At 42.2% G+C, this 144,179-nt stretch overlaps 4 protein-coding genes across 6 annotated transcripts in view; 2 read left to right on the plus strand and 2 right to left on the minus strand.

Moving 5' to 3' along the window:
• Positions 1–4,191: 4,191 nt before the first annotated feature.
• Positions 4,192–30,126, minus strand: LOC138970741 (zinc finger protein 79-like). Its single transcript, XM_070343242.1, has 3 exons — positions 30,045–30,126; positions 12,272–12,375; positions 4,192–5,740 (listed from the first exon to the last, which is right to left on the minus strand). Exons 2-3 carry the CDS (start codon positions 12,372–12,374, stop codon positions 4,611–4,613), a joined length of 1,233 nt encoding a protein of 410 aa, XP_070199343.1. The 5' UTR covers position 12,375; positions 30,045–30,126; the 3' UTR covers positions 4,192–4,610.
• Positions 30,127–38,957: 8,831 nt separating this feature from the next.
• Positions 38,958–80,589, minus strand: LOC138970740 (zinc finger protein 558-like). Its single transcript, XM_070343241.1, has 4 exons — positions 80,171–80,589; positions 59,530–59,619; positions 45,858–45,961; positions 38,958–40,036 (listed from the first exon to the last, which is right to left on the minus strand). Exons 1-4 carry the CDS (start codon positions 80,413–80,415, stop codon positions 39,225–39,227), a joined length of 1,251 nt encoding a protein of 416 aa, XP_070199342.1. The 5' UTR covers positions 80,416–80,589; the 3' UTR covers positions 38,958–39,224.
• Positions 80,590–86,603: 6,014 nt separating this feature from the next.
• Positions 86,604–110,244, plus strand: LOC138970732 (zinc finger protein 431-like). Its single transcript, XM_070343232.1, has 3 exons — positions 86,604–86,706; positions 98,895–98,998; positions 105,354–110,244. Exons 1-3 carry the CDS (start codon positions 86,648–86,650, stop codon positions 107,663–107,665), a joined length of 2,475 nt encoding a protein of 824 aa, XP_070199333.1. The 5' UTR covers positions 86,604–86,647; the 3' UTR covers positions 107,666–110,244.
• Positions 110,245–136,158: 25,914 nt separating this feature from the next.
• LOC138970736 (DNA ligase 1-like) overlaps positions 136,159–144,179 on the plus strand; it is a 56,040-nt gene continuing 48,019 nt past the window's right edge. The window contains exon 1 of one of the 3 annotated variants that reach the window (XM_070343236.1): positions 136,159–137,039. In XM_070343236.1, coding sequence (XP_070199337.1) covers positions 136,699–137,039 — 341 coding nt within the window. In that variant the 5' untranslated portion in view covers positions 136,159–136,698. The remainder of the gene's footprint in view (positions 137,040–144,179) is intronic. The other 2 variants (XM_070343235.1, XM_070343237.1) reach the window with 2 other exon arrangements.

The following is a 144,179-nucleotide window of genomic DNA, read 5'->3' on the forward strand; positions in this document are numbered from 1 at the left end:
AAACAAAGTTAAAAAACAAAGGAATACTGTACTCACCAATACAAGAACGGGACAAGACGGTACGAATTTTCGCTTATGGAAGCTTCATCAGGAAAAACAAGAACACAAAAGACAACAAAAAGCAGACGCAACACGGAACGAACAAGGTTTGAAAGAAAATGGAGGGGACATGTAAACAATATGAATTAATTGAAAGTGAACGCTACGAGTACGGCAGCCTTTAATTTAAACTCTGAGGCAAAAGAAACGCTAATAAAGGATGCGTTAATTAAACCTTTATAGACTTGAAATAAAAAGAAAATCATGATACTAGCATGTTCTGCACGTGTTGTTTTAGCGGTCTCATCTTGTCAGAACCGTGTTTGCCGTTATCTGGGTCACACGCGAGGTCTTGTTCACGGGGATCCCAAACCATCATGGGGACAACTTTCAGCACATGCAAAATGTGGAAAAGCAGCTTTTCGTGTTTAGAGTGTTCAGGCAAGCTGTACCGTACTCACAAAACTGTTACAACATTCATTTTTGCGACACTACAGGCGCGATGCCGAGACTATCACCAGATCAGCGCCAACAGGCGATCCGGGAAGACTTGATGCCAGACCGGCCATCAGTTCAGCAAGTTGCTAGGGCATTTGGAGTAAATGTCACCACGGTTTATCGCCTGCAGCAACATTTTCATGTCACTAACAGTACCTGCGACTTACCAGGACGTGGCAGACCCCGGATAACAACAGCCCGACAAGATCGCCATCTTGTCCATCAACACCAGCAAGATGCATTCGAAACTGCCGCCAACACAGCCCGTAACACATTCAGGGTGCATAGACAACCCGTCAGTGCCAGAACTGTACGCCGACGCCTTGGTGGGCAGAACCTGGTGAATCGGCGTCCTCCTCGACGTCCTGTCTTGACAGCTCAGCATCGCCTGGATCGTCCGGCATGGGCCCAGCAGCATGCTCACTGCCGCCGTCGGGACTGGCGGAGGGTTCTTTTTTCGGACGAGAAGCGCTTTTGCCTGGAACCTGGCGATGGGCGTGTCCGGATCTGGCGAAGACCTGGACAGCGGTTTGCTAACGATGGGGAGGTGCCAGCGTCATGAAATGGGGCGCCATTGATGTCAACCAGCGAGTGGGACCTGTCGTCTTTCAGAACATCGGCCAAGGTCATAGGAATGGTGTCAATGCAGACCGCTGCATCCATCAAGTCACGTCCTGCGTCCCTATGTGGTTCCATTTGTCCATAGGCACCGGAACTGCCGGAACTGCCTGTTCCAGCTAGACAATGCCCGTCCCCGTCATACTGCACGTGCTACCCATGACTTCCTGCGTCACAACAGCGTGAACCTTCTGCCTCATCCTGCTCGATCTCCGGATCTCAGCCCAATCCAACACTTTTGGGACATCATGCAAAGAAGGATTAATGCCCTTGCCCGGAGACCCCGCACAGCAGCAGAACTGCGTGCTGCCGTGACCTAGTTGTGGGCTCAGATCCCTCAGCAGCAAATTAATCACCTCGTCCTCTCCATGTACCGGAGGTGCGCCACAGTCATCAACGCCCAGGGAGGAGCAACACGCTATTGACTTTCAACAGTCTTTAAACAGTGTTCAGTGGAACATGGCACGTCATGCTCTCATCCCAATACACTTTTCCGTATGGTTTTTGTATCGGTCAATTTGTTTCCTTGTTATTGTTAACCCGAAATAATTAATTCGACATTAAAATTCATGTGTACCCCCCGCGGGTTAGGGGGAAGAATTTACCCGATGCTCCCCAGCATGTCGTAAGAGGCGACTAACGGATTCTGTTTCTCTTATTACCCTTGTTAAGTGTTTCTTGTATAGAATATATTCAATTTTTGTAAAGATTTTAGTCAAGCAGTATGTAAGAACTGTTAAGTCCTTTGGACTGGGTGGCGGAGTGGTAACGCACTTGCGCTCGGAAGCGAGATGTTGCGAGATCGACCCTGGGTCAGGGCGTTGGTAATTTTCTCCCCCTTTCCTAACCTAGGTGGTGGGTTCAAGTGCTAGTCTTTCGGATGAGACGAAAAACCGAGGTCCGAAGTTCGTGTACACCACACTGGGGTGTGCACGTGAAAGATCCCACGATTGACAAGGGTCTTTCCTGGCAAATTGTAGAGGCATAGATAAAAATGTCCACCAAAATACCCGTGTGACTTGGAATAATAGGCCGTGAAAAGTAGGATATGCGCCGAAAATGGCTGCGATCTGCTGGCCGATGTGAATGCGTGATGTATTATGTAAAATAATTCCATCTCACACGGCATAAATAAATCCCTGCGCCTTGAATATGTGCGCGATTTTTCTTTGACTTTATTTGGTGTTTAACGTCGTTTTCAACCGTTCAAGGTTATTATCGCGACGGGGAAAGGGGGGAGATGGGATAGAGCCACTTGTTAATTGTTTCTTGTTCACAAAAGCACTAATCCTACGTAGTACAATATATTACCTTACTGGGAGAATGCAAGTTTCCAGTACAAAGGACTTAACATTTCTTACATACTGCTTGACTAAAATCTTTACAAACATTGACTATATTCTATACAAGAAACACTTAACAAGGGTAAAAGGAGAAACAGAATCCGTTAGTCGCCTCTTACGACATGCTGGGGAGCATTGGGCATCGGGTAAATTCTTTCTTGTCCCAACCAATATGGGACTCCCTCTAACCCGCGGGGGGTAGTTTCCAGTACAAAGGACTTAACATTTCTTACATACTGCTTGACTAAAATCTTTACAAACATTGACTATATTCTATACAAGAAACATTTTCTTTCTTTCTTTATTTGGTGTTTAACGTCGTTTTCAACCGTTCAAGGTTATATTCCGACGGAGGGAAGGGGGGTGATGGGATAGAGCCACTTGTAGATTGTTTCTTGTTCACAAAAGCACAGATATGTGGTCGTTCCCATGTGAGTGTGTGAACATGTTTCTTCAAGGAACCTGACTCAGAAAAAGCAGAACTGCATTGACCGCACTTATGTGGTTGCTCACCTGTGTGTGTCAACATGTGTTTCTACAAGATACAAGAAATGTTATTGTCTTCATCAATACAAGGAAATTTGGCATGTGTGTGGCAAGACATAATACACTGATACTTAGACATTTACAAAACACAACTGAAGTTCAATATCAGCACACCCTTTCGCAAACATACCCACTACTTCAGACACACAGGCTACATGTACCCCTCGGACGTACGCAACCCACAATTCACCCAGCCATACAACTCCACATGTACTTACTCATTCATGCAGCACTCTAGCACCCGGCCATGCACAACTCACACACTGGAACCCTCGTACGGCTACATATTGTATTATAACACCCGCACAAACATTACACCCTCAAACATTGTACTAGATCTACAACTAACAAGCATACATCCACTATCAAACACCGAATACATTCTTTCTTTCTTTATTTGGTGTTTAACGTCGTTTTCAACCACGAAGGTTATATCGCGACGAGACCGAATACATCATCATACATTACATCATTACATATTGCATTATAACACATGCACAAACATTACAACATCAAACATCGTACTATTTGTTTGTTTGTTTGTTTGCTTAACGCCCAGCCGACCACGAAGGGCCATATCAGGGCGGTGCTGCTTTGACATATAACGTGCGCCACACACAAGACAGAAGTCGCAGCACAGGCTTCATGTCTCACCCAGTCACATTATTCTGACACCGGACCAACCAGTCCTAGCACTAACCCCATAATGCCAGACGCCAGGCGGAGCAGCCACTAGATTGCCAATTTTAAAGTCTTAGGTATGACCCGGCCGGGGTTCGAACCCACGACCTCCCGATCACGGGGCGGACGCCTTACCACTAGGCCAACCGTGTCGGTCTGTTCACCTGTGTGTATGTTTCTTCAAGGAACCAGAATTAGCAAAAGCAGCACTGCATTGACCGCACTTATGTGGTCGCTCACCTGTGTGTGTCAACATGTGTTTCTTCAGGTTACCAAACTGTGCAAAATCAGCACTACACTGACTACACTGATGAGGTCGTTCACCTGTGTGTGTCAACATGTGTTTCTTCAGGTTACCAAACTGAGCAAAAGCAGCACTGCACTGACTACACTGATGAGGTCGTTCACCTGTGTGTGTCAACATGTGTGTCTTCAGGTTACCAAACTTAGCAAAAGCAGCACTGCATTGACTACACTGATGAGGTCGTTCACCTGTGTGTGTCAACATATGTTTCTTCAAGGAACCAGCCTGGGCAAAAGCAGCACTGCATTGACCGCACTTATGTGGTCGTTCACCTGTGTGTGTGTGAACATTTGTTTCTTGAAGGAGGCCAACTCAGAAAAAGCAGAACTGCATTAACCACACTTATGTGGTCGCTCATCTGTGTGTGTCAACATGTGTTTCTTCAGGTTACCAAGCTGAGCAAAAGCAGCACTGCATTGATTGCACTTATTTGGACGTTCACCTGTGTGTGTCAACATGTGTTTCTTCAGGGAACCAGACAGGGCAAAAGCAGCACTGCATTGACCACACTTATGTGGTCGTTCCCCTGTGTGTGTCAAGATGTGGTACTTCAGGGAAACAGATTGAGCAAAAGCAGCATTTCATTCACCACACTTATGTGGTCGTTCCCCTGTGTGTGTCAACATGTGGTTCTTCAGGGAACCAGATCGAGCAAAAGCAGCACTGCATTGACCGCACCTATGTGGTCGTTCCCTTGTGTGTGTCAACATGTGGTACTTCAGGGAAACAGATTGAGCAAAAGCAGCATTGCATTCACCACACTTATGTGGTCGTTCCCCTGTGTGTGTGAACATGTGTTTCTTCAAGTTACTTAACTGAGCAAAAGCAGCACTGCACCGACTACACTGATGAGGTCGTTCACCTGTGTGTGTCAACATGTGTGTCTTCAGGTTACCAAACTTAGCAAAAGCAGCACTGCACTGACTACACTGATGAGGTCGTTCACCTGTGTGTGTCAACATATGTTTCTTCAAGGAACCAGCCTGGGCAAAAGCAGCACTGCATTGGCCGCACTTATGTGGTCGTTCCCCTGTGTGTGTGAACATATGTTTCTTCAAGGAGGCTGACTCAGAAAAGGTAGCACTGCATTCACCACACTTATGTGGTCGTTCCCCTTTGTGTGTGATAATATGTTTCTTCAAGTAACCACATCGAGCAAAAGCAGCACTGCATTGATTGCACTTATGTGGTCGCTCATCTGTGTGTGTCAACATGTGTTGCTTCAGGGAACGAGATCGAGCAAAAGCAGCACTGCATTGATCACACTTATGTGGTCGTTCACCTGCATGCTTTAGTAGATGTCTCTCCAACACGCTTGGAAAATCAAAGACTGTACTACAATGTGAGCACCGATGCACTTGTTTACGTAGACGTTTAAACGTGTGCTCCTTTGGTCGAGTTTTACCAGCAGACAAGGTTGCTCCTCTGCTGTTTGTGTTTAGCTGTGAATCAGTGTTGAAGTTACTGTCAGTACCAGACAGCTCTTCTCCTGCCTCTTCCTTCAGCCAGGTATCACTGTCAGTACAGCCTGTGGATAGTCCTTCTCCTGCCTCTTTCTTCAGCCAGGTATCACTTTCAGCACTGGCTGTAGCTTGTCCTTTTCCTGCCTCTTTCTTCAGCCAGGTATCACTGTCAGCACTGACTGTAGCTTGTCCTTCTCCTGCCTCTTCCTTCTGCCAAGTATCACTGTCAACATTGGCTGCAGCTTGTCCTGTAACAGACAATTTGCTGACACATTTTAAAAGCAAATAGTATAACCAAAGGAAAAAGCTGGTCCTCAGATTGCCTCCAAAGTTATAAATGTACCAAAAGATTTTGTTCTTGCCCCTGTGTGTGGGCTGGTTTTCTTTCACTTTATTTACGATTCTCTTTGTTTCTGTGTGTCGTAATATATAGTCCGTAAACCGCCGCTTGTGCTGTTAAATCGTTTGTCAGGTAGTCACCTTTAACCAGTTCTTGTCGCTTTACCTGCTGATTCCCCTACTTCCCTTAACTTCCTCAATTAAGCCTGGTTGTTCTCTCAGTGCACAGAGAGATAGACTGTAGTGTAAGAGCTCTGTCCTTCCCTTTAGTGACTTAACTTGTGAGCCCCTATAGTTTCCACCCTTGTTTGTTCTTTGTTCTGTCCCCAGTTATTTCATTACCGTACTTTTATTTCATTACCGTACTTTTATTTCATTGTGTATGTTCGCGTGAATATCATTTCCTTTTGCGTGATTGTGGTACAAAGTCAGCGTGTCGTCAGTCCAGTTTTTACGTCATTATAAAACGTCACGTTTTTAGTCGTCATATTCGTTTCGCCCTCAGCGGCTTTTTTGTGTGTTTTTTCGACGCCAAATAGGGTATGTACGCATATACTTTAGTGTTGATTTCCTGTCTGTTTCTTTATAAAGATTTGCATATACCTTTGCTCTTTATCTTTTCTTAGCACCTGTTTTTGTCTCTGTATCCTCTGGTGTTCACTGTCTGTTGTTCTCTAATTCTGTCTCCTTCTTTCTCTGTTCAGTGTTTCTGTCTTTCTCATTTCTGCTTCGCTTTCTGGTTTTCTCTCCTTCTTGCTCCATTGTTCTCGTTTGTTTTATTGTTTGCTCTCTGTTTACGTTCCCTTTTTTGTGCAGTTTTCACCGGACGCAGATCAACGAAAGAAGGAAATAAAACAAGACAAAAAAAAACCCATCTGTGTTCGCGTTGTCCCTATACTATAGTCAGAATTACCAAAGAAGCCGCACTTACAGATATTCTGTGTTGCAAACAATGCTACCACGTTGGAGGACTCGACTGCCTTCACTTTTTAAAAGAAAGTGTTATAAAAGCTTAATTACAACATGTCAAAAAATAGGCAAAGAAAGCACTTTTTCAGAAACTCAGTTTAATGTGTTAGGAGTTACTTGCCTTGTTGGCTCACGTAAGTGTAGCCTATGTGATGCTAACTTTTGTCTGTCTGTGCGTGCGTGCGTATGTATGTATACATATGTCTGTGGTAGAAACTTTAACATTTGACTAAACACCGAAATACTAATTTTACCTGGTTATTATCTAAGCAACAGCTTCAAAGTATTGAAGCAATGATCAACAATTCGTCGGCATGTATGTAGTTAAAGTGTGTATCCAAAGAAAACGGGTGGTAGGGGTTTTTGGGGGGGGGGGGGGGGGGGGTAAAAACAGCTGACTGGTTTGTGTCGTGTGTGGTATGTAGACCAGGTCAGGGGTCAAGGTTAGGTCAGATCGTGTGAAGGATTGTGGTATAGATACAGTTATCACCGAGCTGCAGTTCGCCGATTCGGAGAAGACGACTCATGATTTCACATTCTTCGGTTTCGTAGCTCCAGAAAAATAGATAAAGAAGATACCAAAGGAGATTTCCTACAGGTTAATCTGCACAGCATGTTTCCAGTGTCTGCGCGAGGAAGCGCTGTCGAAAGCGCAGTCTTGACCTGACCATCTGGTGGTCGTGTCCCTGTAAGTACCGAGGCGACAGATCTAGATCTAGTGTCTCGCACTCTTGCACTGTGTCACCTATGCTTACTGTGTGTGTGTATGTGTGACGAAGTGATTGAGTTTGTGTTACTGTTTGTCGATTTCTTACGTGAGCCTTGAAGGCTTCGCCTCTTGTTAGTGTATGTGGTGAACATTTACTATACAGCTAAGGGCCCGTCATGGGCAGCGCATCTCAACTACATGTACTTTGTTGCCAACATCTGAGAGAAGTAGTGCCCCGAAGCTCCTTTGTTCGCTTTCATTTTATTGATTACCATACTTGTGGTGCTAAAGGTCAAATCATGCCGCATGCATGTAGATGAATGTTCATGCACAGTGGATTCCCCAGATTCGTCAAAATCGGCCAAAACTCTCCCCAAACAGTCAGATCAATATAGTGAGCAGTAGCTCTTTCAGCTACTCAGGGCTAACACCTTTCCAGTTCTCGCTGGAAATACGCTTTTTGAAAACGTATAAAACCGAAAAATCCGGTTTCTTAAAGTAAAACTTTGTTCTTAATAAATGTCCCTACGAGATAATTAAAAAAGCCTTAGCTTCTGGGGGGGTGCTGCTGCGGACCCTTGCCTTTCGGGTGTTTCACTTTTTTTGTGTTAGCCCTGGCTATTCTAACTGGCATGTAGTAAGTCTATGGTTTTGCCATAAAAGACCTAAATTCGTCACACACATAAGATAATCATAGTACATGTACCGAATTAACCTTTGATCGTTAATTGTGATCACATTTTTAGAGTAAACATAACATGTATTTTATTTTCAGATTCAAAACTTGATGTAGAATACGATGCAATCAATTTTGAATCTGTTTCCACTTTTTTTATTTCATGATAACTTTAATGAGCGAACTAATTAATTAAATTTTAAGCCTCCAAGCGGAAATTTAGTGAAATACCAAAGTCCGGCCTTCGTCGAAGATTACTTGCATGCTTGTATTCATGTTTTTAACTCAATCGGGGCGCATCTAAATTGTCCCCCGTGTTGCGTCCCGGCGCACGATTTTGACCCATTTAAAAAATAATTTAAAAATCAATAACACAAGATAACCTTACCTACCTTACATTTTTGCAAAGTTTGAAACTTGCTCTTTCAGAAAATATTTGAAAGAATGTTGTCTTTTGTTGTCTTCACATCCAGTCAAACTACCTCTTTGAAGCAAAAAAACAAAAACAATTTCTATGTCATGGGTTCATCATACACAATGTCATGATCAACACTTTCATTGTTCGAATCATCACCCAAATCATCGTCTATTGGCACAAACTCGTCACCAGAATCTAAAATATCATCTCCACTATCATCATCACTTAGATCAAGATCAGAACCATCCTGATTAACAAGTTCTTTAGCACTCTTTTCAAGTTAATACGTCTTGTAGCAGAACGATCCGCCATCTTGGAAAAGTCAAAACATGTGGGTCACACACCGTCAAAAAAATCAAACATTATTCCCAACAATTGAAGGGAAGGAACTGTTTACAGTCAATGGTACCACTGTAGACAGGCAGAAGTTTACTGTGGGGGTTGTTTCCCTTGGTCAGCGGGGCCATTCACACCGTTAAAAATTCGTTACATACGTCGGATCGTAACATCAGAGGTGCCGGCAACGCAAAGCACAGCTGTCGGATTAGGAAGTCAGATACAACGCGAATGAGTTAATGCCCTTAAACTGTCACTGTCAACCCAGGATCTTTATTATGCACATGCGTAAACACACGGCATGTTATGCAGACACCAAGACTAACTCATAGTTCAGAGAGCTGACTTTAAGTAATAAATCCCTTCGCAAACCCTGGATTCAAACCCATGACAATAGACATCACCAGTTTCCGCGCCAGACCAGCTACCGACCGAGTGTTTCTGCCCATTAGTCCCTACTGGCCTGATATCACACAATCACACATGCCCCAATCCTTACTGGTACTAAACAAGTCGCGTAAGGTGAAATTACTACATTTAGTCAAGCTGTGGAACTCACAGAATGAAACTGAACGCACTGCATTTTTTTCACAATGACCGTAGTCCGCCGCTCATGCAAAAGGCAGTGAAATTGACAAGCCTGTTTAGCACGGCAGTGGATGCGCTGTGCTGCATAGCACACTAAAAATTACTGTACCTCTCTTTGTTTTAACTTTCTGAGAGTGTATTTAATCCAAACATATCATATCTATATGTTTTTGGAATCAGGAACCGACAAGGAATAAGATGAAATTGTTTTTAAATCGATTTCGGACATTTAATTTTAATCATAATGTTTATATTTTTAATGTTCAGGGCTTGTTTTTGATCCGAATGTAACATATTTATATCAGGCATGGGAACAGGAAATCATCAAAAAGGAGGAAAATAATGCGGGGGATGCCATAGGCCCCTGCCAGGGTGTCAGGGGGCAAGGCCCCCTGAAGCTGAGGGTTTTTGACATTTTCCACACCTAAAACGTGCACCAGGAGAGACCATAACTTTACAAAAACAGTGCACTTGAAGCTGCAGTAATTTCTCACCAATGTGTTCAAATTGTAATTCAATTTACACAATGACTCACCAACTCTTTATCTGCATGCAGTAACAATCTCCTTGGTGTCACTAAACCATACTTTCAGAACAATTAACATTCAGAAACTATATCTACACAAAAAAGGTTACCTCAGAATAGTTCATTGGATTGATGATCACTGATGATGAATGTATTCATGAACATAAAGGTATTAAATCCCTCTAACTCCAAGATGTTCATGGGCTCCACAAGGAAAGTTTCACACTGTGATAGTGTTATTAAAATATCAATAAGACTGTCTCTCTGGCGCTGGCTTACACTGAACCCTACACACAAAATATTCAGCCTGTGGCATCAGCCTACAGAATCCAAGTCTCTGGCACTGTCCCTTACACACACAACATATTCATTCTGTGGCTTTAGCCAACAGAATCCAAGTTTTTTTACTTTGCCTTTCGTCAACAAAATCGAAGTCTTCACTCTCATCAAGCCATCCAAAATTCCATTTGTTTTTCACACTTAGTCGATTTCGGTCGCAATTAAGGGCCTTTTCGCCGATGCATGGTATCAAAAACTGCACGAACCGTAAAAACAAAGAAAGCGCTCGGAAATCTTCGGCAAATTCCGGAACAAGCATAAAACCACTTGCTCGGCTGTTTCCGACAGCATTCTAACCATCCTCTGGTTCTACTCGGCAAATTTCGTACAAGCAACATTCAGTCCAAATAAGAATACGCCAATTGAGAATAAACTATCGCCAATGGAAGCTGTTATGCGGATGAAAGTACCTTATCCCCCCCTCTGCTTCTTTCTCTCTGTAAACTTGTAGGGCTAGTTATTTTTCGGTAACTTACCCAACAACCAAAATCACTTACCCAACAACGGGCCTGAATCCTCAATAGCTCATGGGTACAGACTGTACACATTGTGGATCTACTTTTTGCGACTCAAAAGTTCAGAACACTCTAATGTACAAAATATACATTTCTGGAGCAAACAATACAACCATACCGCATTTAAACCAGCAACTACAGGCTTGAACACATGAATCTCAATATAAAATCCATGAGTTTGGTTGTTTTCTGAATTCAGATCTGCCGTGCACAATCGTTTATAAATCGCTAGTAAGATTCCAAGGAAAAGTAACTCTCATACTTTGTCTAGCGACACGAGTAGTTCCCCTTCCAGATTTCGGCTGCACCGACAAGACTGCAATCCGATGGTCAGTTTTCAACAATATTTCATTTTATAAACAGATTACACGCAATCAATTGCAAACATTTAATCAACTTAAAGAACATGCAGCGGTTTCAAACACTATTTTGCCCCAGAAAACTGAACTTCATACAGTTTTTAACGTTGGAACACGGGTGTAAAACTTCGTCTGCTAGTCACATTCGAGGATTTTCCTGGGCGATACCAAAACATGAGAACACACACTATCTGCCTTTACCGCTACAGCAGAATGACAACATAACTGTGAACTTGATTTTAGTTCAAAACATGGAAACTGACAAGAAGTGTTAACAAAATTGAATGATTTGCACGGAACTATACAACCGCGCATTAATCGATCGCCTGCGCAGGTAGACTGGTTGGGTGAATATGATTCGATCAAACTTTCGCACAAAAACTCCTCTTTTCTTTGAATAACTGAAGAAAGGAGGGATAAAGAGGTTACATACCTCGTCTCAGGGATTATCAAAAATAATGGTCTCAGTTCGCGGTCATGAAAAAGCTCGCTGAAGCTCGCATTTTTCATGATCCGCTAACTTCGACCATTATTTTTGATAATCACTGAGACTCGAAATGTAACCTCTACGTACCCCCCCTCCAATTTTCTCAACGGATTTACACCGATCTCAGAAATGACCACGGGGCTCATCAAAAAGGCGGATTTCTGCAAAAAGGCGGAAGATTCCCTTGCCTGTTATATGTTTTTTGAATCAGAAAATGATGAAGAAAGATTTCATAAAGTTCGGTCCAGTAGTTTACTCTGAATCTCTCTCTACACACACACACACACACACACAGACACAGACACACACAGACACACACACACACACCACGGCCCTCGTCTCGATTCCCCCTCTATGTTAAAACATTAAGTCAAAACTTGACTAAATGTAAAAAGACTAGCCTGATATCATACAACACATGCTCGCCTGTGCACGCATGCCTACAGACACACACACAAGACATATACACACACACACACAGCCTTGCTTGCTGTAAAACACAGGGTACAGATACTCACCATGTGTATGTTGCTGGGTCATAAACCAAGACTGTGGTGGCTCTTCAGCGACATCAATCTCAATCTTCACCTCCGTCTTCACTGCCGGGTCCTCTCCCTCCATCCTGTGACAAGGAGACAATCATGCAGAGTTGAAAGTTATGTCTCACAAACAGCATCAAATCTTCTACCCTTGGACAGTGGAACCCCCCTTTTAAGACATCCATAGATCTGAGAAAATCAGCTAGGTCTTAAAAAGGAGGGAGTCTTAAAATGGGGGTAAATTCACAAAGGCTATGAACAGAAAGTCTGAGAAAGGAGGGCCTTAAAAGGGAGGGGTTTGTAATATGGGGGGTTCGACTTTACAACTACCGTATGTGATTTCCGGGTGATTTGACCCCGTGGAATAAAAGGGTGCATTCCCTGTTGGTGCACTTCCTGTGCATAGGTGTTTTTCTTGTATGCAGGGTGTGCACCCGGGTGCATTACCTGTAGGGAAGTACGACAATGCTCAATCTCAGCTGTGCTTCCCTTGTGACATTGAAAATGATGTTTGCTAACTTGATGAATTTCTTCATTTAAAATTGCAACACATGCTCCCTGAAAAATGAAACAAGTCGTGTGAAGCGCAAAATTAATGCATTTAGTCATGGCTCACCACAGTGGCTCGGGAACTGGCGAGTCCCCGAGTCACTGAGCGACTCACCAGTTCCCAGATTGACAAAAGGGTCTTTCCTGGCAAAATTGTATAGATAACAATGTCCACCAAAATACCCGTGTGACTTGGAATAATAGGCCGTGAAAAGTAGGATATGCGCCGAAATGGTTGCGATTTGCTGGCCAATGTGAATGCTTGATGTATTGTGTAAAAAAAAAATTCCATCTCACACGGCATAAATAAATCCCAGCGCCTTGAATATGTGCACGATATAAATTGCATAAAAAAATTATTTTAAAAAAATCCCTGTGCTTAGAACTGTACCCACGGAATACGCGCGATATAAGCCTCATATTGATTGATTGATTGATTCCCGAGCCACTGTAGTGAGCCGGTTACGGAGCCCTCAGGCTTGGGGACCGACTTTCTCCACAAACTACCTATGTATATTTTTTAATCCGATTTGTTCATTTTATTTTACGATTTTCTTCTTAAGTTCAATGCAAAGAACTGTGATTTTTGCTATTTTTTTTAGAATGATTCATGGAGCTTAGTTTCAGAAAGACCTAATTGTATTTTGGAAACAGCACGATCACTGACCAGCAACTGACGTAACGAGAGTAGCGGTTCGCAGGTGTCAGAGATTCTGTCAAAGCAAGCAATTCGATGCAAAGCAGCCAGACTTATGTTTTGTTGTCATTTGTTTGTTTTTGTTTGCTTCCATGTTCATTTGTAATTGTGTATATACCTCCAGACCAGTATTTCACGTTGCTTGGTTCGCGGACGCACTGGAGTGACTTGTGACTGCTTGACTAGCTTTGTTGTTGCAATCTCAGTTTGATCACTAAAGTGCTTTGGAGTAAAGTAGAATCGAGCAATTAGGCTGGTTAAGAAGAAAACGAGAGAAGTTAATAAGATGATCAAACAATATCAGGGTCTCCAGGAGCAAGAATGTTGCTCAAGGGCGGAATAATAATGATGGGTGAAATTTGGCCTGGTTTCTGATTTTTAGCTAAAAATTCTGGCCTAAATTTAAGAGATATAGAACCATCTTTTTCGGTTGAGATATCTTTAGCTAATCCGGATAAGGCATGAACCTCGCTTCCTCTACGAGATGTAGCGAGCAAAATTAAGAAAACTGCCTTGCGTGTCAAATTAACCAAGCTGGTTGACCGAATGGGTTCAAACTCGTCTGAAGCCAAAAATCTCAAAACAAGAAACAAATCCCAGGCAGGGAGCGGTGACTTCGCGCGAGCGGCCTTAAGGGAGGCACCCTTAATAACGCTAGAAATAACTCCATCAAGAGTGATCTTGTGACCCAGTTGCTTAAGCGTTGAGGAAATAGCGGACCTTCTGACACGAAGGGCAGACAAAGATCCGCCTTGTTCTGCTAGCCAGGCTAAATGATTGGCTACCTGCATCGATCTTGGTGCCAAGGGCTTAACTCTGTTAAGATCACACCATTTAACCCATGAAGACCAGTGAGAAGAGTAGACCGAGCTGGTCGACTCCCTATGTGCATGTTTAACAAAATTCAAAGTGGCAGAAGATGCCCCTGCCTTAAGCTAAGAGCTTCTGAGCTACAAACCATCCTTGTAGGTTTAGAACCTGAGGATTCTCTTGCGGGATGCCTGACCGGGGCTTCAAGAGTTCTCCCTTTCTTACTGCGATGGGGATAGGCGGTTGAACCGCCAGTCACAGTAAGTCCAGGAACCAGCGCTGGTTTGGACAAAATGGGGCACCCAGAACCAGCGCTGGTCTCTCCAAATCGAATCTCCTCAAAACCTTCAAGATTGTCCAAACCCAGTGAAGGAACCGCAGAAACAGAATCCAATCTAAGTGGATCTCCTTGCCTCCCCTGCCCCGAGAGTCCGCCACGACGTTCGATGTGCCCTTCTGGCAAACCACAGACAGCGGTATGCGCCAAGAAACGCACCGATTTAAAAAGCGGTAAGAAGTGTCTACAAGACTGAGAGATATCAAAGCTAGTACTCTGGCCAGATTCTCTCCGTGAAACGAGAGGAGCGAGATGCTTGGAGCTAGGCAAGGCAACATTATCCTGGTAAGAGGAGCCTATCCCCCTGACCAGAGAAGTCGGAACCCCGACCGCGCTAATCCCGGTAACCCACTTGCTGACCACCAGATGCAGCCAGGAAGTGAGGGCCCTGGACGGGCCGCCCGCTACAACCAGTGCGGGGGCTACCGGGATGGGAGGTTCGGGGGAGCTCTATTGGGGGTGAGGCTTGTGCCCCGACCCCCTGGAACCGGCGAACGATTGTCCCCTCTTAGGGTACGGCGCTCCAAGGCCCCTACCCTTGAGGCAAAAGACTGCGTATTTGTCTTACCACCCCCAGACGAAGAAGTCTGAGGATAGCTCGACGACTGAGGCTGAGACTGAGGAGTAGGCTTGCTCTGAGACAACTGACCCTGGAAAGCAATGTTTGCGATGGCCAAGTCTCTCGCGTTCTGAGTCTCCTTTTGCAACGCGTCTAAAGAAGATTGGCCCAACAGCGAGCCCTCCGAGAAAGGCGACACCTTTAAGTTCTCGATCGTGGATTTGTTGCTAATCCTCGAACCTGTCAAGAACGCTGCCCTCCTGGAATGCACAGCGGAGATCGTCATTTGTTCCGTCGTCACCTTCGCCAGAGTGACCAAAAGGGAAGAAACATCAAGTGCCGAAGCATCGAACCGAAATTCAAAGGGGTCCAATGATGTCGTGATTGACCTCGAAGAGCCCGCTGTAACGACTCTGACACGGAGGTCAGCTCAAGCTGAGCTCTGCCTGCTTCCTCCAAAGCCATAAGAGAAGCGTCCGTATACGGGACAACCCTGTTGCTCGCGTAGCCATCCTCCAGCAACGATGCCAATTCCGGAGTAATCGGAAGCACTGTTGTGGGCAACGCAAACGGCTCAACCAAATTGATAGGTCGTGGGGTAATCGTGAGTTTCTGAATCCCAGAAAGAGAACGCTCCCCCGCCTTTGCCAACCAAGGAATCACATCCTCAGGTGTGTCTCCACGTTGTGTCAACAACGGAAGAACCTGAGTTTGCTTTCCCTTGAACACATTTGCCATAACATAGGCAACAGATGACGACTCCCGGAACCGGAACTGATCCTTCTGAATCTTGGAAGACCGGAATTCGTCAAAAGCGGAAGCGGTTGGAGGAAGTCTCTCTTTGCTCCGAACCACCCCTTCCGGGAAGTACTTGAATGCCGTCTCAGCTGCCGACGCCACCGCGCTCAACAACTTCAACGGCACGCTAAGCTGGGTGTCCTCCACCACTGTGGAAACACCCTCATCAAACTCTACTTCCTGCTCGCCATCGTAGTCAGGTAGATGAGCCATAGAGAGACGCGACTGGTCACCCCTAGCCTCATCAACTTCCTGCCCCCCCGGGCGGAAGAGGAAATGATTGAAAACCCGAATCAGTATGAATGGGTGACAACAAATCCTTACGAACGACAGGGCTCCTAACCCTTACTGACAGCGGGAGTTTCGGAACTTTCGCCACAATCTAGGGCTACTTCCTCCTGTGTTCGCAAACCACCAGTGCCAGACATACCTTTAACAAGCCCAGGCTCATGCAGCATGGACACGAGACGACCACCGTCATGCTGCGAAGAGTGCACATCCGCTTGGACAACGGAAGTTGAACCCAAAGCGGAAACAGTTGCGGAAGCGGAGGTGGAACCGGAAGTGGAAGCCGAAGGCAAAGACCGGATCTTCCCCAAAGATGTAACATCGAAGATGCCAGTCGGAAGAGAACGGAGTTCAGCTTTTGTTGCCGTCAAGTCTGCAGCCAAAGTCGAAACCTGTGCGCTAATCGTCAGAAGTAACGACGCAATGTCGGAGGGCAAAACACCTGAATCACCAGATGCCCCCAACACACAAACATCTTTATCAACAACATCATCTTTGTTACCGCGAGTGACCTTGTCCCCGCCTTTAGCGGACAAAATCGCGGTCGGCGGCTTGTCAACAACAACATCAAAACATTTTTCAATTCCCGTTTCTGAAAGTGAAACGGCGGTTTGTCCAGCGCTCTTATTTTTTCTAGACGAGGAGGATTTCCTAGTAGGAGACACTGCAGCAGTAGTCTGTCTCAAACTAGGTTTATTCTTGGCGTTCTCCGCCATGGCAAAACGAACTCACGAAAATTTTCTTACTAGAAATAATCATACAAGTTCGCAAACACGCGACAAAACGTCGCCAAAGTTTTCATAAAACAAGAAAGATCTCACCAATGGGTCAAGGTCAAATAACTAAACCTAGCAATGACATCATACACTAAGAACTGCTTTACACATTTTTCCTACCAAAATACATGTGACCTTGACCCAAGGTCAAGGTCATCCAACACAAAGCTGTTAATTCAAGACATAGGAAGTACAATGGTGCTTATTGGCTCTTTCTACCATGCGATATCCCAATAAACATGCCAGAACTGGGCCACTGCTGGCTTTTTGCTGGCAAGTTTGGTAAAGCTGGCCATAAAAAAACCAACACTGGGCCAATTATGGTTTGCCAACAAAGGCCCAGTTATGGCTTGCCATCACTGGCCCATCTCTGGCATTCCAGTAATATTGTCGGCCAGTAAAATGCCTTAATTGGCCCACTGTTGGCACGCCATTGGTGGCCCAGTGCTTGTTTGCCAGCATTGGGCCATAGGTGGCGATTTGCTGGCAATTATAGGTGGGTTTTTGCTGGCACGCCAGCAGTGGGCCAATGCTGGATAATTGCTGGCAAGAAGATCTGCGACAGCACAGCGGTATGACTTTCTCACTTGGAGTGACGTAATGTACAAACAAATGTCGAAATATCTTGACGTCACTCGTGATGATGACGCATTGTCAACTAAATCCGGCCCGCGGTGGTTCTGCAGATGTCCGGTTATTTGTTTTGCATTCAACTTCAAGGAATTTCCAAAGCACCTTCTTCGATTTCAGTACGCGTCCGATCTCCTCCGGCTAGAAGCAAGCGTGGTGAGTTTCACAAACAGTTGTGTGAGCAGGTCGTCGCAACGGCGTTAGATCTAGTATCTTCTTGTTCTTTTCCTCCGTTGTCGGTCTTTTTTTCAACTTTCTTCTGCTGGACGTTTGAGTCAGTTCGCAAAATATAATAGACTTTAAGAAGTCGTCCTCTCTGTAAGAAAGAATCTGCGCGCGCACGCGCGTGTGTGTGTGTGTGTGTGTGTGTGTGTGTGTGTGTGTGTGTGCGCGTGTGTGTGTGTGAGCGCGCGGTTGTGTGTGTGTGTGTGTGTGCGCCCGCGCGCGCGGTTGTGTGTGTGTGTGTGTGTGTGTGTGTGCCTTTTTCCTTTCTTTGTGTGATTGAGTTTGTTTTGTCTCTGTCAAAAGAAAAGCACCATAGGCATTACCATAAGCTTACTTGTAACCAAACAAATTGCATCTTGTGAATGTTGACATTGAGTATGTGTCTATTCACTCCAGGACAAAGATTTGTGCAAGTGTCTGACTGCCCAACTGGATAAGATGCAGCTCGCCTGGGTCTCAGTTCCTGAGAGAAACGCAAGAGAGCTGTCCGAGACAACGTAAGCTTCGCAGGTTAGATCAAAATACATATTCCTGTTGACCCCTTACTTCTGCTTGGCATTTTAGTCAGTTCAGAAAATATGATAGATTACAAGAAGTCGTCCTCTCTGTGAGAATGCCTCTGTGTGTGTATGTGTGTGTGTGTGTGTGTGTGTGTGTGTGTGTGTGTGTGTGTGTGTGTGTGTGTGTGTGTGTGTGCGCGCGCGTGTGTGTGCGCGTGTGTGCGTGAGCGCGCGCGCGTGCGTGCGTGCGTGCGTGTGCTGTTTGCTTGCATGCCTGCGTGTATGCTTGCGTTTGTTTGGTTGTTTGGTTGTGTGTGTGTGTGTGTGTGTGTGTGTGTGTGTGTGTGTGTGTGTGTGTGTGTGTGTGTGTGTGTGTGTGTGTGTGTGTGATATGGAATAATGAATTAAAACCAACAAAACTCGTTTGCTTTCATGTTTCAAGAGGTGAACGGCAGGAGGACTTGAGAGTTTCAATGGCTTACCGTAGGCTACGACGTCAGGACAAAGAAAAGAAGCGTTATCTCAACGTTGCGGATGCGAACAGAGAAATGACAGAATCAAGACAATCCTACGGAGGTTTACTGGGAAGTGAACAAGAAACATTCCTGCCTTTGGTCATCATGTCTCGAGTGTGAAATTTAGAACGCTGTACAAATAAAATAACAGTGAGCAACTGAAAACAAAGCGTACGTTTCTGTAATGTTTCGGTAATGAGTCGTTGCTGTTTGGAAGCTTTACATTTGTTTTGTTTTTGAGTCACTTGAGAAAAAGTGACTCTATGTAATCGGTCAGTGTTAGTCTGTCCGGCCGGCCGTCCGTCCGGCCGGCCGTCCGTAGACACCACCTTAACGTTGGACTTTTCTCGGAAACTATCAAAGCGATCGGGCTCATATTTTGTTTAGTCGTGACCTCCAATGACCTCTACACTTTAACGATGGTTTCGTTGACCTTTGACCTTTTTCAAGGTCACAGGTCAGCGTCAAAGGAAAAATTAGACATTTTATATCTTTGACAAAGTTCATCGGATGTGATTGAAACTTTGTAGGATTATTCTTTACATCAAAGTATTTACATCTGTAAAAAATGAAGAATATTGTTGACTCACAGCTGCGAGATGAACAGGCGGGCTTCCGGCAGAACAGATCCTGCACAGACCAGATTGCAACACTTCGCATCATAGTCGAGCAGTCCCTAGAATGGAAGTCACCGCTGTATATCAATTTCGTCGACTATGAGAAAGCTTTCGACAGCGTGGATAGAGAAACACTCTGGAAGCTCCTCAGGCACTATGGTATCCCAGCCAAGATAGCCAACCTGATCAGGAATTCTTACCACGGCATGTCCTGCAGAGTCATCCATGGAGGGCAGCTCACAGACAGATTTCAAGTGCGGACAGGAGTTCGACAGGGATGTTTGTTATCCCCCTTTCTCTTTATACTTGTGATCGACTGGCTCATGAAAGAATCCACCAACAACCGGAGGAATGGAATCCAGTGGACTCTATGGAGCCAACTTGATGACCTGGATTTCGCCGACGACCTCGCACTCCTTTCCCATAACCAACAACAAATGCAAGAAAAGACAGACATTCTGACTGCCACATCGTCACAAGTGGGCCTCAATATCCACAAGGACAAGACCAAGATCTTGAAGATCAACACCACCAGTAAAGAGCCCATCACCCTAAGTGGAAGTCCCCTTGAAGAAGTGCAGTCCTTCCCATACCTTGGCAGCATTATCGACCAGCAGGGAGGCACAGATGCGGACGTCAAGGCAAGGATCGGCAAAGCAAGGGCCGCCTTCATCCAGCTCAAGAACATCTGGAACTCCAGACAACTGTCTCTAACCACGAAAATCCGACTGTTCAACTCTAACGTAAAGTCGGTGTTACTATACGGAGCAGAGACCTGGAGAACGACCAAGACTACCATCAGAAAAGTCCAGACCTTCATCAACAGCTGCCTCAGGAGGGTCCTCAAGATCCGCTGGCCCGAAACCATCAGCAATGCCGACCTCTGGGAAAGGACCTGCCAACTTTCGGCAGAAGAACTAATCAGGAAAAGGAGATGGGGATGGATTGGACACACCCTCCGCAAACCACCAACCAACATCACCAGACAAGCGCTGAGGTGGAACCCCCAGGGCAAGCGAAAGAGAGGCCGTCCAAGAAACACCTGGCGACGCGACCTGGAGGCCGACACCAGAAAGATGGGCTACACCTGGAGTCAGATAGAAAAGATGGCCCAGGACAGAGGACTCTGGAGAGCTGTTGTTGGCGGCCCATACCCTGACAGGAGTGACGGGCATTGATTGATTTACATCTGTAGCCTTTTACGAACGTTATCAGAAAAACAAGGGAGATAACTAGCCTTTTCTGTTCGGCAACACACAACTTAACGTTGGGCTTTTCTCGGAAACTTACCACCTTAACGTTGGACTTTTCTCGGAAACTATCAAAGCGATCGGGCTCATATTTTGTTTAGTCGTGACCTCCAATGACCTCTACACTTTAACGATGGTTTCGTTGACCTTTGACCTTTTTCAAGGTCACAGGTCAGCGTCAAAGGAAAAATTAGACATTTTATATCTTTGACAAAGTTCATCGGATGTGATTGAAACTTTGCAGGATTATTCTTTACATCAAAGTATTTACATCTGTAGCCTTTTACGAACGTTATCAGAAAAACAAGGGAGATAACTAGCCTTTTCTGTTCGGCAACACACAACTTAACATTGGGCTTTTCTCGGAAACTATAAAAGTGACCGGGCTCAAATTTTATGTGAACGTGACTCATTGTGTTGTGAATAGCAATTTCTTCCTGTCCATCTGATGCCTCATATAATATTCAGAACTGCGAAAGTGACTCGATCGAGCGTTTGCTCTTCTTGTTAATATATATTACTGTATTGTTGTTGTGCCCGCTATAACTGCGTTGATGACGATATTCTGTCAAAACCACTGCCTTTACTTGCCAGATAAGTTACACGACAAATGTGATTAGCATTTCAATTGCATTTTACTGATGAATTTGATAATTACGCATATGCATATTGCTAATGTACAGCTTGACAGCATTGCCCTTTGCTTTATTTGCGCACGTCTTGCCGCCAGCATGGGTTGAAAAGTCCATTGATGTGCTGTGTTTTGTTATTGTTATTACATTCACAGTAAAAAATGACAAAACAAAGCATATTTATAGACTTCTAACAACCATCTATGGGCTAACAAGACTGTGCAGATCGAGTACATGAATAGAGCCGTCATTCTATCCGAATCAGTGGTATTGGTATATTTCCTGCAACTTATTGGCATTTTGCTGGCAATGGTAAAGACAGAAATATGGCATTTTGCCGGGCCACAACTGGCCCGGTAATTTCAGCAGGTAAAGGGCCATTAACGGAAAATATATGGAAAAAAGTTTTTTTTATATGGAACTAAAAACCTGCAAAATGCTGGCAAAATGCTGGCGAAATGCTGGCAAAATGCTGGGTTTTTGATGGCAAGCCATCAATAAGCCATCAAATAAATGATGGGTTTTTGCTGGCAAAATTCTGGCAAAATGATGGCAAGCCATCAAAAAGCCATCAAATAAATGATGGGTTTTTGCTGGCAAAATTCTGGCAAAATGATGGCAAGCCATCAAAAAGCCATCAAATAAATGATGGGTTTTTGCTGGAAAATTGCTGGCAAATTGCTGGCAAAATGATGGCAAGCCATCAAAAAGCCAGCAAATAAATGATGGGTTTTTGCTGGCAAAGTGCTGGCTTGCCAGTGATGGCCCATCAATTTGCCAATGTGCATACGGGTAATATGCCAGCATTGGGCCATAAGTGGGCCTTTGATGGCAGTAGTTCTGGCAACTGGCATTGCCATCAAAACGCCAGCAATGGCCCACTTCTGGCATGTTTATTGGGTATGGTCACTTTTAGTGGTTCACTACCTTATTTTGGTCACATTTCATAAGGGTCAAAGTGATCTTGACCTTGATCATATGTGACCAAATGTGTCTCATGATGAAAGCATAACATGTGCCCCACATAATTTTTAAGTTTGAAACAGTTATCTTCCATAGTTCAGGGTCAAGGTCACTTCAAAATATGTATACAATCCAACTTTGAAGAGCTCCTGTGACCTTGACCTTGAAGCAAGGTAAACCAAACTGGTATCAAAAGATGGGGCTTACTTTGCCCTATATATCATATATAGGTGAGGTATTCAATCTCAAAAACTTCAGAGAAAATGGGAAAAATGTGAAAAATAGCTGTTTTTTTAGACAACATTTATGGCCCCTGCGACCTTGACCTTGAAGCAAGGTCAAGATGCTATGTATGTTTTTTGGGGCCTTGTCATCATACACCATCTTGCCAAATTTGGTACTGATAGACTGAATAGTGTCCAAGAAATATCCAACGTTAAAGTTTTCCGGCCGGACGGCCGGACGGACGACTCGGGTGAGTACATAGACTCACTTTTGCTTCGCATGTGAGTCAATAAACTGCCGTGCAGTATCAGTTTTTGTGTGTGTTTGAATCGAAGGTGCACTGCTTTCCTTTGCGAAATAGCGTTGAATGATGAGCGTTGATGTGGTTTTCTGGTCTTTTATGTACACTCTGAGAATGAAATCGAAAATTTTTAATTAAATTTTGATTTGATATAATATACTTACCCAATTCTTATGAATGCATTGACTTTAGTCCCACATGCTAGATGTCGAAAAAACCACTCAAATTACCTGCCCTTAGTAGGGTGGTAACCAAGCTAAAAGCGACGCCATAGCCGTTGCTATGGCCTGACCTTGCTCGGTTACCCATAACCCCCTGCGCACCACGTGAGCGCCAGCATCCGTAATAATCATTCGAGACTATTAATCAAACAAACACCCCAAGGACATAATCCAGCGGGGATGGATGGGAGGGTATTAACTATAAGAATTGGTTAAGTATATTATATTAAATCAAAATTTAATTAAAAATTTTCGATTTAATCACATATTCTTACTCCAATTCTTATGAATGCAGATTCCTCCTAAAGGTGGAGGGAACCTACTTATGTCCTTGTAAGAACCTGCCCTGCAGTAACTAAAACCAGCAATGAACTGGAGCCGTCTAGCCGCGTGCAGGAGATAACCAGAAGATAGAAACCGATGAACACATCATCTGATCTCCAGTAAGCCGTTTGCAAAGCTTCGCCTAGGCGACCAGAACGCAACACGGCAATAAAGGAAGCACAAAATCTGTACCCGAGCTGTTGGCAAACCTCGCATAGGCGAGAGGAACACCACCAGCCAGAGAAGAACACCAGACTCTGGACTCCCGAACGAAAAGGAATAGAGGGAGGACTGAACGCCCCCCCCCCCCCCCCCCCTGTTCAAAACGCACCACTCATAGGACTGTCCTATGAATGTAGCAGAGCCCCTAGAGAGAGACAAATAAAAGATGTCTCTTTCGCTCCATTGTAAAGAAATAAGAACCTGAGCTAAAGCTCGTGGTTCCAAAAGACAGTAACGTCAAAAAAGGGATTAAAAAAGTCTAACCAGACCGTTAGAAAATCCGAATCTCCCGGAGCGAGAATCCTCCCAAGAGGAGGGAATCAAACACCAGAGGATATTGACCAGGTTTCTGAAACCCCAAAACCTGGCCAAAAACCGTGAACAAACGGAACCAAAAGCCCTAAGGCTACATCCTCTGGCAAACCCCAAAAGAATGGGAGACTGGAGAGAAAGAGTATGTTCTATCTCCGCCTTTCACAGGTAGACAGCCGGCACAGCCCGTGCAGAGAACAAAACGGAGCAAAGCTCATTGTTCCCTGACCACTGTGCGAGACACCCTGCCGAGAACAAAAGAGAGTCAAGCTCATTGTTTCGCGACCGCTACCCGCGACAAGCGCAGGCAGCTAACACAGCCACCTGTCCCAAATGGAGCAAAGAAGGGGTATGTAACGTAGCCTGGAAAGCCGTACATAGCACCCCCGCTGTGAAGAAAGGCCTGAGCCACGCCATGCCCCAGATGGGGAGGGGGGTGGCTCCTCACAGCAGTAAGAGCGACGGAGAGAGACGAACCGAGCAACGGCCGACCCCCCTCCGTCCACCTGCCGTAGTCCTATAGCCCACCGCCCACCCACCCCGATAGGGGAGGAGAACGATTGTCGGGCCAGGACAATAGAGGCACAGACTGTGAAGACAGTCCAACAGCGCCCACCCCGTCCAACCCAGAGGGAGGGAAAGGGTGGAACGCTGCTCCAGCCCCCACACGATCCTGCCCGGTGGGCGGGAAAGAGTGAGCCACTGATACCCCCCCCCCCCCCCACCCTGCCCCAAATGGAGCAGAGAAGGGGTATGTAACGTAGCCTGGAAAGCCGCCACCCGAACGCGCCCGGGGGGCGGGAAAGGGTGGGAAGCTAACACGGCCCCCTGCCCGCAAAGGGCAGAGTGGGACAAGCCCAGGCCGTGACTTACCGTGCCCCCCCACTCCCCCTTCCTCACGGTAAGGGGGCTGCATGACCGACCCAGCAGTGCTGTTTTAAAGCAAGCCGAGCGGCCAAAGCAGGCGGGGAGCTGGCCCCCTCTCCTAAAGGAGAGAGTGCTCGCGAACAACCCAGTCTACCAGTGGCAGAAAGGACTGAACTGAACTGGCCGTTTGCACCAGGCGACGGTGCGGCGGAGGAGCGCCCCCCCCTATCCCCCCCCATTGGCGGGGGGCTGCGTAACACACTGTGAAGTACCGGCGGTAATCAGAGTGGTTAGACGCAGGCAGGGAGCAGCCCCCCCCCTCCTAAAAGGAAGGGGTGCTCGAGAACAGCCCAGAGCCACCAGAGGCAAAAAACGGGCTGAACCGAACAGGCCATTTGCACTAACCACAGTGCGAAGCTGACGAACGGGAGGGCGGGAACCGCCGATCGCGCCTGAAACAGCTGAGAATACAGACACAAAACATCGTTAAGTCCCCCCAAAAGGAGGACATTGACTGATTCCTCTTACGCAGAGAAAGGGGAAAGAATAGCCACACGGCCACCCCCCCCCCCCCCCCCCATCAGTCGCACCGACGACGATCCAACAAAAAGTCTATAAGGAGCCTAAAGGCTGATTAACCCCAACAGGGGAAGCGAGCTGTGAAAGAACTGAACCCGCCCTCGGAGGGATAGGAACATAAAAAGAAGTGCTGTTTGACGGATCTACGACCCGCATAATAGGCAAATCAAAGTTCTTAGGCTACTCTTAGGTATAGTTTTCTAAACCAGGCTAAGAGCCTTGTCACCTTCCAGTCTCGCGCCAAGTTTAGCTTTGTTGTCGGCCATTTTAAGACCGGCGAAAAACAGTCACCCAGAACAAAAAACTTCTGTGTGCGTGTTCAACACAAGCTATCAACATTTATACCAAACATAAACAGGAAAGATCTCACCAAAAGGTAGACGGACAGGTAGACCCACAGGAAACCGGCTAGTCTCACGGACAAGCAGGCAAGCGAAGGCCAAAAGTGAGTGACAAAATTCCGACACGTCCACCGTGTGTTGTCGAAAGTCGAGAATGATTATTACGGATGCTGGCGCTCACGTGGTGCGCAGGGGGTTATGGGTAACCGAGCAAGGTCAGGCCATAGCAACGGCTATGGCGTCGCTTTTAGCTTGGTTACCACCCTACTAAGGGCAGGTAATTTGAGTGGTTTTTTCGACATCTAGCATGTGGGACTAAAGTCAATGCATTCATAAGAATTGGAGTAAGAATATGTGATTAAATCTACATTAGGCACAACAAATGTTGGTTTGGGGTAACCCGACTGACCCTGGCCCTATTTTTTTCCGCTGACCCTAAAACTTTTTTTTTTCATTTCTCAAACCATACAGACTGAGGGAAGTAACCTCCTTTAAAATCGACAAAATTGAAGAAAAAAATATAAGAAAAAAACAAAAAACACAACATACAGATCCTAATCTTTTTTGGTCTAGGTACCCTAAACCAACATATATTTTTGTTCCCCAGGCTCAAGAACCACCAGTCATTTTATTTACTTATTAAGGAGATTTCTATAGCGCATAACAAAAAGCACTATGCATTAGTATGTATCTCACAAAATACTAACCTTCCAATTTTCCCCCTAACTGACATGTTAAGTCTTCTATTCTAAGCTCAGTCGGTAGCGAATTGTATTAGAGATCATGAGGTCGCAGGTTCAAGCCTTGCCATTGTCTTTTTACATTGTATTTCTTCAAATGTGTTTAACTTATTCCCCCCCCCCCCCCCCTTAACTTTGCTTTCTTTTATTTTGCTCTATTCTTCTTTATTCCAGGGCATTTTGGTGTTCGATTGTGGGACAGAGAGACAAAAGACTTTGAACGAGCTGTACAAAAGAAGAGTGGTGCGAAAGGCTGGAATGATTGCATTTGCAAATCACAGACACATCCCAGACATTTTTCTGGCGTTCGGTGCTCCATCTATTTCTCAGAGCCACAACCGAGATGAATTCATGGCCAGTATAATTACCGAGGTCGCACAATTATGGCCCGATCTAAAAATAGTGCATGGAAAACCGAGAGTCAAGGCTCTGTTGAAAGAGCAAATTCAGACATAAAGGATATGCTGGTAGCATGGATGAGCGAGAACAAGACTACGAACTGCACAGCTCGCATCAAATTTGTCCACTTTAGAAAGAACACGAGTCACCACGCCGGTATAGGCAGATCGCCATTTAAAGCAATGTTTGGCACGGAAGCCAAGATCGGTCAACAAATCAACAACCAACAACAAACCACCACCCACCAACCAACCACCACCCACCACGACCCACTACATGTACCAAACAACCAACCACCCACAAATAACCAACAAACATCAGCAGAAACCTCACCAACGACAATTGCAGAGAGGTTTCAGGCATTATATACGTTTAGGCATTACGTGTAACATTTCAGGCATTACAGTAATGCCTGGTTTCACTTTAATGCCTGTAACAGGTTTCAGTGTGTAATGCCTGACAATGATTTTCAGGCATTACACGTAATGCCTGGTATTTTTAGGCAGTACGTGTAATGCCTAGTGGTCACAGGCATGAACATTTCAGGCATTACACGTAATGCCTGGTTTCAATTAATGCCTGTAACATATATACCACCACAGCAATTTCTCCATGTGAAATAATATTAAAGTTAATATGATTTGATTTGAATTGAACTGAGATTGCAACAACAAAGCAGCTCACTAATTACTGATTCGAATTTGATGATCACTGAAGTTCATCCCATTCCCATGAGTCCACAAACCAAGCAACCATGAGTCACAGTCACTGGTCCCAAGGCTAGAAGCAGCATTAGTTGAACACAATGCAGTACATAAATGATAAACATGGAATCACACAAAAACAACAAACATGTTTAATTTATGGCAAATCATAAATCTGCTTCGCATCGAGATACTTCGACAGTTCTTTGAATTGAACAGCGATTAGAAACTCCCACACAAACACTAAACCACGATTTTCAGGTTGAGCAGCCATGCGAGTGCCGATGCTTGAGCCCACAGGCTCGGGAACCGACTCGCCCAACCTTCAGCCACGGCCATTTTTGTTTAACCTTAATGGGCGGTTCTGGTGAGATTATACCCCCTCTTTCTTTCAGCTGGTAACTGGCTCCACCTCGCGGCAAGATCACACGAGAAAGGAACAAAAATTGCGTTGGTCCCAAATAGCATATCGATTTGGTAAGTTTGTGTGTAAGTTGTGCATTTTATACGGTAAACAGACAATGGTCGGTTTTGGTGAGGTTATGCCCCTTCTTTCTTTCAGCTGGTAACTGGCTACGGTCAGTTGCTCATTCGTAACCGCTTTCTTACACGTCTTTCTACGTCTAAAACTGATCATTATTAATCTTTATCCAGTTCTTTGAATTGAACAGCGATTAGAAACTCCTACACAAACACTAAATCACGATTTTCAGATTGAGCAGCCATGTGAGTGCCGATGCTTGAGCCCACAGGCTCGGGATCCGACTCGCCCGACCTCCAGTGACGGCCATTTTTGTTTAACCTTAATTACTGTAAAGGCAGTGGAGCATCACATTCTTTTTGATTTTGCACTCTGTGATTTCATTTCACAAAGCGCACATTAGCTTCACGATCGACCGGAAGTTAACGCCGGAAAGTATACACATGTTATACACTCCGAGTGCCTGTAGCCGAGTGCGTATAGCCAGTGCGTTCCCTTTCTATTTCTCATTCAAGGGACGCAACCACTCGGTGCGGATGTTGGGCGCAAAGTAAGAATCCGGGGCAGAGTTGGAATAATCGGGATTTCCCGAAACCTCATTTGATTTCCAACAAAGCGCCGCATTTCCGGAAACGAGCTGCCTCGTTCTAGAAATGGCAACCCTTCGACTGGCACAAAAAAGTATACCCTTTTCACAGGTCATGAATAATGTATATGAAAAAGCAAGGTCTTATCATAGATCTAAATATAGTTCCCTGGTCTTAAACAGGGGAAGTCTTGAATTGGGGGTGTGGGGGTACACTGTGTAACAATTCTCTCAGTGACACTCAGTTGCTGCTGTCTCGATCTATTTTGAACACAATGATTTTTTTTTTCCTCAGAGTAGAGTGTTAGTTTGTTACAACTGGCTGAAATCGTCTTTAATTTGAATCAACATTTTGCAACAATCAATCACATCAAAAAAGCGCACAGACTTGCACATTACGTTTCAAGAGCCCAGATTACCATGCAGTGACAAGAGCCTACTCAGTAAAGGGACGTAATGCTGTCTCTGCAGCCCAGAGAGACTGTGTGAGTTTAATATATATATATATAACCAGTTAAGACTGAGTAAAAAATTATTACAATCGATAGTTACCAGTGAAAAGTTATATCGGAACACTCTTGTGTTTTTGTTGTTGTAAAAATGTAAGATCTGAAACGTTAAAAATTACATAAAATTGGTGCGTTTTGGTTGAGTGGGATGGGTCGTTGAACTGAGTTGTTACCAAGTTATCAAAAGTGTTTTTGCTTTTTGTAATTCGGTTGGTTTGGTGCGTTATACAATGCATCTGCTTTTTCAAGACTAAGCATTGATCACTTTAAAACACAAGGATCATCATAGGCCATCATGCATGACTTGTATCATTTTACATCGCATTCTAAGAAAGAGCAGAATTCTCACTATGCGCGCGGTACATTTCTAGAATCGCGTAGCGCAAAATTGGAATTCCTACAATGGCGGCCATGGTTGGAATTCCAACAAAGCGCAGGTCATTTCCGGAAAAGCGCCGATGACGAGATGGGTCGCAACACGATTTCTAAGTAATCAAACTTTGGGTAAAATCTATCAAATTCCATCACAAATCTGCTTCATTAACAAGAACTTGGCATGCTTTTCTCCCTCTAGATAATTGTACCAAATGAAATTGGTGGGGAAGCATTCAGTGTAGAGTTTATTTAGGTTGACGCCAGGCTTGCGTCCTACCTGTCGCCTGCATGTGACAATACATTTGACCCCGAATGAAAGGTTTTCTTGCTTATATGGCCCCACTAAAGTTGTGACGCGGTGAATGTGCAGTAAATACGAATTGGTGAAATTAAAGAATGCAAAGAAAATGCGGGTTTTACCTCCAAAGACAGCGACAGATCGCAGAAACTCGGCAAAATTTTTGCTTTTTCTGCTTCTTCAGTAGATTGGCACTAGTTCTGCAGAGTGATTCCCCTTGCTACGATTCTGTCTCTTTGCCATATACTACTGAAATAATGTAGTGCAACATTCTACTCAGTAACTAAGTACTGTACTAATGTAGCGCAAGAGCTTGACAGTTTGGTGTGTGAACGGCATACGTGGGTGTGTGTGTGTTTGTGTGTGTGTTTGTTTGTGTGTGTGTGTGTGTGTGTGTGTGTGTGTGTGTGTGTGTGTGACAGTGATTATTTTGTCTGTTGTAATTATTGTGTATGTTAAATCTAATGTTATTATTGTATTATAATGGTTTGACTGTTCAACACACACACACACACTCTCTCTCACTCACTGTTATTGTAATAGTCAGGGAAACAAGTTGGATTACTCTTGTATGTAGTTTTAATAGTTTAAGCCCTGTGGCAATAAAGTATTTTTAGGAATTTACCTGTTGGGCTGGTTTGCTGACCAAACCAGGCAGACATGTAGCTGTGAATATTTTTGTGTAAATCATGAATCTTGTGTTGCATGCTTTTTTTCGTTATTTTGAAATGTGAACTGTTGTTTTGATACAAGATTTACCTTGAGTTAGCTTGACTAGAATACCTCACTTGATCGACAGACAGGATAGGGAGCAGTTGGTGGATTAACTTGACATATTGGCCTTCTTCACACTGATAAGGTAATTGTTTGTTACAATTACATGTATTGAGTTAGAACCTGATGAATTTAGATTGTTATAATTTAGAGCAAGTTATGTTGTGTGTTAATTGAAATTGTATTAAGTTTATATGTGTAATATTTGAAGATGAAGTTTGAAAGAATTTAAAAAATGTTCAGTGTTGTTATCAGTATATATTTTTAGGGACTTATGGGACTGACATTATTGGAACGATTTATTCGCTTTTTGTGGGTTTTTTTGCCAAGCACATCATTGTGGGGCTTTTAATCAAAAAACATGCATCCGTCTACAATGTATCATCATTCATCCTTCAACATTAATTTATAATAAATATGTAAATGGCAAGTATACAAGACATATATTAACAACATAAGGACATAACAGACAGACGGACATACATGTATCGTTCGCCTACAAGTAAGGCCGGAGCATAACATAACATGCAGATTACTATTCTGATTCTTCTTCTTCTTCTGAGTTCGATGTACAATTCTGATAAAAACAGAGAGTGAGAGAGAGAGATAGAGAGTGGTAATGCTGGCGGTGGTATCATTAATGGACTGGGTGGCCGAGTGGTAAACGCACTTGCCTCGGAAGCGAGAGGTTGCGAGTTCGACCCTGGGTCAGGGCGTTAGCAATTTTCTCCCCCCTTTCCTAACCTAGGTGGTGGGTTCAAGTGCTAGTCTTTCGGATGAGACGAACAACCGAGGTCCCTTCGTGTACACTACATTGGGGTGTGCACGTTAAAGATCTCACGATTGACAAAAGGGTCTTTCTTTCTTTCTTTATTTGGTGTTTAACGTCGTTTTCAATCACGAAGGTTATATCGCGACGGTGACAAAAGGGTCTTTCCTGGCAAAATTGTATAGGCATAGATACAAATGTCCATCAAATACCCGTGTGACTTGGAATAATAGGCCGTAAAAAGTAAATATTCGCCTTAATTGGCTTGAGATTTACTGGCCGATGTCAATGCGTAATATATTTAGTAAAAAATACCATTTCACACGGCAGAAATTAATATATAAAGCGCTTAGAGAACCGTCAAGCGCTATATAAATCGCCCCATACATACATACATACATAATAATGTATACACTCTTAGATAATAATACAAATACAGTGGAACCTCCCGTAACGACCTCTCCCAAGAACGACCCCCTCCTTTTGCCGACCGAATTTCTCGGCACAGATGCCTTTTTACTATATAACTAACCTCCCAAGAACGACGACCTCCGGTTTCAGATGACCGACCTAATATCAAAGGGTCAATAACGACTTTGACCTTTTTATCAGCGAGTGTCAAAGTTCGTAATTGCCCAGCACACGCACACGATTAGTCACGCATCAAGAGTCAGGAGTGGTGGTCTGTGGTCAGCGGTGCGTGCAGGTCGAGTGGCCTACCGCTGTACGGCCAACGGCTGTCCTCTTCTCACCTTTTGCTGTCACAATTGAATGACTGCCCTTGAAGTAGGGGAAGGGGGTTGGAGGGGAGGGGAGAGAAAGGGAGAGGAAGGTGTTGGTAGGCGCAGTTTGAACAACTCAATAATGAAGGCGTCAATATTGCCCGCCGCCTACCCGGCCGCCATGACGTTCTTTTTGGCAAGTTTGTTTGCGTACGTATTCTATGATTTTGTGCTCACCACCTGTGTAGATGAACAATCCTGAATAAACAATGGAAACACTCCCCTTGACTTGAGCTTGTGAGTTGTTTTGTGTCAAAGCGCTCTGTCTTAGTTCAACTTCATTTTACATTTTGAGAGGTTGTGTGTTAACATGGCGACTCCAACAAAAAAAACGAAAACTGTTGACGCTAGAAGACAGGATCAAAGTCATAGAAAGAAATGAAAGGAACCGTCAATTTAAACTTATTCCGTTTTACCTGGAACTTTTTTTAACTGTGTTTTACCAGTCAACTTGTACATGATACTCTTAAGACATGTATAACTACATACACGTATGATACCACAGATTTCGCAGTCTCATTGTGTTTAATTCTCTCTGTGTGTGTGTGTCACAGTGTGTGTCTGTGTGTGCGTGTTCAAATGGGAGCAAAAATGGTATAACGAACCCAAATCCCAAGGGACATAACTATGGAAAATCAAAAAGACTTAACTGCACAACAGTTGCCTCCCCTGTCAAAAAAATTAAAACCTCCCAAACTTTCAATAAAGACCCCTCCTTTTTACGACCGATTTCTCTGGACATTTTCAAGGTCGTTAGTGGGAGATTTTACTGTACTAGATTCTTCTTGAAGTTCCACCCAACAATAATCAAGTCACTAAAATACAAGACACCCCTACAGGCCTACACCCATAAGATTGGACAGGGTGACACTGGACAGGTAAGAGGATAAGACAAGGAGACGGACATAAGACATACACACACACTCTTGCCTAAAGTCTTATAAAAACCTACAATTTTAAACTGTGGAAAAAGTGAAGCTGAAATGGACACTTCGCCTTGGTCAATAACCTAACATATATTCGCATAGGGTAACCACTATGACAAAAATTCAAAATTTCTATTCCTGATAAAATTCTATTTCTTTTCAATATAATATCTTTGTTTTAATATTTTAAAAAAAACCAATCAAAAGTGGAACTGAGCCCTGAAGTTTACATTTATAAATATAATATTTTCCTAAAAGAATAATCAAATCTAAAACATTATCAGTGTTCACATTATCATCATTTCCAAATATCAATCCTTTTGAAAAAGTCAAATGTTCACAATGTAAACATTCTTTGTGCAATAAATTATTCAATTTAATCCAGAAGGTTTTAACAATCATACATTCCCCAAATAAGTGAAAAATTGTCTCTTCATGATACCCGCAAAATGTGCAAAACGGTGAATTTTTAATTTTACACAAATATAAATATTTATTACAAGGTAGAATCCGGTGGAAGAGTCGCAGCTGAAACCACCTTAAACTTACATCAACATTACTTTGAAAGGGTTTCAAAAAAATTAATTTCCAATTCATATTACTTTCACTGGTGCTATTCCATTTTCAAACCGCGGATGGAATAAAGTTAGACTGCACAAACACCTTCATCACAACCTGGTTTCCTTTTTTTATCACTCACCACACTCTACTATCCACCGATTCATGCTGACAATTCAATGTCTTAAAATTCAATTTCTTCTGATAACTTTTCACAGCGGATACAATTCCACAATACAACAAAATATATCACTTTTAACATTAGGAAATAATTCTACTAAATGTTTCACATATACAATTCCTTCTTCATGCAAACTCTTATAACATACCGAGCAACAAAAGAAACGCGAATTATTTTTTGATATTTTGATTAAAAAAAAACGCAGTTAATCTGAGAGTGACAATTTTTGGGATATAGATGCACTATGCAGTCATGTGTAAGAAAGCTGTTGTGTGAATATTTTCCCATTGCTGCTGTCTCAACGCACCGGACAAGCAGTTTCCACATGAAACACATGATGCGCGCTTACAGCACGTGCAAGCGGAGTAGGGGAATTTTAACCTCATGTGTGAGATGTGTTCACTGATGCATTAGTAACAAGTCGCGAAAGGCGAAAATACAATATTTAGTCAAGTAGCTGTTGAACTCACAGAATGAAACTGAACGCAATGCCATTTTTCAGCAAGACCGTATACTCGTAGCATCGTCAGTCCAGCGCTCATGGCAAAGGCAGTGAAATTGACAAGAAGAGCAGGGTAGTAGTTACGCTAAGAAGGATAGCACGCGTTTCTGTACCTCTCTTTGTTTTAACTTTCTGAGCGTGTTTTTAATCCAAACATATCATATCTATATGTTTTTGGAATCAGGAACCGACAAGGAATAAGATGAAAGTGTTTTTAAATTGATTTGGACAATTTAATTTTGATAATAATTTTTATATATTTAATTTTCAGAGCTTGTTTTTAATCCGAATATAACATATTTATATGTTTTGGGAATCAGCAAATGATGGAGAATAAGATAAACGTAAATTTGGATCGTTTTATAAATTTTTATATTGTTTTACAATTTTCAGATTTTTAATGACCAAAGTCATTAATTAATTTTTAAGCCACCAAGCTGAAATGCAATACCGAAGTCCGGGCTTCGTCGAAGATTACTTGACCAAAATTTCAACCAATTTGGTTGAAAAATGAGGGCGTGACAGTGCCGCCTCAACTTTCACGAAAAGCCGGATATGACGTCATCAAAGACATTTATCAAAAATATGAAAAAAACGTTCGGGGATTTCATACCCAGGAACTCTCATGTCAAATTTCATAAAGATCGGTCCAGTAGTTTAGTCTGAATCGCTCTACACACACACACACACACACAGACACACACACACACACACACACGCACATACACCACGACCCTCGTTTCGATTCCCCCTCGATGTTAAAATATTTAGTCAAAACTTGACTAAATATAATAAAAAGAGACCATGGCACGCTTACTGCCAGTCTAACTTTTGAAAGAGTCAAGATGCCAAGATTGACACCAGAACAACGCAAGAGGGCAGTGGGTCGATTATCGGCTGGTGATGACCCAGAAGCGGTAGCAGTCGCTTTCAATGTGCATCTGTCAACAGTATATCGCCTTCAGCAACGTTTTGTCAACACTGGAAGCACTGCTGATACACAACGAAGTGGAAGACCTCGCGTTACCACACAGAGACAAGATCGCCAGATCCTGCGTCATCCTGCGTCATCATTTAAGAAACCGATTCCACACAGCCAATGAAACAGTCAGGAACACCGTCGGTAACCACCAGAGACCTATCAGTGGCCAGAAAATACGCCGAAGACTTGCTGAGCGAGACATCCAAAACTGCCGTCCAGCTAGAGGACCAGTCCTCACTCAGAGACATCGCATGGCGCGCCAGCAGTGGGCCCAGGATCACATCAACTGGAACTGGAGACAATGGCGAAACATTCTGTTCACCGATGAGAGCCGTTTTTGCATTAGTCATGTTGATGGGCGTGTCAGAGTGTGGCGAAGAAGAGGTGAACACTATGCTGGTGACTGTGTCATGGAACACAATGCCCAGGGTGGACCAAACGTCATGGTCTGGGGTGGAATCGGCCTCAACCAATCCCTGGGACCTGTGTTTTTCAACAATCTTGGTCCTAAGTCCGGGAAACGGCATCACAGCACAGCTTTCTTTCTTTCTTTATTTGGTGTTTAACGTCGTTTTCAACCGTTCAAGGTTATATCGCGACGGGCAGCACAGCGTTATATTGACCAGATCCTACAGCCTCATGTTGTGCCCTTTTTCCAGGCGCGCAGAAACTGTGTTCTGCAGCAAGACAACGCTCGCCCGCACACAGCCAGGGTCACCCAGGCCTTCCTGCAGCTTTCTGTAATCCTATTCACACGGTTTGTCAACTGATTCCGTTCATACACCGGATGTTTCCGTTCGAATGCAGGATGTTTCCGTTCATCCGTTTTTAACATTTATACACACTTATCAAAATGTTTGCTCTTCAGTAAGATTTTAAACAGGGATGGTATTGAACCAGAAAAGCAACAATCGCGTGTTGTTGCACTCATGAACAACATTCTTTCTTTATTTGGTGTTTAACGTCGTTTTCAACCACGAAGGTTATATCGCGACGGGGAAAGGGGGGAGATGGGATAGAGCCACTTGTCAATTGTTTCTTGTTCACAAAAGCACAAATCAAAAATTTGCTCCAGGGGCTTGCAACGTAGTACAATATATGACCTTTACTGGAAGAATGCAAGTTTCCAGTACAAAGGACTTAACATTTCTTACATACTGCTTGACTAAAATCTTTACAAACATTGACTATATTCTATACAAGAAACACTTAACAAGGGTAAAAGGAGAAACAGAATCCGTTAGTCGCCTCTTACGACATGCTGGGGAGCATCGGGTAAATTCTTCCCCCTAACCCGCGGGGGGTACATACAAAACAAGAAATTCCTTCGAGGTAGGAAAAACACCCCCGTTGGTCAAAGGGAAATAACCATTCTCACTGCCACCAACTGAGAAGGTTATTTCCCTTTGACCATTAATATGTCACTCTATAAGTCCTTGTAGAATCTTAATCCACCAATAACTCCCTAACCGTGTGTTTGACTGGTCCCAATTTTTGTAAGGACCGTCTCAGGAATGTATAGAACCTGTTCACCAAGTTTGGTGACGATCGGTCCGTTCATTCTTGAGATCTATATGCGAACACAAACACATCGACCGAAACCTATACACACCCCTATACCGGGGGTGTAATGATCCCTCAAGTATTTAGATTACTGACAAAAATTGCGCAGCACTCCCAGGCGTGGAAACGACTTGCAGAACCTAACCAAAATATATTCTAAAGTCAGAAAAATGGGCATGGGTACCCTGATGATTTAACACACCTGCCAAAAACAAAACCTAAACCTAATTTCAAAAATGCTAGAAAAATTAGGCTGGGGTTCTGGGACTAACAAGGATCGAGCGACGCGCAGCTTGAACACATGTTTCTTCAGGGAACCTAACAGGGCAAAAGAAGCACTGCACTGATTACATTGATGTGGTCGTTCACCTGTGTGTGTGAACATGTGTATTTAAGGGAACCAGAATTAGCAAAAGCAGCATTACACTGATGTGGTTGCTCACCTGTGTGTGTCAACGTGTGGTTCTTCAGGGAACCTCAATGAGCAAAAGCAGCATTGTACTGACAACACTGATGAGGTCGTTCACCTGCGTGTGTCAACATGTGTGTCTTCAGGTTACCAAACTGAGCAAATGCAGCACTGCTCTGACAACACTAATGAGGTCGTTCACCTGTGTGTGTCAACATATGTTTCTTCAAGGAACCAGACTCAGAAAAAGCAGAACTGCATTGACCGCACTTATGTGGTCTTTCCCCTGTGTGTGTGTGTGTGTGTGTGTGTGTGTGTGTGTGTGTGTGTGTGTGTGTGTGTGTGTGTGTGTGTGTGTGTGTGTGTGTGTGTGTATGTTTCTTCAAGGAACCAGAATTAGCTGTGAAAGCAGCACTGCATTGATCGCACTTAGGTGGTCACTCAGCTGTGTGTGTCAACATGTGGTCCTTCGGGGAACCAGATCGAGCAAATGCAGCATTGCATTGACCACATTTATGTGGTTGTTCTCCTGTGTGTGTGTGTGAACATATGTTTCTTCAAGGAAAAAGATCGAGTGTCACGATTTAGTGACATGGATCGAGAAAGGAACACTCTGTGGGGTGCCTTTCTCAAATTACGACGAAAAGCGCCTGTGCTTGTACAGGCTATTTTCTGCTGACCGAGCTTAGCACGGGAAATACGTTTTCCTGCACGCCTGGCTGGCATGCGAGGGGTGATATTTTAATACAGGGGTTCCACGTGCGTGATTTTGCTTGCTTGGCGAAATCGACTGTGACTGAACTGGATACGGGACACGTGGAGTCACGTGATGTTTTTTCAAGGTTGTTTGGGGAAGACATGAGAGGACACTTGAACACAGGGCAGCGACAGAGAAGGATCGTTCTTCCTCCATCCTAAAGTTAGATGGTCTTCTACACGTGGTGATATATTATTTTAAGTCAGCGTGCCGTTCTGCAAGTACAGTAGGGCTTCAGGAACTACGAAGGAGAGGACACTTTTCGCTGTTTTACCTGTGCTGGCAACAAGGTTGTCAGGTTTTGATTCTTGGCTGAGCGGGGGATTTTTCCCACGCATAAAGTACTTCAGCAAGAAGGGGATGGCGGTATTTTCGTCAAACAAAAGCCATTCAAAAGGGAGCGGATTCGCTTAAAGGAGAGCTACTTACATTAGGCTGTTGAGCCTTCTTCTTATCTGCTCATCTGCTGTTGCGGGTATGCTGTAACCGGAACCTCGGCTGTATCCTGGTGTTCTGGTGTACTGGTGGTTGCTGTCGTCATCCTACCATTCTACATGTCTGCTATTTTCTGGTAGACTACGTGGGAGGATCTTCAGCGACTGAGTGAGGCACCTGATATCTCCACTATTCCCTGCTTCGTTTCCACGCCAGCCGGCACTTCATTCAACGGAGCAGTTGTGGAGATAGACTATTTACGGGTCACCCACTCAGTGGCAAAAAGGTAAGTGCACCATGTCGTTGCACCCTGTATACCACCTTGTCATCTTTTATATTTGTGATTTCTTTTGAGTGGTGACAACGTGGGGTGTGTGACACCTGCATTAACCAGCGCTTTTAGGCAGATCAGTAACTTTTCTATCTATACACGGGATCAGCGTGTTATCATTTTCTAAACTTTAACTGGCATTTTTGTCAGTGACCCCTTGTTTACGTTTTGAACGTAAAAACATCTTTTGGAGTGAAGTCTCGAGGGAGGTGGCGTGATAATATATAAACAGGCGTCTGAAACTTATACTTTTGTTGATTCTATCTTTGTTGTATGACTGCGAGAGTGGATCATGGTGTGGTTAGTTAGTTAGTAGTAACTAACCGTTCATAATCACCTTTTGTGATATATTGAAACGTAACATCCAGAAAAAGCAGCACTGCATTGATTGCACTTATGTGGTCGCTCACCTGTGTGTGTCAACATGTGGTTCTTCAGGGAACCTGAATGAGCAAAAGCAGCATTGCACCGACAACACTCATGAGGTCGTTCACCAGTGTGTGTCAACATGTGTATGTTCAAGGCACCAGATCGAGCAAAACCAGCACTGCATTGATGGCACTTATGTGGTCGCTCACCTGTGTGTGTGAACATGTGGTCCTTCAGGGAACCAGACCGGGTAAAAGCAGCACTGCATTGACCGCACTTATGTGGTCGTTCCCCTGTGTGTGTCAACATGTGGACCTTCCGGGAACCAGACAGGGCAAAAGCAGCACTGCATTGACTGCACTTATGTGGTCGTTCACCTGTGTGTGTCAATATGTGGTCCTTCAAGGCACCAGATCGAGCAAAAGCAGCACTGCATTGATTGCACTTATGTGGTCGCTCACCTGTATGCGTTAGTAGATGTGTCTCCAACCTGCTTGGAAAATCAAAGACAGAACTACAATGTGAGCACCGATGCACTTGTTTACGTAGATGTTTAAACGTGTGCTCCTTTGGTCGAGTTTTACCAGCAGACAAGTGTGCTCCTGTGCTGTTTGTGTTTAGCTGTGAATCAGTGTTGAAGTTACTGTCAGTACCAGACAGCTCTTCCCCTGCCTCTTCCTTCAGCCAGGTATCACTGTCAGCACTGACTGTAGCTTGTCCTTCTCCTGCCTCTTCCTTCTGCCAGATATCACTGTCAACATTGGCTGCAGCTTGTCCTGTAACAGACAATTTGATGACACATTCTAAAAGCAAATAGTATAACCAAAGGAAAAACCTGGTCCTCAGATTGCTTCCAAAGTTATAAATATACCAAAAGATATTCTGTGTTGCAAATAATGCTACCATGTTGGAGGACTGCCTTCACTTTTTAAAAGAAAGTGTTATAAAAGCTTAATTACATGTCAAAAACTAGGCAAAGAAAGCACTTTTTCAGAAGCTCAGTTTGTGTTAGGAGTTACTTGCCTTGTTAGTGTATGTGGTGAACATTATTATACAGCTAGGGGCCCGTCATGGGCAACGCATCTCAACTACATGTACTTTCTTGCCAACATCTGAGAGAGGAAGTGCCCCGAAGGTCCTTTGTTTGCTTTCATTTTATTGATTACCATACTTGTGGTGCCTTTTAAAGCAAATCATGCCGCATGCGTGCAGATGATCTTCATGTAGTGATGCACAGTGGATTCCCCAGATTCGTCAAAATCGGCCAAAACTCTCCCCAAACAGTCAGATCAATATAGTGAGCAGTATCTCTTTCAGCTATTCAGGGCTAACACCTTTCCAGTTCTCGCTGGAAATACGCTTTTTGAAAACGTATAAAACCGGAAAATCCAGTTTCTTAAAGTAAAACTTTGTTCTTTGTCCCTACAAGATAATAAAAAAAGCCTTAGCTTCTCGGGGGTGCTGCCGCGGACCCTTGCCTTTCAGGTGTTTCACTTTTTTTGTGTGTTAGCCCTGGCTATTCTTACTGGTATGTAGTAAGTCTATGGTTTTGCCATAAAAGACCTAAATTCGTCACACACATGAGATAATCATAGTAATTAACCTTTGATCGTTAATTGTGATCACATTTTTAGAGTAAACATATTAACATTATGTATTATATTTTCATATTCAGAACTTGATGTAGAATATCAATTTTGAATCTGTTTGCACATTTTTTATTTCATGATAACTTTTATGAGCGAACTAATTAATTCATTTTTAAGCCTCCAAGCAGAAATTTAGTGCAATACCAAAGTCCGGCCTTCGTCGAAGATTACTTGCATGCTTGTATTCATGTTTTTAACTCAATCTGAGCGCATCTAAATTGTCCCCCGTGTTGCCTCCCGGCGCACGATTTTGACCCATTTAAAAAATAATTTAAAAATCAACAACACAAGATAGCATTACCTACCTTACATTTTTGCAAAGTTTGAAACTTGCTCTTTCAGAAAATATTTGAAGGAATGTTGTCTTTTGTTGTCTTCACATCCAGTCAAACCACCTCTTTGAAGCAAAAAAACAAAAACAATTTCTATGTCATGGGTTCATCATACACAATGTCATGATCAACACTTTCATTGTCCGAATCATCACCCAAATCATCGTCTATTGGCACAAACTCGTCACCAGAATCTAAAATATCATCTCCACTATCATCATCACTTAGATCAAGATCAGAACCATCCTGAATAACAAGTTCTAGCACTCTTTTCAAGTTAATACGTCTTGTAGCAGAACGATCCGCCATCTTGGAAAAGTCAAAACATGTGGGTCACACACCGTCAAAAATATCAAACATTATTCCCAACAATTGAAGGGAAGGAACTGTTTACAGTCAATAGTACCACTGTAGACAGGCAGAAGTTTACTGTGGGGGTTGTTTCCCTTGGTCAGCGGGGCCATTCACACCGTTAAAAATTCGTTACATACGTCGGATCGTAACATCAGAGGTGCCGGCAACGCAAAGCACAGCTGTCGGATTAGGAAGTCCGATACAACGCGAATGAGTTAATGCCCTTAACTCTAAGTGTCCTATAAGACTTTGAAGCTTTCTCTTCCCTGATCCTGTTATTTTCTGACTAAATTGTGTGAAACAGAGGTGGTTCAGTAAATAAATCATTTCTTTTTTGTTTGTGAATGGTTTTAATCCAATTTTTTTTTAGATGTTCAAATATGAATGCTGATTATGTTAATTGGAAGTTTAGACATTTTTGAAGATTAACCTTAGTTGTAAAAAGCCGTTAAGTGTATTAATTACAGGTGACAGTTTAAAAATAGAGTCAAAACCAAACCAAGGTGTTTCATTCTTTGTATTCATGACAAACAAATAGAACATTCCATTGTTTATGTAAACCTGCACTTTTACTCACTTGTTTCAACTGTCACATATCAACTGTCACATGTCAACTGTCACCCTATAAAAAAAAAAAATAAAAAAAAAAATAAAAAAAAAAACCACACACGCACACACACAGTGTTTATGCACTTTTTTTCCACTTGTTTCAACTGTCACATATCAACTGTCACATTCAAAAAAAAAAAAAAAAAAAAAACACACACTCACACACACACACACACACACACACAACAGTGTTTATGTGTAAACCTGCACTTCTACTGACTTGTTTTAACTGTCAAATATCAACTGTCAAATATCAACTGTCACATTCATAAAAAAAAAACATAAAAAATAAAAAACACACACACACACACACACACACACACGACAGTGTTTATGCACTTTTTTTTCACTTGTTTCAACTGTCACATATCAACTGTCACATTCAAAACAAAAAAACACACACACACACACACACACAACAGTGTTTATGTGTAAACCTGCACTTCTACTGACTTGTTTTAACTGTCAAATATCAACTGTCAAATATCAACTGTCACATTCATAAAAAAAAAAAAACCACACACACACACACACACACACAACAGTGTTTATGTAAACCTGCACTTCTACTGACTTCTTTCAACTGTCACATATATTGTAAGCCTTTTCGCATGGACGCTTTGTTATTTGCTTTTAAAATTTTGTCAGGATTTTAGGCGCAAGCGGGCGTCAGATGTTGATTACGAAAATGCTCCAAAGTTTGCGAATTCTCCAGGTTTTTGTTGTGCTTGCCAGTTGCAACTTCCTTTGCAATCTGTTTATTACACACAACATTTAGAAAAGTGAAGACGAACAAAGATAAAATTTCATGCAAAAGATAGTTAGACAAGAGAGAATTTTTACAACACCAGAGTGAGACGAGTGAGAACTTTGGACAATGCACATAAGGACGGGGTAGCCCACACCAGTTTAACATTTTAACTCAACGTTTATTTAGTTTTTTGGTTTTTTTGTTCCGCCAACTTGTCCAGTTACAAAAGGGAAATAAAATAAAGATAAGAAAATAAATCAGCATTTCAAATATCAACTGTCACATTAAAAAAATTAAAAATAAAAAAAACACCAACACACACACACACACAACCACAACAGTGTCACATCATGGGGGAGAACTTTTTGAGAACAGTTTCTGAGAAAAAATATCCTCAAGTGAGACAGTTCGCATTGACTTTCTCTCGCAATGTACACAATCACTCATTGATCAGCATCACCTTCAAAGCTACAGGCAAATCCAGCTAACTCACAAACGGTTAAGTCAAAAATTCGCTTAGCACACAAAGAAATTCTGGTCCGGAATTATCCCTCTTTATCTATGTGTACAAAGTACCCTGAGCTCGAAATGGGATTTCTCTTACGTAAGTCGAAAGACGGATAGCACACAACAGAAAGTCAGTCCCAAAGACAAAGTTTACTCTATATTTACTACAGCAACTCGAAACACGAAACTTGGCGTCTCACACTAGCGCATTGTGTAACCTTATTCCCTTCTTCTCTACACGGACGCCACACCGACTGGTCAGTCGGCACGCAATAAAGTATGAACTGAAGTTAGGAGGGGGCGAGGAGTAAGGAGGGGGCGAGGAGTAAGGAGAATTATCCAACTCCAAGAAAACACTCTGAAAAAGGTGGGGAAGTGGTGACAAGGCAGTGAACGCACTCACCATGCACTGACATCATACGAAAGCAGCCACACAAACACAGCACAGAGGCAGAGGCAGGTGTGCAGATGCTTTGTGAGAATAAGCGTTGAAAACCAGTTTGAATAAAAAAAAAAACAGCAGATGGAGCCGCATGTCATAATCATTCTTCTTGTCTGGCTTTATTGACTGCATGCCGATCTTGTGGCAGTGACTTTTCACTCTTCAGTCGGACTGTTCACAAACCGCTCTCACTCTCCCTCACTGACTACCCTAAGCCCTACAACTGATCTTTGGAAATTGTTTGGAAGAGTACACCTCTCTATTTCTCTCCAATGCTCTTCCTGCTGACTTCAGTGACACCGGACACCCCACTGAGTTTAGCCAGCTACCCCCCCACCCCCCCCCTCCTCTCTCTCCCCAGCCATGTACTGTTTGGTGCTGTGGCCAGAGAGGTGTCACCGGCTAATTGAGGCCAGCTGCACTGTTCACTCAGAGCAAAACTAGTTGACTGTGTCTAACTTTTGACAAAGCAACACAACTGAAGGGTTCACAGACGTCAATGTCATCGTCGCTGCTACTCAATGGAATGTCCGAAATTCCGGATGAAAAGTCAGATAAATCGGCAGTGTGCACACTTGACACAGAAATGTCACTTTGACCTGAATCTGCTAGGCCTAACACATCAGCAGGGTTGCCGAAGTTCCGAATGTCAGCGCGATCGAATCCATGAAAAGATGATGAAAGATGATGAAGATGAACAATCCAAGTCAGCCATTTTGATCCAAACATTCTCTCGCAAAAAACTCAACTAAAATCGGTCAGGAAAAATAGAAAGGGTAAAAAAAAAACTGAGACAAAAATCACCAACTGTCAGCGGTTGTTGACAAACGAGCACCACTCGCGGTTTTCTTCGTGAAGAGCTGTATTTCCGGGTTATTCCCCTTTAGCCTTAGCTACAGGTACGCGCGCGGTTTCAAGCGGATCAGGATCGTCAGCGACAAGCGGAACGGCGCGGTATAGGACATTAAGAGTTAAACTGTCACTGTCAACCCAGGATCTTTATTATGCACATGCGTAAACACACGGCATGTTATGCAGACACCAAGACTAACTCATAGTTCAGAGAGCTGACTTTAAGTAATAAATCCCTTCGCAAACCCTGGATTCAAACCCATGACAATGACATCACCAGTTTCCGCGCCAGACCAGCTACCGACCGATTGTTTCTGCCCATTAGTCCCTACTGGCCTGATATCACACAATCACACATGCCCCAATCCTTACTGGTACTAAACAAGTCGCATAAGGCGAAATTACTACATTTAGTCAAGCTGTGGAACTCACAGAATGAAACTGAACGCACTGCATTTTTTCACAATGACCGTAGTCCGCCGCTCATGCAAAAGGCAGTGAAATTGACAAGTCTGTTTAGCACGGCAGTGGATGCGCTGTGCTGCATAGCACGCTAAAAATTACTGTACCTCTCTTTGTTTTAACTTTCTGAGAGTGTTTTTAATCCAAACATATCATATCTATATGTTTTTGGAATCAGGAACCGACAAGGAATAAGATGAAATTGTTTTTAAATCGATTTCGGACATTTCATTTTAATCATAATGTTTATATTTTTAATGTTCAGGGCTTGTTTTTAATCCGAATGTAACATATTTATAATATATGTTTTTTGAATCATAAAATGATGAAGAATAAGATGAACGTAAAAAAAATTAATTTTAATTACAATTTTCAGATTTCATAAAGTTCGGTCCAGTAGTTTACTCTGAATCTCTCTACACACACACACACACACACACACACACACCACGACCCTCATCTCGATTCCCCCTCTATGTTAAAACATTTAGTCAAAACTTGACTGAATGTGAAAAGACTAGCCTGATACATGTATCACACAACACATGATCGCCTGTGCACGCATGCCCACAGACACACACCCAAGACACATACACACACAACCTTGCTTGCTGTGAAACACAGGGTACAGATGCTCACCATGTGTATGTTGCTGGGTCATAAACCAAGACTGTGGTGGCTCTTCAGCGACATCAATCTCAATCTTCACCTCCGTCTTCACTGCCGGGTCCTCTCCCTCCATCCTGTGACAAGACAATCATGTAGATTTGAGAGTTACGTCTCACAAAGAGCACCGAATCCCCTACCCTTGGACAGTGGAACCCCCCTTTCTAGACCTCCATAAATCTGAGAATCAGCTAGGTCTTAAAAAGTAGGGAGTCTTAAAATAGGGGTACGTATATTTTCAAAGGCTATGAACAGAAAGTCCGAGAAAGGAGGGCCTTAAAAGGGAGGGGTTTGTAATATGGGGGGTTCAATTTTACAACTATGTGATTTCTGGGTGGAACAAAGGGGTACATTCCCTGTTTGCGCACTTCCTGTACAAATGTTTTTTTCTTGTATGCAGGGTGTGCATCCGGGTGCATTACCTGTAGGGAAGTACGACAATGCTCAATCTCAGCCTTGCTAAATCCCTTGTGACATTGAAAATGCGGTTCGCTAACCTGATGAATTTATTCATTTAAAATTGCAACACTGCTCTTTGAAAAATAAAACAAGTCAAGTGAAGCGCGAAATTAATGCATTTAGTCAAGGCCGTGCCTCAGGAACCGGCGAGTCGATTACGGAGCCCCAAGGCCACAAGCTACATACCTTCATTTTTTTGGTCCGAATTGTTTATTTTAGATTTTCTTCTAAAGTTCAATTCAAAGAACTGTGAGTTTTTCTTTTTTCTTTTAGAATGATCAATGCAGATTAGTTTCAGAAAGACTTAATTGTATTTCGGCAACAGCACGATCACTGATGAGCGACTGACCTAAGCGAGAGTAGCAGTTAGCAGGTGTTAGAGATTCTGTCAAAAGCATGTAATTTGATGTGAAGCAGACTTATGTTTTGATGTCACACGCTTTCCTTATTGCCACTACTAAAGCAAACGTGTGCAATATTGTATGTTACACGCTTTGGAGCATGGCAAAAACGAATTCAAAATCGAAATCGTCCCTCCAAAAGCCCCAAAATGCACACGCGACTTTTATTTCTCCTGCTGTTATCGTTTCTTTTCTTTACAAATTCTTCAAGGCTGAGAATACTGAAAACGGCATCCCAGACGACAGTTTGTTTGTTTGTTTATTTGTTGCTTAACGTCCAGCCGACTACGCAGAGCCATATCAGGACGAGGAAGGGGGGGATGAAGGGGGCCACTTGTCAAGCGATTCCTGTTTACAAATGCACTAACCCATTACTTGTGTCCCAGCAGGCTTTAGTAAAACTAAATTAATACCTACTGGAAGATTACCAGTTTCCAGTATGTTAAAATAGGCTTAACCTATCTACTGCTGGACTTACATCAGAACACTAACAGATTAAACTCTACATGAATCGCGAGACAAGCGGCAAGAGAAGAGATTTTTGGAAAAAATACAGGTGAATGAGCAAGAAGGCAGAAAAAAGAAAAGAATTCATGAAGAAAAAGAGAGCATGACAATCCCAGACGACAGTACTGTTTCCATACGCGAATTTAGCTGCCCTTGGAAAGTGGCTCACTCAGGAGACATGTTAGTCTGAAACTAGAAGGACAGAGTTCTGAACATAGATGACAAAGATCCCGAAAAGAACAAACATTTTGCGGATGCAGACACAGAAAGATGTCATGAAGAATGCGATGCTTCAAAAGATACAGACTGTGATGATGACTGTGACGAATCATTCACATATATACCGAGACGTCATTCATAGCTGTTCGGTCACTTCCACCAAAAAGTAGATCTCTTGACAATGGCTGCTCCTGTGTTTAGGTTTGTCAAGCTTGAGTACGCAAAACGTGTTTGTTCTCTCCTCTGTTGAAGCTGTGAGACATAAATGCTATTCCGACTTGGTCGTGTGAGAGAGTTTTCTTCCACACTTGATTATCTGATGTCTTACTCAGCCTCACGGCTTCGTTAGACAATCAACGTAATCTCATGTGGAAGAAAACGACCAAGTCTGAATAGCAGGTATTGTCATTTGTTTGTAATTGTTTGATTCCATGTTCATTTGTGTATATTCCTCCCGACCTGTATTTCACGTTGCTTGAATCGCGGACGAACTGCAGTGACTCGTGACTGCATGATCGGCAGTGCATGACTAGCCTTGTTGTTGCAATCTCAGTTTGATCACAAAAGTGTTTGGAGTAAAGTAGAATTGAGCAAATAAAAGAAAGGCAGGTTAAGAACAAAAAGAACAAGAAGGGCAAAGCCCATACGACTCACATGCTTGACCTTGACCTTTACATGACCTTGACCTTCAGGATCAAGGTCAAATAACTAAACCTAGCAATGACATCATACACTAAGAACTGCTTTACACATTTTTCCTACCAAAATACATGTGACCTTGACCCAAGGTCAAGGTCATCCAAGGTCATGCAACACAAAGCTGTTAATTCAAGACATAGGAAGTACAATGGTGCTTATTGGCTCTTTCTACCATGAGATATGGTCACTTTTAGTGGTTCACTACCTTATTTTGGTCACATTTCATAAGGGTCAAAGTAACCTTGACCTTGATCATATGTGACCAAATGTGTCTCATGATGAAAGCATATCATGTGCCCCACATAATTTTTAAGTTTGAAACAGTTATCTTCCATAGTTCAGGGTCAAGGTCACTTCAAAATATGTATACAATCCAACTTTGAAGAGCTCCTGTGACCTTGCCCTTGAAGCAAGGTAAACCAAACTGGTATCAAAAGATGGGGCTTACTTTGCCCTATATATCATATATAGGTGAGGTATTCAATCTCAAAAACTTCAGAGAAAATGGGAAAAATGTGAAAAATAGCTGTTTTTTAGACAACATTTATGGCCCCTGCGACCTTGACCTTGAAGCAAGGTCAAGATGCTATGTATGTTTTTTGGGGCCTTGTCATCATACACCATCTTGCCAAATTTGGTACTGATAAACTGAATAGTGTCCAAGAAATATCCAACGTTAAAGTTTTCCGGACGGCCGGCCGGCCGGACGGCCGGCCGGACGGACGACTCGGGTGAGTACATAGACTCACTTTTGCTTCGCATGTGAGTCAAAAAAGTTAATAAGATTATAAAAGAGCTGCATGGGCTTGAACCGGTGACCTCAGGAACCCTTAGCGCAAATCGCTAACGAACCTGAGCACAAATCGCTATCAACTGACCTAAGAATAAAATGAATATCTGCCAGGATAGGGAAAACTTAAGGCAAAGGGAGCCACTAAAATCTAAATTTGTATTTACTTCTACCATAGGCTAATGTTATATGCTTATGAAGTGGTAAGGCATATACGATTTCAAAACGGATAACGTTTTCAGTACCGTCACTGTCCGTTACCATGGAAACGGCAATCTCCAACTGCCAAAATGGGTTGCTAGGAACACGTTTTTTAGCTTCCCCTTAAATCATAGGAATGTGATTTTTTGTATGTAGGATGTAGGAGTCCATAGTTGTGGAATGACAACAGGGATTTTTTCTAGGATGAATAGTTCTGATAAAATATTTTTTTTAGATTTGTTTGTTTGTTTATTTGTTGCTTAACGTCCAGCCGACTACGCAGAGCCATATCAGGACGAGGAAGGGGGGGATGAAGGGGGCCACTTGTCAAGCGATTCCTGTTTACAAATGCACTAACCCATTACTTGTGTCCCAGCAGGCTTTAGTAAAACTAAATTAATACCTACTGGAAGATTACCAGTTTCCAGTATGTTAAAATAGGCTTAACCTATCTACTGCTGGACTTACATCAGAACACTAACAGATTAAACTATACAGTCGAGACCGGATGTAAGAAAGTCGTCGGGACCCACTTTTTGTCTTTCATACATCCGGTCTTTACTAAATCCGGTTAACCGGATGTATGAAAATATTGTGGATTGACTTTCATACATCCGGCCACGCGTCTGTTACTTGATAAAAGTAGGGTTTTTTTCATATCATTTTTGCATTTATTTGTTTTTTTATGTTTAAATGTTTTGATACATCCTTGTTAGAAGAAAAGGTTTGTGAATAACAAGTGGAAAAGTGCATGTACTTACATACACTGACACAGTCAGGACAACCGATACTGAGAAAGAGCAACTGTTTGTGTAAGGAACTGTTCTGCTTTACATAAGGCCGTGCACTCAGTCTCCGCCCCCCCCGTCCCTCTGTGTGTGTGTGCGCGTACGTGCGTGCGCTCGCGCGCACGTGTGTGTGTGTGTGTGTGTGTGTGTGTGTGGCTCAACTGTATTGTGTGTGTTCCCTCCACAACCCTTTTGCGCTTTTGACAATGTTTTTGGGCGTGGAAGCTTTGTAATGACCGTTGGCGTAGCAAATAACATTTTCTGAGTTCTCTCTCTCTCCCCCTCTCTCTCTCTCTCCAAAACGCACACATTTATAACACACACACACACACGCGCGCGCACTGAATACAAACAAGTCGCGTAAGGCGAAATTACTACATTAGGTCAAGCTGTGGAACTCACAGAATGAAACTGAACGTAGTCCGCCGCTAGTGCTAAAGGCAGTGAAAATGACGAGCCTGTTTGGTGCGGTAGCGATTGCGCTGTGCTTCATTGCACGCTTTACTGTACCTCTCTTCGTTTTAACTTTCTGAGCGTGTTTTTAATCCAAACATATCATATCTATATGTTTTTGGAATCAGGAACCGACAAGGAATAAGATGAAATAGTTTTTAAAACGATTTCGGAAATTTAATTTTGATCATAATTTTTATATTTTTAATTTTCAGAGCTTGTTTTTAATCCAAATATAACATATGTATATGTTTTTGGAATCAGAAAATGACGACAAATAAGATGAAATTGTTTTTGGATCGTTTAATAAAAAAATAATTTTAATTACAAGTTTCCGATTTTTAATGACCAAACTCACTCATTCGTTTTTAAGCCACCAAGCTGAAATGCAATACCAAACGCCGGGCTTCGTCGAAGATTGCTTTGCCAAAATTTCAATCAATTTGATTGAAAAATGAGGGTGTGACAGTGCCGCCTCAACTTTTACAAAAAGCCGGATATGACGTCATCAAAGGTATTTATCGAAAAAATGAAAAAAACGTCCGGGGATATCATACCCAGGAACTCTCATGTCAAATTTCATAAAGATTGGCCCAGTAGTTTAGTCTCAATCGCTCTACACACACACACACACACACACACACACACACACAGACACACACACACACACACACACACACATACACCACGACCCTCGTCTCGATTCCCCCCTCTATGTTAAAAGTCGCGTAAGGCGAAAATACAACATTTAGTCAAGTAGCTGTCGAACTCACAGAATGAAACTGAACGCAATGCAACGCAGCAAGACCGTATACTCGTAGCATCGTCAGTCCACCGCGCACGGCAAAGGCAGTGAAATTGACAAGAAGAGCGGGGTAGTACTTGCGCTGAGAAGGATAGCAGGCTTTTCTTTACCTCTCTTCGTTTTAACTTTCTGAGCGTGTTTTTAATCCAAACATATCATATCTATATGTTTTTGGAATCAGGAACCGACAAGGAATAAGATGAAGGTGTTTTTAAATTAATTTGGACAATTTAATTTTGATAATAATTTTTATATTTTCAATTTTCAGAGCTTGTTTTTAATCAAAATATAACATATTTATATATTTTTGGAATCAGAAAAGGATAAAGAATAAGATGTACGTAAATTTGGATCGTTTTATAATTTTTTTTTTTTTTAACAATTTTCAGATTTTTAATGACCAAACTCACTCATTAGTTTTTAAGCCACCAAGCTGAAATGCAATACCAAACCCCGGCCTTCGTCGAAGATTACTTGACCAAAATTTCAACCAATTTGGTTGAAAAATGAGAGCGTGACAGTGCCGCCTCAACTTTCACGAAAAGCCGGATATGACGTCATCAAAGACATTTATCAAAAAAATGAAAAAAACGTATGGGGATTTCATACCCAGGAACTCTCATGTCAAATTTCATAAAGATCGGTCCAGTAGTTTAGTCTGAATCGCTCTACACACACACACACACACAGACACACACACACACACACACACACACACATACACCACGACACTCGTCTCGATTCCCCCCTCTACGTTAAAATATTTAGTCAACACTTGACTAAATATAAAAAGTGAGTTAAACTTAAAACCAGTTTAATGGATTAAAACAACAACAACAACAACAACAAAAAACCTGAGTCACACCCACGACCAATGCCTCTGGTTCTAATTGTACCAAAAAATGCCTTCCATTATTATGGCTCTTCAGTCCAGTCCAGCAGCGCTTTGTCCACAGACGGCAGCTGAGACCTCCGTGTCCGCTTGCTCGTCGTCACAGTATCGCCGCTTCTTGCCTGACGGCAAGATATTTGTTCTTGTCGAGTCTTTCATTATGTTCGACAGCGTTGGCAGGGGGACACCTAAATCAATGGCCATCTGTGTTCGGGATTTGTGTGGACTGTCCTCTACTGCCTTTATGATTTTAAGGCGCCCAGACAATGTCAACACTCTACGTTTGCCTGTAGCTTTCGCTTTGCGGTCCGCCATTTTGCAAATTCGAGTCACTATGGAAGGGAAATTACTCTTACCACACTTTGGTGACTTGGGTCTACTTTCGTTTTTTTACAACCGGTCTTGCAACAACGCATTTGTGCTGCTCGGGACCAGAGATTTGATTTCATACAACCGGACTTTTATACATCCGATTTTCATACAACCGGAAAATTCTAAGTAATAACAAAGAGTAGCTTCTGCCGGGACCCTGCCTACCCCTTTCATACATCCAGACTTTCATACATCCGGTGTTTTATACATCCGGTCTATACTGTACATGAATCGCGAGACAAGCGGCAAGAGAAGAGATTTTTGGAAAAAATACAGGTGAATGAGCAAGAAGGCAGAAAAAAGAAAAGAATTCATGAAGAAAAAGAGAGCATGACAGGAAAGAGGAACCAAAAATCTACCTAACAGCAAACTAGAAAGCTCCTGCGGTTCCAAAAACAGGAGGGGCTTTTAATTTCATAACCGCAGTGCCCCACTGCGGGATTTTTTTTAGATGAATTATCATGTTTTTCAGCACAATTTTAGTAAATATGACCCGCCTGAACAGTTATTTATTAATTTAAAGAAAATTCCTGTTGTCATTCCACAGGTTGTCCTCTGATAAGCATGTCCCTTAAGTTTCATTGCATTCTGAACAGCTGGATTGAAGAAAAACAGTTTCCTAGAAAGCAGGTCATGCAAAAACGCTGAACAGAGAAACAAGGCCGAGAACATTTCAAAGCTCTTTCATTCACCCCAAATCAATGTTAACATAGTTCAGGTATTTTTCACAGACACCTGGTAACTACAGGCTTACCTAAAACCGCCCAGCAGCATTATGCTGCACCCCCTTGTAGTCTGATGAGCTCATCCTGTCTTTTGAGTTTAGCTGCACGCACAGTGTCGCGTCTCTTGTTTAGCTGATCTTTCTTGAACCTGAGGCTGCCAAGAACCCTTTTACACTCCTAGCCTTGTTTAGTCTTTTCATGTTACAGCCTGTTGTAAAGCCGTAGAACTGTGCAGTGTTGAGAGCAGCCGCTGGTTCAAAATTGAATTCCCTAGCCCCTGTGACGACTGCAAACCGTACGCGATTTTTGCATGCAAATTTGTCCTTGAGGCAGCGAACCCAAACGCTGCTGTGGAGACACTCATTAGAGTTTTGGGGTTTTCCTGACACACATCTCTGAAGCAGTTGATCTTTCGTCAGTCTCTGGTAAACTGGTTCTAGAGGAGGATTCAGCTTCTTGAAGTTGAGAGGTGTATGGACGAGTTTTGCGTGTGGTCCTGGGGGCTGGTAGAAGGACCATGACGCGGCACCATGGGGGCACAAGTCATGCTGTGGCTTGTCATCTGTTGAGAAGTCGTGACGCAGAGATGCCATCACTGCCCGTTTCATGTCTGCAACAGTCTTACCCCCCCCCCCCCCCCTAATTGCCCGATTATAATATATCGTCAACTTCCTGATTGTATTCAGAGTCAGCTGATCATACCCTCGCCCTCCCAAAGTGATTCCTTTTTTTGCGGCAGTCTGTCACAAGGTTGCGAAGCGCTGTTACAAGACGCTTGGAAACGTGATTGATGTACTCTTCTTTTTCGATGGTTACTTGATCTCCATAAGGCTTTACTTTGGAAAGTTCCTGGAAGGTTTTTGTGTCACCGTCTGACAGGATAACTGTGTATCGCAGATTGTGCTGCGACACTGACCTGCCCCACAGAACCCGAGCCGCCTCGACTTCCATGATGCCACTGGAACCTAAAAATAAAACCACCGTTTCAGTCAAAGTCAGCCACTGAATAGCAAACACACAAACACACACAAACACACACACACACACACAAAAGGCAATCAGCCACATATCTACCAACATAGCAGGGATGTTCCTTGGATTTTGTCCTTATAGGACAAATGTCCTAGCCTTGCTGAAAGTATAGGACATTTGTCCTGAACTGTAAAAAACAATCGGTCATTTCACGTTTCGGTTTGCTGAAATGCACACTGTGCAAAATATCAGTTTTCTCTCGCCATCGAAATTTAGCCATGGATAAAGTTTAAGCCATGAACTTGATGAAGGCACAAACGTCCGTGGTGGTGTCGTCGCCGTTTTCGTACTCACAGTTACAGTGGGTCCGGTCACAGTCACATTTGACGACTGATCATGATCTGACTGTCGAAAACACAGCTTGGGTTGGTCCTTGTCCGGTTTCAATTTCTTCGCAGGCGGCATGATCGCATTCGCAGTTTCTAGAATCTATACAACCGGAAGTTGAACTTTCGGAAATTCTTAAACTGCGCGGTCTTCAAACGGCGAAGTTACTAAACCAAACAACAGAAGACGTTGCCGATTCGGAGATTAGGAGACGTATCATCTGATGCCTGATCTAAATAAACGGATCAATGTTGCCATGTCCGACGTGGCAATAAAACGATCGGTCAGTGTCCGTCTCTGACATAAACTTATCGGACATTTGTCCGCCAGAGACACAAGGTACCGGTCATTAGACCAAGGTATCCGGCCCAGGGCCGAGGGCCGACCCCTGGGAACATCACTGACATAGACGCTATTATTGCTTTTGTTCAGTACATGTATTACTATGCATGGATTAGTACCCAAACACACACACACATGCACACACACACACACACACACACACACACACACACACACACACACACACACACACAAACACACACACACAAGGCAATCAGCCACAGATCTACCAACATAGACGCTATCATTGTTTTTGTTCAGTACATGTATTACTATGCATGGATTTGTACCCAAACACACACAAATACACAAACACGCACAGACACACACACACACACACTTCACATAGACAGCGCACACAAAACACTGACACACATTTTCACAAACACTTACAGATCTATGTAAAATTCAAACACAACACACTATCATCCCATTTCAACAAACGTCTTCACAAACGCACCATACACACATACTGTTTAGATCTACGCACTCACCTGCACAATTCTTGTCACAGATGTCCAGTTGTTTTACTAGCCAGGCAGCATACTCCAGGGGTTTCTCCTGGAGAAGTTTGTTTCCAGTTGTCTGGCAAACGTATGACAGTAGTTGCACATAACATGAGCGTCAAAGCAAATTCCAGTCAGCACGTCTAGACTACAGCACACCCTATTCCAATGTGGGACGAGTGCCCCCTGGTCAGCCATGATCCGTCGTAGCTTACACTGATATCAAGAACATCATCAGACAGTGTCATTCCATTGTGCGTTGCGTGTATCTGTCTGACCTGACGGACAGCCTCACTGAATACTTTCTCCTCCAGTAGATCTACATCAAGTCGTTGATAGAGTTTATCAGCTTTCTTCTGGAAGGTTTTGTGATCCATGCCTACCAAATCTAAACTTTCACAAAATGTGTTAAATTGTTGAGCACCTAGCCCACATATCAAGGAGTCTGGACGAATAAACGGCTTGCCTGATGAGACCATAATCCGTTTGACCGCTTTCTTTGGAAGCAAGGTATCCAGCGGTACCTGGAACAACTTCCTCACACGTTGAACAAGAGACATGCGCGTACACTGCAAGGCCGTGTCCCTGTTTTGAGTCTGGGCATGGTGACAGCGTTGGCTGTTTACATTGCGGACAACAAAGTTCGTTTACAAGTCAATACCATCAAAGGTTTCCAAATCAACAAGACATCTCCTTGTTTGGGAAGCCTCTGGACCTGTCGCTTTTGACCAGTGGCTGCTGTGTAGGCCTATGTGTTCGTCTTGAATTGTTTTAGCGTCAAACCGCCAAGAACACATTCTCAGTCCTGACGCAGAATTTGATCTGCATGCCACAGCGGTCGATCCAGATTTTGTGCGCTTGGTCACCGATTGTGTTTTAGTTGTTCTCTTGTCTCTGCAACTCTTCAGTTGTTGTCTTCTCGTACACTTGCCTTTATGATGTGTTTTTCGGAGCGTTGATCTTTTCACACGTGCCATTTTTCTAAGCAAACTCAGTCGAAAACTAAGACGTGAGCAGACGACTTTTAAAACGCGAAAAGCCACGCGAGCCTATCTGACCAATCGTGGCCAGGTATTTACGTCATACCCCCGTATATGGAAAGTGTCTGTGGTTTGCTTGTTTGAAAAATAGGGGGGTTTCCCCAGGAGAATCCATATTTAACCGAAAATAACCGCCGAATGACACAGGGGAGAGAACTGCTGTTCAAACGGTATACGACGTTCCCGCGTTGGGCGAGCAGAAATGTCTGTTGTCAAGGGTTGAAAATCGGAATTTTTATCGGAAGAGTGAATGAAAAGACAGAAAAATTCGCCGGGTTGGTGCAATGAAATATGTTTTTAGAGACTTTGATGAATTTGTATAGTGTAATCATATGCATTTCATGAAAGTAGACAGATTGAAAGGTGCAAAACTGCTAACAACTCAAAATGGCTGTTTAAGTCCCATCACTCTAAATTTCAGTGGCGCACTTCGCCTTAAAGAACATCTAAAATAGTAATTTGTGAGGTAGCGGTGACTGCCAGTTGCCAAGGCTGGGGGCTCCGGTGTAGCAATGTGAGATTAATGACTGTCACCTTTCTGACTCGGCCTCGTTGATCTTGTATAAACTCCTGACTGAACAAAAAAAACACCCTTCCAACTGTGGCTCGGGAACTGGCGAGTCCCCGAGTCACTGACCGACTCACCAGTTCCCGAGCCACTGTAGTGAGCCAGTTACGGAGCCCTCAGGCTCAGGGACCGACTTTCTCTACAAGCTACCTATATTTTTTTTTAATCCGATTTGTTCATTTTATTTTACGATTTTCTTCTAAAGTTCAATGCAAAGAACTGATTTTTGCTATTTTTTTTTAGAATGATTCATGGAGCTTAGTTTCAGAAAGATCTAATTGTATTTTGGAAACAGCACGATCACTGACCAGCAACTGATGTAACTTTTAGAATGATTCATGGAGCTTAGTTTCAGAAAGACCAAATTGTATTTTGGAAACAGCACGATCATTGACCAGCAACTGACGTAACGAGAGTAGCGGTTCGCAGGTGTCAGAGATTCTGTCAAAGCAAGCAATTCGATGCAAAGCAGACTTATGTTTTGTTGTCATTTGTTTGTTTTCGTTTGCTTCCATGTTCATTTGTGTATATACCTCCAGACCAGTATTTCACGTTGCTTGGTTCGCGGACGCACTGGAGTGACTTGTGACTGCATGACTAGCTTTGTTGTTGCAATCTCAGTTTGATCACTAAAGTGCTTTGGAGTAATTTTAGTAGAATCGAGCAATTAAAGAAAGGCTGGTTAAGAAGAAAACGAGAGAAGTTAATAAGATGATCAAACGTTTGTTGTTTTAAGTATTCGCTGCATGGGCTCGAACCAACAACCTCACACATGAGAGCAAATCGCTAACAAACCCGAGCAAAAATCGCTACTGAACCTGAACGCAAATCGCTAACAACTGCAGAGCTAAGATGAATATCTGCTGGATAGGGAAAACTAAGAACGTCTAATTTGTGAGGTACTGTCCGCAACTGCCGGTTCCCGAGCCACTCCGGTTTTTGTTTCCTTTTGGCAAAAGCTATACACACTCCTAGTGTATACAGGATCGATGGGTCTGTATACACTCTGATAATGAAAAGCTAGAGTGTTACACATTTCTTAGCCAATGAAATTTGTTTGTTTGTTTGTTTGCTTAACGCCCAGCTGACCACGAAGGGCCATATCAGGGCGGTGCTGCTTTGACATATAACGTGCGCCACACACAAGACAGAAGTCGCAGCACAGGCTTCATGTCTCACCCAGTCACATTATTCTGACACCGGACCAACCAGTCCTAGCACTAACCCCATAATGCCAGATGCCAGGCGGAGCAGCCACTAGATTGCAAATTTTAAAGTCTTAGGTATGACCCGGCCGGGGTTTGAACCCACGACCTCCCGATCACGGGGCGGACGTCTTACCACTAGGCCAACCGTGCCGGTTTGTTAGTGTTTGCTGTTGTCGATTGTTTACATCCGTGTGGTACAGATGGGTAAACCGGAACCATATGTCTTTGTTATTGCCAATATGCTTTTGGATATTAGCAAAAATGTCCGACTTCCGTAGCATTATGCTTTGATGATGATGTTGAGACCATCCAATCACAGCCCCCAAATTCCCCCACGTGTTCATCAGAATAGCTATATTGCCGGATAATGTCAAAGTAGTCGAGTCTTTTGAGAAATCTACCACTAATGTAACGAGGAAAAATACATCAAAATCTTTACTGAATTTAGTAAAACTAATATCCGGAAACATTCCTTTTCTAACAGAGTTGCACCATCATGGAACACACTGTCTGATGTTAAAAATGCATGAACCATTAACACTTTCAAAAATCTGCTGAACGTACAAAAACTTATGACTGAGTCTCTCTATTTGTACAATAATTGATATTGAGTTAACAATTTTGAGCATGTTAATATGATTGAAAATGTAGTCGCTGGGTAGATCCAGCGACAACATTCACAATCTTTCTTTCTTTATTTGGTGTTTAACGTCGTTTTCAACCGTTCAAGGTTATATCGCGACGGACATTCGCAATCACAGTGTTGGCTTGTTTCATAGTATGATTGTGTGAAGTGGTTGTCTCCCTTGGGTTGTTAGCACAAACAAATTCAGAACATAAATGGATTTATGGGAAACCATAGAGGAAAAAAAAGCGTCAAAACAAAAGTAACAGATGGCACAAGGGGGATAACCCCACATCCCTTTTGTCTCATTTGTTTTGTAATGTGTTGTCTTTCTCTTCGTATAGTAAGTCCAGTCTCTTTGCGTCACTGTATAGTTATTTTCTACCCTGACCACAAAAAACAAAAACAAAATACCTACCTACCTACCTACCCTATTTTTTGTAGCCATGTTACCAGAAACATACACATTTTTTTTTTTTTTTGGCCTTATGATCCCCCAAATGTTTGCAGTGAATGACCCAAGACACCAGCAAAGAAAAGGGTCACAACACTGCCAGTGTTATATTTTACAGTACAGTGGGACATGAGGAGACACAACATATTTCTGCTAATTTATCAAACTCCATTAAAAAAATTTTTTTTTTAAAAACTTCAGAGTTCAACAATACAGTGGTCAGTGGTCTTACCCGTCTCCTCCTCCGCCAGACCAGTGAGAAAACCCTGCTTCAGGTTGGCTCTTGGTGGTCTTGAGCTGGTTATGTTCCCACTCTTCATATCTAAAAAGACAATCCCACAATGTTTTGATAAAGTGATGTGTGCTGCATCATGGTGTGAATCCAAATTCATTGTCAAGACACTGAAATAGGCCTACTGCTTACAGTCTTTGAGACAAACATCAACACAAATGCAAATCCAGATACTATGAAACCCTTACAAGAGGTCTGTTCTAGAAAGTGTGTTCCAGCTCAACATTGCACAGTAATAAATTTTTTTTTTTAAATATGAAAAGTCTTTCTTTCTTTATTTGGTGTTTAACGTCGTTTTCAACCACGAAGGTTATATCGCGACGGGGAAAGGGGGGGGGGGGGGGGGGGGGGAAAGGGGAGATGGGATAGAGCCACTTGTTAATTGTTTCTTGTTCACAAAAGCACTAATCAAAAAATTGCTCCAGGGGCTTGCAACGTAGTACAATATATGACCTTACTGGAAGAATGCAAGTTTCCAGTACAAAGGTCTGTCAAATGGTTGTGTGATGTGTCTAGTGTGTTGGCGAAGTGTTTTGTGCTTGTCACCTCTCGCTTTCAGCCCTCGCCGCTGGCTAGCACCGTCCTTTTCATGACAACGCGAAAAGAGAGCAGCTTGCGTCAGTCTCTCCTGCCAGTACATAACCTCTCCACAGCAAGCCCTTTGTAGTGCCTCCATCGTGGCGACAGGCGTGAACTGGGTACCGAAAGGCCCCAGGCTGAACTACAAGGACTCGGAGGAGGTTGGCCCCTAGACGTGTGGCATGCAGGCCCACCGGCGTGTGGATACGCCCTGGTGCCCACGAACCAACCCCCAACTATGGGTTAAATAGCCGGGCAGGACAGGCTCGTCAACCCTGGAAGGCAGCTGTCCTAGGAGAAGATCACTCCAAAATTAAAACGAGGGCAGAGGAGGCTCACTATCCCTGCAAGGAAACTCCTCTAGGAGAAGGACCACTCCAAATTTAAACCCACGAAGTCCCCCGAAGACGGAAGACATCGGCCATTAGGCGGGGAGCAGACCGGATGTCTACGCTTACTACGACAAATGATTGTGTCTAGGTCCAGTACAAAGGACTTAACATTTCTTACATACTGCTTGACTAAAATCTTTACAAACATTGACTATATGCTATACAAGAAACACTTAACAAAGGTAAAAGGAGAAACAGAATCCGTTAGTCGCCTCTTACGACATGCTGGGGAGCATCGGGTAAATTCTTCCCCCTAACCCGCGGGGGGTAATCTGCCGTGTAAAGACAGAAGGAAGTAAGTCCATGAAACATAGTTTCGAGAAAATCGACATTTTCTGTTTGCATCACTGTTTTGGAATGAAAAGCTTTAATTTAATGATTTATTTGTTTGCTGATAACATTATTGTGCATTTCTGCTATGAATATTAAAACCCTCATTTGATTCATCACTTAGAAATAATGATTTTTGTGGACTTACTGCCTTTTACCGAATTAATTCCCTAAACTCATTCACTCAAAAATAATGGTAAAAGGCAGTAAGAGGACATATACTGCTTTCTGCCAAATTATATCCCGACTTAAATCTTATTTTTTTTAAATGGCAAAAAGAAGCATTGGACTTACTGCTTTCTGCCATATTATATCCTGGCGTTATATCTGGCTGAGAAAAGGGCATAGAGCAGCAAGTGGACTTTCTGCTTTCTGCTAATTTATTATCTCAAAAAATTGAAAGTAAAAGAAAATACATGCAACACTGCTTTTGGAACTTTTGCAAAAGTGACTTCACGTCCAGTGATTTCGTGAATTTCTGAATGCACAAACAACTTCCTTGGTGAACAATTGGTTTTATCCTTTGTGATTAACTGAGACAAATGTTCCCGTTTTCTTAAATTTCAACACATGCTTAAGTTAGTCTTTGTCTTGGTTCCTCGTTTTGCTTATCATTCTGTGGTCGCTCACTCATGATTAACTTTATTGTTAATCCGTTCTTGTGTCATTGATATCGTTTAAAAAGACCATTATTTTTAATACAAGTCTGATACTCTCTTTTGATATTCACAAGACAAATATTGATTTGAACGCAAGTATTTTAACATTAAAATAAAAATCTAAGAAAATGTTTACACACACACACGCTTTTTTCTTGCTGCTTGTCTGTAACACACACACACACACACACACACACACACTTTTTCTTTCCTTCTCACTGTCTTTCTCGCTTTCGTTTGCTAATAAGAATTAGAATCCAAGATCTGACAATAAGACGTTTTATTTATTGAGTTTGACTAACGATTTCCAAAGGACACAAAATTAAAGCAACAGCATGACAAAAATAACTAGTGTGTCAAGCCGCCATTATTCCAGAATTAAGAATAGGTCATCGTGCAGTCTTGATTTCCAAAGTACACAAAATTAAAGCAACAGCATGACAAAAACAAGAAGGGCAAAGCCCATACGACTCACATGCTTGACCTTGACATGACCTTGACCTTCAGGGTCAAGGTCAAATAACTAAACCTAGCAATGACATCATACACTAAGAACTGCTTTACACATTTTTCCTACCAAAATGCATGTGACCTTGACCCAAGGTCAAGGTCATCCAAGGTCATGCAACACAAAGCTGTTAATTCAAGACATAGGAAGTACAATGGTGCTTATTGGCTCTTTCTACCATGAGATATGGTCACTTTTAGTGCTTCACTACCTTATTTTGGTCACATTTCATAAGGGTCAAAGTGACCTTGACCATATGTGACCAAATGTGTCTCATGATGAAAGCATAACATGTGCCCCACATAATTTTTAAGTTTGAAACAGTTATCTTCCATAGTTCAGGGTCAAGGTCACTTCAAAATATGTATACAATCCAACTTTGAAGAGCTCCTGTGACCTTGACCTTAAAGCAAGGTAAACCAAACTGGTATCAAAAGATGGGGCTTACTTTGCCCTATATATCATATATAGGTGAGGTATTGAATCTCAAAAACTTCAGAGAAAATGGGAAAAATGTGAAAACCAGCTGTTTTTTAGACAACATTTATGGCCCCTGCGACCTTGACCTTGAAGCAAGGAGAGAAAGGGAGAATGTACGTTCTGGCTCACCGATTCCGACAGACCCTAAATATTAACGCAAAATAGGCTTCTGGACTAAACTTTTACTAAAATGAAACATGCGACAAAATCAGAAAAATACTGCATAAATCCATACAAAAAAAATACAGTAAAGTAAGGTTGTTTTGAACCAATGCCGGGTCTGTCGGAATCAGTAACCCAGAACGTACATTCCCCCTTTCTCTCTGTGCAACGCTAAATTTAGTTTCCATTGAAATATTAACTAGTTGCAGCCAGCGTGTGTTTCGATCCAATCTGCCCGTCGGTCGGCAAGCCATAACTACCGTATTGATCTGGTAAAAACAAACAGCAAGCCTGTCTTCTATATTCCTCCAATGGCAAGACAAGATTAAATCATGTGATAGCAACAGTTACGTCACGTCCGCCCAACACTTGGTATTGATTGTAACATAGCCGTAGTGATTTTGTCATTTCATTCCGTAGTCGCCCACCGTGCAGTTGTGTTTTCTGTGAGAGTCAAGATAGCATTTCTGAAGAATTAGAGAGAGAACTTCTTCCTCAAGATATGGATCAACAAAGCAGATGGAGTGTAGAACAACTTGGTATCATTGAGGAGCATATATTTCATCATAATAATTATGTTGATGTATTGAATAGAATGAAAAGAGAAGGGCCATCAGAAAGTAGGAAACTACCTAGATTTCTCTCCCAACCAAAAAGAAAACTGACATCTCTGTATGGGGAGCAGGTGAAAAAACGAAAGGTTATGTCACCAGAAGAACTCCATCAATACTTGCAGTCAAAAGAGGTTGATGTGAGTAAGACAGTTAGGAAAGAAGTTTTCTTTTTTTCCTCAGAGAAAATAGGGTCATCAGATGCTGCTATTGAAAAGCTGAAGGAAGGATACAGGCAGATTCAAAGACAGGAGGCCACCAGTATGTGTTTTAACCTTCAGTATGGTTCTCTTCTGGATGCATCTTTCAAATTCTTTCAGGAAGAAAAGGAACGAGGAATTCACAAAAACAAGTGGGAAGAGTGGTTGCAGGCAAACATTGGCATCTCACCAGCTTATTCACGCAAACTGAGAGAGATTGCTCGTTTGCTGAAACCATACTTTAGCAGGTTTTCTACAGTTGGTCTGTCTTTCATTGAAATCTACTCTCTGAGAAAAGATTTGAAGACAATGTTTGAAAGTAATGAGGAGATCAGAAAATATTGGACTTCTCCCATGCAAGAACCACTACAACTCCAAACACGATCCTCTCAGGTAGAAAACACTCAGTTGTGAGAAGTCAGTCACGGTTGAGTAGAGCGCTCCAGCCTGGAGCGCCAGGTCTTTGTATTGCCTGCTATTGATGTTTCTTCCAACCCGTCACTACACTCAGTTGTGAGAAGTCAGTCACGGTTGAGCAGAGCGCTCCAGCCTGGAGCGCCAGGTCTTTGTATTGCCTGCTATTGATGTTTCTTCCAACCCGTCAAACAACTTCTAAAGGCTGCCTTTTCAGGCGGCCGCCGAGTGCACTTTATGCAAATGACTTGTTTATTGAATCAAGCTTTGACAAGTGTACTTGGTGGCTGCTTTGAAACTCAACAAAGCCTAGTACTCCCCTTTCACAAACACTTCCCAAACGCAAGCAACTTCCTTTTCCCCGCTGCAGTCAAAACAAAGCTGTCATAGCGGGTTTTCCCGATTGACAAAAATTCTTATTACACACCCAGACTATTTGGAGCCGCGTTTATTCTCCAGTGTCCAATTGCATAAGAATATTCTGGTGATGAATAAACGCGCTTTGTGTCATTAGCATCTAAAGATTTCTTGTTTACAATAGTTGTGTTGATCTGATGAAGCGCGGAACTGATCTTAGGGTTGTCATGGTGAAACACTCGCTTCTGAAACAGTGCTTCCTTGTAGTTATCATGCGATATGCTCGACTTTACAACCTGTTTGCTTACACCCTTTGCTTTTTTAACCACCCCTTTCTCACTTGCAACACTGTACATCTTTGCACGCAATCCAACATACTCCTTAATTATCTTCCCATTCATTTCATCTTTCATCTTTCCAATAACCTTCTTGTTAACATTTGAGTGCAATGGTGATTCTTTAGGGTAGTCGCAAGTGTCATAAAAAGAATCTTTTCCTTTTACTGCAGGACTTTCAGCTTCTAGATCTTTGTAAACGTCATCCGCTGGAATGTCAAGTAAGAATGAATCTGTGTCTGTGTAAAGTACTCTCGATTTGGGATATCTTGGTTTCAAATAATCATACAAAAACTCAAGCATCAACAGTTTTGACAACTCTAGCACAGTAAAGCCTATGAATACTGGTTTGTCAAGCTTGACTACAAGTTTTTTCATTAAGATACCATACAGCTGTTCATGAAAGTATTTAAAGTCTTGATACTGTGGTTTGGATGTCAGCTTGATGGCCTCATTTTCTCTTGTAACAAGTCTAACATCCTTTCTCTTGTGTGGGTTTTCCATTGTCTTACCAAAGCAACTGTTGTTCATCAGTTTAAAAAAGTCTTTCTCTGATGCATCAGCGGCTTTGGTTCTCAGTTCTGTGTTTTTCATGATGTAAGGTTTCATAAACTGTTCTTGATCAAATAAAATTATACGATGAACAGCCTTCAAAATTAATCCATGTCTAATGTAAAACTGTAACAGTCTGTAGTGACACACATACTTCTTTTTGTGAAACAGATTGGGCACCAGCTTTGGAGGTTCTCTTGGGTTTACTTTTAACCTCTCAGCCGCTAAAGGATAATCATTATGTAGATCATGAAGTGATAGTGGATAGTCTAAGTCAACTTCTAGTATCCATCCCTTTCGACTGTCTGGGCCTGCTTTTAATATTGTCAGCACAACACATTGTGAAAATGGTCCTGAATAGATCTTAAAGTTCCGAAGTGGAAGCGTCTGACACATTGCCCAACCATACAAATTGTTTGCATCTAGATACATGATGTAATTAGAAGGTTTCATAGGATCAAAGTCGTCCAAGTATTTGTTGTTGGCTTTGCAGTAATTGTGTGAAGCCATACTGATTCCTCCACGTAGTCCATTTTCAATCATCTGAAGTGTAGGTAGATCTGATAGCAAGTCAATCTTTACTCCTGTAAATCTAAGAAATGCATCCCAGCTCATGCCTGGTGCAGATATGTAATGTGAAGGATCTAGATTGTAGTGCTTCATACATGTTCTTCTGTAATTCTCAAATATATTTGCAAGTAAACAAACATCAGCCAACAAATATTGATCATGATAATCACCCATTGTATTACATCCTAATTTATTCCATGCAGTCTTAGCGTGTTCATAGTCTTCGTCACTTATACCTTTACCCTTCAGCCGTGAGAAGTAAGCATCCTTTGGTGGTAACTCATCTTCATCAAACCTCTCCCACGAATCCATGTATTCATATGGATAGACTCCCTTTCTAACTAAGTCACTGTCAAAGTACTTACATGTGATTGGGAAAGCAGTTAGTGATGAAGATAAAGACTCAAGTGTTCCCATCAGATGTTGAGCAGAATCGTAGAAGTATAAACTATTCAGAGTAAAGGCCATGTACTTTTCTGAAGACTGCGCAATGCATCTTGCTTTGTATTCATCAGTTACTGCCTGCATGATCAGATGTGAATCATAACCGCGCAAGTTATGGAAGAAGATTGGAAGCTTCCAAGTCTTAGGATCAAACTTTAATTGTAGATTACATTTGCTGTGTGCTGCTCCTCGGAACTGCCCACTTACATGATCATGATCTCTTACTATTGGATTGTCTGTGTTTGGTGTTAGACTTTGTTCGCATATCCAACACTGTGTGGTAGAGTTAAACTGTTCTTGGTCTTCAGGTTTCATAACAATGTCTGAAAGATTCAGTTGTTTGGAGCAGTCATTTCGCACTTGGTTCATTTGCTGTAAGAAGTTCTTTGCTGCATTAGGTCCTCTGTACAATTGCGGTTTAGAATGTTTACCATCTGAACTAACAACAATAAATGCATATGAACAGACTTGATGATTACTTAGAGTTACTGTTTTAGGTAGGTCTTTTGGTAAAGGTCCTTCATATGGCACAATGATAGATTCAAAGTCAGCATAAACAACATAAGGACTTTTCTGTAGTTTGCATACATTCTTAAAATACACTTTGCTGTCTGGCGGTGGTGTTGTTAACTTCACAACCGCATCATCAACGCTCTTACAATGTTGCTTGTGTATAAGTGCTGCATGAATTGATGGAATACGCAAGAGACATCGCCTACAAAAGTCTTGTTTACTATTGTGATTGCTTGTGCTCGCCATCAGTCTACTCATTGTACGAATCAAAGTGTAATGATATTTTACACCATCAGTCATTAGTAACATGTCAACATGGTTAGTATCACAATCACCAATCGTTGGTGAGTTCTTTGATATTCTGACTGGTTTCAGTTCATCTTCCTCATCCCACGTGTAAACATTTACGGTGATGGGTTTGTTTTGCTGTTCAAATTTGTCAATGCTTGTAATGCTGACAGGAAATTCAATACCAGTAAAGTTTAGTTTATTTCTGTATGCATGATAGTTAGACACTCTTTCTGCATTTTTCTTTACACTGTACAGTCTTGCCAGAACACACCACATAAAACATTTGTCATCATCATTCTTTATGTTCAGCACAGCACGTTTTTTGACAAGAGCAGGAGGTAAAGGTATGTAACTTCTACCTCTGATGGGGGCAAATTTACTTAGCTTCAATTCTATTTTTAGAATTTCACCTTCTGACCATCCGGATCCTTTCATCTTTGCATCCTCTGCAGCTTGCTCAAACCGTTTCATCATTTCATCTGCCCAGTTTCCATTCAATTCTGCCATAGAATTAAGTGCTAGTTGTCTGGTTGAAACATGAACTTCTAGCACCTCATCACTGACTGTTTTGTATTTTATTAAACTGACTATCTGCACTTTTACTGGAGGTTCAATCAACAAATTGTTTGGAATTTGTTCAATGGCGTCTTGCACACTGGACTGCACATTTTGAGGATCCGTTACTTGTAATTCAACGGTGTCAAATACTGTCGATAAAGATTCTAATACAGAGTCTTCCATCGCTGTGAGTTTGATTTTATAACTCAAAATAAAAATATAAATTAAAAAAAATGAAGTTGCTTCCATTTTTGTTAACACTATAAAATCTGAAATAAAAAATCATTTAACATTTGTACCACGTGGAACTAATTGTAATTCCTCTTTTACAAAGGCTCTTTGCGGTGCTGGTTCTCTCAAGTAATATATAGGTGGATTTGTCTCTACTACTCTCTTGATTTCATGAATGTCAATACTCCAGATTGGATCCGTTGCACGCTTCCTGCTGTCACCCTCAGCTTCACCGGGTGCATATAAATATCTGACTTTCTGATTGAAAGGTAGTAATGCCACTGGTGTTGTTGACTTTGGAGCAACAGGTATTGTTTTCTGTTTGATTGCATCAACTGGTCTTAACCCTGTAGCTTTAAATACCTCCAGATTCATTGCTCTAAGTACTGATGGTAATCTTTTGACCCATTCAGTGTTACGCAATTTACTTTCTGTGTCCAAAAATTCCTGATGGTACTGATATGAAAACAGTTTTTCTGCCAACTGTTTGTTAAAGCTCTCAACAATAGCCTGTGACCTGTGGTTTCCTGGAATACCTCTCTTCACTGTAACATGATGTTTTAACAGAAGCTGGTTGACAGCTCCTTTAAACTCCTTACCATCATCGCACTGAATCATTCTGGGATACTTTAGTGGTCCACGTCTGTAAATTTCTTGCAGGGCAACAGCTGTAGCTATAGCACTTTTCTCTGTCAACGGTTCAGCATCTTTGTATCTTGTTGCAACATCAACTACAGTCAGTGCATACTTATATTTCTTCCTTCTGACTGTGTCATGCGGTAAATACAGCAGGTCTATTTGATGAGTGTCATTCGGTTTAATGTTAACAAAGTGTGGTCGTGTAATTTTTCTTGGTGCAGGTAAATAGATCTGCCAAACTGCCTGCTTTGACAACCATTTCTTTGCTATATCTTGAGAAACACCTGCTGCGTCACTGAGCTTGTCAATAGCAGTTCTTCCTTTCCAGTATCCTTTTGGGGAATAATATATTTTAGATAACAAAGCATCACTCATGGTTTTTTAAATGACAGAATATTAAGATTTGACAGCACGCGCAATAAAGTAAACAACAGCCATACCAATAACAATGAAAACAATCTCGCCCACCTTCTGCTCTTCTGAAGGTTGATAAAAGTCACCCAGTTTTGGAGGAGCACTTGTCTTCATTTTCTTTCCAGTTACAAGATAGTATTCTTGAATGGCTGCATCAACATTGGCAAAGGTTTTGTTTGCATGTCCTTGCTGCCTGAGTTTATCATTCATAAAGTCTAACTGCGCAATTCGTTTCTTCTCGTATTCATCCTGTGCTTTCGCCAGTTGTTCCATGGCTTTGTTGTGCCTTTCCCTCTCTTCACCATTTTGCAGTTTAGAAAACAAATAGTTGCTGCCAGAAAATGCAAGCGCATTTACAATCGCACCTCCCACCATCATAACCAAGCTAGCCATTTTATTGTCTTACATGTTTATATTTTCTGGAATAATTCCTTGCTTCACCAAAAAGTCTTTTGTTGCAAAGGAAGCTGTCACAACACCAATTAGTTTAGCACCGTCTTCGAAGTCTAACTTTCCCAAGTCGGCTGGTTTCATTCTGAGGAGACTTTTACCCAGCATTGTGTAACCTACACTCAAGCCTCCAATCACTGCAGCGTGATAAACTAGATTAACTATTGTCTTTTCAGAACTCATTTTTATGTTATCAAAATTAAAATATTAAAATTATTCCATATGAAATGAATCCACTGCAGGTACTGCTGTGGGCTTTGTTATTGTTTGTACTGCTTTGTTTGTTGGTTTTGGTGTTTCTGATTTTGGTGTTTCTGACACTTTATATTTGCCTTGCCAAAGTTTGTAAAGCAAGTATCCACCTCCTCCAACAACAGCTGCTACAGCTACTTTTCTGTATGATAGAAATGAAGATTTTAATTCTTGATCAGTTTGTGTGACCTTAGTCACTTCAGGAATGTTTGGTGTCTGCTCAACTTCAGACATAATGTTCTGCTTTGCCTTTTGATTTAACTTTTTTTGTCTGTTCCATTCGGCTAGTTTTTTTCCTGCTTCTACTCTACCAGGTTTCTTTGTCACTGTGTTCACTTCTGGTATTTTCGTCTGCTCCACTGTCTGCTTCAACTGATCTGTCATCTTTTTTATTCTGAAAATTAATGTGTTTGAAAGTAATTAATCCAGCAACAAATGGTACTAATAAAGCACCAAATCGATAATACAGGTCACAGGCAAGAGATTCGAGGGACTTGGAAACAACAGGGTCATGAGTTAGATCATGTGTTAAGTCTTCCTCCGAGTCGAGAGGTGTAAAATGTCCAAAAATCTTTGTGTACAAACCTATAACAGTCTGTCCAATACTTCTAACCATCTTAGAACCAAGCACTGATTCATACCGTCCATGATACTTCTCTATATCTTCTGAGGAAAGATGTTGTACTTCTTCCACAGTTAACTGCTGCCCAAGGTAGTGTTTTGTTTTTCCACAAACAGCAAGTGAATACAATCTTTCTTTTTTATCAGGTATAGTCCTACTGTCACAGATTTCAATATCTGTAGCAGTCTGCATCAGCAATTCATCACAGTTCATTTTATTTTGATGCAGAATAAAATTAAAATCTAGTAATTAAACTTGAGTAAGAACTTGGGTAGGAACTTAACAAGAACTTAGGTAGGAACTTAAGTAAGAACTTAGGTAGGAACTTAACAAGAACTTGAGTAAGAACTTGACAAGAACTTGAGTAAGAACTTGACAAGAACTTGAGTAAGAACTTGTGTAAGAACTTGACAAGAACTTGAGTAAGAACTTGACAAGAACTTAGCAAGGATTTCTACAAACATACATACTGAACTGGTTGATCAGTTTTTAAAACCAGTTTCGAGTGCTTAGAAGATTTCAGATTATTCTTTATTCTTTCTCTCTCCTGTTTGTTTTCAATGACATCATTTTCTCGAAGACACTCTTCAAAACTGTCACGGTCCTTTGAATAGAACAATGTTATTGTTTTGAGTTGCTCTCTAAAGTCTTTCAGAACTGCATTGTATTTTTGTGTTAATATCCAAACTGATATTAATGCATGTCGTCCACTGAATGCAAGCTTTGCTAGTGCACTTTTCTTTCTAACAATGTCACGTTCTGCTGCACAGTCATCAATAATAAACAGTGTTGGCGTGTTCTGAAAAAGATCGAAATAATGCTCCAAGCAAACATTTAGACGATCAGAAGGATTTACAATAAATATATTTTGATCAGACCATATGAATTTTCTCTCCTTGTATGTTCTGTTATGCTTTATGGTTGGACAGAATATGACTATGTGTTCAAAGTGATTTATGTAAACAGTCTGTAATAAATCCAAAACATATCTTGTTTTGCCGCAACCTGTTGCCCCACAAATCAAAGAACAGTGTGGATCTTTTGGAAGAAAATCTAGATACTTCATTTTAACACGTTCAATAAACAATATCCTGTAATCTGCTTTCAGAGATGTTTAACTGCGCATCTGACACAACAAACACGTAGATCTTAACTGATTTACTACTACTCCCTACTTCCTTTTCAATTTGTATTGTGATTCCTTCTGATCCGTTTTCAATTCGCCTTCCACTTCCATGCAGTTTGTTGTCGTCAGTTGTTCTGAGATCCAGCCATAACGCATATTTATTTGTCAAGAAATCTTCTACGCCAACACCGTGTAAATGTAGATCTTTAGCCACAAGATCAGATGTTGGGTCTTTCAATCTTCCTCCAGTAAAGTACTTTCTTGCTTCATCATAGTGTTGGTATGGCAGCATGCCAGATGCAAATATTTGGTTTGGCTGCCCTTCAATTGTGCAATATACTCTATTGATTAGTGGATTGTAAAACTTTTCTATTTGCCTTTCATATGAATCTTTTGGTTCCTCAAACAACATAAGTATTCCCTTCATTGACCTAGCTGGTGTATTCAAGTTAATGTTCCAGATTGGATCAGCCTGGCTTTTTGAAAGTGTACTGTGATTCAACACTCTTTCATAATAGATAGGCAGCTTAGAACTGTACTGATTTTCTATAAGTCTAGCCAGTTCAGGATGGTTTACAACATCAAACTCTAAAGAAATTCCAGACACCTTATACTTTGCTTCCGGGTCTTGTGAAAGCATAACACGATCATAACTATTGAAAGTCAGGTCGTATGACAGCCTGTCACGCAATGCTCCTTGATAGAAGGGAGGATGTGAATTTATGAGTTCAAAGTCAAGTGGAATACAAAATTTGTTTCCAAAAGCAACATTGACAGCGTTATCTTTTTTGTTGTCAGCTTTATCTCCTGCTCCTATTCTAACTTTTATCCCATTGTCTGACTGAATCCCTTGAAACACTCTGTTTTTCTTTTCATTGTCAGTCAACCAATTATCTGCATAAACTAAAAATACATCTGCATTATTCAATGACATCACTTCCCGCCCTTCCAGTTTGACAGTAATCTTCCTCACAATTGCTCTTCCTACATTATAAGCCAAAGTCCTATTTTCATCTGAGCCAGATTCTAATTCTAATTTGAATGATAGTCTTACAGTGCCTGGTACAATAACATCGTTCTTACCTAGATTAGGAAACCTAACAGTAAGTATTTCATTCTGATCAATAGTAGAAGGATTATTTGTAACTATAACTGTTTGCCTTATTCCTTTTACCCCGAGAGGTTCTTTCAGCCTTCTGTAAGGATCAAGAACAGAACCGAACGATTGTGCCATCTTTTTTTATTTTCAAAATAAAAAATAAGTTACAAATGGCAGAAGGTGGATTTGAAGATTTATTTGAGCCAGCGGACGACATGAGCGAAGCAATCCCTTTGGTTCCCTACCATCATTCACTGCATTATGAGGTGGCACGACATGAACTTCTGGAAGGTAAAGTTAGAGATTTCTACAAAAGTTTAGGAGAAGAACCTGATGTTTTAGATCCAAACCAGTTCAAAATGGAAGCAAATCATTTATATACAACTAACGATAAAGGAGAAAAAGTCCAACTTACATATAAATCTAATCCTGCTAAGTTTCTATCAAAAGTTTCACTAAAACAAAAACTTACTGCTAATCGACTTAGGCAATTAGATATTGTGCCTAGCACACGGTCATCATCTTCCCATGTTGTTTCCTTACTTCAACAAGCAGAACTAGGACTACCAACTGCTACTCAAATAGAATCTGTTCCATTGCAAGATCTTAATAAACTTGCAGATGAGGCTGATCAACTTATACAAGAGATAGAGACTTCTTTTTCTGAGGAAACTTCACTGAAGACTCCACATGAACTATTACCTATGAGAGAAATAGAAGCCCTTAATCAATCACTACAAACCATCAGAGGTGAAATAGCAAATAATCTGTCAAAACTAGGTCAGCTGGATGAAGATATAAACAAAGAGAAACAAAAACTTGCTGATGCTGATGATTTGAACCTAGAACAAGAAGTAAAAAACAGAATTTCTAAGCGTTTAAAAGATTTGCAGGAGGAGAAAGCCATAAGGTTAGAAGTTCTAAGTAACAATAGAGAACAACTGAGAACACAGGTCAGCAGAATAAAAAATACAATTCAAAGAATCCTTTACGAAGACACAACTCTTGCTGAAAGAATTAGAACGCTTTTCAGAGAGCAGGGAATCACAATAGCTAGTATACTAACTGCGTTAGGATTTGCAATAAGCACATTAGTGTTAACATTCACAGGTGGCACTGTCACACCTCCACCTCCACCTTCACCTTCATCTCCATCTGATCCGGGATGGGTAAAGAAACAACTCAAACACATTGCAGAACTATTAAAGAAACTAGCAGCAAAAGCTTTGGATGCACTTCCAGGAATCATTGGTTCAATTGTTAGCTGGCTGTTATCTTTTGCAGGTAAAGTTGTTGGTTTCATGGCTGAACGTCTCTGGACTCTAATAGTTTTAATTGCAGGTGTTCTGCTAACGAGAATAAAGCAAAAGTAAGCCTACACCCACTCCACCAATTACTAGAGCAGTCTTCTGCGATTCATGATCATCACTAATACTAACAGCTTGATCATCACTAGTGACAGAATGATCTTCACCTGCAGCGTGATCTTCACTTGTCACGCTTTGTTTCTGTTCATTGTGATATGGCTGTAACATCGTTCTGATTTCTGAATTCAGTTCTTCACCCTTTCCAAGCGGCTGGGTGTCACTAGCAATAATGATTTCATTGTTATAATTTGTTATTGTTCCAATCTGCAGCTGGAGATCAGAAGGTAACATGTAAAGGCCGTTACCAACAGCAAAGTCAACTTTTGATCTTGCATAACGGAGAGAGTCTTGATACCTTTTGATGCTGGAAGGCAGATCAACTGCAGAGTTTATGACATCTTCTAAATTTGATAACAACTGTTTCTGTGCACCAAACCCTGTGCTTGTTCTCATTATGTTTGATCGTGTCTGTGCCTGCGAGCCTAGCAAGCACCACGCATATGTTCGGATAGATTCATTGATCCTTTCAACACCTGATCCAGTGAAACCTTTGCCGGTGTCTAATATAAAAGTAGTCCATGCATTGTGGTGCTCTTGTTCTATTGATCCTAACTGTACCTGCACATTTGAAGAAAAAGATGTATGACCTGGCCAGTAATCAAAATTATACCTCCTGTGGACACCCCATAAATATAGTGTTCCCATGCCATGGTTTTTGTCTTGCTTTTGCCTAAAGTCGGTCTTAAAATCTATATTGAATTCATTGCAGAGACGCTCATACACTTTCATGTTTATCCTATTGTTGAATGGGTTCCAGCTCTTTTCATGCGGCATTGGTGCCTGAAGTTCAGACAAGATTCTCCTGCACTGATAGTAAACGTGAAATGTGTACACACACTTTGTCAGTAAGTTTGAATTATTCATGTGGTCTGCATAGGACACTCCACATCCTGTGGTTGCACAGAATATTGCAAAGTTTAACTGATTCTGATAGAACTGAATTGGGTGAGAGTTCCACATCTTTGGAACACTATCATTTTTGATTGGGGGATTTAGGTAAGAATGGAATGGGTCAGGCACTTTAACGCGAATGGATTCTGTTTCTGTTACAGCAAAGTCCAACTCATGGAAAGAAATAGTCTTTGGATTGTAATATGGTCCAGTTTTGTATTTAACGTCTTTGTTGAATTTATACTGAATCATTTTTGTTGTTGAATAAAAAATGTTTATCACACTAACAAATGTGAAGACTAGTGTGCCAGTTAAACTTGCAACCCCTATCAACAATCAAAATGGAGGAATGAAAGTTGCACTGCATGAAATTATGTACAAGGTTACTTGGTATAATATCAGTAAAAAAAAGAATAACAACTGGGTTAGAATTAATGGTAAAACACATTCTGTAGAAGATGGTTACTATGACTTCTGCACTTTAGAGAAAGAATTGTTTGCTCCAGTAGGTATTACAGCGAGTTTAAATCATGCAAGTCTCATTGCTACTCTTACTATGCCCAAAACTAGAGAAGTAAACATTGAGTTTCCAACCAAACTCCTTGATATGCTTGGAATTACAAAAATATACAAGGGAACACGTCCCATTGACATGGATGTTAACAGTGTACTGTTTGTTCACATGAGAGAGCTTAACACATCCTATAATCTGTTTAATGATCAGCGTTCTGATCTGCTTAGGATTCTTCCACCGAGTGATGCCTCTTTTTGTAAAATGCACGTGCCAACATTTAAGACACTTCAGTTCAAGGACTTGGAGGAAGGGTGTCATGAATTCCTACACATTGATCTGAAAAATCAAAGTGGACAACCAGTTGATTGTTTGTTTAACATTACATTGGAAATAGTTCCATAAAATATTGAGTATTAAAATGTCGAGTGGACCTACAATAGTTTATCCTGTTGCATGTTCAACTATAGAGTTGAAAGATTTAGCAGACGCTATCGACTTTGAGAGCAATGCTGAAGTTGGTGCAGTGTATGCATTCGAGTTTACAGACACTGGTCATTACAAGAGAAAGGAAATCGACGATGAAAAGAAACCAAGATTTCTCAAACTAGGTCAAATCCGTGATGTTAATGTACCTGATCCAATTGTCGATGACATATACTACATGTGGAAACATCAGAATAAAAAATGGGTACTTAGTCCTGTTATGAAAAAGATTGACTGGGAAATGAAGTTTGAATTTGTGAGTCCATACACTCTTGTTGGAAAAGACGACACATTCCGTAAGTCAATCAATGCTAAACCACTAATTGTTAGCCTTGTTCCTGCGATTAACAGCAGGGGAGAAGTTGCAGTTAAACCTTTCCATAAGAACAACTATCTCATTCACAGAAAACAAAGTGTTGAAAAGGACGCTGACACCATTGTCGATTTTATACCCAAGCTTCCAATAGGGCAGAATGCAACTATGATATTTGATATAGTTGTCAGGAAAAGGGAAGAAACCACAAACACTGTTCTAATGAGAGGAATAAATCTCAACTGGAGACCATTAAATGTTGAAGAAGTCAGAGTATTTATTGCTGTTCAAAAGGATTCTAACACAATAAAAAAACAGACGTCAAACCAAAATGTTGTTGTTAACGCAGATATAAATAATTTAACAGAAATAAGAAGTATTAATCTTACTTATCTTGATTTGATTGCTTTCTACTATACAGATAAGGTGTTAAGCAATGAACAGCTTCAAAGCTTAGCAGAAACACTGGCCAGTGAGAATTAAGATAAATATTTTATATTTTGCATTAAAAAGATGACTAGCAGTGTGAAGCTTTATCCTAATATTGATGAAAGTGCAGCAGAAAGTCAACAATTCAGACTGGCACACATTAGTAATATACAAAAACAACTAGAAGATGAATTAGAAAAATATTCTCGCGCTAGACGTAAGTACTCAACAACTTACAACAGCCTTTCTAATGCCAGCACTGGTTCTACTATCCTTGCATCAGCTGCAGGTGTAACGGGAACAATTCTGTTAGCTACCGGAGTAGGGACTCCAGTTTCTCTAATCCTAGGTGGTGTCGCAGCAGCAGTTGGTGGTTTATCATTTATAGCATCAGCTATAATGAAAAAAATTGTGAAAAAGCTTGAAAAACACGAATCCATTTCCACTCTTGCATCATCAAAATTGTCTAGCCTAAAACTGTCTATCAGTAAAGCACTTGAAGATTCAAAAGTTTCTGACGAAGAATTCAAACAGATACAAACAGACTTTGATGACTACAAAAGTAAGAAAGCAAGTATTCAAACAAAAACACGAGCTGAATATAACAAGCCAATCGATATAGAAGATCTGAAAAAGCAGTTTTTAAAAAAGGGGATTCAAATAGGACGGGAAGAAAAAGTAAAAATAGAATCACTTGTAAAGAGTTAACTATTCGTTTAGACAGTCACATTGCATGTATCAGATATAATTCTAACAGTGAAAGAACATATGAAGTAAAGTTTGTAAATGAGAGAGCGTATTGAGCTTAAGAATGTTGTATAAGAGAAAGGGGGAATGTACGTTCTGGGTTACTGATTCCGACAGACCCGGAATTGGTTCAAAACAACCTTACTTTACTGTATTTTTTTTTGTATGGATTTATGCAGTATTTTTCTGATTTTGTCGCATGTTTCATTTTAGTAAAAGTTTAGTCCAGAAGCCTATTTTGCGTTAATATTTAGGGTCTGTCGGAATCGGTGAGCCAGAACGTACATTCCCCCTTTCTCTCAAGGTCAAGATGCTATGTATGTTTTTTGGGGCCTTGTCATCATACACCATCTTGCCAAATTTGGCACTGATAGACTGAATAGTGTCCAAGAAATATCCAACATTAAAGTTTTCCGGACGGACGGACGACTCGGGTGAGTACATAGACTCACTTTTGCTTCGCATGTGAGTCAATAACTAGTGTGTCAAGCCGCCATTATTCCAGAATTAAGAATAGGTCATCGTGCAGTCTTGATTTCCAAAGTACACAAAATTAAAGCAATAGCATAATAATAATAAGAAGAAGAAGAACATTTATATAGCGCTAAATCAAAAACTTTCGTTAAAAAGGCTTGCTCTAAGCGCTTGACATCTAAACTAAAACGTCATTCACACTCTTTACAATGATGTACAAGAACTTCATGTCACACTCTTTCATTCAGTATAGCACCATTCACACAGTTGTTATTCTGTACAAGACAGTAAGTTAGTCTAACATTTAGAATGTTCATAAGATGAAAACAAGAGAAAACCAGACTGATTAAAACAACTGCTTAGTGCTAACAAAGCATGAATCTTAATGATAACGTAATACATGTTTAGCTGTTAAGACCATAAAAAACCTATATGCTAAAATAACTTCGAACTTTTAAGAACTTCTTATAAGATACACAGCACATCTAGATAAACACCAGAATGATAAAACAAAAGGCAACTCGTTAAAACTATTAAATGCATCAATGTCTAAAACACGAAAGACTCAAATACGTATAAGATACACAATTCTCTAGAATTGTTTATTAAAACTGAAACCGACCTGCTCAAAGTAAACCATACCCACCCCCAACCCTCCTCCTACACTGAATACTAAATCATTTCTACTCTTAACTTCCCAAGCATGACAAAAAGAACTTGTTTGACAAGTCGCCATTAAAACCAGAAGTAACACTGAATAGATAATCGTGCAGTCTTGATTTCCAAAGGACACAAAATTAAAGCAACAGCATGACAAAAAGAAATGGTTTGACAAACCGCCATTATACCAGAGTTAACAATATTATCGTGCAGTGTTCACTTTCAGCTGAAGTGTTCCACTTTTGAACACATTTTTTTAAATTAGTTTTGAAAACTGTGTGATGAACTATATTTAACTATTTGTAGTTGTACACCATGCGCGCTACATTTGCTAGTAGAATTACATAGTAATTCACACAGTGTCCACAAACATTGTAGTTGAGTGTTCAACTAGCACAACCACAAACCTGCAAAATATGATGTAGTATATTCATTTATCACCCCATCTCCCCCAGTTACACTTACAGTCTACATCCCTTCTAAAACTATTCACTGCAATTCTGCCATCCTACTGATGACAATTATCAACTTCAGCGAATAACTGGATGTAGATTTTTTCCATGAGCCTGTTTGGATAACTAACAAACATACAATCCCCCCACCCCCTCCTCTTCCCCACGTTCTGCATCTCTGCGCTCATCATCTGTTATTGTCAAAATGAACGTTGTCAGTATTACTCCTCTTCCTCTTCTTTGGCCCATAACCGTCGTATGTTGCTGGCATTTCATTTGGGCAAGGTCCATTGTGGCCTCTTCTTCTGCAAGCAGAGGTGGTTGTATCTCGCAGTTGCAACCTGCCAGCAACGCTTACACATCTGTCAAATGAAAAAGGCAGCAAAAGTGAGACATTTTATTGACAAATCTCCTCCCCACCCTCCTTCACATCATCCTTTTCCTCTGTGCTCAAGACAACAAGTCACTCATTCTAGATCAACAAAACTATCACTCTTTGTATTAGAAACATGCTAAATGCATCCATAAATATCATGATGAAAATAGCAGAAGTGAATAGTCAAGAAGTCACGGTGGAAGTAGCGTACAACAACAAAACTATAATAAATGGTCATTTGAACTATGGCATTTTACTTGCTAGCTCCGTAATGCAAGTGCACATCGGAATACCCAAATCAGTCAGAAAATCTGTGTTGTCGTTGTAAACTCCCATACACCTATTGAGAGAGAGTCATGCATTTCAGACGGAACGCAAAACTGCCAACAACAAAAATGAAACAAACAAACCAACTTACTGTTGCTTCGGATAGTTGAACACGTCGGCAGCTCTCATCGCCATTTTCCCCGACAAAGGCCAGGGAAATAATGATACAAAAAGCTTAGTTCTGATTGGGTAACCGCAGTCAGGATTACAAAACGGTGAACACGATTGGCTAATGGACATAGAGCGCTAAACCATGCAAACTCGTTTTGAGGCTTGCAAGGAAGTAAGTCCAGTACAAACCTGAAAACCAAAAGTCCCTGGACTTGCTTCCATTTGCCGATTTTTATCCTTCGATTAATTTTTTTTTACTGGACTTACTTCTTCAAAAAGTCCATAAATATTGATTGCACATCTTAGAAATTTTGACACAAGATGCGCCTTTTTCCCTTCTGCATTATGATATGAAAATCTCATTTTTACCAAATTTGGACTTACTGCCTTCTGCCAATACACGGCAGTAATATGAAAAGTAATCTCACAGACTATGAGACTAAATAAGTAAATTCATTTAGCCTAGTTGGTCAAGATTCAAATTCTCATGATGACAGCACATATTCGCAAGAATAAGGCCACAGGCTTCAGCTGACAAGCTACAAGTACATCTAATTTTCTTTAATAGGCCAATATGTAGACTACTCACGTGTCCAGCAAAACTTTGGCGAGTTCAGTATCCCCTTTGTGCTTGGTTCTCAATTTGAAGCGATGGGCCTCTGACGAAAACAATCTTTCTTTCAGCGCGACCCAGCGCTGGTGCTGCGTGGTAATGAAGCAAGGAGTCCACTTTCTCTTCTCATCAGATTTAGTGGCCTTGACAGCTTTAGACGGGTTTACTTCTATCTTTTTTGCCATTGTACGCAACCGCGCTTTGACTGTCTCCGACGCCATCTTTGGTTTACGAAACGTCACTTCTGGTCTAAAAATAGCCCAAGTCCTGGAGAACTGTTGCCGAACAATGCAATAAAGAATTAATTATTTCTCGTAATTGGTAAGGACTTCAAACCTAAAACTTTGCAGGAAGCTTAATTTATACATCCCCGCAACGATGGGAAAAGCCCTGGAAGTAATTAAACTAAAGTTGCTAACAATTGGAGGCTACCAGTAAGTTCGTCACACTGGGTAGATTCGTCAACGGTCCCGGTGTAGGATCCGGTCCGGTCCCCCCTCTGAAGTAGTCCCCCGGGGGATTAATTCGTGGCAAAAACTGCTCTATAATGGTCCCCCTTTTGACATCCAGCCTCGTTTTCGACTGGTCCCCCTGGGCGATTTTGGTCCCCCCTCCAGGCCCCCTCTCGAACTGGTCCCCCTCTTTTCTAACCAATGTAGAGCTATGTCAGTATTTATTTTAACTTTATTGTTATAGTGTGTGTCAACTCAGTAGAAAACGTGACTCTGCATCTCTCTCTCTCTCTCTCTCTCTCTCTCTCTCTCTCTCTCTCTCTCTCTCTCTCTCTCTCTCTCTCTCTCTCTCTCTCTCTCTCTCTCTCTCTCTCGCCCCCCACACTTTCTCTCCTCCCCCCCATCTCTCAAACACACACACACACACACATTATGCACGCACGCACGCACTCGCACGCGTGCACACTCACTGGGTCAAGGTTACAGTGTCAAATCTAAACTTTTAAAAGTGATTTAACTTCGTAGATTTGCCGTTCTATGTAGCCTATACTTTTGTTTTTATATTTAGTCAAGTTTTGACTAAATATTTTAACATCGAGGGGGAATCGAAACGAGGGTCGTGGTGTATGTGCGTGTGTGTGTGCGTGTGTGCGTGTGTGTAGAGCGATTCAGACTAAACTACTGGACCGATCTTTATGAAATTTGACATGAGAGTTCCTGGGTATGAAATCCCCGAACATTGTTTTCATTTTTTTGATAAATGTCTTTGATGACGTCATATCCGGCTTTTCGTGAAAGTTGAGGCGGCACTGTCACGCCCTCATTTTTCAACCAAATTGGTTGAAATTTTAGTCAAGTAATCTTCGACGAAGCCCGGACTTCGGTATTGCATTTCAGCTTGGTGGCTTAAAAAGTAATTAATGACTTTGGTCATTAAAAATCTGAAAATTGTAAAAAAAATAAAAATTTATAAAACGATCCAAATTTACGTTTATCTTATTCTCCATCATTTGCTGATTCCAAAAACATATAAATATGTTATATTCGGATTAAAAACAAGCTCTGAAAATTAAATATATAAAAATTATTATCAAAATTAAATTGTCCAAATCAATTTAAAAACACTTTCATCTTATTCCTTGTCGGTTCCTGATTCCAAAAACATATAGATATGATATGTTTGGATTAAAAACACGCTCAGAAAGTTAAAACAAAGAGAGGTACAGAAAAGCGTGCTATCCTTCTTAGCGCAACTACTACCCCGCTCTTCTTGTCAATTTCACTGCCTTTGCAATGAGCGGTGGACTGACGATGCTACGAGTAGGCCTATACGGTCTTGCTGAAAAATGGCATTGCGTTCAGTTTCATTCTGTGAGTTCGACAGCTACTTGACTAAATATTGTATTTTCGCCTTACGCGACTTGTTAATTAAAATTCGCACCCACAGTAGACGCCTTCAAAAACTTCTTGGACAATTCTCCAAAATTTCTTAACCATTTTTACGACTTTGATTGAAAGCATTGAAAGAATAGGGATTTAGGCATGCAAAGTATCTGACAAAGAAGGGGCACCCCTCGCGGCCTTCGGCTAACAAATATAGCCGCCCCTACATACTCAGGTCTATGATACTACTACTACTAGTAATTAAATAGGACTATAATTATGTCAACCTTTCAGGGCCGGACCCAGGGGAGGGGGGGGGGGGTTCCAGGGGTTCCGGAACCCCACCCCTGGAAAAAGCATGTACCTTGCTTTGACTTTTACTAGTTTTAGCACCAAAACAATGCTGCTCTTAACCCTCAAAACAAGGCCCAGAATGCACCAGATTGCACAGATCATTTTAACCGTTTTTCAAAAATTTTCCGGGGGAGCATGCCCCCGGACCCCCCTAGTTCGCGCGCCTGTTGCGCGCTTGTGGCTTCGCCACTTCGCTGATTTGCCCCCCTCAATAAAGGAGGAAGCCCCCCCCCCCCCCCCCTTACAACTCATTTGGTCCGGCCCTGCCTTTAACGACTTTAACCACCGGTCGATAATTATTTACTCGGCCTGCATGCTCAAAGTTCCGGGACTACCCCAGCTAAATTTCCCATCATAACTACAATACAAAACAATACAATACAATAATCTTTATTCATCTCTAAAAGAGAAACGCTTGACTGTGTGTCTGCAAAATCAATCAGCCAATCAATCAATCAACCATGCATTCTCTCTGACGATTTCACGGACCGAATCGTCCACTAGTTTAAGAAGTACAACTTTTTTCATATCTCGCAGCAACCGTGCTTTCTTCGTCGCCATCGTGAAGCGATTTGCCTCGTTGTGAGCCCGTTGCACATAGACCAATCCAGAGCGACTTTTCTCTGAGCGGGCTATTGTGATTCTGAGCATCTCTGTTCTGAGCAACGCATGGCTGCAGGACTTGGGCTATTTTTAGACCGGTGACGTTTCCTAAACCAAAGATGGCGTCGGAGACAGTCAAAGCGCAGTTGCGTACAATGTTAAATCAAAACTTGACTAAATGTAAAAAGATAGAAGTAAACCCGTCTAAAGCTGTCAAGGCCACTAAATCTGATGAGAAGAGAAAGTGGATTCCTTGCTTCATCACCACGCAGCCTGACCAGCGCTGGGTCGCGCTGAAAGAAAGATTGTTTTCGCTTCAAATTGAGAACCAAGCACAAAGGGGATACTGAACACGCCAAAGTTTTGCTGGACACGTGAGTACATAGGCCTATTAAAGAAAATTAGATGAACTTGTAGCTTGTCAGCTGAAGCCTGTGGCCTTATTCTTGCGAATATGTGCTGTCATCATGAGAATTTGAATCAGTCTTGACCAACTAGGCTAAATGAATTGGTAGAGGCTACTGTTACGCCTTTTTTAAGTCGTAATTCGACTCAGAAATTCTATAGTTACGGCATGACGTCATTTTACTGTCGTAACCCGCTCACTGCAGGCTTCGGTTACACCTTTTCCACAAGTCGTAGAGTCACTCGGCCATACTACGGCGCGGCGTGATCCTACCCGGACATTCTCTAGTTACGACATGACGCCATTTTACTATCGTAACACGCTCACTAGAGGCTTCGGTTACACCTTTTCCACGTCATAGAGTCAGTCGGCCATACTTTGATTACGGCGCGGCGTGATCCCACATATCACTACAGGGACATGCGGCAGTTACGGCATGACGCCATTTTACTGTCGTAGCCTGCAGGCCTACTGTGTAACCCGTGACCATTTTGAAGGGTAGGCCACTCACCTGTACGTTATCATTTGTATAACGATTTGTGCAATAATGCATCCTTTGAACACTTGGGTGGGGGGGGGGGGTAGGAGAGAGAGAGAGAGATGGATGGATCACCATAAAGGAAGAGAGAAAGAGAGAGAGGGAGGTGGGAGAGCGTCTGCAGGGTTCGCGACGACCGAACGTAGAGCTGGACGAACGCGTTCGTTTCAAAGTCCAAGATAACTTTTTGCAACCTGTCGAAGCCGGACTCGAACGTACTTCCTACTGTCAAAACTGCTTCGCTGTGAAGTCCGCCTATCCATGACTAAAATAAACCGGCCTGCATACGGGTAGAAACGCACAACCACTACTAATGAACTGTTGAACACGTCTGTCCTCATTCGACCCACGCTTTAAAATGGCCGCCCAAACCGGATCAAACCGGAAGTAGAGCGCGGCCCTGGCGGGGAAATGCTTTGTGGCGTAATCAAAGCAAAGAAGGGAAAAGTTACGGGCGGCGTAAGTGTAGCCACTGCGAAATGAATTTAGTCTCATAGTCTGTGAGATTACTTTTCATATTTAAAAAAAAATATTACTGTGCAATGTTGACTAGCTAGAACACTGACACTTTCTAGAACAGATACTCTTTTTTCACAAGAACAGTTATTGACTGGAACAACCTTGATGACAACACGATCCAGTCGTCAACGGTCAACGAATTCAGAGGAAAACTGCCAACCGCTGATTAAAACACCAAGTGCTCTCCCCAATTTTTCTGCCAACGAACATTCCCAAGTTTGGGACCTGTTGGCGTTATTTATCAAGATCAAGATCAAGACCTCTTGTAAGGGTTTCATAGTATCTGGATTTGCATTTGTGTTGATGTTTGTCTCAAAGATCAGATATAGGTCTAGCGGCCTTAGACATCTGCAAATTTATCTTATCTTAATCTTATCTTAAAGACTGTAAGCAGTAGGCCTATTTCAGTGTCTTGACAATGAATTTGGATTCACACCATGATGCAGCACACATCACTTTATCATAACATTGTGGGATTGTCTTTTTAGATATGAAGAGTGGGAACATAACCAGCTCAAGGCCAGCTCTGGCGGAGGAGGAGACGGGTAAGACCGCTGACCACTGTATTGTTGAACTCTGAAGTTTTGTTGTCTTCTTCTTCTGCGTTCGTGGGCTGAAACTCCCACGTACACGTGTTTTGCACGAGTGGAATTTTACGTGTATGACCGTTTTTACCCCGCCATTTAGGCAGCCATACGCTGCTTTCGGAGGAAGCATGCTGGGTATTTTCGTGTTTCTATAACCCACCGAACTCTGACATGGATTACAGGATCTTTTTCGTGCGCACTTGGTCTTGTGCTTGCGTGTACACACGGGGGTGTTCGGACACCGAGGAGAGTCTGCACACAAAGTTGACTCTGAGAAATAAATCTCTCGCCGAACGTGGGGACGAACTCAGGCTGACAGCGGCCAACTGGATACAAATCCAGCGCGCTACCGACTGAGCTACATCCCCGCCCAAGTTTTGTTGTTGTTGTTGTTGTTTTTTGTTGTTGTTTTTTTATACTGGAGTTTGATAAAATAGCAGAAATATGTTGTGTCTCCTCATGTCCCACTGTACTGTAAAATATAAGGACTGGGTGGCCGAGTGGTAACGCACTTGCGCTCGGAAGCGAGAGGTTGCGAGTTCGACCCTGGGTCAGGGCGTTAGCAATTTTCTCCCCCCTTTCCTAACCTAGGTGGTGGGTTCAAGTGCTAGTCTTTCTGATGAGACGAAAAACCGAGGTCCCTTCTAGTACACTACATTGGGGTGTGCACGTTAAAGATCCCACGATTGACAAAACGGTCTTTCCTGGCAAAATTGTATAGGCATAGATAAAAAATGTCCACCAAAATACCCGTGTGACTTGGAATAAATAAATAGGCCGTGAAAGGTAGGATATATGCGTCGAAATGGCTGCGATCTGCTGGTCGATGTGAATGCGTGATGTATTGTGTAAAAAATTCCATCTCACACGGCATAAATAGATCCCTGCGCCTTGCCCTTGAGTCCGAGTCTGGAGATACGCGCGCGATATAAGACTTCATATATATATATATATATATTATATAACACATATAACACTGGCAGTGTTGTGACCCTTTTCTTTGCTGGTGTCATGGGTCATTCACTGCAAGCATTTGGGGGATCATAAGCCCCCCCCCAAAAAAGTTGTATGTTTCTGGTAACATGGCTACAAAAAATAGGGTAGGAAGGTAGGGATTTTTACTTTTTTTGGTCAGGGTAGAAAATAACTATACAGTGACGCAAAGAGACTGGACTTACTATACAAAGAGAAAGACAACACATTACAAAACAAATGAGACAAATTAGGGATGCGGGGTTATCCCCCTTGTGTCGTCTGCCGTCTGTTACTTTTGTTTTGACGCTTTTTTTTTTACAAATGCAATAAAAAAAAGTCTAGGATCGGCGGGAAAAAACTAGATAGGGTCGGGTGACCAGAAACATACAACTTTTTTTGTGTGGCCTAATCTTGATTTGGCTCAGCAAAGTCTGCTAGACTTTTAAAAACAAAACTTGAACTTGAAGATACATGTCAGTATGTGTAATCATCCTGGGTTGAAAGTACATTATGTACACTTGAAGTTTTATGTTGAAATTTCTTTTTGAGTTGGTAAAAGTGCATTTTGTGTGTTGTATTTTCACCAGAACTGCACTGGAAGCCCGGGTGCATAAAACTTCCACACCAGGACACCACATGCAACGCGCTGTCATGACGCCACTGCTATCTTCAGTGCATTCTGAAGGTGCAGACAGGTATGCATTTCCTAGACATTTCAACATAGTGTTGATAGCAAAGAATTAGATGGTTCATGGAAAGAGACGTATTACCTATTTGAGGAATTTAGCTTTTGGTATTTTGGGCAGTATATTATTATGTTAATGAAGTTCCTGTAGTCTTCCGTCAGTAAGGCAGCATCAAACCCAACACCTTTTTTTATTTTTATTTTTTTTATTGATCCATATTTGTACAGTTCTGATATGACCAGAGGGAAACCACTTAAGTAGCTTAGAATTTTGTTGCAAGCACATCTTGTAGGACATGATATGTTCAAAGGACTGGGTGGCCGAGTGGTAACGCACTTGCGCTCGGAAGCACCCCCCGCGGGTTAGGGGGAGTCCCATATTGGTTGGGACGAGAAAAAATTTACCCGATGCTACCCAGCATGTCGTAAGAGGCGACTAACGGTTCTGTTTCTCCTTTTACCCTTGTTAAGTGTTTCTTGTATAGAATATAGTCAATGTTTGTAAAGATTTTAGTCAAGCAGTATGTAAGAAATGTTAAGTCCTTTGTACTGGAAACTTGCATTCTCCCAGGTCATATATTGTACTACGTTGCAAGCCCCTGGAGCAATTTTTTGATTAGTGCTTTTGTGAACAAGAAACAATTAACAAGTGGCTCTATCCCATCTCCCCCCTTTCCCCTATCCCATCTCCCCCCTTTCCCCGTCGCGATATAACCTTGAATGGTTGAAAACGACGTTAAACACAAATAAAGAAAGAACTTGCGCTCGGAAGCGAGAGGTTGCGAGTTCGACCCTGGGTCAGGGCGTTAGCAATTTTCTCCCCCCTTGCCTAACCTAGGTGGTGGGTTCAACTTCAAGTGCTAGTCTTTCGGATGAGACGAAAAACCGAGGTCCCCTCGTGTACACTACATTCGGGTGTGCACGTTAAAGATCCCACGATTGACAAAAGGGTCTTTCCTGGCAAAATTGTATAGGCATAGATAAAAAATGTGCACCAAAATAGGCCCAGGGTTGATGTTGTTTAAAATGCGTTGTTATGCATTTCGTAGTCTTTTGACTGATACAACAAAGTAACTTGTGTTCTGTGGAGGTATTGACATGTAGATTCGAAAACCACTTTGTTATTCTCTGATCACAGGTACGTTACTTCAGAAATTTGACTTGAATTATTGCATTTTTCTTCTTTCCGCCCTATATTTTGAATTTTAGGGGTATAGTTGTTCACAAGGCTGTTGCACCAGACTGAATTAACGTATCTCTAAGACTAAGAGGCTTCTGATTTCTGAAAGCAAATGGAATGACCTTTCATTCAATGCATAATATCTACGTTATCATAATATATAGGCCTACTACTGTAAAGCAAACTTCCGGTTTGTGAATTAAAGGAAACAGTAGAAAGCCGTGTATGTTTGCATCCCTGTCACACACTATTTTACAAGAAATTAAATTGTTATTAGGGTATCTTTGCGTGCATTTCATGTTTCTTTGACAACATTGTAACATCTTCCTGGAAATAACTGAAATCCGTAAAAATAAAAACAGATTTCCGGATTATCCGGGAATTGATAAAAATGATGCCAAAATCACATCCTTTGATATTTTAGGACACTTTTACCATTATTAATCGCTTTATCCTATAATTTAAGAACAATTTGTTGTTTTCAGAAAGATTTTTAAAGCACTACATGTGACTGGAATGCACAGATTTGAAAGAAAAAAATATATTATACACAAATTAGTCTGTCAACAGTAGTTAGTAGGACGAACAGACAGAAGTAAAATTCAATGAATGTGTACCCAGATGCAGGTCAACGAACTGGTGATTCTCAGAAGTGAAGACTGAATTGACAACTGGAATACTTGACACATGTATATATCCATAAGACAAGATGAATACCGGTACTCCGGAGTATTTACGTTTCACCGTTTAGTAGTCACAAACACAATAAAGTCAGTAAAGAATTGTTCACTCAAACAGTAATGTTAGCAGGAAAACACAGTTTGAGATGTCCAGCATCCTGCATGCCAATTACTATTCCAAGTCCTCGTCCAGCTCTTCTTCGCTTTCTGCACTGGAACTGTCTTCAGCGATACTGTCATCAGTGTCATGAGAACGGTTTTCACAGTTTACACACTGGCACAAATCTGTGCAGGGTAGCTCAGCAAGCTTGCATGAGCACTTATTGTTTCTGCAAGCTTTTTTTCTTGCAGCCACACTTCACCAGTTCAACCACAGATGAATATGCAGGAGACCCCTTTATCCATTCTACTTCCAGTGCTGGGTAGTTTTTGTCAGGGTCAAATCTCCATCCATGGCCAACAGAAGGTGGTGCAGATATGGTGGTGGTCACGCAGCATCGCCAAATAGCTGCCTGATATTTGGCTCTTTGGCAATGAAGGGAAAGGCTGTCGCTTGTTGGTGGCAGTGTGTGATTTGCTTTGCAGGATAGCCTGAAAAGGTTGTGTCGAGCTTCATTCACACTTGCTGTGTTTTGCCCATACAGCCTGCACACGAACTCTTCAAGTCTTTGGAGCAGCTCTGGCGAGACCTGCCATTGGTGACCAACTTGCGAGAAGACCTCAGCGAAGTGTGGGAACTGCAGCATCAACTGCAGCGGCTTGATCTTGCCTTTGCCCTTTAAAGAGCTCGTACTCTCGCATCCTGTAAATGCATGGATCCCCACGATGGCTTGAGAAGCAATTTGGCCTAGCATATCTGACACCGGATTTACGTACAACAGCCTCGAGTTGTTCCCAGAGCCAGTGGAGAAATTCAAAGGACAAGACAGTTGACTTGCGTTTGCGATGCACAACAGGAAGACGTCAGTGTCTGGACTCTTGATGACGACGCTCGGAAAGAGAGACGACGCATGTCTGGCATGCAACAATAGACGGGTGTCGGCTTCTTCATGGTCCACGCCAGATCTGCAACGTCTTCAGCCTGAATGGCGTTGACTGAGTCCCTTGACAGCATGCAGCAGCCGCCACCCACTGTTGCATACAAGCTTCTTCCACGGAGTTCTTCGCCTTCCAATGTTTGCCAATGATAAATGAGGAAGCAGCACAGAGATTCTTTGTTTTGGCCTGACATGAGGAATTTCCTGAACTGCTGTGGGGTCTTCTGGTTTGGGCCAAGGGGTCTCTTCAAGCACTGCTGCATTCCACCAGTTCTTCTCTTGAGTTTGTGCGTGTTTACGCTGATGTCCCGGTTGTCGATTTCCCTTGCTGTTTCTTTGAGAAGGTCGACAAGGCGTGTCATGCGCAGTGGTTTACCGTTTTTCACAAGTTTCTTGAAAATCACACGTTCTTTAAAAACACTGTAGGCTCTTGAAGAGTGCCAAGCATACCCACGGGCGCTCCTACTCTCGTCTTGAAGAAGAATGCGTGCATCATTCATGTAGTTTCTGAAGCATGAAGGGTGGTAACAAAGTTCAATAGCCACCTGAAACACATGTGCAGTTGAAAACATATTTAGAAATTGAAAGACTTTCACACTGGTAAAAGACTTTAAAGAATAAATCATTAAATGTTAAAAAATGAAATAAATTAGTTATTTAGCAAAGAGCATAATTGTAAAGTTATGATGTTGCGCTATATAAATGCTCATTTATTATTATTATTATTATTAGTTAAATTAGTACAAAACATCTTAAATGTCGTCAATGGCCTATGCTCTGCTGGGAGCAAAGGGCCTAAGTAAGTAAGTAAGTACAAAACATCACAATGAAACAAAACTATAAAATCCACGATTGGTGTAAGTTCGAACACGTTCTTATGAATATGCATTTTACAAAACAAAAAAGGACTACATGCCGGGATACAGTAAAAAAAAGTATACGTGTGCTTACCAGATCTTTTCCCTCCACCTGCCGAAGAAGTTCCACATGACCTTTCGTCCGTGCAGCACAAAGACGTTTTTCATTTTCAATCAGTTCACAATTTCGCAGGTCTTCTTTGTTTCTTTTCTTTGTTGCTTTGTCGACTATAGTCTTTTCAGTCTTACAGAATATACACAGAGCAGGCAGAACATGCTGATTTTGTTGGTTCGACTTCACTGTTTGCGACGTAGGGTCTGCACTTCTCAGTTTTTTCACACGTGAAGGTGAATCGAGTCCTCAGACGTTGTCACAGTCTTTGCTATGCTGTCAGTGTCCGTTGCATTTCGCTCGAGCTGTTGTATTCTGCAAGTAAATGATTCAATATTGCGAATAAGACGGAGAAAAGACCCATTCAAGGGATACTGAAAGAAATATATATATATAAAATAGTACGTCAGATTGAGTAACCCTGCTCCAGCTACATTTCACCGGACACATACAGAAATAAAGAGAGATGTGATGAAAACAACATAATCAGTTTTGCATTGTATAGCTTGAGTACTGAACACTTTTATTTCGAAAGTGAACATTTTTTTTCACCCCCTCAGTGATGCTTCCCAGTCACGAGGACACAAAACTATTTGAACAACCGTTGCTCCGCATACTTGCTACACAGGCCTCTCCGTCAGTGGTGCGGAAATGCATAAGTTTGCAAGATAGTCCAAACAAAGACCTTGTATATGCCTATTGGGAAGATTAAAACAATGTAATAACTTAAACTATTAAACACACCTGTTTACCAGTGTAAAACGCTGATAGCAATGGCGATGATATCCTCCTTCAATTCTCTGGCCTCTCAAAATCCGGTGCAACATTGAAGAAGTTTCTTGCAACCTCCGCCTGAGGACAATCAAACTTGACCCATCGATCAGCAAACTGTGAACATCTTTCAAATGTCCGATGACTAAATGGTGTAACTTTGATGTCGGTGCTTTCTCCATGTTGTTGCTGTTGAAGCAGACGACATCCTAGCGCATCCTTGACCCCGCGACCTGACATTCCTTCACCGGTTCCACAGTTTTAATTGGTTCCCGCGGGTGCGGTTCAAGCGTTTGGGGTGATGTGCGTGGCGCAATGGATAGCACTTTATTTTGTATTTTTGCTGACTTTTAACGGCTTTTATGGCTAAATGTACCAGTGTTCGCTGAATAACAAAGTGGTTTTAGTGAGAGTGACAATTGCTTTACCCGTTTCAACTGAAATTGTGTAGTATCACGAAAAGACTACGAACCGAAAGGTACACTTTTGGTCCTTGGGCCTAAAATACCCGTGTGACTTGGAATAATAGGCCGTGAAAAGTAGGATATGCGCCGAAATGGCTGCGATCTGCTGGTCGATGTGAATGCGTGATGTATTGTGTAAAAATTCCATCTCACACGGCATAAATAGATCCCTGCGCCTTGAGTCCGAGTCTGGAGATACGCGCGCGATATAAGACTTCATATATAACGTTTCATTTGTGCAGCACACCTACAAGTGCTCCCATGTCTGGGATAGAGCCATTAGGCAGCTGTCATGACAGTTTCACACTGACAGCAACGGAAGTTGAAGAAGAACCAGTTCCTGAAAAGTGCGTACCAAAATTGCAGATTTGTGTAATCTTTTCACAGTTTATGTGTCACTGACTGTGTTTTGATTTACATGTATTCTGAAGTGAAACCAAACCAAGATACTTGTGATTATTCCCCCCTCTGCTTCTTTCTCTCTGTAAACTTGCAGGGCTAGTTATTTTTCAGTAACTTACCCAACAACCAAAATCACTTACCCAACAACGGGCCTGAATCCTCGATAGCTCATGGGTAGAGACTGTACACATTGTGGATCTACTTTTTGCGACTCAAAAGTTCAGAACACTCCAATGTACAAAATATACATTTCTGGAGCAAACAATACAACCATACCGCATTTAAACCAGCAACTACAGGCTTGAACACATGAATCTCAATATAAAATCCATGAGTTTGGTTGTTTTCTGAATTCAGATCTGCCGTGCACAATCGTTTATCGCTAGCAAGATTCCAAGGAAAAGTAACTCTCATACTTTGTCTAGTGACACGAGTAGTTCCCCTTCCAGATTTCGGCTGCATCGACAAGACTGCAATCCGACTGTCAGTTTTCAGCAATATTTCATTTTATAAACAGATCACACGCAATCAATTACAAACATTTAATCAACTTAAAGAACATGCAGCGGTTTCATAGACTATTTTGCCTCAGAAAACTGAACTTCATACAGTTTTTAACGTTGGAACACGCGTGTTAAACTTCGTCTGCTAGTCACATTCGAGGAAAGAACATTTCCTGAGCGATACCAAAACATGAACAGAACACACACTGTCTGCCTTAACCGCCACAGCAGAATGACAACATAACTGTGTACTTGATTTTAGTTCAAAACATGGAAACTGACAAGAAGTGTTAACAGAATTGAATGATTTGCACGGAACTATACAACCGCGCATTAATCGATCGCCTGCGCAGGTAGACTGGTTGGGTGAATATGATTCGATCAATTACTTTCGCACAAAAACTCCTCTTTTCTTTGAATAACTGAAGAAAGGAGGAATAAAGAGGTTACATACCTCGTCTCAGTGATTATCAAAAATAATGGTCTCAGTTCGCGGTCATGAAAAATGCTGTACCTGAATATAATAATAATAATAAATGAGCATTTATATAGCGCAACATCATAACTTTACAATTATGCTCTTTGCGCTTGACACATTTAAAATTCAAACACAGTTATACAAGCATTTACATCTACATTCATAGTCAGCAACGCTTGATTAAAAGCATACACCATCAGACATACATTACATGCCCACCAAATTTGAAACAGATCCATCGAGAACCTTGGGCGTGCATCGCGAACACACAGACACACACACACACAGACACAAGTCGTATATGGGTCATTCTCAGAAATGGTGGTCCAAAGTTACATACAAAGTAAAAGTAAAAAATAAAGTGTCAAGAAATACAAAATAATTGTTTTTACTATGAAGTCTATTGTTTGCTATTCATAATAATGCAAAAATTAGACAAAAAGAGTAATTGGTTGCTGAATAAGAGACGTTTTAAAGTGTTGTATTTACGTGATGAATGCTGTAACATGGAAACCAAATTCCAACTTTAAACCAGTCCTAAGCCTTCAATCCTTTGTGCATTTTCTATCAGTTCTGCAGTATTTTTGTGTTCTACCCAACACATTCTAGTTATGAAAGGTAAGGACTTCAACTAATATTGGTAAAAAAATGACATTTGGAACAAAATTAAGGTGAATGTCGCAACACAGAAACGAAATGCTTGAACCACTTTCGGTTCCTGTGCGACAGACATGAATCTGCACTGTTTGGCCTTTCCTGCCGGCAAAACCCGTCTGACCCAAAATAACTACACAATTCGTCAGAGTTTGCTGTATTTGTTGAAAGTTCCTGTTGCGTTCAGATTACCCATTTTAAGTACTTGATGAATGTCGAACATCGACGATCAGAGGATACAAAAACTTCTTGGCTGCTTTGTTCCGCTAAACTTCGCGCTTTGAGAGACTGTTTGCACTCGATATCCTTCCGACACAACATTGTCGCCATCCGCGGTGTGTAAGTTTGTGACAAAGCTTTGCAGGCTCGACAATTAAGTAAAAACCATCTTCAGTCGTAACGTAGGTCAGGAAACGACGCCATGAGTTTCAGCAAATGATATGATTCTGGTGTTTTCTGTGAATATTTGGCTGTGATTCAAAGGACTATTTTCTTGTTCGAACTTCCTGTGCGCCAAAGAGCAAAAAATAGCCGTGATGTGGCAAAGTCATGGAGCACATTGCTGTCCGATGTTCGCGCGTCGAGTCTGGATATGATGCGTTATGACATTCATAATTTTTTGTTCGAAGCCCGTAACTTCAAATTCAGCGTGAGTTTTTGCAAAGATGTGTTGCTACGTCCAAGACTGAACTCCTGACTGTCGATTGCAGTAATTTGTTGGTGTTTGCATGTTTGCATTTAGCCATGAGACTGAACATATTGTTGATCACGAAAGTCGTGTAACGCTTCGGCGATCCGGAAACGGCCAAACTTCGCAATTGAAAAGCACACAAAAACAACACCAACGTATAGAAACCTTTTTTATTGTCATACAACAATGCTTTAATGTCTCAGGAATAGATTCAGATGAAAAAAGTCGTAGAAATAATTTTAATTTACTTTTTCATGATTTCAAATGTGTCACCCCTACTCACTCTCACTGGACCACCATTTCTGAGAATGATCCATATATATAGATATATACATGTAGTATGTATTTGCCAACCTTCGACACTCCGAAAAAGAGATAGCGGAAGTCAATGTCAGATCAAGTTTGTATTGGCTACTTCCTAACGACTTGTAAGGGGATGTTTCATTGGCTAAGAAATGTGTAACACTCTAGCTTTTCATTATCGGAGTGTATACAGACCCATCGATCCTGTATACACTAGGAGTGTGTATAGCTTTTGCCAAAAGGAAACAAAAACCGGAGTGGCTCGGGAACCGGCAGTTGCGGACAGTACGTCCTCACAAATTAGACGTTCTTAGTTTTCCCTATCCAGCAGATATTCATCTTAGCTCTGCAGTTGTTAGCGATTTGCGTTCAGGTTCATTAGCGATTTTCGCTCGGGTTTGTTAGCGATTTGCTCATGTGTGTGAGGTTGTTGGTTGGAGCCCATGCAGCGAACACTTAAAACAACAACGTTTGATCATCTTATTAACTTCTCTCGTTTTCTTCTTAACCAGCCTTTCTTTAATTGCTCGATTCTACTTTACTCCAAAGCACTTTAGTGATCAAACTGAGATTGCAACAACAAAGCTAGTCATGCAGTCACAAGTCACTCCCAGTGCATCCGCGAACCAAGCAACGTGAAATACTGGTCCGGAGGTATATATATACACAAATGAACATGGAAGCAAACAAAAACAAACAAATGACAACAAAACATAAGTCTGCTTTGCATCGAATTGCTTGCTTTGACAGAATCTCTGACACCTGCGAACCGTTACTCTCGTTACTCTGAGTTGCTGGTCAGTGATCGTGCTGTTTCCAAAATACAATTAGGCAGACCTGTTTACCCTTACGATTTTGGCGTAATTTATTACGATTTTCTGCAAAAAATACGCCATTCCGCTATCCGTGTCAAGACTACGATTTTCATAAATAAAAAAAAATGTAAACTTTTTTTAACAAAATTTTAAAAATTTATTCACATGTTTGGCATTGTTTTTTTTCAATGGCAAAATGGGGTGAAAAAGCACAGGAATGATGGATATGTGCATGATTGCGTTTCGCAGACACAGTTGTCATGTGCGTTGTAATTGGCGACGAATGCTGGATGATTACTATTTTTGTGCCAGGATTACTATTTTTGGGGCTGAGCATTACTCCAAAACACTTATGGGGGTAAACAGGTCTGATTAGGTCTTTCTGAAACTTAAAGCTCCATGAATCATTCTAAAAAAAATAGCAAAAATCACAGTTCTTTGCATTGAACTTTAGAAGAAAATCGTAAAATAAAATTAACAAATCGGATTAAAAAAAAATATAGGTAGCAGTGGAGAAAGTCGGTCCCCGAGCCTGAGGGCTCCGTAACCGGCTCACTACAGTGGCTCGGGAACTGGTGAGTCGGTCAGCATTAATTTCGCGCTTCACACGACTTGTTTCATTTTTCAGAGAGCATGTGTTGCAATTTTAAATGAAGAAATTCATCAAGTTAGCAAACATCATTTTCAATGTCACAAGGGAAGCAAAGCTGAGATTGAGCATTGTCGTACTTCCCTACAGGTAATGCACCCGGGTGCACACCCTGCATACAAGAAAAACACTTTTGCACAGGAAGTGCACCAACAGGGAATGCACCCTTTTGTTCCACGGGGTCAAATCACCCAGAAATCACATACAGTAGTTCTAAAGTCGAACCCCCCATATTACAAACCCCTCCCTTATATCTCTTACCAGTTCACTCCCTTACCCATCGTAAGCAAGCTTACAATGCCCCCCTCCCCCCCCTGTAGTTTTCCACTGACCAATTATCTAATTATCGAGGAAAAAAAATGGTTATTTTACATTGGATGGGTCGGACAGTGGATAAACTCATATGTTAGACACACTTTATGACAGAAACAAGCTGGTTTTTTTTTATAAGTTAGTTATAGGAATGCATTATTAGGCCCAAAAAAAGAAAGTCTGTTGATAGTAACATAGGCCAAAAAAATAGGGTCGGTAGTTCAGCACTTTTTTTTTTTCTTCACAAAAACATATTTTCAAGTTATTTTGCCAAAAAGGAAGACTTTCTTTTTTTTTCCTTTTTTTCCCCCCTCCAAAAAACCATATTTTTGTTATTTTGCCAAAAAACAAACTGGGTTTTTTTTGTTGCCCCAAATGCCAAAAAAAAGTCTAGGGTCGCGCGAAAAAATAGGGTCGGTCGGGGTACTGTAAACAGACTATTTTTTTTGTTTGGCATGCGTATGTCATGAAATGTCTAACTTTGAAATTTGGGTGGGGGTATTCAGGTGATAATAACTTTTTTGTTTATCAGCAAAACTCAATAAAACTTTGCTATGTTATGTAAAATGAATGCCAAAACAGACTAGTTAGCAGCATATCTAAAATAAACTGAACACACACAAAAAATCTTCTTTGTGTTTGTCACCTTTTCAAAAAAATGGACGTACAAATTTCAACAAAAATCATGTTGTCACCCCCATAACCTTTTTGACTCACATGCGAAGCAAAAGTGAGTCTATGTACTCACCCGAGCCGTCCGTCCGGCCGGCCGGCCGGCCGGCCGGAAAACTTTAACATTGGATATTTCTTGGACACTATTCAGTCTATCAGTACCAAATTTGGCAAGATGGTGTATGATGACAAGGCCCCAAAAAACATACATAGCATCTTGACCTTGCTTCAAGGTCAAGGTCGCAGGGGCCATAAATGTTGCCTAAAAAACAGGTATTTTTCACATTTTTCACATTTTCTCTGAAGTTTTTGAGATTGAATACCTCACCTATATATGATATACAGGGCAAAGTAAGCCCCATCTTTTGATACCAGTTTGGTTTACCTTGCTTCAAGGTCAAGGTCACAGGCGCTCTTCAAAGTTGGATTGTATACATATTTTGAAGTGACCTTGACCCTGAACTATGGAAGATAACTGTTTCAAACTTAAAAATTATGTGGGGCACATGTTATGCTTTCATCATGAGACACATTTGGTCACATATGGTCAAGGTCACTTTGACCCTTATGAAATGTGACCAAAATAAGGTAGTGAACCACTAAAAGTGACCATATCTCATGGTAGAAAGAGCCAATAAGCACCATTGTACTTCCTATGTCTTGAATTAACAGCTTTGTGTTGCATGACCTTGGATGACCTTGACCTTGGGTCAAGGTCACATGTATTTTGGTAGGAAAAATGTGTAAAGCAGTTCTTAGTGTATGATGTCATTGCTAGGTTTAGTTATTTGACCTTGACCCTGTAAAGGTCAAGGTCAAGCATGTGAGTCGTATGGGCTTTGCCCTTCTTGTTTACCTTTAAAGATAGCACAATTATCTTTGCAAATATGAAAAGCTTATTCATTGGCTCACGAAGTGTAGCCTATGCGATCGTAACTTTGTCTGTCTGTGCGTGCGTGCGTATGTGCGTATGTGCGTGCGTGCGTGCGTGTGTATGTCTGTGGTAGAAACTTTAACATTTCGTCATTTGAAGACGTCACATTATGGCGTAAGAGGGTTAGACGTCACGCGAAGGAATGTCTCGGTCATTGTTATTTTGAGCGGGCCGAGACTATTTGGCAGTCGTGTCTGTAAGTAGGCTACATGCAGACAGACAGATCTAGATCTAGTGTCTCGCTTTCTTGCACAGTGTCACCAATGCTTACTGTGTGTATGTGTGTATGTGTGACGGAGTGATTGAGTTTGTGTTACTGTTTGTCGATTTCTTACGTGAGCCTTGAAGGCTTCGCCTCTTGTTTTCCTTTCATTTGATATGTAACTTTCTATATTTCATTTAGAATATGACCACAGATAGCCACTCGGCAAGTAGGCACCAACAGCACTGTAAAATATGCCCTGAAACCCCCGAACTGGTAAGAGTTAAGGCCCTCTTTTCTCAGACTTTCTGTTCATAGCCTTTGTGAATTTACCCCCATTTTAAGACTCCCTTGAAGACCTAGCTGATTTTATCAGATCTATGGAGGTCTTAAAAGGGGGGTTCCACTATGCAAGGGTAGAAGATTTGATGCTGTTTGTGAGACATAACTTTCAACTCTGCATGATTGTATTCTTGTCACAGGATGGAGGGAGAGGACCCGGCAGTGAAGATGGAGGTGAAGATGGAGATTGATGTCGCTGAAGAGCCACCACAGTCTTGGTTTATGACCCAGCAACATACACATGGTGAGTATTTGTACCCTGTGTTTCACAGCAAGCAAGGTTGTGTGTGTATATGTCTTGGGTGTGCGTCTGTGGGCATGCGTGCACAGGCGAGCATGTGTTGTGTGATATCAGGCTAGTCTTTTTACATTTAGTCAAGTTTTGACTAAATGTTTTAACATAGAGGGGGAATCGTGACGAGGGTGGTGGTGTCTGTGTGTGTGTGTAGAGAGATTCAGAGTAGACTACTGGACTGATCTTTATGAAATTTTACATGAGAGTTCCTGGGCATGATATCCCCAGACTTTTTTTTCTCATTTTTTGGATAAATCAATCAATCAATCCATGACGCTTATATCGCGCATATTCCGTGGGTACAGTTCTAGGCGCTCTGCAGTGATGCCGTGTGAGATGAAATTTTATACGGCCAGTAGATTGCAGCCATTTCGGCGCATATTTACCTTTCACGGCCTATTATTCCAAGTCACACGGGTATAGGTAGACAATTATTAACTGTGCCTAAGCAATTTTGCCAGGAAAGACCCTTTTGTCAATCGTGGGATCTTTAACGTGCACACCCAATGTAGTGTACACGGGGGGAGGGTTCGGACACCGAAGAGAGTCTGCACACAAAGTTGACTCTGAAATAAATTTCCGCCGAACCTGGGATCGAACTCACGCTGACAGCGGCCAACTGAATACAAATCCAGCGCGCTACCAACTGAGCTATATCCCCGCCCAAATGTCTTTGATGATGTCATATCCGGCTTTTTGTAAATGTTGAGGCGACACTGTCACACCCTCATTTTTCAATAAAATTTATTGAAATTTTGGCTAAGCAATCTTCGACGAAGGCCGGACTTTGGTATCGCATGTCAACTTGGAGGCTTAAATTAAAAATCTCACAAGCCTTTCGGGCTTCACTCCATCCCAAGGTTTGCATACTTTGGCATGTTTGTCTTACGGTCTCCTCGAGGGTTTGTCCTCCTCAGCACTGAGTGGACAACTTTACGCAGGAATCGTTCCAGGGCATTGGCATTGTCTACCATACCCGTGTGACTTGGAATAAGGCCGTGAAAGGTAAATATGCGCCGACATGGCTACAATCTACTGGCCGTATAAAATGTCATCTCACACGGCATCACTGCAGAGCGCCTAGAACTGTACCCACGGAATATGCGCGATATAAGCCTCATTGATTGATTGATTGATTGATTCCCTTCCTTTCTTAAGGGGGGGGGGGGGGGGCAGCTTGTCTTTCCCTCGACTCGGCTTGGGTTTATTAATCCAAGGCTTGGTTCTCTTCCCGGGCCGTTTTACGGTCCAGGAGATTGGAAGAAGTGCTGGGCACAGCTTACTGGCTCTCTGAAGTTGTCTTTCGCAACTTTTGCCTGAGAGACATCACGGCTGTCAATCTGGATGGTTCTTGGGTCCTTTCCTGCCTTTTTGGCAGTGGGCCCTTTCCTGCCTTTTTGGCAGTGGGCCAGTTCCTGCCAAGGGTTTTAGAGTGAGTTAGATTTTTCTTTTCCACCGGGCCCTTCCTGACTTGTTGGCAGCGGGCCAGTTTCTGGCAGGGATTTTTAGAGTGAGTTAGATTTTTCTTTCCCACCTCCTTGTTGAAGCTATCTGCTATATGTGATTCGGAGTAAGAATATGTAATTTAATCGAAAATTTTATAAGTAAATTTTCATTTGATTAATATACTTACTCGAATCACATAGTGAATTCCCTCCCGCCAACCCCGCTTATGTTTTTTTTAGTTTTCTTAAAGCCGTATGATTTGACCACGTGTTGAGTAGCGGTAGTGACGTAGGGCACACCAATGGGAGGTAACTCCCCGGGTGTGGGGTCATTACCATGGCTACGTTTACACTTTTTGTGGTGGGGTTGCTTCCCTTTAAAATTGTTTAAGACGGGTAGCCTTTTCAGACCTTAGCATCCTAGACTGCGTCAATGCTATATGTGATTCGGGTAAGTATATTAATCAAATGAAAATTTACTTATAACATTTTCGATTTTAGGGGTGACCTTGTTTGACAGACTGTCACGGGATGCCTATACAAAGTACCATCAATCGGACAAATGATATGTACAGCTGACATAATTACCTTTTTGAGCATATAAAGTTTAACTAAAATGAATTGCGTTTTAATGCTTTTCTTAGCAAGTGAAAATTGCTGCAATAATTTTTTGGCCAAGTTTAGTAAGGAATGGGGCATGTGTGCTGGACAATCTGTGTGTTTGCGGGCACAGGCGTGCATGTGATTGTGTGATATCAGGCCAGTAGGGACTTGGGCAGAAACACTCGGTCGGTAGCTGGTCTGGCGCGGAAACAGGTGATGTCTATTGTCATGGGGTTGAATCCGAGGTTTGCGAAAGGGTTTATTACTTAAAGTCAGCTCTCTGAACTGTGAGTTACTCTTGGTGTCTGCATAACATGCCGTGTGTTTAATAAAGATCCTGGGTTGACAGTGACAGTTTAAGGGCATTAATTCATTCGCGTTGTATCGGACTTCCTAATCCGACAGCTGTGCTTTGCGTTGCCGGCATCTCGGATGTTACGATCCGACGTATGTAACTAATTTTTAACGGTGTGAATGGCCCCGCTGACCAAGGGAAACAACCCCCACAGTAAACGTCTGCCTGTCTACAGTGGTACCATTCACAGTGAACAGTTCCTTCCCTTCAATTGTTGGGAATGTTTGATTTTTTTGACGGTGTGTGACCCACATGTTTTGACTATTCCAAGATGGCGGATCGTTCTGCTACAAGACGTATTAACTTGAAAAGAGTGCTAGAACTTGTTATTCAGGATGGTTCTGACCTAAACCCCCCCGGGTTAGGGGGAGACCATATTGGTTGGGACGAGAAAGAATTTACCCGATGCTCCCCAGCATGTCGTAAGAGGCGACTAACGGTCGTAACGTAGGTCGGGAAACGACGCCATGAGTTTCAGCAAATGATATGATTCTGGTGTTTTCTGTAAATATTTGGCTGTGATTCAAAATTTAGGTCTTTTATGGCAAAACCATAGACTTACTACATACCAGTAAGAATAGCCAGGGCTAACACAAAAAGTGAAACACCTGAAAAGCAGGGGACCGCGGCAGCGCCCCCAGAAGCTAAGGCTTTTTTTTGACTCACATGCGAAGCAAAAGTGAGTCTATGTACTCACCCGAGTCGTCCGTCCGGACGTCCGGACGGAGTTTTATTATCTAATGTACCCAAGTAACCTTCCCACATGGATCCCATGTGGGCCCCAAGTGGGATCCCACATGGTGACGTGGGAAGTCCCACATGGGCGCCATGTGGGATTTGATTACAGCTTCCAGTGGGAGCCCAGTGGGAAGTAAATGGGACACGAGTGGGAAACGGGTGGGACACGACTGGGAAACCGGTGGGGCACGAGTGGGATCAGGGTGGGAAACGAGTGAGATTCACGGGTGGAAAACGAGTGGGATTCAGGTAGGAAGCGAGTGGGAATCAGGTGGGAAGCAAGTGGGATTCAGGTGGGAAACAAGTGGGGTTTAAATCGGAAACGTGTGGAACTTCTTCTTAATTCTTCTTCTTCTGACTTCCATAGAGGACTCAGGTTCTTGCGAACGTCTCAAGAGTCCTGCGAATTTAAAAATCATCAATGTATAAAGAAAAGAAAAAACAAAAACAACTGATACACACGTATACATATTCAAGCACACACACACACCAGTTTTTAATCACTCAAATCAACTTGACGCTGGATTACGGGCGCGCGCGCAGCCACGTGGGAAAGCCGTGTTGATGCGTTCATCAACCTTCGAGTTTGACAGTAATCCCACTGATCGTCTTCGCTTTGTTGAATATGAAGCCGCCATTATATTACTCGGTGTATAGGGACAAAGAACAAAGTTTTACTTTAAGAAACCGGATTTTTTATACGTTTTCAAAAACCGGATTTTCAGCGAGAACTGGAAAGGTGTTATCCCTGAATAGCTGAAAGAGATACTGCTCACTATATTGATCTGACTGTTTGGGGAGAGTTTTAACCGATTTTGACGAATCTGGGGAATCCACTGTGCATGAACATCATCTACACGCAATGCGGCATGATTTGCTTTAAAAAGCACCACAAGTATGGTAATCAATAAAACAAGTCGCGTAAGGCGAAATTACTACATTTTGTCAAGCTGTGGAACTCACAGAATGAAACTGAACGTAGTCCGCCGCTAGTGCAAAAGGCAGTGAAAGTGACGAGCCTGTTTGGCGCGGCAGCGGTTGCGCTGTGCTTCATAGCACGCTTTACTGTACCTCTCTTCGTTTTAACTTTCTGAGCGTGTTTTTAATCCAAACATATCATATCTATATGTTTTTGGAATCAGGAACCGACAAGGAATAAGATGAAATAGTTTTTGAAACGATTTCGGAAATTTAATTTTAATCATAATTTTTATATTTTTAATTTTCAGAGCTTGTTTTTAATCCAAATATAACATATGTATATGTTTTTGGAATCAGAAAATGATGAAGAATAAGATGAACGTAAATTTGGATCGTTTTATAAAAATTTTTTTTTTTTTACAATTTTCAGATTTTTAAGCCACAAAACTGAAATGCAATACCAAAATCCGTCCTTCATCGAAGATTGCTTGGCCAAAATTTCAATCAATTTGATTGAAAAATGAGGGTGTGACAGTGCCGCCTCAACTTTTACATATGACGTCATCAAAGACATTTATCGAAAAAAAGAAAAAAACGTCCGGGGATATCATTCCCAGGAACTATCATGTCAAATTTCATAAAGATCGGTCCAGTAGTTTAGTCTGAAACGCTCTACACACACACACACACACACACACACACACACACACACACACATACACCACGACCCTCGTCTCGATTCCCCCTCTATGTTAAAACATTTAGTCAAAACTTGACTAAATGTAATGAAAGCGAACAAAGGAGCTTCGGGGCACTACCTCTCTCAGATGTTGGCAACAAAGTACATGTAGTTGAGATGCGCTGCCCATGACGGGCCCCTAGCTAAATAGTATTGTCATCATTTTCACGAGTTTTCATTCACAAGCACCTGGTAAATAAATCTCATGTTCCCCGGGGAATAAATCCCCGGTTACCATAGTTGCAGGAAGCCCTATTACATGGATAATCAAAAGCAAACCCAATAGAAACGCTCGAGGATTCTTCGGCTCTTTTCATTGGCGTTTCCCCAGACCTAAACAGACGACAAGACACTGCTTTGCAAAGTTCCAAAAACCAACTGGCAAACTGGCAAAAGTAAACAAAAAAACAAAGCTACTTCAATAAATTCGTCACAAACAAATGAAACCTACCGATATGTCATGTCTTCTTACAAAGTCATGGAGTGAGAAACACGAACGTTCAAGTGAAACCAATTGACCCCTGAGCTGACACACACATTTTGACCCGTGCACAAGACGTATCGATAAATGAAGCACAAATAAGAAATAATGATAAAAGCAAAGAAAATAGCAACAAGATATGCAAACATCTCACAAAGCCGAGCAAGCAGATTGACAGGTCTAATGAAAAACAAAGAGGTACTGAGTCGGAAACAAGATCGCGATTCTTTCCTTCGCTGCACGACGCAAATCTTCTGTGACCTTTGACTCAACGTAGCTTCCACATTCGATTACTAAGCTTAATACTCACAACTGAAAGCCGAGGGAGTGGAATACCGAGATGAACAAACAGAACTGTGCATCCTCAAACCTGACATATTCATCCCAACATTTTATGAACTTTAAAATACAGAAAGTTGCTTTCACACGCCAGCTTTGATTGCCAGTGGTTATCCGCACGGAACTCGTGTGGTTATTAGCACGGAACCCGTGTTTCAAAGCATGGCTCCCTGGGTTGATTATCTTATTTTCTCACAACCAAAATGATGACAAAAACGATGTTTGGTGGTTTGTTGTCAGACCAGCTTTTTTTGTCGGTCCTCGGGGGGCATATCGACTTTTGTTTCATATTTATTGACCGCGGCCTTCGGCCTTGGTCAATAAATATGAAACAAAAGACGATATGCTCCCCCTCGGACGACAAAAAAGCTGGTCTGTCAACAACCCATCAAACATCTTATAATGTTCACCACATACACTAACAAGGCAAGTAACTCCTGACACAAACTGAGCTTCTGAAAAAGTGCTTTCTTTGCCTAGTTTTTGACATGTTGTAATTAAGCTGTAATAACACTTTCTTTTAAAAAGTGAAGGCAGTCCTCCAACATGGTAGCATTATTTGCAACACAGAATATTTTTTGGTATATTTATAACTTTGGAAGCAATCTGAGGATCAGGTTTTTCCTTTGGTAATTATACTATTTAATTGCTTTTAAAATGTGTCAGCAATTTGTCTGTTACAGGACAAATTGCAGCCAATGTTGACAGTGATACCTGGCTAAAGAAAGAGGCAGAAGAACAAGCTACAGCCAGTGCAGACAGTGATACCTGGCTGAAGAAAGAGGCAGGAGAAGGACAAGCTACTGCCAGTGCTGACAGTGATACCTGGCTGAAGAAAGATGCAGGAGAAGGACAAGCTACGGTCAGTGCTGACAGTGATACCTGGCTGAAGAAAGAGGCAGGAGCAGGACAAGCTACAGTCAGTGCTGACAGTGATACCTGGCTGAAGAAAGAGACAGGAGAAGGACAAGCTACAGTCAGTGCTGATACCTTGCTGAAGAAAGAGGCAGGAGAAGGACAAGCTACAGTCAGTGCTGACAGTGATACCTTGCTGAAGAAAGAGGCAGGAGAAGGACAAGCTACAGTCAGTGCTGACAGTGATACCTGGCTGAAGAAAGAGGCAGGAGAAGGACAAGCTACAGCCAGTGCTGACAGTGATACCTGGCTGAAAAAAGAGGCAGGAGAAGGACTATCCACAGGCTGTACTGACAGTGATACCTGGCTGAAGGAAGAGGCAGGAGAAGAGCTGTCTGATACTGACAGTAACTTCAACACTGATTCACAGCTAAACACAAACACCACAGGAGCACACTTGTCTGCTGGTAAAACTCGACCAAAGGAGCACACGTTTAAACGTCTACAAGTGCATCGGTGCTCACATTGTAGTTCTGTCTTTGATTTTCCAAGCGGGTTGAAGAGACATCTACTAACGCATACAGATGAGCGACCACATAAGTGCAATCAATGCAGTGCTGCTTTTGCTCGATGTGGTTCCTTGAAGAAACATATGTTCGTGCACACAGGGGAACGACCACATAAGTGTGGTCAATGCAATGCTGCTTTTGCTCAATCTGGTTACCTGAAGGGCCACATGTTGACACACACAGGGGAACGACCACATGTGTGTGGTCAATGCAATGCTGCTTTTGCTCGATCTGGTTACCTGAAGGACCACATGTTCACACACATAGGTGAGCGACCACATAAGTGCAATCAATGCAGTGCTGCTTTTGTTCTTTCAGGTTCCCTGAAGAACCACATGTCGACCCACACAGGTGAGCGACCACATAAGTGTGGTAAATGCAATGCTGCTTTTGCTCGATCTGGTATCCTGAAGAACCACATGTTGACACACACAGGGGAACGACCACATAAGTGCGGTCAATGCAGTGCAGCTTTTACTCATTCTGGTTCCCTGAAGAACCACATGTTGACACACACATGTGAACGACCTCATCAGTGTTTGCAGTGCAATGCTTGTTTTGCTCTTTCAGGTTCACTGAAGAACCACATGTTGACACACACAGGTGAGCGACCACATAAGTGCAATCAATGCAGTGCTGCTTTTGCTCGATTTTTTCCCTTGAAGAAACATATGTTCACACACACAGGGGAACGACGTCAATGCAATGCTGCTTTTGCTCGATCTGGTTCCCTGAAGAACCACATGTTGACACACGTAGGTGAGCGACCACATAAGTGCAATCAATGCAGTGCTGCTTTTGTTCTTTCAGGTTCCTTGAAGAACCACATGTTGACACACACAGGTGAGCGACCACATAAGTGTGGTAAATGCAAAGCTGCTTTTGCTCGATCTGGTTCCCTGAAGAACCACATGTTGACACACACAGGGGAACGACCACATAAGTGCGGTCAATGCAGTGCAGCTTTTGTTCATTCTGGTTCCCTGAAAAACCACATGTTGACACACATAGGTGAGCGACCACATAAGTGCAATCAATGCAGTGCTGCTTTTGTTTTTTCAGGTTCCTTGAAGAACCACATGTTGACACACACAGGTGAGCGACCACATAAGTGTGGTAAATGCAATGCTGCTTTTGCTCGACCTGGTTCCCTGAAGATCCACATGTTGACACACACAGGGGATCGACCACATAAGTGCGGTCAATGCAGTGCAGCTTTTGCTCATTCTGGTTCCCTGAAAAACCACATGTTGACACACACAGGTGAGCGACCACATAAGTGCAATCAATGCAGTGCTGCTTTTGCTCGATCTTTTCCCTTGAAGAAACATATGTTCCTACACACAGGGGAACGACCACATAAGTGTGGTCAATGCAATGCTGCATTTGCTCGATCCGGTTCCCCGAAGGACCACATGTTGACACACACAGCTGAGCGACCACCTAAGTGCGATAAATGCAGTGCTGCTTTTGCTAATTCTGGTTCCTTGAAGAAACAGGTTTACACACACACACACACACACACACACACACACACACACACACACACACACAGGGGAAAGACCACATAAGTGCGGTGAATGCAGTTCTGATTTTTCTGAGTCTGGTTCCTTGAAGAAACATATGTTGACACACACAGGTGAAGGACCTCATGAACCGGCACGGTTGGCCTTGTGGTAAGGCGTCCGCTCTGATATGGCCACCGGCACGGTTGGCCTAGTGGTAAAGCGTCCACCCCGTGATCGAGAGGTCGTGGGTTCGAACCCCGGCCGGGTCATACCTAAGACTTTAAAATTGGCAATCTAGTGGCTGCTCCGCCTGGCGTCTGGCATTATGGGGTTAGTGCTAGGACTGGTTGGTCCGGTGTCAGAATAATGTGACTGGGTGAGACATGAAGCCTGTGCTGCGACTTCTGTCTTGTGTGTGGCGCACGTTATATGTCAAAGCAGCACCGCCCTGATATGGCTCTTCGTGGTCGGCTGGGCGTTAAGCAAACAAACAAACAAACAAACAAACTGATATGGCCCTTCGTGGTCGGCTGGGCGTTAAGCAAAGAAACAAACAAACAAACAAACGAACGACCTCATTAATGTAGTCAGTGCAGTGCTGCTTTTGCTCAGTTTCACGCCGTATAAACGGTTGCGTCCACTGAAAGCCGCGGCATCGGTTGCATCAACTAAAAGCCTCGTGATCAGGACACGCGAGGTGAGTTTCTCCACAAAATTACAAATCTCTTCTCTTAGTTATTAGATTATCACATAACTTTTGTTTACACTTTGAACTTAGGTGTTGTAGCATCGCATCATCGATTTTTTTCATTGATTGCATATCCGTGGGAATGTTGAACTGTGATTATTTACACTTTTTCTAGCGCATTTTTGTAAATTTTGACTTTCAACCTTCACCACTAAAAATCAAGCTTTCGGACAAAGCTACAGACAATTAAAATGTAATCAATGATTATTTATTGACCATTGGGTTAAAATTTTATTAGCTAATGTTACATAGTTACTTCATAATTTACGGATGGGGTCCTGATTTGGCCTATTATGGTCCGCTGGACCCGAAAAGCAACAGCTAACTAACTAACTAACTATAATTTACGGATATGCAAGGACACTAAACAGTTTGACGGTTGCACACCACGGAAAATCCTTGTACAGACCGGTTGTGTGCCACGGTAGTCATCGATTGTGCGCCGTGGAAGTAATTGAAAGTTTAAAAGGTTTACTTTAAGGCTGCAAAATCGCTTCTGAACATTGTACAACAAATATCATACCATGTAATGGTGTACAGTGGCCAGCAAAAGTATCGCACCAAATGGGAAGAACGGAAATAACTAAAATTGCATTTGCTGCAGACAAGAAGTCTTGTGTTATATGCTGCCTATCTTGATGTTAATGACTGTTATAGATCTCTCTCTCTCTCTCTCTCTCTCTCTCTCTCTCTCTCTCTCCCTCTCTCTCTCTCCTTGGACGATGAACGTTCGGTTCTAGACCTGTCTCACTTCCTATAACAAGTGTTTGACTTTTGATGACATAATCATGATATAAAGTAAATATATTCTTATTGGCATATTGTGCCTATTTTTGTGTGTGTGTACTAAAAGCGTATAATGTTCTTAATTTTGTTTATATCCGTACGTATTGGTATTATCTGTATATGCAAGGTCTCAAACAAGGATGCTTGGCAAGCCCAAGCCTGTTCTCTTTTTTGATTAACGAACTTGCGTCTGAAATGATTCTAAAAGGGAGGCATGGAATTCAACTTCTTCCGGGTGAAATTGAACTATTTATCATGATGTTTGCTGACGACATAGCATTGCTCTCAGTGACACCGGTGGGACTACAAAACCAGCTAAATGTATTGCATGAAGTTGCCAACAGATTAGGTTTAAAGGTAAACAAAGAAAAAACAAAAGTGTTGGTATTTCGCAACGGTGGATACTTGGGGAAAAACGAAGCCTGGACATTCGGTCACGACAACATGTACGTTACCAACTCGTATAAATATCTCGGCTTAACCTTGACCACCAAAGTTTCCATCCAATGATGCTTTGAAGACTCTATTGTACGAGCTAAGCGTGGTGTTATCGACATTTTTAGAGTTCTGTGGAATATTGGATGTTATGATCTAAACCTTTTTTTCACACTCTTTGATACACAGATTACCCCCATATTGCTATACGGTTCAGAAATGTGGGGTTGTTTTGATTGCTCTAACATTGAAAAGGTACACATGTTCGCATGCAAACGGATAATAGGTGTTTCCCCTCAAAGTCCCAACTGCATGGTATACGGAGAACTCGGTAGATTTCCCCTATCAGTTCTCGCTGCTACCAGATGCGTTAAATACTGGTTGTGGCTAAATCGCCTCCCCAACACAAGATATGTATAAATGGCCCATGTGATGATGAGGAACATGGCAGACAGAGGGACAGACAATTGGTCCGCTAGGGTCAGGAACCTCCTATGTGAAAATGGGTTTGGACATGTGTGGACGTACGGCTATGTCGGCAACGAAAAACACTTTATCAAGGCTTTTCAACAACGCCTAAAAGACTGCTTTATCCAGAACTGGCATAGTAAGCTGGAAGACAGTGAGAGGTATGACACATACAAATTGTTTAAACCTGATTTTGGAAGAGAAAGGTACCTTGACCAAATAGACAATCCATATATTCAAAAAGTGTTCACAAAATTCAGACTTGGGGTTTCACCCTTGATGTGCTGAACAAACAGAGATACTCTGCAAACGGTTCCCATGTTTGCCCACTTTGCAGATACCCTCACGAAAACGAGCACCACTTTCTTTTTAAGTGCCCAGTATACTCGGATATAAGAGAAACTTACTTGGAAAATGTCTTTGAAATTGGTCAACTCGAAAACTCGTCAATGCAGATACTACCAACACAAAACAAAAGTAGGTTGTGGGCACTCTCCCGGTATACATTTTATGCATTCAGGCATCGACAGCAACTGCAAGGCTAAAATGAATGTGTGTAAATGTTTTCCGATCGATATGTTTCAACCCTTAGCACTGTATATGCACTTGTTCTTACTTGTCTCTGAGAGAGTATACATTGAAATGGAAACTCTACTCCCCCCTTGTACAAACACAACAGTGTGGTTTACAATAAAAATTCTGAGTTCTCTCTCTCTCTCTCTCTCCTTGGACGATGAACGTTCGGTTCTAGACCTGTCTCACTTCCTATAACGAGTGTTTGACTTTTCGGATGACATAATCATGATATAAAGTAAATATATTCTTATTGGCATATTGTGCCTATTTTTGTGTGTGTGTACGAAAAGCGACTGTGCGAATACATTAATCATCGGTATAATGTTCTTAATTTTGTTTATATCCGTACGTATTGGTATTATCTGTATACCTTTTTGATTGCGATTGACGTGAAAACAGAGTAGCGTAATGCATAGTTGGTGTGAATTGCGAATGTGCATGATTTTAGATTTTGATCTGAATTTCAATAAATGTGCTTGAATTTAGCATAAATGACAAAGAATATTGGCTGTTTAATGCATGTACATTATAGCTATTTTCATTTTTTGGGTCAACGTTGTTTTATTTTCACCTCGGTGGTCTTGTTAAGATGATCACGTGCTACATGGCATGCACACGAAAAAGCAAGATAATGATTGTGTTCAGGCTTGTATTATAAGGTTGTTTTCTAATCATTTAATATGTTTGCTATTTCTTATGTATACTAACTTGTAGACCCTCACCCCCATAGCCTCCCCTTGCAATGAACTTTGTTTATGCAATAAAATGTCTTACGACTTACGTCTCTCTCTTTCTCTCTCCTGCACGGTTGGCCTAGTGGTAAGGCGACCGCCCCGTGATCGGGAGGTCGTGGGTTCGAACCCCGGCCGGGTCATACCTAAGACTTTAAAATTGGCAATCTAGTGGCTGCTCCGCCTGGCGTCTGGCATTATGGGGTTAGTGTTAGGACTGGTTGGTCCGGTGTCAGAATAATGTGACTGGGTGAGACGTGAAGCCTGTGCTGCGACTTCTGTCTTGTGTGTGGCGCCGGTTATATGTCAATGCAGCACCGCCCTGATATGGCCCTTCTTGGTCGGCTGGGCGTTAAGCAAACAAACAAACAAACAAACTCTTTCTCTCTCTCTCTCTCTCTCTCTCTCTCTCTCTCTCTCTCTCTCTTCAGGGGCGGATCCGGCCCCTCTGTGCCGGGATCGGTGGGGGGTGGTAGCCCGCTACCGTGGGGGTTGGGGGTTGCAGAGAAGCAAAATTTGGAGTTATCGGATCGTAAAAAAGCACAAAACATCGGCATTAAAGGTGGTGGGGGGCTATAAAAACATAACAAAACAAGAGCTGAGACATTCACGTAATATACAGTAAAACCTGGCAAATAAGGACACCCTTGGGACCAGACAAAAGTGTCCTTATTCTGCAGGTGTCCTTATTAGACAGGTGCAAGTAAACGCGACAAAGTCAAGTTGAGAGAGAGAGAGAGAGTACTGTACATGTACATTTATAAGAAAAACAGAAGCTGTTTAGATTAAATAGAGAAACATTTAATATTGACTTGTAAAACAAGTTTAAAAGCTTTTTATCATATCAACTGTATAAATTTAAATTGTTTAAAAGTTACTGGATCTCATTCATACAACACATTCACATTCACTTCATTCTGCACTCATCAGCTTTTGAAAGAATTTGTCCAGCGTTGTCTGAGTGGACCATTGATGGCAATGTGATTCGCACGTTTGGTTGAAAACCACTCGAACACGGCGTCATTTAGCTCTTCGTATTCGGTTGTCTTCTTCGAAACCCATTTCTGGTCAGCACGTCCGTCTCCCGATTCCCACAACTTCATTATTTTTTCCCGATCGACGCTGATTTTCGAAATCTGCGTTCTCCCACACCCAAGCTCTTGTGCAATCGTTCGGCATGATTTCCCACTTTCGAGTTGTTTGACAACATTTATCCTTTGTTCTAAAGTCAGCGCATTTCTTCCTTTTCTTGAATTTGAATTTCTTGCTGCCATCTTGTTAAACACGAATCACTCTTTCGAAGAGAAGATACATTCACTCAGACACTTTCACTTCCGTTCCGCCGAACACGTTCCACGCGTTGGATTGACTGCCTTGGAACTCTAGCAGCCAATCAAATGCGTCGACTTAAAACACTCACCAAGAATAGACTCTATCGGTATTCCAAGCTCTCGTAATCTCTCGCAAACTTCAGAGCATAGCAAAGCATGCGGTACAGCGATCTCGTGCGAGCTGCACAAGTAAGGTTCGAAGTTCTCGCGATGTTCAAAGTATAACAAATAGCGTGTCTCGCGAGAGCTGCTCAGATACCGAATAATATCAACTGATCGATTTATCGTCTTCTTCGTCGATCGAACTTCCCAGCTTGCTGTGGATGTCCGTATTTAGCAGGTTTATGACTTATTATGGACCCAAAATACGTGTCCGCGTCCGTAATGCCGAGGTGGCCGTAACGTACAGGTGTTTCACAGTGTAAAGCAGTCCGTGCCGAGACTGACTGTCCGTATTCTGCGAGTGTCCGCTAAGTCCAGTGACCGTATTTGACAGTTTTCACTGTAACTTGATATTACTGGCAAATTTAGAAGGACAATGTCCCATGGTGCACAACCGCTGGCAATCAAATATAATATACTGTTCAAAAAAAGAAACGCATAGCTTGTAATATTTGGTTAATTTAGTTATATGGCTACAAGGATATCCACCAAACTGCAGAAAATGTTTATCTGGTCGTCGACCTTTCGTCCATTGCCACAAGTGAGCTCTGCACGTGACGCATGCGTTATCAGTGGCTACAATGTCGAAATTGCTCATTTGGCATGACCACTCGTCATGCTTCAGTGTAATCTCGTGAAACTCGTGGAATATTGAGCTCTCACCATGTCTTCCAAAACCCATAAAAGCGGATTGTTCGCCACAAAGAAATCAGACGACAATTCAGCGACGAAAGATGGCCCGATTGAGCAGAGAAGACCGCCAAATTGCATTGGGTCGTTTACAAGCAGGCCAAAGTCAAAGTGCAATCGCCAGGCACTTCCACGTGTCCCAGAGCACAATCAGTAGACTGTGGGTCAGGTTTCAAGCCACTGGCTCCGTTGCTGACTTGCCACGAGCGGGAAGACCAAGGGCGACAACTGCTGCTCACGACCGCTTCATACGGCTCCGCCACCTCCGGAATCGTTTCCTGTCGGCCTCATCTTCTGTCCAGGCTCTCCCCGGGCCACACCGATTATAGGACCAGACCGTGCGGAACCGCCTGCATGAAGCTGGTTTGAGAGCTCGCAGACCTCACAGAGAAGCTGTCCTCACCCGCCGCCATCGCCAGGACCGAGTGCAGTGGGGCAACCAGCACCTTCGCTGGACCGTCCGGAATCACTGGAGACACGTGTGGTTCAGCGACGAGTCCTACTTCCTGCTCCAGCGACATGATGGTCGGAGGAGGGTCTACCGGAGAGTAAACGAACGTTACGCGCCCAACTGTGTGGATGAGGCACCCGTTCATGGTGGTGGAGGCGTCATGGTGTGGGGGGCGATCAATACCGCTGGAAGGAGCACCCTGGTGCACGTCCAAGGGCGCATAACTGCCCAGCGATACGTGGAGGAAATTCTGCGCCTACACGCCCTTCCTCTTCTGGCTGACCAGGATGCCATATTCCAGCAGGACAACGCTCGCCCGCACACAGCACGACTCACCACCCAGTTCCTCACCGACCACCATGTCCAGGTGCTTCCCTGGCCATCCATGTCGCCAGACATGAACCCGATAGAACACCTCTGGACAGACGTGTGCGCAGCGAGAAGAAGCGCCGGCAAATCACCGCGATCTATTGCAGGCACTTCAGGAGGAGTGGGACACCATCCCACAGCAAGATATCCGGCATCTGATCCAGTCCATGCCCAGAAGGTGCCGGGCAGTTGTTGCTGCTCAAGGCAGTCACACCCCCTACTGACTTGACAGCCTCGGCACCCAATCGTATTGATTGACTGATTGATTTGAAGATGCAAATGAACTGTGTGTGCATTCAACTGTGTCCATACCAAATTTCAAACAAATAATCTAAATATTGGATTTTCTGTTAATTTTTTCGAAAAATAAAACAAATTTGGCAAGTAGCAACTATGCGTTTCTTTTTTTGAACAGTATATATTGTCGCGACGTGCAACCATGCTCTTCCATGGTGTGCAACCGTCAAACTGTTTGGTGTCTTTACATATCCGTAAAATATGAAGTAACCATGTAACATTAGCTAATAAAATTTAACCCAATGGTCAATAAATAATCATTGATTACATCTTAATTGTCTGTAGCTTTGTCCGAAAGCTTGATTTTTGGTGATGAAGGTTGAAAGTCAAAATTTACAAAAATGCGCTTGAACAAGTGTAAATAATCACAGTTCAACATTCCCACGGAAATGCAATCAATGAAAAAAATCGATGATGTGATGCTACAATACCTAAGTTCAAAGTGTAAACAAAAGTTATATGATAATCTACTAATTAAGAGAAAAGATTTGTAATTTTGTGGAGAAACTCACCTCGCGTGTCCTGATCCCGCGGCTTTTTGTCGATGCAACCGATCCCGCGGCTTTCAGTCGACGCAACCGTTTATATGGCGTGAGTTTGGTAACCTGAATACACATGTTGACACACACAGGTGAACGACCTCATCACTGTTGTCAGTGCAATGCTGCTTTTGCTCATTCAGGTTCCCTGAAGAACCACATGTTGACACACACAGGTGAGCGACCACATCAGTGTGATGCTGCTTTTGCTAATTCTGGTTCCCTAAAATACTCATGTTGACACACACAGGTGAACAACCACATCAGTGTAATCAGAGCAGTGCTTCTTTTGCCCTGTTAGGTTCCCTGAAGAAACAATGTTGACACACGCAGTTTTTTTTGTTTGTTGAGTGACATGATTCACTTGGCTTTCTAGTGAGCGGGCGAAAATGGATTCCATCAAGCTAAGTTTTTTGTGACTAATTGTTTGTCTGTTTACTTAAAAGACCGTTGGGTTACTATATTAGTGATTGTAACGCATGTTTGTCAATAACAACGTTCCAACATTTACCTTTCTTGGTTTTTTGAGTCACTTGAGAAAATGTGACTCTATGTAATCGGTCAGTGTTAGTCTGTCCGGCCGGCCGTCCGGCCGGCCGTCCGTAGACACCACCTTAACGTTGGACTTTTCTCGGAAACTATCAAAGCGATCGGGCTCATATTTTGTTTAGTCGTGACCTCCAATGACCTCTACACTTTAACGATGGTTTCGTTGACCTTTGACCTTTTTCAAGGTCACAGGTCAGCGTCAAAGGAAAAATTAGACATTTTATATCTTTGACAAAGTTCATCGGATGTGATTGAAACTTTGTAGGATTATTCTTTACATCAAAGTATTTACATCTGTAGCCTTTTACGAACGTTATCAGAAAAACAAGGGAGATAACTAGCCTTTTCTGTTCGGCAACACACAACTTAACGTTGGGCTTTTCTCGGAAACTATAAAAGTGACCGGGCTCAAATTTTATGTGAACGTGACTCATTGTGTTGTGAATAGCAATTTCTTCCTGTCCATCTGATGCCTCATATAATATTCAGAACTGCGAAAGTGACTCGATCGAGCGTTTGCTCTTCTTGTTTATTCTGAATTTTGGAACGTTGGCTGTCTCTTTGTTTTTGGATTCTTTAATGTCCAGTTTAGTCTTGTTGCCGATTGGTTTGTGTTTTGTACCAATTCAATAATATACCGGCACGGTTGGCCTTGTGGTAAGGCATCCGCCCCGTGATCGGGAGGTCGTGGGTTCGAACCCCGGCCGGGTCATTCCTAAGACTTTTAAATTGGCAATCTAGTGGCTGCTCCGCCTGGCGTCTGGCATTATGGGGTTAGTGCTAGGACTGGTTGGTCCGGTGTCAGAATAATGTGACTGGGTGAGACATGAAGCCTGTGCTGCGACTCCTGTCTTGTGTGTGGCGCACGTTAAATGTCAAAGCAGCACCGCCCTGATATGGCCCTTCGTGGTCGGCTGGGCGTTAAACAAACAAACAAACAAACAAACCAATTCAATAATCTGTGAACAAAATGTGCTGGAATGCCTCTGTGTCCAACATTAAACAGCTGCAGGACATTAACAGTCTCCTTTTGGCTGAAGCAAGTTTCTTAATCCCTGTGTACCTTACGGTCTTACATGTACTAGAAAAAGGCTCCTCCCATTTGAAGGGGCCATGCTGACCCAGAGAGTGCTTGTAATCAGATTTGGCACGGTGCTTGATCTTGGTGCCATCCACAGCAAGATCAAAAATATCTCATTTTTTTAGGCCACGGCAAACTGAGAACTGTGGCATGCTGTTCACTTGGTTACCAAAAAGTATTTAGGGTAGTGCGCACGATGGCGCTTCCCCAAAGTGTCCCAATGCCAAAGTGTCCCAATCCCAAAGTGTTTGAGCTGTGCGTCGCTCGATCCTTGTTAGTCCCTGAACCCCAGCCTAATTTTTCTAGCATTTTTGAAATTAGGTTTAGGTTTTGTTTTTGGCAGGTGTGTTGAACCATCAGGGTACGCATGGGTCATACCCATTTTTCTGACTTTAGAATATACTTTGGGTAGGTTTTGCAAGTCGTTTCCAGGCCTGGGAGTGCTGCGCAATTTTTGTCAGTAGTCTAAATACTTGGTGATTATTTTGTATGTGAAGGACAAAGGTCTGACGTGTCCAAGCTCACTTGAACTTTGTACAGATATATTTTCTATGAAAGATCCCATGTATGTTTTCTGTATTGAATACAGATTTAGAAATTTGCTTGACTCTTGTTGAGTTGATAATTTTGTTTCTGTTTGTCTTGTGTATTTGTTTGATTGCCTGCTTCAAATCTTATATGGATGATGTAGGCATGACGTCAACGATTTTTTACTCGTGAAAGCTGGATCGTTAGAGATAATGGTTTCTTTATGGTCTTCGAGGAAGCTCCCATCCGTCCTCTGGTTCTTAGACACGTTGTCTTCGTGGGTTAGAGGCGGCGACGATGCAGGCCTTTTGGCGTCTCTCCCAGTGGAGGTAGACATGGACAGGAACAAGGAGTCGAGGTATCAGCCACGAACACGAGAATGCAGGTCAACACTGCGTGTTAGTAAACAGAAGCGTTCAAGTAGGTCACACTTGAAAAGTGAGCCGTTTAAAAAGACAGACATAGATCCAGCTCCTTGGGAAAAACACAGTGAAGACACAACAGGGGTGACGTCTGACAAGGTCAAGTTCAAGATCAAGGCCAAACTAGGTCAAGGTATCACTTTGCAGCTGGCAGAAGCTATTCATGGAATTCATGTGAATCTGAAAACAAGTCGCGTAAGGCGAAAATACAATATTTAGTCAAGTAGCTGTCGAACTCACAGAACACGTGGAATTGACAAGAAGAGCGGGGTATTCGTTGCGCTGAGAAGGATAGCACGCTTTTCTGTACCTCTCTTTGTTTTAACTTTCTGAGCGTGTTTTTAATCCAAACATATCATATCTATATATTTTTGGAATCAGGAACCGACAAGGAATAAGATGAAAGTGTTTTTAAATTGATTTCGAAAAAAAAAATTTGATAATAATTTTTATATATTTAATTTTCAGAGCTTGTTTTTAATCCGAATATAACATATTTATATGTTTTTGGAATCAGCAAATGATGGAGAATAAGATAAACGTAAATTTGGATCGTTTTATAAATGTTTATTTTTTTTTACAATTTTCCGATTTTTAATGACCAAAGTCATTAATTAATTTTTAAGCCACCAAGCTGAAATGCAATACCGAACCCCGGGCTTCGTTGAAGAGTACTTGACCAAAATTTCAACCAATTTGGTTGAAAAATGAGGGCGTGACAGTGCCGCCTCAACTTTCACGAAAAGCCGGATATGACGTCATCAAAGACATTTATCAAAAAAATGAAAAAAACGTTCGGGGATTTCATACCCAGGAACTCTCATGTCAAATTTCATAAAGATCGGTCCAGTAGTTTAGTCTGAATCGCTCTACACACACACACACACACACGCACGCACACACATACGCACATACACCACGACCCTCGTTTCGATTCCCCCTCGATGTTAAAATATTTAGTCAAAACTTGACTAAATATAAAAAGAACAACCGATTGTCTTCGCCAATCACTGAACATTGGTGAATCACGGTGTGTCAACAGATTCCGTTCATACACCGGATGTTTCCATTCGTAGGCAGGATGTTTCCGTTCATACAACCTCATTTTTAGCACTCGCTTGGGAAAAAAACGTGGCGGTAAGTCGTGTGGGCAGCGCGCTTTTGTGATATTGCAAGAATAAGGTACTTAATTGGTTGGGCTATGTGTACGATAAGTACCAAGGTGCTAGTAATCCTCATGATAACACACGCTGGCCGAACGTGGCAGAATTGCCTGAATTTTTTACATTTTCTTGTTTTTCTCGCTCTGTTATCGAATTTGACCCCTGATTTGCACATGATCACCAAAACCATTGCCTGTTACGACATTTTGCTTGAAAAGACGTTTATAGAAACCCATGGCTTTTGTACAATCACTTATCTTTTGAAAACAGAACAGACAGATTCCGTTCATACACCATGTTTCCGTTCGAACAAAAGTGCATGTTTCCGTTCGTACACATTCGTTAGACTAGAGTAAAACAGGCCCCTACTACAAGTTCTGTGTGTTCCAATGGTCGTCAGATAGCACAAAGTACGAATGCGTGTGATATTGGACCTATGTGAACCATCAGATGAATTTGCAAAAAAACAGTTTTGTGTCCGTTCGTACTGATTGACAAAAAAATGTGTCCGCCTTTCTTACTGATTGACGAAAAAATGTGTCCGTTCGTACCACTTTCATCAAATTGTTTCCGTTCGTACGCGTTTTATGACGTTCGTGATTTTGGTAGAAAGCTTGTGCTATTAGCAATTTAATACCCCTAATTTAACTGATGTATTACCCATAATTCATGTTGTTATGAGTGCAACAACATGCGACTGTGGCTTTTCTGGTTCAATACCATCCTTGTTTAAAATCTTACTGAAGAGCAAACATTTTGATAAGTGTGTATAAATGTTAACAAGTCGCGTACCCCCCGCGGGTTAGGGGGAGTCCCATATTGGTTGGGACGAGAAAGAATTTACCCGATGCTCCCCAGCATGTCGTAAGCGGCGACTAACGGATTGTTTCTCCTTTTACCCTTGTTAAGTGTTTCTTGTCTAGAATATAGTCAATGTTTGTAAAGATTTTAGTCAAGCAGTATGTAAGAAATGTTAAGTCCTTTGTACTGGAAACTTGCATTCTCCCAGTAAGGTAGTATATTGCACTACGTTGCAAGCCCCTGGAGCAAATTTTTGATTAGTGCTTTTGTGAACAAGAAACAATTGACAAGTGGCTCTATCCCATCTCCCCCCTTCCCCCGTCGCGATAGACAGACCTGTTTACCAGTACGATTTGGGCGTATTTTGTACGCCAAATTATTATCAGTACGCAAATACGCGACACACGCACAAAATACGTATAAGAAAAAGTTTAGAATACGTTTTCCGGTGTTGGTGTGCTGATTACGGGATGGTACAACTGATACCGGTTTTGGTCGAAGGGAGATAACTATGACAGCGAGTCTTCAGCTGTGGAAACCTTGTTCAGTTGTTCAGGCACGTGCGATCGTCTGGGCAATCGTGGCAAAATGAAGCGGTAAAATGTGCCAGTTTCGGATGACTGTACCAAGTCTAAACAGCAGAAGCAGCAGATTTTCTTGGAGAAATATAAGAAAAAGCCAGGAATTGTGGAGTCTACTATGGGAAAAACGACACTGCAGTTCCAAAACTCACATGGACAAGGTTGCTGTAAAGAAATCCGCTGAAAAAGCTACCAAGGAATTATTAAGTTCATTCCCGCAAAGCAAATCCTGCCAGAAGAAAAGGCTGTAGTCCGTGCTGAAGCAATGTTTTCTGAGATGATTGTAAAAATGAACTTGCCACTGTCAACCGCACGGCGGTTCCCCCTTTCCCAGATAGCACAAGAAAAATGTTCATTCAAAATGAACAGCGTCGATGCAATGTCCACCAAAGATTTATTTTGGGAAGTATTAAAGGTTAGGGTCAAAAGTTATTGAATTGCATGTTGTGCTGGATATATAAATTGTTTATTTCAGTCAATGCTTGCTATGAATTGATCAAACAGCCACAAGAAGAAAAAAAATTTAATTAAAAAATAGAGCTTGTTTGAAACAGGTAGAAAGGAAGAGTTGATATTGCAATATCTGTACATGGGAATGTGGTGAAAAAGAGTGCTAAAAGTAGTAAGTCAGTCTCAGATCCATTTCAAATATTTATTGCAGAAAAACAAAATATAAATTACAAAAAAAAACAGAACCATGACCAGGTGTCATAGGAATGTTTGAAAACAATAGTTTTAATTTTACACTGTAAATACAGGAATCAGAATTAAACACCTCAAACTGGCACATGCATAATGAATCACCTGGAATTGCAACAGGGAGATACTGAAGTTATTGGAAACAAACATCTGAAATTGACAGAGAAACAATTGAAAATATAGTACCAGTTGACATGAGCGTACAATATTTTAATGGAAGTGCATTTTTAGCACGAAGCATCCGCTGGAGGATGCACTAACAATTACATAGTGCCACAAAATGTGTACGGACATTTCACAACCGTGCATTATTAGCACAGAACACATACATGGGGGCGCACAAAACATTATTGTGACAATAATTTACACGAAACATTTCACATAAGTACATTTTTCAGCATGGTGCATCTACAGGAGGGTGCTCCAACAATGATGCATAGTGCCAACATTTGGGAGTGCATTGACCATTTCAGGCAGATGGCTAACATGCAGATTTCGCTTTTGTCTGTCTTTCTTTGAAAAGTAGGCATGTTCAAGATCGATGAAGTCATGAGCAATTGGGTTATACTATTCAAAAAAAGAAACGCATTAATTTAGTTATATGGCTACAAGGATATCCACCAAACTGCAGAAAATGTTTATCTGGTCGTCGACCTTTCGTCCATTGCCACAGGTGAGCTCTGCACGTGACGCATGCGTTATCAGTGGCTACAATGTCGAAATTGCTCATTTGGCATGACCACTCGTCATGCTTCAGTGTAATCTCGTGAAACTTGGGGAATATTGAGCTCTCACCATGTCTTCCAAAACCCATAAAAGCGGATTGTTCACCACAAAGAAATCAGACGACAATTCAGCGACGAAAGATGGCCCGATTGAGCAGAGAAGACCGCCAAATTGCATTGGGTCGTTTACAAGCAGGCCAAAGTCAAAGTGCAATCGCCAGGCACTTCCACGTGTCCCAGAGCACCATCAGTAGACTGTGGGTCAGGTTTCAAGCCACTGGCTCCGTTGCTGACTTGCCACGAGCGGGAAGACCAAGGGCGACAACTGCTGCTCACGACCGCTTCATACGGCTCCGCCACCTCCGGAATCGTTTCCTGTCGGCCTCATCTTCTGTCCAGGCTCTCCCCGGGCCACACCGATTATCGGACCAGACCGTGCGGAACCGCCTGCATGAAGCTGGTTTGAGAGCTCGCAGACCTCACAGAGGAGCTGTCCTCACCCGCCGCCATCGCCAGAACCGAGTGCAGTGGGGCAACCAGCACCTTCGCTGGACCGTCCGGAATCACTGGAGACACATGTGGTTCAGCGACGAGTCCTACTTCCTGCTCCAGCGACATGATGGTCGGAGGAGGGTCTACCGGAGAGTAAACGAACGTTACGCGCCCAACTGACTGACTATTAGGGTTTAACGTCCTCTTAGACCAACTGGTCTATATTGGGACAGGTATTGGTAATACGCTGAAGATATAGTGTGATACTTTGATTCGAACAAGCCCGCTGTGGCTGTCTTCTTCGACACACCAGCATCGGGTTTTGTCTCGTCAAAGTATCGAAATACGATCATGATAATCAGAGATGAGAGATGATGCATGCGTGTCTTCGTGTTTTCCAAGCCCTGAGACTTTCGCTGTGAACGTGGGATCTTTTTCGTGCGCATGTGTGCACACGGGGGTGTTCGGACACCGAAGAGAGTCTGCACAAAGTTGACTCCGAGAAATAAATCTCTCGCCGAATGTGGGGATCGAACCCACGCTGATAGCGACCAACTGGCTACAAAGCCAGCGCGCTACCAACTGAGCTACGTCCCCGCCCCAAGCGCCCAACTGCGGTGTGGATGAGGCACCCGTTCATGGTGGTGGAGGCGTCATGGTGTGGGGGGCGATCAATACCGCTGGAAGGAGCACCCTGGTGCACGTCCAAGGGCGCATAACTGCCCAGCGATACGTGGAGGAAATTCTGCGCCCACACGCCCTTCCTCTTCTGGCTGACCAGGATGCCATATTCCAGCAGGACAACTTGACGCTCGCCCGCACACAGCAGGACTCACCACCCAGTTCCTCACCGACCACCATGTCCAGGTGCTTCCCTGGCCATCCATGTCGCCAGACATGAACCCAATAGAACACCTCTGGGATGAATTGGACAGACGTGTGCGCAGGCGAGAAGAAGCGCCGGCAAATCACCGCGATCTATTGCAGGCACTTCAGGAGGAGTGGGACACCATCCCACAGCAAGATATCCGGCATCTGATCCAGTCCATGCCCAGAAGGTGCCGGGCAGTTGTTGCTGCTCAAGGCAGTCACACCCCCTACTGACTTGACAGCCTCGGCACCCAATCGTATTGATTGACTGATTGATTTGAAGATGCAAATGAACTGTGTGTGCATTCAACTGTGTCCATACCAAATTTCAAACAAATAATCTAAATATTGGATTTTCTGTTAATTTTTTCGAAAAATAAAACAAATTTGGCAAGTAGCAACTATGCGTTTCTTTTTTTGAACAGTATAGATGACAGAAAAGATTCAAAAACGTCAGATTCAGTTAGATGGCAAAAAAATTCAAAAACGTCAGATTCAGTGTTTTGGGCACTGTTGAACAGGAACATTCTCTCCTGTTCAACAAATGTGGGTTCAATTCAAAAGCAACATTGTCACAGATAGGCTAGTGTTACATTTCTGTAAAGTTTCAAAAACATCTTCCATGTTTTGGTTACTGTTGAACAGAGGCATATTTTCCTGTTCAAAAAAGTCTGACACAAATGTTCGTAGTTGTGGGTTAAGGTTCGATCTATACCGTCATTCAAACGAGTCGTAGAACCGTCATTGTCACAGATAGTGTTACATTTCTGTTTTACATTCAAACGAGTCGTAGAAGTAGTAGTACAATTGCGTTTGGTTGTTTTTACATTTAGTCAAGTTTTGTGTGTGTGTGTGTGTCTGTGTGTGTCTGTGTGTGTGTCTGTGTGTGTGTAGAGCGATTCAGACCAAACTACTGGACTGATCTTTATGAAATTTGACATGAGAGTTCCTGGGAATGATATCCCCGGACGTTTTTTTTCGATAAATACCTTTGATGACGTCATATCCGGCTTTTTGTAAAAGTTGAGGCGGCACTGTCACACTTTCATTTTTCAATCAAATTGATTGAAATTTTGGCCAAGCAATCTTCGACGAAGGCCGGACTTCGGTATTGCATTTCAGCTTGGTGGCTTAAAAATTAATTAATGACTTTGGTCATTAAAAATCTGAAAATTGTAAAAAATATAAAAAGAATTTAAAACGATCCAAATTTACGTTTATCTTATTCTTCATAATTTTCTGATTCCAAAAACATATAAATATGTTATATTCGGATTAAAAACAAGATCTGAAAATTAAAAATATAAAAATTATTATTAAAATAAAATTTCCGAAATCGATTTAAAACCAATTTCATCTTATTCCTTGTGGGTTCCTGATTCCAAAAACATATAGATGTGATATGTTTGGATTAAAAACACGATCAGAAAGTTAAAAAGAATAGAGATAAAGAAAAGCGTGCTATCCTTCTCAGCGCAACTACTACCCCGCTCTTCTTGTCAATTTCACTGCCTGTGCATCGAGCGGTGGACTGACGATGCTACGAGTATACGCTCTTGCTGTAAAAATGCAGTGAGTTCAGTTTCATTCTGTTAGTTCGACAGCTTGACTAAATGTTGTAATTTCGCCTAACGCGACTTGTTTTCTTTTAGATTCCTGTCACTCATACTAGCAGTATTGATTGAGGTACATAAATCTGTTGATGTACAGGGATGACTTGTTTGTAATGAATCCTTGTTTCCTCAACATTGAGTTTGCATTGCAGTTGGACAGAAATGAACAGGTGTTAATTAATAAACACATTGATACAGTCGAGACCGGATGTAAGAAAGTCGTCGGGACCCACTTTTTGTCTTTCATACATCCGGTCTTTACTAAATCCGGTTAACCGGATGTATGAAAATATTGTGGATTGACTTTCATACATCCGGCCACGCGTCTGTTACTTGATAAAAGTAGGTTTTTTTTCATTATCATATCATTTTTGTATTTATTTGGTTTTTTTATGTTTAAATGTTTTGATACATATCCTTGTTAGAAGAAAAGGGTTGTGAATAACAAGTGGAAAAGTACAAGTACTTACATACACTGACACAGTCAGGACAACCGATAGAAAGAGCAACTGTTTGTGTAAGGAACTGTTCTGCTTTGCATAAGGCCGTGCACTCTCCGCCCGCCCCGTCCCTCTGTGTGTGTGTGTGTGTGTGTGTGCGCGTACGTGCGTGCGCTTGCGCGCACGCGTGTGTGTGTGTGTGTGTGTGTGGCTCAACTGTATTGTGTGTATTCCCTCCACAACCCTTTTGCGCTTTTGACAATGTTTTTGGTCGTGGAAGCTTTGTAATGACCGTTGGCGTAGCAAATAACATTTTCTGAGTTCTCTCTCTCTCTCTCCCTCTCTCTCAAACACACACACACACACACGCACACACACACGAGTACAGACTCATGCACAGTGCGCGCGCACACACACACACACACACACACACACAAATACACACACACACACACCCCACACACACTCACACACACACGAGTACAGACTCATGCACGCATTTATAACACACACACACACGCGCGCGCACTGAATACAAAAAAAGTGAGTTAAACTTAAAACCAGTTTAATGGATTAAAACAACAACAACAACATAAAAAAAAACTGAGTCACACCCACGACCAATGCCTCTGGTTCTAATTGTACAAAAAATGCCTTCCTGGGCTATTATGGCTCTTCAGTCATGACAAATTTATAACAGGCTAAAATGACTGAATAGACAAACAAAACAGATGAGTTAAACATAAAATCAGTTTAATGGATAAAATCAACAACAACAACAACAAGAACATAAAAACAACAACAAGAACATAAAAACAAAATAAAATACAACAAAATAAAATACAACAACATAACAACAACATAAAAAAATAACATAAAAAGATAACAACTGATTCACATCCATGACCAATGTCTCTGGTTATAAATGTAACAAAAATGCCTGGGCTTTTATGGGTCTTCGTGACGAATTTGTAGCAGGTTAAAAAAAATGATTGAATGGAGAAACAAATTAAACAGAACAACTCCTTGACAGCTATAGAATCTGGATAAAAATCAGTTGGTGAGGAAGTTCAGGGCATCCTCATTTAGACTACCTTTGTGGACACCACCCGCTCAAAATGGCCACAGAGATTTCGGAGGTAAATGTTCTCCTCGGACCTGTCTACCCCATTTATCGGGAAAAGGGGTGGGTGTGGCAGCCATCCCCGCGAGCATTCGGAAGTGGCTGTGTACACCACAATGGTGGTTTGAAGGAGTGTGGCAGCCGCGAATATCTCTACATCCGAACCCCATGAACGGGGTCGGAGGGTGTTGTGAGCGAGATAATCACCTACATCTCCATCCACGTATGCAGAGAAAGCCTGGTGATTCCTGCACATGGTGTCGATTATTTTTTCTCGGACAACCATGTGCTGAGCCTGGCTACCACACAAATCAAGGCTTATGGCACGATACAGGCAGTTAGAAGGGAAATTACTCTTACCACACTTTGGTGACTTGGGTCTACTTTCGTTTTCTTACAACCGGTCTTGCAACAACGCATTTGTGCTGCTCGGGACCAGAGATTTGCTTTCATACAACCGGACTTTTATACATCCGATTTTCATACAACCGGAAAATTCTAAGTAATAACAAAGAGTAGCTTCTGCCGGGACCCTGCCTACCCCTTTCATACATCCAGACTTTCATACATCCGGTGTTTTATACATCCGGTCTATACTGTAATGGCTTTTGAGAAAATCAATCAATTCTGCAAAGGAATTAACTTGATGACATCAAAACTGCAGCGCCATTTGAAGAATGGTTACCATTTCTGTTTCTTTGATGGGAATCAAACAAATAAAAACATTGACTATCCAAGTTAACATGAATGGCAATAGTTGACTCCTGAAAAGTAGCAAGGATATAATTTGAGACGATAAACGCCTGATGCAATCCCTCCTCAAGGTCAGTCAACTCAAAACCTTCATCATTCGCAACATCAGTAGGCAACACAGCGGGATTCGTATGTCCAGAAATCATGTCGAAAAAATATTCCATTTCAAAAGCATGTCCAACCACAGTTGTTGGCAAGTGTTCGTGTCCGAGGTAGCCTTCAGTGTGTGTATATGTATTCATGTGACAGAGAGCGTGACCTCATTCTTCAATCCTCTCTCTCTCTTCTTTCTCATTCGAACGCACACACGCAAGAACGTAGCCTACGCACGCATGCACGCACACACACACACACACACACACACACACACACACCACACACACACACACACACACACACACCCCGCTGACGCACAAACCACGCACACACACACTGACTGTCGGCAAGCATCTCTTTGGCTCACGTAAGTGTAGCCTATGCGATGCTAACTTTTGTCTGTCTGTGCGTGCGTGAGTGTGTGTGTGTGTGATAGAAACTTTAACATTTCCGAGTCTATGGATAAAGCTCGCAAAAGAAGATAATTACGTCTCGGTCAAAAGTGTTTGACGTGTGTGATGGAAACTTTAACATTTGAAGACGTCACATTATGACGTAAGAGGGTTAGACGTCACGCGAAGGAATTACTGAAAGTCTCGGTCATTGTTATTGTGAGCGGGCCGAGACTAGTTGGCAGATCTAGTGTCTCGCTTTCTTGCACAGTTTCACGGCCTATGCTTACTGTGTGTGTGTGTGTATGTGTGACGGAGTGATTGATAAGTTTGTGTTACTGTTTGTCGATTTCTTACGTGAGCCTTGAAGGCTTCGCCTCTTGTTTTGTTTTCTTTACCTTTGTTTATTGTGTTTTCGATATTTGTGTTTATTTTTTGCTGGACTTATCTGTTTTATTTTAATGTTTGCTATCCACATCGTGTGATAAATGTTTCTTCTCAGTCTCCGAGTCAGTTTAGTTTCTGCACGCCGCTTTGGTACTCCTTGTTTTTCTAACTGGTGTATTGTGCGCGATTTGCGCATTTATTTTTATTCCTTTCATATGCTATTGAAGTGTTGTGGGTGTTATTGTCTGTATATGCTATGTTGCGTTTGTGTATGCCTACAAGAATTTGCATTCGCTCTCTGCCAGTACAAGTCCAAACTTTATTGGGTGTAATGTGCCTGTGGTCTGCTCGCAGTCGAGCACAGATAGTTTTCAAACATTCCTCCAGTGAGCCGCCGCGCGCTGCGACCTGAGTAAAGCGCTTCTTTGGTCTCTGGCAACGTTGAACTGCGCTGATATGACCAGCGACGTGCGGACAAAGTGATATCGCCCCGCTGGCTATTTTTGAGGGCCCCAAAGGGGGGGTATCATCACGATCACGGGAAGGGAAATTTTAGCTTTCACGATCACAGTTACCTTGATTTTTGTTTTCACGATCACAAACACCTTGACGAATAGAGGACCATAGAGTGATACAGCTGTGAAAAATGTACGTTGAAAATAAAATGCTTTGCAATAATGCCCATCACGATCACGAAAACAAATGACGATCACGATCACGAGACTTGATTTTTTTTGTCATCACGGATCACGGGCAAAGTCCCATCACGATCACAGAAATGGAAATTTCGGCAATCACGGTCACAGAAAGGTCAAAAACCGCCAATCACGATCACGATTTTAAACCCTTTGGGGCCCTCATTTTTACCGCTGGCATTCGCTTGCCTGGAACAGCCGTGGTCCTCTCGGTTAGTCTCGGATTGACTCGATCGGCTCTTCTCGGTCTTTTTACATTTAGTCAAGTTATGACTAAATGTTTTAACATCGAGGGGGGAATCGAGACGAGGGTCGTGGTGTATGTGCGTGTGTCTGTCTGTGTGTGTGTGTGTGTGTGTGTAGAGCGATTCAGACTAAACTACTGGACCGATCTTTATGAAATTTGACATGAGAGTTCCTGGGTATGAAATCCCCGAACGTTTTTTCATTTATTTGATAAATGTCTTTGATGACGTCATATCCGGCTTTTCGTGAAAGTTGAGGCGGCACTGTCACGCCCTCATTTTTCAACCAAATTGGTTGAAATTTTGGTCAAGTAATCTTCGACGAAGCCCGGACTTCGGTATTGCATTTCAGCTTGGTGGCTTAAAAATTAATTGATGACTTTGGTCATTAAAAATCTGAAAATTGTAAAAAAAAATAAAAATGTATAAAACGATCCCAATTTACGTTCATCTTATTTTCCATCATTTGCTGATTCCAAAAACATATAAATATGTTATATTTGGATTAAAAACAAGCTCTGAAAATTAAATATATAAAAATTATTATCAAAATTAAATTGTCGAAATCAATTTAAAAACACTTTCATCTTATTCCTTGTCGGTTCCTGATTCCAAAAACATATAGATATGATATGTTTGGATTAAAAACACGCTCAGAAAGTTAAAACAAAGAGAGGTACAGAAACGCGTGCTATCCTTCTTAGCGCAACTACTCCCCCGCTCTTCTTGTCAATTTCACTGCCTTTGCCATGAGCGGTGGACTGACGATGCTACGAGTATACGGTCTTGCTGAAAAATGGCATTGCGTTCAGTTTCATTCTGTGAGTTCGACAGCTACTTGACTAAATGTGGTATTTTCGCCTTACACGACTTGTTTTGTTTGTTTGTTTCCTTATGGTCGGAGTGGTATATTTATGTACATCTTAGATTAAAAAAACACCCGAAAGCTGTGTTTAATCGTTTCGGGTAAATTGTACATTTTTTTTCCCAGCTTTGAAATTGTTTTGGCTTGGAGAGTTTTGCTCATGGCGGTGCCCTGTGGCAAATTCAATTGCTTTGGCTTGGAGACTATTCTCCTGTGGCAAGTTTTTCCCGACCGCAGATACCAGCGTCGTCCGCGACGCTGGAATGATTAAGTTTGCTGCTGGCACCTGCCCACGCAGCCCCTGCCCTGCTTATCTGTTATCACATTCCTGGCCCCGCTGGGGCTTCAGCCTTCTTTGTTCCACTGGCTGGCAGCAGAAAATGAGTCAATTTCCCACGGTTTAATTGCCTTCCTGCCACTGCCTCGCAGCAGAACCAGATTTTTTATCTTGTTTATATCTTGAAGAGCCCTGTCTGGAGCACTTTCCATGTAGACTTATTGTCTTGTATTAGTTTCTGATCATCAGAGTACATGTACGCTGTGTGTTTCATTTGTGTGGCATTGTGTTGTGACAGGCAAATTTTTCACCCACTGTTCAGCAGAAAAGAAAGGATTGAATCATAGTATTATTACAAGTGACATCACACTCAATTATTTTGTGCAGCAGTGTGACCTAATATTTCCAGTTTTCTTCTTTGTCTTCATGTGACAGTGTATGTTTGGTATGCAGTGTGTTTCATAATGGAGCATACTGAAACTGAACATCTAATTTGTGTTAATGCATTGTGTAGACTGTGTGGGGAACGCTCTGCAAGAACCAAAAAAGATCATAATCGTAATGTGAAACTGTGTGTGGACTATGCGGACAAACTGAAAAACTTTTTTAACATTGATGTATCTTCTGATATTAGTGCAAAACATTCGACCACGTTTTGTCAGAAGTGCTATTCAAAGCTGATTAAATTAAACCGTACGCCCTCAAACACAACAACTGATCGTGTTAAGGAACAAGCTCAAGCCATTAGTAACATTTGGTGTCAGTATGATTCCAGCCTCCAAAGTAGTCAGTGTGAAACATGCTCCCACTTTCAAAGCCACAGAACAGCAGGACAACCAAAAAAGGCGAATAAGGGGAGGCCAAAGAGAAAACTGGTTGAAACTGACTTGACAGGTGAATTACCTTGGATACCTGTAAGCGGGCTCAAGAAAAGATACCTCACACACACAAGGTAAAAGTCTTTAAAGTGTCAGCATGAACATCTGTTAACATCTGTGTGTGTGTGTGTGTGTGCGTGTGTGTGTGCGTGTGTGTAGAGCGATTCAGACCAAACTACTGGACCGATCTTTATGAAATTTGACATGAAAGTTCCTGGGTATGATATCCCCATACATTTTTTTCATTTTTTTTATACATGTCTTTGATGACGTCATATCCGGCTTTTCGTGAAAGTTGAGGCGGCACTGTCACGCCCTCATTTTTCAACCAAATTGGTTGAAATTTTGGTCAAGTATTGTTCGACGAAGCCCGGACTTCGGTATTGCATTTCAGCGTGGTGGCTTAAAAATTAATTAATGACTTTGGTCATTGAAAATCTGAAAATTGTAAAAACATTATTTCTTTTATAAAACGATCCAAATTTACGTTCATCTTATTCTCCATCATTTGCTGATTCCAAAAACATATAAATATGTTATATTTGGATTAAAAACAAGCTCTGAAAATTAAATGTATAAAAATTATTATCAAAATTAAATTTTCGAAATCAATTTAAAAACACTTTCATCTTATTCCTTGTCGGTTCCTGATTCCAAAAACATATAGATATGATATGTTTGGATTAAAACAAGCTCAGAAAGTTAAAACGAAGAGAGGTACAGAAAAGCGTGCTATCGTTCTCAGCGCAACGTACTACCCCGCTCTTCTTGTCAATTTCACTGCCTTTGCCGTGAGCGGTGGACTGACGATGCTACGAGTATACGGTCTTGCTGCGTTGCATTGCGTTCAGTTTCATTCTGTGAGTTCGACAGCTACTTGACTAAATGTTGTATTTTCGCCTTACGCGACTTGTTTGTTCTGTCTTCAAAAGTGGACCGTGGCGCGATCTGTAGCCACTCAAATACATACATGTCATTAATTACATTGTGCCGTGTGTACTGTTCTCTGTCTTCTTTCAGCAGGCTACAGCAGTGGCACACCTACAGCATAGTGGTCATATTTAGTATCGTTTGAAAGTTTATGGTCTTGACTACAAGGCTATGTGTAAATAACACACATGCTGACATCGTAATTCAAGAGAACTACCAAGATAGAAGTGTTTTCAAAACACACAGCTTACTCGCAGTCGCAAGGCAGAGATAGCAGTGCGTAGCTGCCGAGAGGTTGAGCTTGGCCGCACTCTGGCCTGCTAGTAGAAGGGAGCTTTTCTCTTAGCCTTCTACTGCTGAGATGGCTTGTGTGGGTGATGCTATCGCGCGGTTGTACAGTCACTACTGTGTAGCCAGCGCTGAACCGGGGGATGGGTGATTAATTACCGCTGGCGGCCTGGCACTGTCACTGAGGAAGGGGTGATAAAGGGGTCAGATTCCGGCTGTGCCTGTGAACTAAACCTAATAGCAGAAACTGCCGTGACCGCAGATGTTATTTCACGAACTTCATCTTTTCATTTAGTCAGGTTTGGTAGGGATTTATAGGGGTTGTTTGGTTCAGATTCTTCCAAAAGCACCATATTTGGCCCAGAGGTCGCCCATGCCATACTGTTTCCATTTTTGCCGACTGCCAAGACGGGCGCCCCATGGGGCCGCCATATTGGCAAAATCCAATATGGCCGCCGTCCGGGTTACATATTGTTCACTGGTAAAAAAACTAAAAGGGCTAGAATCATGAATGATATCACATTTTAGGTTTTTTTGGGGTCGGGGAATTCGATTCAGATGTTATTTCAATGATCTGTGGTCAAAATTCAATATGGCCGCCATCCGGGTTACTTATTGATCACAGGTAAAAAAACTAAAAGTGCTAGAATCATGAATTATACCACATTTTAGAAGTTTTCGGGGTCGGGGAATCCGATTCAGATGTTATTTCAATGATCTGAAGTCAAGTTTACCCCTCATCGACACTGTAAAAGTCATATTGGTGTCTCATCGTGATCCCAAAAATCCTGTCCCATCATTAGCTGTATGACGCACAAGTTTTATATCTCTCTATACCACAGAAACAATCGTAACTCTACCCCAGTTCAAGTTCTGGTCAACCATAATCGAGCTGGAGCTGCTGACGTCTCGTTTTGTGCGGTCATTACGAGACGGAGACTTTGCACTATATGTGCAAACATGTGACGAAATCTGCGGCTGGTTTCATGCCATGGACCACACCAACTATGCGCGTTGGCTGCCGATACATGTACGCGACATGGTTGAGCTAGCCGAGAAACACCCTCAAGTACATGCTGAATTCATGAAGGGCAATTTTGTTGTGCAGAAATCAGCCAGAAAGTTCAGCCTCATGGCCAAGGACCAAGCCCATGAACAGTCCAACAAAAACCTCCAGACACACGGTGGAGCTGTTGGACTTTATGAGAACCCCGAAGCTCTTACACTGTTTATGCTGGCCGGACCTGACTGCACGCGGGTAGTTGAGGAGTTTGAGGCCGTCAATGACCCACCATTGCCATCCACCGCTCACCACGAGGAAGGACACAGCTTGCAGTTAAAGTTTCAAAAGGATGTACAAGCGTTCATCAAGGTGGTAGAGCAGCTGGGCAATCCTTTCCTTGTTACAAGTCATGAGCTCATAGCACTCGATACACACAATGTCATGGAACAAGCCGTTACTGATTCTCTATCTCAAATCGGTGAAACTGGCCAAACCCTGCATGCAGCATATGTCATGGACAGATTGGAAAAGGCTTCAGTATCAGTAACTGATTCAATCAAGCGGAATAACATGCTAACCTTCGCCAACCGACCTGACCCCAATAAGAAAAAAGGTACAAAGGACAGCGGCGTCCAGAGGCAGAACATGATGTTAATCACACAACTTTTTCTCTCACTCCAGTCACGTCCCGATGCCGACATGACAGACTTCTTTCGGTTCGAAAATCAGAGAGAGCCACCGAGCCTGGCGGATCGAGGGTTGCTGCGATCAGGGACAAAATCAGACATTCTTAAGTGCCTCAATGCACCCACTGGCCGCGCAGATGCTGCCAAACAAGCCACAATCGTGGTGTTGGACATGGCAGCTGTTATCCACATGGTGCGACCCACAACAGCAAATACATTCAGCGAGTATGTGTCACTCCACATTGTACCATATCTGGAGGCCCAAATCACAAGCAGTACCCAACGCATTGACGCCATATGGGATAATTACCCAGAGGAAAATAACCTCAAAGCGCTCACACAGCAACGACGTGGAAATGGCCCACGGACAAGAGTCGGTGATGGCAGTACTCCAATCCCGAAGCGTGACTGGAACAGCGGATTCCTGAAAAATGAGGAAAACAAAAAGGAGCTGTTCTCTTTCATCACCACACAGATCTCCAAGGCTGACATGGACGGAAAGCTGCTCCTGAGTACCCGCTTCGAGACCGTGCTCTCCAACAAGTATTGTGACCTCACAACACTTCAGCCGTGCAACCATTCCGAGGCGGACACCAGGATCCTCCTGCATCTGGCACATGCAGCAAAGCAGGGTCATACAACAGCCTTTGTTCGCACTGTGGACAGCGATGTCGTAGTTTTGACAATCCGGTTCTTCGAGTCCCTGGGCCTATCAGAGCTCTGGGTGGGCTTCGGTACTGGTAAAAACTACCGTGACATACCAGTCCATACAATCTACTCTGACCTTGGCCCGTCAAAATCCTTAGCACTACCCCTCTTTCACAGCTTAACGGGGTGCGACACGACTTCACAATTTCTTGGATGTGGCAAGAAGACAGCATGGGCAGCATGGACAAGCATACCGGATCTCACCGACACACTAGTGGCTCTCACGCATGACCCTGACCTCTTCAGTCTTGAGTCTGTGCATATGCAGCGCCTCGAACGCTTTGTCATAGTCATGTACAGCAAGGGGTGCAGTGCAGCTGATGTCAACACGGCCAGATATCAACTCTTCTCCACTGGATGCAAACTGCTGGAAAAGCTTCCACCTACCCAAGCCGCACTGTTCCAGCATGTAAAGCGAGCGCTACTACAGGCGAGTTTCTACTGGGGTCAGGCCACCTCAATCCAGCAGGAAATTCCTGACTTCAGTGAGTGGGGCTGGCACAAAGATGGCACCAATACCTGGCAACCACTATGGACCACTCTAAGCGACGCTTCATATATTGGCATGTGCCATTCTCTTGCAATGTGGCTGCCTCAAGGCATGCACGGGAAGGTGCAAATGCAACCGCGCCGGTGTCCGATGCACGGTCCTCTGCAAATGCGAAAGCGGGTGTGTTAATAACGGTGGTGATGACCAGTAGGACTTGTTACTGGAATCATAGAGTGCAAATGCAACAGCGTTAGTGTCCGATGCACGGTCCTCTGAAAATGTGACGGTCCTCTAGCACTGCAAATGCAAAGGCGGGTGTGTTAATAACGGTGGTGATGACCAGTAGGACTTGCTGGAATCATAGAGTGCCAGCCAGAACATATGCATAGTAATAATAATCCTGTATTGAATGCACACAGCGGCAAAAAGTGTCTTGCCACTACAGATGTCTCCGAATTATTTGAATTAAAATTGTTCCTGAATAATCATTGATTTTTTGGTATAATTAGAGGTGTTTGGGATATTTTGGTTCAGATTCTTCCAATAGCACCTTTTTGTGACCTTGAAGGGTAAACTTGACTTCAGATCATTGAAATAACGTCTGAATCGGATTCCCCGACCCCGGAAACCTCTAAAATGTGGTATCAATCATGATTCTAGCACTTTTATTTTTTTTACCTGTGATCGATATGTAACCCGGATGGCGGCCATATTGGATTTTGACCTCAGATCATTGAAAGAACATCTGAATCGGATTCCCTGACCCCAAAAAACCCTAAAATGTGATATTATTTATGATTCTAGCATTTTTAGTTTTTTTTACCTGTGATCAATATGTAACCCGGACGGCGGCCATATTGGATTTTGCCAATATGGCGTCCCCATGGGGCGCCCGTCTTGGCAGTCGGCAAAAATGGAAACAGTATGGCATGGGCGACCTCTGGGCCAAATATGGTGCTTTTGGAAGAATCTGAACCAAAATATCCCTACCAAACCTGACTAATTATCAATCTGCTTGGAAGACACTGGTTATAATGTTATAAAGTGACAGGTAAATAAAATTGTTTTATCCCTGTTGTATCGGAAGAAGTTAAATTCTGAAGGTGACACAAGACATGCTATTCTTACACAAACACATTTGCACCCACAGCGTACGTTTTGCCTAGCCCATATGGCTTTGCTTGCAAAGTACACCAACTTTTTGAAAAATACACTTAACTTTTAAAAAAAAAAGTACTCTTGCCTCAGGTTTAGGGTAAACAGGTCTGGATATAACCTTCGTGGTTGAAAACGACGTTAAACACCAAAGAAAGAAAGAAAGACATTTTTGTTGTTATATGCCGATGATACTGTAATTCTTGCAGAAACCCCAAATGCGATGCAAAAAGCTCTTGATGTTTTGAGTGTTTTTTGAGATGTTTGGGGCCTTACTATAAATCTTGATAAAACAAAAGTTGTGATTTTTTCACCAGGTAAAGCACGAAACGTACCTTAAGTTTGTTGTTATGTGGTAATGCAGACCTGCCTACTCTCCCGAAAAATTCGGGAGACTCCCGATTTATGTCTGTTACTTCCGACCTCCCGATTAGACTTTGAATTCTCCCGATTTCATCAATGAATCCTGTAAAAAAAAAAAAAACGAAATTTGTTCCGTGTTGTACATGGTTTGGGCTTTTAGACGCCTGGGCTGAGTACAGCTTCCGGTGCCGCCAAGCGTTTTTGCTTCGGCTGTTATGATTGGTTTACTCAGATACAACGACCAATCGCTAAGCTTGACTTGCAAAGCTCTGTTGACGCGGATTGTCGCGATGGCGGGTAAAGAAGCTGAGAAACGTCTGCATGAGACAGACGACGAATTGACAGCACCATTTGAGCATCAGCAGAAAGTGAAATCGAAGAAATACATGCAGAAGTGGAAAGACGACTACTATAAGTTGGAAAACATGGAGAAGTCTACGAAAGGCCCCCATTTTGCTCATTGCGGCGTCTGCCACCGGGATTTCTCGATATCCCACGGCGGTAGAAACGACATCACCAAGCACTGTGCCAGTTCAACCCACAAGGAGGCATATTGGTATTGAATTCCTTACGTTTGTTCTCACCTGCACCAATCAGTATTACTTTTTCTTCTCTGTGAAATATGGCCCTGTTGAGAGTAAATGTATTCATTTTGAATCCAAGAGCTGGCAAAATAAATCTAGTCATATATTTCTTGAATGACCTTGTTTTCATCTGTATGAATTGGGTTTTCCTGGAGTGAAAAGTCACTAATTTTATCTGCCTGTCCCATGCTGTCTTTTTCAAGCCATTGCTTAATACATACACTTGATGTAGATGTGATTACAACTGCCAGGCCAGTCATATGAGCTGTCTTCTCAAAGAAAACCAAGCTCTGTTATAGTTTTATTGTACTTTTCATAGCTTTTCAAAAAGGCATATCCCATTTATTTGGTGTTAGGAAAGGCCTCAAAATACACTTTATAAATCCTTAAAACCATTTTCGGTCGGGGGGCTTCGCCCCCCTGAACCCCCCACCAGGGCGTTGCCCCTGGACCCCACCGGGGCCTTGGCGGCCCCTGGACCCCGGCCAGCTTTGGAGGATCTCCCTAATTTACCTTTGGGGTGGTAGGCAGGTCTGGGTAATGATGTGGGTGTCGTATGGGCTTACATTTACCTTGGTATTATTATGATAATACATTTCAGAAAGCACAAAAAAGACAACGTATTTTGGCAAATAGAGCAATGTTTGCATTATTGAGGAAGTGTCGTAAGTTGAATTTACCACTGGATATACAGTTAGTTATTTGAAAAGTGTGTATGTCCAATTTTATTATATGGCTGTGAGGTTTGGGGACATATGAGAAGCTTGATTTGGTATCAGCATTGCCCCCCGCGGGTTAGGGGGAAGAATTTACTCGATGCTCCCCAGCATGTCGTAAGAGGCGACTAACGGATTCTGTTTCTCCTTTTACCCTTGTTAAGTGTTTCTTGTATAGAATATAGTCAATTTTTGTAAAGATTTTAGTCAAGCAGTATGTAAGAAATGTTAAGTCCTTTGTACTGGAAACTTGCATTCTCCCAGTAAGGTCATATATTGTACTACGTTGCATAGACCAAATAGGCTATTTGGTCTGTACGTTGCAAGCCCCTGGAGCAATTTTTTGATTGGTGCTTTTGTGAACAAGAAACAATTAACAAGTGGCTCTATCCCACCCCCCCCCCCCCCCTCCCCTTTCCCCGTCGCGATTTATATATAACCTTGAACGGTTGAAAACGACATTAAACACCAAATAAAGAAAGAAAGAACAACATCAGGGTGATGCAGTGGCCTGCCTATAGCCCTGATCTCAACCCTATCGAACACTTTTGGGATGCCCTGCAACAGGAGCTGAACAACGTGCAGCCAAGGCCCGCAACCGCTGCAGCCCAGGAGCAGGCCATCAGGGACGTGTGGCCCAATGTCCACATCGCCTCCGTCAATCGCCTCATCCGCTCAATGCCAGCCAGATGTCATGCAGTTGACCAGGCGAGAGGGGGACATACTCAATACTGACTGATTGGAACTGGGCTGAATGACCTGTTGCAGTTGCTGCTGATGGCCCAGATAAGGGAACATTGTTTGAGCATTACGGACACATAACATACCGAAACCTGTTGAGACAGCTCTTTCGAAAACTGTATCCGTTTTACAGACTAATAAATTAAATATCGTTCTACACCCAACAATTGCGTTTCTTTTGCCTTTCAGTATATATCTTGCAGTAAAAAGTGAATGCGAGGTGACAAGTTAGATTTTTTTAATTCTATTCTAGCGGTGTGAGTGTGTGTGTGACAGTGTGTGTGTGTGTGTGTTAGCGTGCGTGCATGCATGCTTTTTACATTTAGTCAAGTTTTGACTAAATGTTTTAACATAGAGGGGGAATCGAGACGAGGGTCATGGTGTATGTGTGTGTGTGTCTGTCTGTCTGTCTGTCTGTGTGTGTGTGTAGAGCGATTCAGACTAAACTACTGGACCGATCTTTATGAAATTTGACATGAGAGTTCCTGGGTATGAAATCCCCGAACATTTTTTTCATTTTTTTGATAAATGTCTTTGATGACGTCATATCCGGCTTTTCGTGAAAGTTGAAGCTGCACTGTCACGCCCTCATTTTTCAACCAAATTGGTTGAAATTTTGGTCGGGTAATGTTCGACGAAGCCCGGACTTCGGTATTGCATTTCAGCGTGGTGGCTTAAAAATTATTTAATGACTTTGGTCATTAAAAATCTGAAAATTGTAAAAAAAAAAAAAAGTTTTTTATAAAACGATCCAAATTTACGTTCATCTTATTCTCCATCATTTGCTGATTCCAAAAACATATAAATATGTTATATTCGGATTAAAAACAAGCTCTGAAAATTAAATATATATAAAAATTATTATCAAAATTAAATTTTCCAAATCAATTTAAAAACACTTTCATCTTATTCCTTGTCGGTTCCTGATTCCAAAAACATATAGATATGATATGTTTGGATTAAAAACACGCTCAGAAAGTTAAAACGAAGAGAGGTACAGAAAAGCGTGCTATCCTTCCCAGCGCAACTACTACCCCGCTCTTCTTGTCAATTTCACTGCCTATGCCGTGAGCGGTGGACTGACGATGCTACGAGTATACGGTCTTGCTGCGTTGCATTGGGTTCAGTTTCATTCTGTGAGTTCGACAGCTACTTGACTAAATGTTGTATTTTCGCCTTACGCGACTTGTTCTTCATTCCAAAGGGTTTGAATGATTTAATAAATCAAAATAATCAAAAAAGATGCATAGTTATTGCATGAGTACTTCCAGACGTGCGGGCGACTTCCCAGAATTACACATTCAATTTTGTTGTAACATTGGCTTTTGTGAAACAGAGTGGCTCTGGAACCGGCAAGCCGGTCAGTTCTGGAGCTTCCAGGCTTCGTAACTGGCAGTCACGGTATCTCACAAAATTGACCTTCCTATTTCTAACGAACATGTCAATTTGCCATGTTAGTACAGTCGGTAGTGTTTTGGGAAAAAAAATCCAAAACATGTTTCATTTTTGGCAAAACATAACTAATATTAATAATAAAAATAAATCACTTTTCTATTAAGTCCCGAATTCACAGCTCCAAGTGCTTTACAATTCCAATTAACACACACACACACAATATACACATATAGCTGTTTCAGCACACTCAGTACATTATTAGTATGCCTGTGTGGTCACATGCTTGCAGAAGATATAAAAGCGTGAGAGAGAGAGAGCGAGTTCATTCTTATTTTAGTAGTGAGTACGCTTGCTTGCTTGCTGAATTTTGTTGTTATTGTGTAATTTTTCGTATCGCTACAATGGGTTAGTGTGCTTGTATTTTCTAATGTCAAGATTTGTATACATAAAGTACACAAATAAAGTACATAATTATACCAGACATAAACTCTCTCTCTCTCTCTCTCTCTCTAACACACACACACACATACCCGCACACACACGCACGCACGCACACACACACACACACACACACACACACACACACACACACACACACACACACACACACACGCACACACACACACACACACACACACACACACACACAGAACTGTCCAGCTCTTCGGCTACATTAGTTCAGTAATTACCGGGTGGTATGTTGCACTACATTTATTCAGTAGAATGTGGCAAAAGACAGATTCGTAGCAAGGGAAGTCACTCTGCATAACTAGTGACCATCGACTGAAGAAGCAAACGAAGCAAAAGGTTTGCAGTGTTTCTGCGAACTGTCGCCGTCTTTGGAGGTAAACCCCGCATTTTCTTTGCATTCTTTACTTTCACGAATTTGCATTTACTGCACATTCACCGCGTCACGTCTTGGGTAGGGCCAAAAGCAGAAAAAACGTTTAAATTCAATCGGGGTCAGATCAAATGTATCCAGGTGTCAGCCAAACTTAACTTCAGACTGAATCAGTGAATGTTTCTTCTCCAATTTCAAGCAGGAATTACGTAATCTTGAACTTTAATTTGTAGAACCTGCACTTGTAATCATAACAAGTAATTTTAGATCCCTTTGAAGTTACGGAATGAACTCACTCCGATGATCTGTACGAATGCATTTCGTTTACATGGGTCAAAGAAGGAATTAGGCTGTGGCTACATCCACGGGTCCGTGCCTCGAGTCCCCCATGCTAAATCCACGTCACTGACAAGGGACGCTACTCTTGCCCAATATTTTCCTGCTTTCGGTTGCTGAGGGGCTGAACTCCGTAAGTCACAACTGTCCACAGTACTCCCATGATTTTGAATTCACCATTTTTTGCTCTCTTAAAATCTAAGAAGATCAAGCGGTCGTTCAGCAATGAGTTTGTGAATTCAGTTACTTCTCTTTATTGTTACAAGACCCAACACAGGGTCTGTTATTTTATGAAAACAAATTGCAACACAAATTCCCTCATGTGTTAGTTTTTGTGTATTTGTATCTGCTTGTCAAAAGTTCGCTGTGTTCATCACATAATGAAATAGGCCAATCTTATATCCAGGTTCGTCAATTTTTGTAATGAAAGATGTTTGAAGATCAAGTTTGCTGTACAGTTATCAGGAAAATTTATTTCATCCTCCACAAGACTACAATTTCAGAATCTTCCTGCATATGTTGGTGTATCTGCCATTTTAAGTTCCAGGGTATGAGCAATTTTTTTAGTTAGCAGTATATATACCCGTTTATGTTGAGATACATATATGTTACAAATGTAAACATTAAATTTCAAATTCGCCTTCATTCAAATTAAATTGATTTTTCCACTATCCACTCATGATGTAGTCTTATTACTTGTCACATATATATCTAAGTATTACTTCCTTTGGTGTACATGTTCGTACATGTCACTTTGAGGATGTTTTGGAAAATGTTTTAAAAATTAACGTGTAATCAGCAAGCAATATTAGACAGTTTTTATGCTGCAGTGGAACCCTCCTTTTAAGCCCTCCAAAAAATAAAAAATAAATCGTTTTCATTTCAATTGGGAATCTTTCAAAATTCCTGAACATTTGTATGATCAAACTACATAGCTTTATGTGTACCAACAATCTGTTGACAGAATTTTGAATGAATTTCTCATGTTGATGTAAAGGTGAGTGTGTGGGTGTGAGAGAAAGAGAGAGAACAGTGCTTCCAAACACATTCACAACCACACAATTCAAACTCAGCAAGTCAGGATTGGCTGGTAAAACACCCATCAAGTGGGTAGTTTGTATATTTTGAACGCAGCCATAGTCGATCTCGGCAAACTGCAAGGCATCGTTGAACGTTCTGTTCGGCGCGCGCTTTCTCTGGGCTGCTAGCGATCTCGAAGAACGTTTCGAAAGTTGCACATGGGTGCGCTCCTCAAAGGCTTTCAGTTTAGTTTGTAGGTTGTCAAAAGAGTTGAATGTTTCGCCAACACAAATTGATTCTTCCTCCTCCTCCATCTCAACAATATGGCGCCAAGAGTCCCGAGTGCCAACGCGAGGCTTCGACTGCCGAGTGATTCCGAGGAAATGACGTCACTGACGTGGATATAGCATGGGGGATTAGAGGCACGGACCCGTGGATATAGTCACTACCAAGGAATTATCCGTATGAGCGGACAAGGGAGACAACTCTTTCGTTTAAAGGATGTCCCATGGTTGACAACGTACGCCATTTTCGGTGCATTTTCGTCTGTTGAACAACCAAAGTAATTAATTATGCTTGAGTTTGGAGCTCAATCCGTCAATTAATTTCACGACAAATGTTCTTTGGCTTGCTTACATGGACTTGTATCAAAAATAAGTAAAGAATGTCACTGGATTCTGAGCTATGAATTTAACAAGCTAAAGTTCAAGATTACCGGAGTAAAACATGTCAAGATCATGTATGTATGTATGCATGGGGAGATTTATATAGCGCTTGACGTTCTCTAAGCGCTTTACATATTAATTTCTGCCGTGTGAGATGGAATTTTTTACACAATACATCACGCATTCACATCGGCCAGTAAATCTCAAGCCATTACGGCAAATATTTACTTTTCACAGCCTATTATTCCAAGTCACACGGGTATTTGGTGGACAATTTTTTATCTATGCCTATACAGTTTTGCCAGGAAAGACCCTTTTGTCAATCGTAGGATCTTTAACGTGCACACCCCAATGTAGTGTACACGAAGGGTCCGACCTCGGTTTTTCGTCTCATCCGAAAGACTAGCACTTGAACCCACCACCTGAGCTAGGAAAGGGGGATGAAAATTGCTTACGCCCCGACCCAGGGTCGAACTCGCAACCTCTCGCTTCCGAGGCAAGTGCACTTACCACTCGGCCACCCAGTCCAACTGAAGCAACTTGTGATGTAATTCGATCGATTTTACCTCAAACCTGATTCATTCGAAAACGCACCGAGCTGTTAAGTCCCTTGAATAAGAAATTGAAAAGACCTATTTTGCGTTGAAGCTAATTTCAAAGTCAAAATACCATTTCTCATCACAAACTAGAGGCCCAATGGGGGAATACATGGTCCAACGTTCGATCAGCAGCACTTTGGAGGGGAGGGGAATAGTCAGCATTAAGTTAGTGTGGGAATTAAAACAGCCGGCTGACGTACGTCCTCCTAATACTAGTCCCAGCCTAGATAAACTCTAAACTGGAGGAAGATTCACGATTCAGTTTTTGAGTCACTTGAGAAAAAGTGACTATGTAATCGGTCAGTGTTAGTCTGTCCGGCCGGCCGTCCGGCCGGCCGTCCGTAGACACCACCTTAACGTTGGACTTTTCTCGGAAACTATCAAAGCGATCGGGCTCATATTTTGTTTAGTCGTGACCTCCAATGACCTCTACACTTTAACGATGGTTTCGTTGACCTTTGACCTTTTTCAAGGTCACAGGTCAGCGTCAAAGGAAAAATTAGACATTTTATATCTTTGACAAAGTTCATCGGATGTGATTGAAACTTTGTAGGATTATTCTTTACATCAAAGTATTTACATCTGTAGCCTTTTACGAACGTTATCAGAAAAACAAGGGAGATAACTAGCCTTTTCTGTTCGGCAACACACAACTTAACGTTGGGCTTTTCTCGGAAACTATAAAAGTGACCGGGCTCAAATTTTATGTGAACGTGACTCATTGTGTTGTGAATAGCAATTTCTTCCTGTCCATCTGATGCCTCATATAATATTCAGAACTGCGAAAGTGACTCGATCG

This window comes from Littorina saxatilis, linkage group LG7, assembly GCF_037325665.1.
Source record: "Littorina saxatilis isolate snail1 linkage group LG7, US_GU_Lsax_2.0, whole genome shotgun sequence".
Lineage (NCBI taxonomy): Eukaryota > Metazoa > Mollusca > Gastropoda > Littorinimorpha > Littorinidae > Littorina > Littorina saxatilis.

Excerpts from the sequence above, each read along its gene's own strand:
- LOC138970732 (XM_070343232.1), top strand. The coding sequence starts at position 86,648 with ATGCAACGCGCTGTCATGACGCCACTGCTATCTTCAGTGCATTCTGAA. Across the intron at positions 86,707-98,894 it reads CATTCTGAAGGTGCAGACAG|GATGGAGGGAGAGGACCCGG; the intron begins GTATGCATTTCC and ends TTCTTGTCACAG. Across the intron at positions 98,999-105,353 it reads GACCCAGCAACATACACATG|GACAAATTGCAGCCAATGTT; the intron begins GTGAGTATTTGT and ends TGTCTGTTACAG.
- LOC138970740 (XM_070343241.1), bottom strand. The coding sequence starts at position 80,415 with ATGGCGTCGGAGACAGTCAAAGCGCGGTTGCGTACAATGGCAAAAAAG. Across the intron at positions 59,620-80,170 it reads GCCAAAGTTTTGCTGGACAC|ATATGAAGAGTGGGAACATA; the intron begins GTGAGTAGTCTA and ends TTGTCTTTTTAG. Across the intron at positions 45,962-59,529 it reads TCTGGCGGAGGAGGAGACGG|GATGGAGGGAGAGGACCCGG; the intron begins GTAAGACCACTG and ends GTCTTGTCACAG.
- LOC138970741 (XM_070343242.1), bottom strand. The coding sequence starts at position 12,374 with ATGGAGGGAGAGGACCCGGCAGTGAAGACGGAGGTGAAGATTGAGATT. Across the intron at positions 5,741-12,271 it reads GACCCAGCAACATACACATG|GACAAGCTGCAGCCAATGTT; the intron begins GTGAGTATCTGT and ends TGTCTGTTACAG.